At 37.6% G+C, this 108,475-nt stretch overlaps 12 protein-coding genes and 1 pseudogene across 19 annotated transcripts; 7 read left to right on the forward strand and 6 right to left on the reverse strand.

Annotated features, from left to right (window-relative positions):
- The first annotated feature begins 6,534 nt into the window (after positions 1 to 6,534).
- LOC139191998 (uncharacterized) lies at positions 6,535 to 8,466 on the forward strand. The gene is made up of 3 exons (XM_070813042.1): positions 6,535 to 6,796; positions 7,307 to 7,878; positions 7,960 to 8,466. Exons 1-3 carry the CDS (start codon positions 6,535 to 6,537, stop codon positions 8,464 to 8,466), a joined length of 1,341 nt encoding a protein of 446 aa, XP_070669143.1.
- Positions 8,467 to 16,732: 8,266 nt separating this feature from the next.
- On the reverse strand, positions 16,733 to 20,264 carry LOC103431761 (uncharacterized). The gene has a single exon (XM_070814439.1). The coding sequence runs from the start codon at positions 19,344 to 19,346 to the stop codon at positions 18,366 to 18,368; it is 981 nt and encodes a 326-aa protein (XP_070670540.1). The 5' UTR covers positions 19,347 to 20,264; the 3' UTR covers positions 16,733 to 18,365.
- A 1,646-nt stretch (positions 20,265 to 21,910) lies between these two features.
- On the forward strand, positions 21,911 to 39,462 carry LOC103416354 (V-type proton ATPase subunit G-like). Of its 2 annotated transcripts, none has more exons than XM_070813633.1 (5): positions 21,911 to 22,090; positions 22,632 to 22,739; positions 22,856 to 22,956; positions 23,127 to 23,281; positions 39,286 to 39,462. In XM_070813633.1, the coding sequence occupies exons 2-4, from the start codon at positions 22,652 to 22,654 to the stop codon at positions 23,268 to 23,270; spliced, it is 333 nt and encodes a 110-aa protein (XP_070669734.1). In that variant the 5' UTR covers positions 21,911 to 22,090; positions 22,632 to 22,651; the 3' UTR covers positions 23,271 to 23,281; positions 39,286 to 39,462. The 2 variants fall into 2 exon arrangements, with proteins under 2 accessions (XP_070669734.1, XP_028949810.1); XM_029093977.2 differs by lacking the exon at positions 39,286 to 39,462 and adding an exon at positions 23,398 to 23,627.
- Positions 24,259 to 24,816, reverse strand: LOC139192000 (secreted RxLR effector protein 161-like). The gene has a single exon (XM_070813044.1). The coding sequence runs from the start codon at positions 24,814 to 24,816 to the stop codon at positions 24,259 to 24,261; it is 558 nt and encodes a 185-aa protein (XP_070669145.1).
- Positions 39,463 to 44,309: 4,847 nt separating the features above from the next.
- On the reverse strand, positions 44,310 to 52,340 carry LOC103402270 (ran-binding protein M homolog). The gene is made up of 10 exons (XM_008341009.4): positions 51,755 to 52,340; positions 50,752 to 50,898; positions 50,577 to 50,663; positions 50,386 to 50,431; positions 49,121 to 49,197; positions 47,930 to 48,092; positions 46,550 to 46,618; positions 45,748 to 45,807; positions 45,206 to 45,292; positions 44,310 to 44,875 (listed from the first exon to the last, which is right to left on the reverse strand). Exons 1-10 carry the CDS (start codon positions 52,129 to 52,131, stop codon positions 44,606 to 44,608), a joined length of 1,383 nt encoding a protein of 460 aa, XP_008339231.2. The 5' UTR covers positions 52,132 to 52,340; the 3' UTR covers positions 44,310 to 44,605.
- Positions 52,341 to 54,490: 2,150 nt separating this feature from the next.
- LOC103402269 (phloretin 4'-O-glucosyltransferase-like) lies at positions 54,491 to 56,315 on the forward strand. The gene has a single exon (XM_008341008.4). The coding sequence runs from the start codon at positions 54,683 to 54,685 to the stop codon at positions 56,069 to 56,071; it is 1,389 nt and encodes a 462-aa protein (XP_008339230.2). The 5' UTR covers positions 54,491 to 54,682; the 3' UTR covers positions 56,072 to 56,315.
- Positions 56,216 to 60,453, reverse strand: LOC103402268 (uncharacterized). Its single transcript, XM_008341007.4, has 5 exons — positions 60,204 to 60,453; positions 59,333 to 59,893; positions 57,581 to 58,837; positions 57,360 to 57,430; positions 56,216 to 56,802 (listed from the first exon to the last, which is right to left on the reverse strand). Exons 1-5 carry the CDS (start codon positions 60,324 to 60,326, stop codon positions 56,421 to 56,423), a joined length of 2,394 nt encoding a protein of 797 aa, XP_008339229.2. The 5' UTR covers positions 60,327 to 60,453; the 3' UTR covers positions 56,216 to 56,420.
- Positions 60,454 to 64,871: 4,418 nt separating this feature from the next.
- On the forward strand, positions 64,872 to 73,273 carry LOC103402264 (uncharacterized; annotated as a pseudogene).
- A 409-nt stretch (positions 73,274 to 73,682) lies between these two features.
- On the forward strand, positions 73,683 to 75,705 carry LOC103402263 (NAD(P)H-quinone oxidoreductase subunit T, chloroplastic). Its single transcript, XM_008341001.4, has 2 exons — positions 73,683 to 74,533; positions 75,220 to 75,705. The coding sequence occupies exons 1-2, from the start codon at positions 74,175 to 74,177 to the stop codon at positions 75,641 to 75,643; spliced, it is 783 nt and encodes a 260-aa protein (XP_008339223.2). The 5' UTR covers positions 73,683 to 74,174; the 3' UTR covers positions 75,644 to 75,705.
- A 930-nt stretch (positions 75,706 to 76,635) lies between these two features.
- Positions 76,636 to 78,379, reverse strand: LOC103402265 (uncharacterized). The gene is made up of 2 exons (XM_008341004.4): positions 78,057 to 78,379; positions 76,636 to 77,140 (listed from the first exon to the last, which is right to left on the reverse strand). The coding sequence occupies exons 1-2, from the start codon at positions 78,225 to 78,227 to the stop codon at positions 76,745 to 76,747; spliced, it is 567 nt and encodes a 188-aa protein (XP_008339226.2). The 5' UTR covers positions 78,228 to 78,379; the 3' UTR covers positions 76,636 to 76,744.
- Positions 78,380 to 78,881: 502 nt separating this feature from the next.
- Positions 78,882 to 81,632, reverse strand: LOC103402266 (transcription factor IIIA-like). Of its 3 annotated transcripts, none has more exons than XM_070813346.1 (7): positions 81,406 to 81,621; positions 81,088 to 81,222; positions 80,650 to 80,812; positions 80,275 to 80,563; positions 79,873 to 80,108; positions 79,522 to 79,665; positions 78,882 to 79,391 (listed from the first exon to the last, which is right to left on the reverse strand). In XM_070813346.1, the coding sequence occupies exons 3-7, from the start codon at positions 80,776 to 80,778 to the stop codon at positions 79,215 to 79,217; spliced, it is 975 nt and encodes a 324-aa protein (XP_070669447.1). In that variant the 5' UTR covers positions 80,779 to 80,812; positions 81,088 to 81,222; positions 81,406 to 81,621; the 3' UTR covers positions 78,882 to 79,214. The 3 variants fall into 3 exon arrangements, with proteins under 3 accessions (XP_070669447.1, XP_028949415.1, XP_028949414.1); XM_029093582.2 differs by having other exon boundaries at positions 80,650 to 80,804; positions 81,406 to 81,598; XM_029093581.2 differs by lacking the exon at positions 80,650 to 80,812 and having other exon boundaries at positions 81,406 to 81,632.
- Positions 81,633 to 83,657: 2,025 nt separating this feature from the next.
- LOC103432007 (O-fucosyltransferase 9-like) lies at positions 83,658 to 91,640 on the forward strand. 5 transcript variants are annotated; one of them, XR_011575889.1, is made up of 10 exons: positions 83,658 to 84,296; positions 84,711 to 84,783; positions 85,372 to 85,439; positions 86,005 to 86,093; positions 87,401 to 87,598; positions 87,781 to 87,985; positions 88,093 to 88,260; positions 90,079 to 90,246; positions 90,457 to 90,633; positions 91,175 to 91,640. XR_011575889.1 is itself a non-coding variant. In XM_029094171.2 (10 exons), the coding sequence occupies exons 1-10, from the start codon at positions 83,925 to 83,927 to the stop codon at positions 91,326 to 91,328; spliced, it is 1,686 nt and encodes a 561-aa protein (XP_028950004.1). In that variant the 5' UTR covers positions 83,658 to 83,924; the 3' UTR covers positions 91,329 to 91,640. The 5 variants fall into 5 exon arrangements, 4 of the variants coding, with proteins under 4 accessions (XP_028950004.1, XP_028950006.1, XP_070669448.1 ...); XM_029094171.2 differs by having other exon boundaries at positions 90,443 to 90,633; XM_029094173.2 differs by having other exon boundaries at positions 83,774 to 84,296; positions 84,670 to 84,783; positions 90,443 to 90,633.
- Positions 91,641 to 93,880: 2,240 nt separating this feature from the next.
- On the forward strand, positions 93,881 to 95,401 carry LOC114821752 (transcription repressor MYB6). Its single transcript, XM_029095027.2, has 3 exons — positions 93,881 to 94,252; positions 94,358 to 94,487; positions 94,571 to 95,401. Exons 1-3 carry the CDS (start codon positions 94,120 to 94,122, stop codon positions 95,238 to 95,240), a joined length of 933 nt encoding a protein of 310 aa, XP_028950860.1. The 5' UTR covers positions 93,881 to 94,119; the 3' UTR covers positions 95,241 to 95,401.
- Positions 95,402 to 108,475: the final 13,074 nt, after the last annotated feature.

Below are 108,475 nucleotides of genomic sequence, written 5' to 3' on the forward strand. Positions count from 1 at the left end.
CATATTAAGCGGAGACGGATTGGTACTGATCAAATACGTGATCGAAGGAAAAAGGAATACCCACCGCCAATACCACTGCTAGTACAGACACGGAATTTGACAAGTCGTATGCCCTGGAGTTTAACCAGACATTGCTACAATGGAAGGCTGGTCCTCAAAGGCGAGAAAGTGAAGCACCAGGAATATTTTGAAGCCCTCCGTGAGAATGGTCGTCTTGTCATAAACCTTGTTCATCTACACGATTATCATTTCAATGATGACGTGAAGAGCGAGGAAAATGAAGAGCTGGAAATGGAAGAAGGCCTCCAATTCAGCGAAGAAGTTGATGCGGGTGAAATTAAGGCAGAGCGATTGGATGATGATGGGGATGACGATGACTACGAGGATGATGATGAATCTGGCAACAATGTGGAGAAGGCAATGGCTTTGGCGGCATATAATTCGGTGCCTCAGTCTCATTTGGGGATGACAAGCAGGTCTATGAGGCATCAAAATCTATCCAAGCATTTCAAAAGTGAAGGTGCGATGGTGAACTTGGTGGAATCGTCATCAGTTGTTTCCCTTGGGAATGAGAGTGATCCCAATATCCCTCAAGACACCAACACTTACTTTGCACACCCAGATTCGGCTCCTCTTCTTCCCTTAATTGTTAGTGTCATGTAAGCTTTTAACAAAAGCAATTTTTTAGGGTATGAGATAGCATAGCAGCTGTCCCCTTTTATATATATAGAGAGAGGCATATAGAAAGCACAGGAGGTAGGATCAATGTTGGTTGGACTTTTGATAATAAATTCTCTTCCCAACATTGGAGCTTGTTTAGGAGAAGTACAATATTCACTTACATATATACAAATACAACCACATTCTACTGGGGGGAATTGGGCTAAGCCATTCATAAGTAGGTACAAACTCAACACAAATATTAAATTGCGCACGCCTTCATAAGATCTCTCACTTATATGTTGAGACAAATACCACTAAATGATAGTAGTACTTATAAATTCAATCAAAAACATAAGGACCATAGTATTAGCGGGTGAAGTACGATATTTTAGGACAATTAACTTGTGCATTTGCAGGACATGTATAGTTTATAAATAAATCCATTTAAATGGATGACATGGTGTTAGTGTAGACATCAAAATTTCGGTGAAATAAATGTTGATCAATAATTAAAATTCCAACGTTCACGTGTTACATAAATTTTACACATAGCATGTGACTCAACAAAAAATCGAGAATCATTAGAAAAGTTATCAAACATGACACGTGTCAACGCTTGGCATAAATGATTTATTTTATCTGATTATTTAAATCCAAAAATCAAGTTTTGGAATTCTATAAATAGAAGGCCAAGGCATTCATTTTTTGAGACAAATTCATAACCAATTCACCTCACACCAAAACCTTGAAGCTTTGAAACTCCAAAGCTCCCAAGCAAATCCCGAAGGATCAAGAAAGCTCTCTTCGTTCTTCATCAAATCCTCATTCAAAATCAAGCCCCAACGACCCTTGAAGAACTTCCACTAATTCAAGATCAAGCCCCGACGGCCCTTGAAGAAAGTGTTCATCATTCATCATTCGTTCATCCCTAGATCAAGCCCCGACAGCCCTTTGGATCAACGACGTCAACAAATCCACACAACTGTTTATCCCAAGATCAAGCCCCGACGGCCCTTTGGATCAACAACATTAAATCCACCCATTACAAAGATAGAATCAGATGCTAAATTTGTAGAAGAGATTGTAACCCCTAAATCATCAATACAAATATTATTTTGTACACGTGTTCTTGTCTCGTTCATCGCATGAATTTCCGTGTTTACAAATTTGGCACGCTCGGTGGGACCTTCTCTACCTCTCATCTTTATCTTTGAATCCGTAAAAAGCACAAATGGCATCAAAGAAGGCTCAAGTCGCTATCGCAACCAATGCAAGGAACAAGAGCATCATCACCGCAGGTGGTGTCACTTCGGGTGTCATAACTCAAAGTAAGGCAAGAGCTCTTTCTGCCGCCTCTTCCATTCCTGCATCAACTCTGCCGAAAGAACAAGAACACCCAAGGCACGAACCTCTGATCACCCTGGCCTCGCTAAGGGCGCCAAGGGAGGAAAGCCCAAGGAAGTACTCTGGTTCCATGTTTTCCGATGCCGACTCAAGCGACAACTCAGCCATGCAAGTCATGACTACTGGACCGACTTCAATCGATGATCAGCTGGCTCATATGAATGAAGCGATCGCAAGGCTAACACGGATTGTGGAAGAAAAAAACCAGCAAATCACCGCACTCGTCAACCAACTAGATGTAAAGCCCGACGTGAAAGTCGAGCAAGGGGATGATTCAGTAAAGAAGGAAAACGACAAGGATGAGGAGCCTCATATGGAGAAAGTCAAAGAGAAACTAAAGCTAGACCAATCAGCGGCACTTATGGGCTCTCTCTCTATCCAGCAGCTGCAGGAGATAATCGCCAGCACCATCAAGGCACAATACGAAGGAAGTTCACATGACTCCGTACTATACTCAAAACCCTACTCCAAGAAAATTGACTCTTTGAAGATGCCGAGGGGTTATCAGCCACCAAAGTTCATGCAGTTCGATGGAAAGGGAAACCCGAAGCAACACGTCACCCATTTCATTGAGACTTGCAACAACGCGGGGACAGAATGAGATTACCTCGCTAAGCAGTTTGTACGCTCGCTGAAAGGAAATGCCTTTGAGTGGTACACGGACCTAAAGCCTGAGTCCATCAACAGTTGAGAGCAATTGGTAAAGGAATTCCTCAACCGCTTTTACAGCACCCGTCGCACTGTGAGCATGCTAGAGCTGACGAGCATGAAGCAATGGAGGGATGAGCCAGTCGTGGACTACATCAACCGATGGAGCAATCTAAGCCTCAACTGCAAGGACAGGCTATCGGAGATCTCTTCAATCGAGATGTGCGTCTAAGGCATGCAATGGGGGTTACACTATATCCTTCAAGGCATCAAACCACGAACATTTGAAGAGTTAGCCACCCGTGCCCATGACATGGAGCTAAGTATTGCCATCACGGGAAGAAATAGCCGATCACCGACTTCAAGAAGGATAAGGTGTTCTCCCCAAATGTAGACAAGACTGGGAAGAAACCCCCCAAGAAAGCGTTCACCGTCAGTACTGCGCCCGTCAAGACCGCCTCTGCTCCTATCAAGATCTCCTCCAAAACCAAAGCAAATGAGATAAAGAAAGGTGAGCCTCTTCGCACCCAAGAAAGGTACAAAAACACCTTAAGGGAATTGGAGCAGAAGGCGTACCCTTTTCCTGACTCAGACATGGATGCAATGTTAGACGACTTGCTGGAAAAGAAGGTAATCGAGCTACCCGAATGCAAGCGGCCTGAAGAAATGAATCGCATAAACAATCCTAAATATTGGAAGTACCATCGAATCGTGAGCCATCTTGTGGGTAAGTGCTTCATCCTCAAAGAGCTTATCATGAAGCTAGCACAACAAGGGCGAATCGAGCTTGACCTCGAAGACACGGCCGCAACACATACTACTACAATTGCATTTGGATTTTTTGATCATGTGCCTCTTCAAACAACACCTGACCATTCTTATCAATGCTCAAGTTGCACGATACCTTATGCGCAACCATCGCCGGGGACAAACGAACAAGATGCACATACCGATGATGAAAAAGAATGGACATTGGTGACCTACAAAAAAACAAGGAAACCAAAACCATAAGCCATAAGACCAAAGGTGGAACAAGTGAGAAAGCACCATCGCTGCAACAGTAGGAAGCCCAAAAGAAACGTAAAAGTTGATAAGCTAACATATGCTGGGGAACCTATGGAGCAAGAGCCACGTATTCCTGTCTCCTTGCACGAGTACTTCCCGAATGACTTCTTCCAACAGTTCACAATCGATGCATGCCATATGGTCGAAATAGAATGGAAGAACCTTCAAAAGGCAAAGATATCACCACTGAGGGAGAAAAAACTCTCATGCTCGAGGAAGGTCTGCCAACACACTTTAGCATTGAGGAAGCGCTATAATTGCCAAAGAATATGCGAAGAGCATTAGCAGCGGTTATGGAAAGTCCTAATGACCACGAAGTGCAAGAAAGCAAGAACGAAGGCTTGAAGCTTTGGCCCCATGAATGTGCCACATGTTGTGCCATCGATGACGCAATCCACTTCACCGACGAAGACTTGCTGCTAGGATCCAAGCATCACAACCATCTTCTCTTCGTCTCTGGGTACGTAAGGGAGCACAAAGTCAACCGCATGTTTGTGGATGATGGATCAGCCATAAACATCATGCCAAAGTCAACAATGACTGCAATCGGCATCAAGGTGGATGAACTGTCCCTAAGTCGTCTACTAATCCAAGGTTTTAATCAAGGAGGACAAAGAGCGATGGGCATGATCCGAGTGGAGATGACTATTGGTGAACTCAAGTCAAGCACGATATTCCACGTGATTGATGCAAGAACTTCCTACGACTTGCTCTTAGGAAGGCCTTGGATCCATGCGAATGGAGTAGTACCGTCCACCCTTCACCAATGCTTAAAATTCTACCGAGAAGGAGTGAAGGTGATCTATGGCGACACCAAACCATTCACCGAAGCCGAATCACATTTCGCAGACGCCAAGTTCTACATGGATGAAGACATGGTGCCCGAAGTTCTTCCAAAAGAGATCAAATCCACGGGCAAAGCAACACCTAAAAAGCAGGAGTGGCAAGCCATGCCCAAGAAGCAAGAAGGAGAAGCCATGCTGTCTTCAAGCAAGAACGATGATGAGCTTGCTAAACCTGCAACAACCAAAAGGAGTAGGACGCCCTCAAATGAACCAAACACACCTGTCTTCTGATATATTCCGATGTCGACAAGAAAGAATGGTCAATCTCCGTTCGAAACTAGAGCAAGCAAAGCCGACGCACAGCGGCATATGGATAATGTAAAGTTGCTCAAGACGAATGCAGTTTTGCCTCTGACACAGTTAGGCGACGCTAAGGTTGCAAGACTACCATAAGGCTTCATAAAAGTTCTACCAAAGGGGGTGGAACCAAGCTTTCTCCCAACTAAGAGGACCGAAGAAGATTTTGATCCAAACGCCTACAAACTTATGTCGAAAGCTGGGTACGACTTCGCTTCTTCCTCGAATCCTGAAAAAAAAGGTTTCAAACACCGTCAACAATAAAGAAAGTGACCTCACCGAGACTCAAAAGAAGTTGAAGAAGCATGGTTACGGAGTTGACAACGACAAAGCTGGACTTGGCTTCACACCAAATGCACCCGTGAAGATTTCAAACAAAGCAAAAAATGCTAGCACTCAACACATTAGCGTGAGCATCGAACAAGATCAAAATGAGCCTAAGTCCGCCTTTCGAACGTTAGTCTTCGATAGGATGAATCATTCAAGACCCAGAACGTCAGCACTTGATCGAATTGGTGGTCAAAACCGAACCTCCGTCTTTAAGAGGCTTAACAGGCAAACATCCCAAAACTCTGTTTTTGAAAGGTTGTCAAAACCTAAGAAGCAAAGCAACATGGCTAGCTCTCCTCCTCGTCAGTCAGCTTTGGAAAGACTTGAAGACAACATGAAGTTTTCTAGAAATAAGGAGACAACGTCAAAGGAAGAAAAGCTCGAGAGGCTAGCAGAAAAAGGCGATATTCGAAGCTCAATTCCTTCAAGGATGAAGTGCCAAGCAATCTTGGAGGTTGACACAAATGGACCACTGAAAGTAAGAAGGCGCACCATCATCCACACTGGATAATCTTCAAGCCAACAAGCCCAAGAGGATGACACTGAAGAGGAGATCCAAGGCATCTTCCCCGTCACAGTCCAAAAAGGCAAAGGAGACGAAATCCCTAAGGAATACGTCACTTCTGTTTCTTTCGACTCAAAGTCGCCACCTCGATCGCTGGGGGCATGCTCCAAGTCAAGCGAAGTTGAAGGAGGGACTCATGTCGCTTCAAAGAAATTACACATGAAGCCCACAAATGCACCAGTCGAAAAGGAGGCAAGAAACCATTGTTAATACACTTTCAAGCCTGGATGAAGTTGAGATCGACAACATGATCGAAGGTGATCTAATTCAAGAGGTCATGGATGCAGGACAGAACTTAAATGTTGCCTTAAAAAAATCAGGGGAACTCCACGCTTGCTTAGATTCTCGTAACTACAACATCTGAAAGGACGACACCGAAGATGAAGTCCAAGATGTCTTCCACATCACGATCCAAGAAAGCAAAGAAGATGAGATCCCCGAAGAACATGTCACTGTTGCGCCACCGCAACTTGAGGATGGGGGCAATCCATGGTTGATGATCTCAAGGAGCTCAACTTAGGCACAAAAAAGGAGCAGAAACCTATCTTCGTAAGTGCGCTGCTAAGTGCGGACGAGATAGAAGAGTATTACCAACTGCTATCAGAATACAAAGACGTCTTTGCTTGGACCTACAAAGAAATGCCTGGCCTTGACCCTGTCATCGATGTGCATCATCTTGCGGTCAAGCCTGGAACGCGACCGATAAAGCAAACTCAAATGCGCTATCGATCCGAGCTCATTCCACAAATCGAGGCAAAGATTGACAAGCTAATCGAAGCATGCTTCATTCGAAAGGTGCAATACCCTAAGTGGATCTCCAACATCGTCCTCGTTATTAAGAAATCTGGACAAATACGTGTTTGCGTAGACTTCCGGGACCTCAACGACGCTTACCCGAATGATGACTTCCCATTGACGATCATCACTGGCCACGAGGCACTGTCATTCATGGACGGCTCTTCTGGATATAATCAAATTCGTATGGCTCTCAAAGACGAGGAACTAACAGCCTTCCGCACTCCAAAAGGTATCTACTGCTATAAGGTGATGCCCTTTGGTCTGAAGAACACTGGAGCTACATATCAACGTGCAATGCAGAAAATCTTCAATGACATGCTACACAAAAACGTAGAATGTTACGTAGACAATGTGGTGGTCAAGACAAAGAAAAGATCAGACCACTTGAAAGATTTGCAAATGGTGTTCGAAAGGCTGTAAAAATACAACCTCAAGATGAACCCATTAAAATGTGCATTTGGCGTCACCTCCGGAAAGTTCCTTGGCTTCATTGTCAAGCACCGTGGTATTGAAGTGGACCAATCAAAAATCAAAGCCATTCAAAGCATGCCTGAGCCAAGAAACCTGCACGAGCTGAAAAGTCTATAAGGACGGCTAGCCTTCATCAGACGCTTCATTTCCAACCTTGCAAGGTGTTGTCAACCGTTCAGCCGACTCATGAAGAAGAATGTTCCGTTTGTATGGGATGAAGCATGCCACAATGCTTTTGAAAGCATAAAAAAGTATTTGTCAAGTCCACCTATCTTGGAGGCGCCTATGCCCGAGAAACCACTCATATTGTACATCGCCGCTCAGGAAAGTTCAGTTGGAGCACTCTTGGCACAAGAGAATGAATCCCAGAAAGAAGGAGCGCTCTACTACCTCAGCCGAACTCTCACCGGCACCGAGTTGAACTACTCCCCAATAGAAAAGATGTGTCTTGCCTTGGTGTTCGCCATCCATAAACTTAGGCATTACATGCATGCTTACACCATCCACTTGGTTGCTAAAGCTGACCGGGCCAAATACGTCATGTCCAAACCAGTCTTGAAGGGGCGACTTGTTAAATGGGCGCTGCTTCTTAACCAGTATGAGATCATCTATGTCCTAGCTAAGGTCGTCAATGGACAAGCGCTATCAGACTTTCTTGTCGATCACCTAATCCCAGCTGATTGGAAAATCTCAGACAACTTGCCTGACGAGGAAGTGTTCTACATTGACATCTTCCCGACATGGACGATGTTCTTCGACGGATCTGCACGAGCAGACGGAGCAGGGGCAGGAGTAGTATTCATGTCGCCACAAAGGCAAATATTACCTTATTCCTTTCAACTAAGCGAATTATGCTCCAACAACGTCGCTGAGTACCAAGCACTGATCATCGGGCTCCAAATGGTGATCAACATGGGAATCACAGCCCTTGAGGTATTTGGTGACTCCAAGTTCATAATAAATCAACTCTTAACCAAATATGAGGTGAGGAAAAATGATCTCGTCCCATACTTCCTGCTGGCAACTCAACTGCTACAAGAGTTTGAGACTGTGACACTAAAACATGTGCCAAGAAAAGAAAATCAAATGGCAGACGCTCTTGCCAACCTAGCCTCAAGCATGACATTAAAAGAAGACGAAGCTGCAGACGTGCCAGTCTGCCAAAGATGGGTGACCCCCCTCGTCATCGAAATGCTGCTGGATGATACAAATATCATCTCAGTACTTCCATTCGATGTTGAAGAGTGGAGACAACCGCTGATCGACTACTTAGAGCATGGAAAACTTCTAGATGATTCTAAACACCGCTCTGAAATACATCGACAAGCACCTCGCTTCCTCTACTACAAAGAAACACTCTACTGGCGCTCTTTCGAATGAGTACTTCTGAGATGCCTAGGTGAGGAAGAAGCCAATCAAGCTATGGAAGAAGCATACTCAGGTGTGTGCGGGGCGCATCAATCTGGACCAAAGCTACATTTCCAGCTCAAAAGAATGGATTACTACTGGCCAAGCATAGTGAAGGACTGCCTAAAACATGCCAAAAGGTGTCAAGCCTGCCAATTCCACGCCAACTTCATACATCAACCGCCTGAACCATTACACCCTACAGCTGCTTCATGGCCATTCGATGCATGGGGATTGGACGTCGTAGGACCAATTACTTCAAAGTTATCTACAGGAGAAGCTTACATCCTAGCTACAACAGATTACTTCTCCAAGTGGGCTGAAGCCATACCCCTAAGGAAAGTAAAGAAGGAAACTGTCGTCCGTTTCATCAAGGAGCACATCATCCACCGATATGGGGTGCCTCGCTACATCATCACTGACAACAGAAAACAATTCTCCACCGACTCGTGGATGAGCTCTATGAGAAATACAAGTTCAAGCAGCACAAGTCTTCCATGTATCATGCTCCAGCCAACGGTCTTGCAAAAGCATTCAATAAAACATTGTGCAATCTCCTAAAGAAAGTGATCGGCCGAACAAAGAGAGACTGGCACGAAAGAATAAGCGAAGCACTTTGGGCATATCAAACGACACATAAGACTCATACCCAAGCTACACCTTATTCTCTTGTATATGGCGTGGAAGCTGTTCTACCGCTCGAAAGTCAAATCCCCTCATTAAGAATGGCTATACAAGAAGGCTTGAATGATGAAAAGAATGCAAAGTTGCGCCTCCAAGAGTTGGAAGCACTCGACGAAAGAAGGCTCGAAGCTTAACAACACTTGGAATGCTACCAAGCACGGCTATCCAAGGCATTCAACAAGAAGGTCCGCCCAAGGTCTTTCCAAACTGGAGATCTCGTCCTCGCATTGCGTAGGCCTATCATCACAACTCACAAGACAAAAAGCAAGTTCACATCAAAGTGGGATAGACCATACGTAATACAAAAGGTCTACACCAACGGCGCCTACTTAATCATGGCAAAAGATAGCTTGAAGATCGACCTTATCAATGGAAGATTCTTGAAGCACTACTACCCCTAAAAGGCGACAACCAACACTCCTTGTTCGCACGAACCTAAACTGCACAAACCAAAGCTCCTGGCCCGCAAGAGCATAAACTGTGTACGGCAAAATCATCATCAAAATCACCATAAAAAAAAATTTTTTTAATTCGTATCTCATTTGAACTACCGTATGACTTAATCTCTTCTTTGGAGGGGTACGTAGGCAACTCGAACATTCAATTTCGAGTTCAGTCACATCACAACAACAAAAAATAAGGGTTTTATTAATGAAAGTCAAATTTATTACAAAAAAAAAATTATTTTGTACAAAAAAAAAAGGAAATTCCTTTTATATATATATATATATATATATATCCTTTATCCAGCAGCAGCAAGCCCATCAAAAGGAGGTTGTCCAGGCCCAAGCTTACTGTTCGAATCGAGATCCATCCCTCTTCCACCTCGGGCCTGCCCTTTAGAACACAGAATGAAAAAGTCCCAACTTTTCTCTCCCTTTCTTTCTCCAAACGGCTATGGCTCTGATAGCGGAGATCTCCACCCAAATCTGACTCTGAGAAGAAGACCCGCGTCCACCGCATTGAGCTCCAAGTTCGCCACTTCACGGAAGCCTTCCTCTACTCCCGTAGCAGCACCTTCAAAGTAACCCACAACCACCATGGAAATGTGCACCGCTTGCTTTCTCTTCGCCATGGTTCCTGGGAAGTCAACAACCTCCATAGCTACTTCTCTCGCCCCATGCTACCTTCTCGGCGTCCCTCACATCGCCACCAGCGATCTCGTCCATGACGAGCTGGTTGCCTCGACCATCAGCACGCCCTCTCCCAGCCACTATCGGCCTCCGCTTCCCGTTAGGTTCTTCAAACAAGCCCCGAAAGCCCTAAAGCCAAACCCACCGTGATGATGTTCATCACCGACGCCGTCTGCTCCCGTTTCTGTGCGACTCGCTCATGTTCTGCGTTCTCGCCCTCGATCTTATCATAAGTCACCGTCTCACCACCTTCGTTCTAGCCAACTGAAAGGACTGGCGAGATTCCCAGATGTATCACACCTTCATCGCCAAAACCATCATCAAATTCAATCCAAGCTCGAGCCCTCCAATCAAAGCAGCCACCTTCAAATTATACACTTATCCAGCAAACATCTTCAGTAGAACAATCTCATCCCAAGCTTGCTCATTCGTTCCATTGCCGGCGGTTGCTAATGTTGTAGACCCCGGGAAAATTGACAAAGGTGCGGTGCTGCAGCTGGAGTTTCTTTACGTGGGTTTCCTGAAAAAGACGAGGAAGATGGGCTTTTACCGTTGTTGAGGAGCGGCCGGTCAAATTTGCCCTCTGGGTGTTGATCTGGGCATCTGTGTCACTTGCCTGGTTCGTGGCTTCCATAGATGCGAATGTTGCTACTGCAGCGGCGGCTAATTTCATTAGAGCCTCCAGCTATGGCTCGAGGATTGTGACAGTGCTTCGAAACTTCGTCTGACCTGATGAGGCTGTATTGTTTGCTCTTGCCACACTTTTGGTCATTGAGCTTTGAGGGCTTAAAAGGATCAACGAGGACTTGTGGTGCCAGCTGTGAATGGCGAACTTGAGGACGAGGTTGGTGACCGCTGTCAAACGACTAGCCGGTCATAAAGCTTGATGCCTTACACTCTGCCTCAAGCTCTAGTTGCTTCTGCACTTCCGCCATGGCTACTGCCTTTGAATGTGATCAACAAAACCAAAGTTTGTCAACTCACACCCAAAGACCTCCTCCGTCTTCTTGCCTCTGCTGCTGCATTTGAATCGGAGAAGAACTTCAACGACCGCTGTCAAACGACTAGCCGATCGTGAAGCTCGGTGCTTTGCACTGCCTTAGTACCTCCAGCTTCTCCTTTCCTGCTGCAGGTGGCCGCCTTTCATCCGATGCAGCACGCACATATATATATATCATAAAAATAAAAATAAAAATTGGTACAATGACTGTGCAAATAATGGTCTCCGGAGAAGTAAATGAAATGCGGTGATTATTCAAATGCAGGTTCGTGACTGTGCGAATAACAGTGACTATGCAAACGACCACCCGTGCCTAGAAAAGAAAACCAAAATGAGAGGGGATGGGATGGTGCACTGGGAAAATATGATTATGTACACACACAAAAAGAAAGTGCCAGCTACTGTTAAGTTAAGAAAAAAAAAAGGAAAAGGGTGGTGGAGACAGAATGATTGAAAGGAAGAAAGTAGGAGGACGACGAATTTCCGTTTAAAAAAAAAAGAAGAGGGTGAAAGAATAGTGCATTAGTCACCATCTAAAAGGAAATGGGTGCATCAGGCACCATCTAAAAAAAAAAAAGGAAAAGGGTGGTGGAGACAGAATGATTGAAAGGAAGAAAGTAGGAAGACGACGAATTTCCGTCTAAAAAAAAAATAGGGTGAAAGAATAGTGCATTAGTCACCATCTAAAAGGAAATGGGTGCATCAGGCACCATCTAATAAAAAAAAAAAAGGAAGTAACGCATCTTAGTCAGATATTCGTTTTATTTGTATTTAGCACAACATATTGAATAAAATAAAGCATGTCCATTGATATCTCTAAGAAATTACAAGTGTGTAAAAAAATAAATAAAAAAAAAGAGAAAAGATAAGCAAAAAAAAAAAAAAGGGGGAGTCTTCACAAAAGTCACTTATGTGAAGCCTCAGTACTTGAAACCTTAGTACTCGGCGGAACCCTAGAAAAGGGAGGCACTGGAGATGGATTATTCGGAGCTTCAATACTTGGTCGAACTCCAAATGACGAAGGCAAAATGTGCCTCTGGAATACATCCACAAACTTCCGATGGTTACTTTGAATCCAACCTTCGGAATCCAGCAGCTGATCAAGCTTCCTCTTCATGCCCAACGAATAACTATTTGCAAACACATGCAACTCTCTATTCTCGCGCTTAAGCTGTCTGATCTCTTGATTAAGAGCTGCCACCTCGGCTGTCAATAATTCAACTTGGCGAGTTCGAACAAGTAAGCGTTGGCCCATGTTGGAAATAGAGTTCGCACACTGGACACTGAGAGCCTAGGAATCTTGAACAGCTAACTCATCGGACCGTTGTGAAAGTATCCTATTATCTCTAGGAGTGATGAGGTTCCTAGCTATAACCATAGCCATTGTTGCATCACTTATCACAGAGTCTTCAACTGTAAAATGACCATTAGAAGATAAGAAGGATGGGCGCCATATATTATCCTGACGCAATGCACCTGTGTCACTGCTGAGACTCAAATCTAAGCAAATGTTAGACGGGTTAGCCATTTCCAAAAAGATGGTAAAAGAAAAGGGTATGAGTGAGTAAAATCTCAGAAATACAGCAAAGACAATTTTCAAAGGCGGGCAATCTTCAAAGTGTGCATGTTGAATGCAATTGACACCTCTTTAAAAAAAAGAGGCAACACAACCACTTGTTCAAAAAAATATTCGAAGAGACACACTCTTCGAATTTCAAAACTCGGATTTTCCTGCATAAAATCCGTCAACACTTTTCAGACACAGTCTCAGCTTTCGGCTATCACGTGTAACTTTGCCAGAGATCACTGAAAAAGTTGAAAACGTGTGAAGCCCATTATTCCAACTACCACACTTTTGGCCGACAAGCGTGGGTGACAAGGCCACATCCAAAACGTATGACCCTTCTTCCTTGCCGAATGCATCTGCAACTAAAACCTCTCAACATACTCAGTTTTCTTCCTCCCTGGAAATACCTCTTCAACCAAGCCACACCAGAATAAAGGTATCTCATATCACTAGGGTTGAGAGCAAGAGTATCTCATAGCATGCTTTCTCCGTATCCTTTTCTTTGTCCTCCCTCTTTATTGCAGGACAAGGAGAAAAAGAGCAATCAGCCGGCACTTGGAGTTAACCTTCCGATTTGGACTGCCTGGAAACCCCTTCCCTGATTGCTTACCTAGCATCGCCTTCAACTTATCTTCAACCATTGATGTACTTCCAGAGAATAGACCACATCTGCCTAGAAAATAAAAGATGCAAGTGAAGATGATACATCGAAGCATGTGGAGACAAGCACAACAAAATACGTGCCGGTTCATCCGCTACTTCTTCAAAAGCAAACGTATCTCATATCATCAGGGTAGAAAGCAAGAGTATCTCATATCATGCAATCTCCCTGTTCTTTCCTTCATCCTTGTTCTTACCTGTAAAGATAAGGATAAAGAAAGCAATATGTCGGAACCTCCACTCGAGCTCCTGGTAAGGAACCGACTGCCTGAAATCTTCCTGAGTGTTTCAACATCTTATGCTTCCAGAGAAGATACCACATTTGCCTGGAGAATAGAAGAGGCAAGTGAAAATGATGCATCGAAGCATGTAGAGGCAAGCGCAACAAATACATGTGTTGATCATCCGCTACTTCTTCAAAAGCAAAAGTATCTCATATCATCAGGGTCAAAAGCAAAGGTATCTCATATCATACTTTTCCCCTATCCTTTCCTTTACCCTTGCTCTTACCTGCAGAACAAGGAGAAAGGAAACAATCAGTTGGAACCTGAAATTAAACGTCCGATCAGGAACTGATTGCCCGGAACCTTTGCCTGGTTGCTTACCTAGCATTGCTCTCAAGTGCTCATTTTCAACTGTTGGCGGGTCTCGAATTACCTCATCAAATACTTCAAGACAGTTGATATGGTGCTGGCTCTTTACACTGAAGCTGCCAAGCATGGATGAGTGGCTGAAAAGTGATGCTCTGAAGGACCATGTAAAGGCAAAGGGTTGCGCACCACTTCGGCTAGGCGAAAGAAACAAGCAGAGAAGAATACAGCACGATGAGCTGGAACAAATCATTATGGCAGGACACCCTTCTCGGCAGAACTGCATAATCCAAACGGAGGAGTCTAAGTCAAATCCAAGCCCGCCATCATTGCTATAATCAAAAAGCTCGAGAAGCTTCAACAACTTTTCGTTGGCATTGTCGCCAAAGAGCAAAGTCTCAATAACCCTTGAAGATCATACCGTCAACCAAACTGCTCAGGGTTCATATGAAAATGCTGCAAACTTCCTTGATCTTTCAAAGCATGCATGTTCTGAAACTGCTCGTGGTCATGTTTAAGTTCGAGATCAAGCCTCAACGGCCCTTAAAGAAATCACAAGTCCAATTCAAAATCAAGTGTCCACCACCCTTGAATCAAATCCAGTTCAAGATTAAGTCTGTGGAAAGTCCTTTGAAGGAAACCAGAAAACCCTCCAACCCAGTTCAAGATTAAGCCTGTGGAAAATCAACAATTGGAGGAAACTAGAAAATCTTCCAGCCAAATTCAAGATCAAGCCCGGCGGCCCTTAAAGAAATTATCAGCCCAGTTCAAGATCAAGCCTCAACGGCCCTTGGATCGACATCTGCAGTAAGGGACTTCAAAACGCATCTTCTACACGTGACAAGCACATGTATACGACGTACCTTGAAGTGGGGGCATTTGTAGACATCGAAATTTCGGTGAAATAAATGTTGATCAATAATTAAAATTTCAACGTTCACGTGTCACATAAATTTTACACATAGCATGTGACTCAACAAAAAATCGAGAATCATCAGAAAAGTTATCAAACATGACACATGTCAACGCTTAGCATAACTGATTTATTTCAGCTGATTATTTAAATCCAAAAATCAAGTTTTGGAATTCTATAAATAGGAGGCCAAAGCATTCATTTTTTTAGACAAATTCATAACCAATTCACCTCACACCAAAACCTTGAAGCTTTGAAACTCCAAAGCTCCCAAGCAAATCCCGAAGGATCAAGAAAGCTCTTTTCGTTTTTCGTCAAATCCTCATTCAAAATCAAGCCCCAACGGCCCTTGAAGAACTTCCACTAACTCAAGATCAAGCCCCGACGGCCCTTAAAGAAAATGTTCATCATTCATCATTCGTTCATCCCTAAATCAAGCCCCGACGGCCCTTTGGATCAATGACGTCAACAAATCCGCACAACTGTTTATCCCAAGATCAAGCCCCGATGGCCCTTTGGATCCAACATCAAATCCACCCATTACAAAGATAGAATCAGAGGCTAAATTTGTAGAAGAGATTGTAACCCCTAAATCATCAATACAAATATTATTTTGTACACGTGTTCTTGTCTCGTTCATCGCAGGAATTTCCCTGTTTACAGTTAGTTGGAGAATTTTTTTAGATGTTGGAAACATAAGTCACTGGTGTACTATTATACTTGTTTTGAACAGACGACATGGTATTAGATGGAGAATTTATAAATATCGGGACAAGTCACATGGTATCGTAAGAACGGGTGACATGGTTGATAATACCGTTTGAAAATGTTTCTTGACGCACACTCATACCTGTATTGAATCGCACCACAAGTCCCTTGCTACCAATCCGAGTAAGAAGAGATCAAGCTAGATACAATTAATTGCAAATGGTAATACTTGTACCACCCATAAGGGAAGGCACATACTCTCATTCCTTGTAAATAACCTAACATCATCGTATAAATTTCACAATCAGAAAAGTTCTACTTCTTAATCTTTATTTGAGGATCATCCCTATTAAAAATCATTTGAATCAAAGATTATTTATGCATTCATATGTATGGAACAAATCGGCAATGTGGTACCACGGAACATATATGTACACATTACCTATTAACTTATTTGATACATTTGAATGACTAAACGGTATTTGATTCGAATGATTTTTGTATGGATGATCTTCAAATGAAAATTAAGAAATTAAATGATTCCGATTGTGGAAATTATATATTTAAGGTACGTTATTTCACAAGGGGTAAAATATGTTCATTCCTCAATGAAGGGATGCAAGTATTACCAAATTGCAACTTTCACCAAAAATAATTTGGATTGCATAAGAGATGTGTAGGGGATTGTTCACACTTTAACTTGAAGATGTTTAAATAGAAATGACAGGAAAAAAGTATATGCAAATTTTATTTGAACCCATTTTTAAGGTGCAAAAGAGAAGCTTAGATATTAAGTTTGGTTTTTTCATAAGTTGGGGTAATTTAGGAAAATATGTTGGGTCGATACATAAAGAGCACATGGTAATACGCGGATGGTGATTAATTGGGAGTGGTCAGGGTGTGAAAGATTATAGCTTGGGTGGAGGTGTTAGAACCTGCTCTACGTCTTCTACGATTGTACAGAGAGAGAGATACCAACAACAATACAAACAATCAATATTTCATTCACAACCTTTCTTTTCTTACAATGTACTATTTATGCTAATACCCAACTCTAACTGTCATCACAAGATGATGCCATCTGGCATCCTAACAACACCCCCCCTTAAAACCAATCTTACAAGTAAGATTTACAATTTCGAACTAAGAACAATTGAAAACTAGCAATAAAACCAGGAACAACACAATCACAAGAATGTATTAAAGGTTCACAATTTCTGGAACTTAAGCTTCAGTTCATGGTATAGTTCCCATGTAGCATCATCTTTGGAGTGGTTTTGCCATTGAACTAAGGCTTCCGTAGCTGTAGCACTTTCTTGATCATTCTTCTGTCCAAGATTGCAACTGGTGCCTCTTGCAAATTCCCAGCATCTGTGATAACTGGCAATGGCACCGTGGTTTGTACTTTCCCAAATGCTTTTTCAGGCAAGAACATGGAACATGAAAAAGAAGTATGAACTGAAACACTACACTCATATCTAATTGAGTACCCTCCACATTCAAAGCTTGATAATATCTGCAAACAAGATAGTTCTCTGTTCTCTCTGGGTTCTGCATCTTTGATGTTTTACTGCTTATTTCCACTCTTGGTTTTCCCCCATAAAATGAGCCTTGCAGCAAGGCTTGAAACTGAAAAACCTGAAGAATTTGATCTGCAAAGCTGGACAACTTCAAGGCTTGACCATTGAGAACCCAACACCATAATACACCCTCCCATAATCAGAGATCTTGTCCTCAAGGTTTTAAGTCCATTAGCATATTTCGTACATAAATGTTGACAACGAACCCAAACTATCATAGTGGTGAAAGGTGGAATTGCAATAATAACTTTTATAACAGGCAGCAAAGTAATACTAGCTCATAACAGGCAGCATAGTAATACTAGCTCCCCAGATCAAATTACTACTCCAGAGCTTTAACAATAATGAACCTAAAACACTAGACTCATCCTCCAGAATTGGTATGTGCTTTGCAACCGTGAAGGCAGCATCCAACTTCCTTTGCTCAACATATTCGCTACTAAAATGTTTAAGAATACCAATATCTATCATTGTCATCATTCCTCTACCAGTTAATAAACTAGATGTGAAAGTTGTAGTGTAGATGCCTTTCCCACCTTCAAGTATATGACTCTTATCTTGCACCCCAAAAGAGCCATGAACAGAACTTCCAAATGGAAGCTTCTTCTGCATGTGAAAGCTATGAACCATATAATCTTCACTAACAATTGGGAATGTCATCTTCCCTGCCCTGCTCAACTCAATATATGTACTACAAAATACTCCACCTACAACTATGCAAGTAGTATATGTAACCAACATCACCACCCTAATCATTCCATCTTGGCTACAATCAATAGAATTTCCAGATTCATTTAGACAAGAGAAATGAGTATTTGAAATAAGAACACATGTAGTCCAGCAACTTCTCCCCCAACTCGGAATGCAGCAATGATCTTCTCTAAGCTTTCAGGCGGGCTAGTATCGATATCTACACTTAGCTGTAGCATAGATGCCACCTCATCTGCAATCCTTTGTTTCTCAGCAAAAACTACTTTTATTGCCTCCTTAGCTAGTTGCTTATCCATACTAGACGATAATCCTGTATCATTTACTAGTTAGGTATACAAACTTAGGTCAACCTCCTTATATCCGACAATCTTTAGCTTTGAAATTCTTTCCTTGCCAAGCTTTTCAACAATTGATCTGCCAATTTGATCCCCACTCTTACTATAAGTTGTCAGTAGAACCACATGAATCCCTTCCTTGTATGCATCATCAATAAACTCTTCAACTCCAGGTTGTAAAGTCAATTTTTCTGACATCAGAAACTCATCCATTGCCATTTTCTTCTTTTGCAGAACATTTTTCACAAATGACTCCTCGTTTGTAGGCAAAGAACTAGACCAACCAATCCGATTAAAATACAAATTCACCATATTTTCCTCATCACCAGCGCTCTTCCTGAATTTGGAGTCTCCACCCTTGTCCCGAATGCCCTTGCAATAGCACATGTCACAATGGACAACAACACAGAAACTAGTTTCAAATCTGGAGAAGGTGAACTTACTTCCATTTTTTCTGTTCTTGTCTATACAAGCTTCTAAATGATGCAATCCCAAATAACCAGCATCTTCCCCATCAATGATCATGGAAGAATCAAAACTCACCTCACATTTGAACACCTTGGACCAATGAGAACCCAGAACACAATCTTTATTCTTGGACTTCAAATTGAAGAGCCTCTGACTAATTGTTCCACACTTGTCACGATCGATAACAACACAGAAAGCTGAGTCCTTGTAGCTTGCCAGTATTGACTCAAAACTGAAGAGAAAATTGGTACCACCTTTATCACGAATGCTCATATGGTACCCCATCTTAATATCAAGAATGTAACCTGAGTTCGACATTTTGTTGTGCACGTGAACTAGGCAATTTAGCTTTCTTGAACTCAACATTAGAAACATGAATTTCCAAAATGAAAACTTGAGATTTGCCATTCTTACAATCAGATTCAAGAACAGTCGCTGATGTCGCTGATTTCGAATGAAAGAGCCTTTGAATAGTTGTTCCGCCTTTGTCACGGGTGAATTCATGGAAGCCAAGCTTCAAAGAAGCAATGTCCACCGTTGGCTGCAGTCCAACAAACACATGGTGGGCATCATTTTCACCAGATTTTGCAACCGAAATTAAAACCACTTCAGGGAAACAACCCACATCAGGAAAAGAACAAATACCCACATCACAGAGCAAGAGTCTTCACCTTTCCTGGCCAACAATTTCAAATCAGCAACTTTTTTCTCCATTCTTATAAATTCACAATCAGAAACAGGGAACCCATAAACCAAATCGTTTATGGTACCTGTCTTGCAATCAAAATCACGAAATGGAGGAATTTCCACTGAATCTTTAGCTTCCTTGTCGAACAAATCGAAAACGTTTTCGTTCTCCCGAGCCAAAGCTTTTTGAAAAACCCCAAAACTTCCTTGAAATTTGGGATTGGAATGAAACGTTGCAGAATCATCGTCGTGGTGTTTGCCGTAGTCACGCACCTTCTTGAATTTCTTCAATATGGGTCGAAGACAAGGACGAGTCTTGGGCTTGTATCTTGGACGAAATTGAGACCAGAATTCATCTCTTTTATCTCGGGCTCGAACCTTTTCCATGTGGAAGGATTGAAGATTGAGAACAATTTCATTCGATTTCTCAAGAGAGAGGAGATGTCTATTTGATGAACGGCTGATGCGTTGGTGTAGCTGCAAAAGATTCCACACCTAGTTTTTCTGCAAGCAACTTCAATTGAAGAAGAATTAAATCATTGGTAGTCTTGACTTCGGCCCGGAATTTAGCCTGAGAAATCCTCAATTCGTCTTGAGACTTCTTGAACTCGTTAAACTTGGCTTCCCGATTGGAAACCCTCGATTCCAGGGTTTTGCAAAACATTTACGGCGGTATACAATGGAGAAGGATTGAGAGGAACGAACGACTGGTTGTGATACCAATTTTAGATACTCAAGCCCAAGATAAAACCAACTAAAAGACTAGCATGAGACTTAATACCACTACACCATTGCTAGTGTAACCGACGTGGGATCGTAACATTATTATCACATCCCGACCTATGCTCCACCATATCCTAGGCCCCATCTATTGTCACATCCCGACCTATGCTCCACCATATCCTAGGCCCCATCTCCTCCGTAGTACGATATTGTCCATTTTGGACCCCGATTATGCCCTCACGGTTTTGTTTCTAGGAACTCCACCATATCCTAGGCCCCATCTCCTCCGTAGTACGATATTGTCCATTTTGGGCCCCGATCATGCCCTCACGGTTTTGTTTCTAGGAACTCAAACGGGAACTTCCCAGTGGGTCACCCATCCTGAGATTGTTCTTGCGCAATCTCGCTTAACTTTGGAGTTCATATGAAACCTGAAGCCAGTGAGCTCCCAAAATGTCTCGTGCTATATGAAGTTGGACATGTACATATAAGGCATAGAGGATCCTCTCCATTGAGCGATGTGGGATCTAACAATCCACCCCCTTAGAGGCCCAACGTCCTCGTCGGCACACTTCCGACCACGGAGTGGCTCTTATACCAAATTGTCACGTCGGCACACTTCCGACCACGGAGTGGCTCTTATACCAAATTGTCACATTCCAACCTGGGCTCCACCACATCTCGGGCCCCGCCTTCGCCGTAACACGATATTGTCTGCTTTGGGCCCCGACCACACCTTCACGGTTTTGTTTATGGGAACTCACACGAGAACTTCCCAGTGGGTCACCCATCTTAGGATTGTTCTTGCGTGATCTTGCTTAACTTCGGAGTTCATATGGAACCTGAAGCCAATGAACTCTCAAAATGCCTCATGCTATATGGAGGTGGCCATGTACATATAAGGCATAGAGGATCCTCTCCCCTGAACGATGTGGGATCTAACAATCACACCACCCTTCGGAAGACCCCCGATGCCCACGGCAGCCCTTACTCTGGTGGCTTATACTCTTAATGGCGGCGCACCCTCTGGTCGTCTCGTTAAGGTAGCCCTTTCCAGGAGGGGATGGCAACAAAATTGGTAAAGAAGTCATCATCGTTCTGCATGCACGATTACTCAGTAAATGATAAAGATCTATCTTCTTCTTTCTTTTATTTTTTATTTTAAATTTATTGACAATTTTCTTTTTATTTGTTTGTTATTACTTATTAATTTTTTAGTTTGTTTAAGTTTCTATCTTTGTTTTCTCAAACAATTCTAGCCAGTGCTCATCGTTTTTTTTCTTCTTTCTGTTTCTACTATTCTGCTCGAGTGAGATTTTCTTTGTGTTGTTGCAGTAGACTATTGATAGGAAGAGTGGAGTTGTGCCGTAAGCCAAAAAGAGAGGAAGAAAATAGGATAACTGAGTCAATTGCTTTTAATTAAATGCATAGGTAATTATCATTAGTTAAAATAGACAACGTGGCACAATTTTGAGGGGGGTAACGGTTATCTTGGGTTAAGGAGTGAGCAAAAACAGACTAAAAATTTGTGGTTAATGGGTATGATCGTATGAGGACCCAGTAATTTCTCAACAAAATTAGTTCCCATCTCAGCTGGTAGTTTTTAACTCAATATATTACTTACACGTATACAGATAAACGGCTTTGACCTGGATTCAAAAATTGAAACCTAACCCCGTTATTGATGGAGTCTCTCCTCTCCAACTTAATTAAATCTCAAAGTAATTGTCATTCCTCCTTCTGAGAGCGTAATTTATAAGGATAACAGACTTCGGCAATATATCTTTTTCGTTCAGGTTTTGAACTTTTCGTTTCTGTTCAATAAGGCAGAAATTCAGGTATTCTTACTGTCATATAATTTTTTTAATCATCTTTTCCCATATATACATGTATATAATATTTAATTAATTATTCTGGAGATTAGCTACTACTTTTAGGATAATATATATGATCCATTGCATGTATCTGTTCATGAATTAGAGGTAATATCTTTGAGTCATCCACCTTTGTTGCACAAGAACAAGATTTGTAGATTTTGATTTTTTTTTTATTATTTTTCTTTTGATCTTTTTATTATTATTTTTCATTAATTGACGGAGGAAAATTTAAACTTGAGGTCTCTTCCGGTTTATGTAAAACAAGTAACACATCCAATAGCTAGTTTGTTCAAGAAGAACCAGTATATATTGCACACTTGTAGGAGCTTTTGCTGGTGCATTTTTATGTTCCGGATAGTGATAGTTCATTCGGGATTTCTAGACCGCCTACATTTATTTAACTCTCTTGCTCATCTCTCATATATATTCTTGATTGTTTACATGCTAGTCAGAAGCTACAAACTAATACTCTAAATCCCTATGGAATTATTTCCTTTTTCAGGTAGGGTATATATAGTCACCATGGATTCGGTTAGAGGACAAGGAGGCATCCAGATGTTGCTAACAGCAGAACAGGATGCTCAACACATTGTGAACAATGCTAGAAACTGTAAATGCATGTTTATGCTAATTTCTCCTCCATTGTCTTTATGTTCATGTCAGTTTGTTCTTTTTTTCCCTTTAAATCTTGACATGGATCCTCTAAAATAATGTTACGTTCATCAGCAAAGATGGCACGCTTGAGACAAGCTAAAGAAGAAGCTGATAGGGAAGTGCAACTCTATCGCACGAATATGGAGGCTGAGCACCAAAAGAAAATTTCAGATGTACTAACTGGTCTTACTTCAACTACCCAAATATATCATGATCACTCCATTGTTCCCAAAAAAAATGTGATCCTTTTTTAAATGAGATAACAAACACATGAGGGGTCTTCAATGAATTTGAGATCCTAATGTATGATAAGTTTCTCTGATTAGCTATTTAATTTCTGCAGTCAAGTGGGAGTTCTGGGTCCAATGTGAAAAGGCTTGAAGAGGAAACTGATACAAAAATTAAGAACTTGAAAGAGTCAGCCTCAAAGGTCCAGTCGGATATTGTCGGCATGCTTATTAAGTATGTCACAACTGTGAAAACTTGAAGCGTCCGCAGGTTTGTAGAACTCATTTGTTAATTATGTGATATGATAACTCACTATCTTTAGTATTTAGTTGACAACTTCTCAATTCTTACATTAATTTGTGTTTTTGGGTTTTCTTCTTATCCAGTTACAATATATATGTGTAAAGCAAAGCGAGAGAATCCGGAATAAAGTGCATAACTAGCAGTCCGGCTAATATTCCAAACTCAGTCTTGTTACATCTCACTGAAGCATGTCTTAGCTTGCTGTAGTTGTGGAAGACTTTGAGAGAACGTTTAGTATTCTCTTCAACTTTGAAAATTATTAGGTTATTTATTTTTTATTCAAATGATATTCTAATAAATTTAATTAAGACTACGGGGATGAAGATTCAAATTTGGGTAAAGAGTGAGGAGCATACTACTCTAGACAACTTGCATGCACACAACCTGGGTCTGTTAACAGAATAGTCCAAGGAATACTGCCCCTTTGATATGCAGAACTCGACTAGATGCTAGATTTTATGTACAACCGAAGAAGAATTTAAAATTTTCTAGTAAGTTAGAGGTGTTTATATTGTTGTGATTTGGTTTAGAGTCTGGTTATAAGATGAGCAATCGAAGAACAAAGAATGAAGGATGAACAAAGAAGAATTTTAGAAATGGTTTCTTCCTCGCTGCAGAATATTGCAAAGCATATTCAATTGCTTCTCTCTCTCCAAAACTCACTCATTCGGTGCTTAACTAACCGTTAGAATCCAAGATGGATTCTCTCTCATTACAAAGCAATCTTAACCCTTCATCTAGCTAGTTGCTAGGATCATTACACCTGGCATTATCAGCCTTACTACTATATAACTTCTCACTTGGTATTTTAACTCAAGTGCATACACACATAAATACAAAAACTTATTCCTAATCAGCTATAGACTTACAATGCAACACTCCCCTTTAAGTCTAAAGTTGAATTGCTCTTATGTGGGACAATAAACCAAGTCAATGATGTTTTCCTACAATGCATCTTTGATAAAATGGTACCTCCTGTCAATGTGCTTGTTCTTTTGATGAAACACAGAGTTCTTTGTAATGGCAATGGCAAAAGTGTTATCACAGTGAAGAGGAGTTGCTTCAGTTTGCAATTCTCCAAAATCCTTCGAAACAAACCTCAGCCATACAACTTGAGTTGTCGCTTTTGATGCACTTATGTATTCAGCCTCTACAGTTGAAAGTGCAACATAGTTTTGCTTAACTGAAGCCCAAGAGAACATACCACTACCAAAGGAATATGCATATCCTGATGTACTCTTGCTGCCCTCCAATGAACCACCCCAATCACTATCACAGTAGCCAATTAAACAAGCTCTTCTGCCCTTCACATACTCTAAGCCATAATCCAAGGTTCCCTTGATGTACTCTAGGCCATAATCCAAGGTTCCCTTGATATATCTGAGTACCCTATTTGCAGTTCCATAGTGTCTATTAGTAGAACAGTGCATAAATCTAGCCAATAGACTTGCTGCATACATTATGTCAGGCCTTGTTACAGTGAGGTATAGAAGGCTTCCCATAATACTATTATACATTTCCTCACTCGCAGATCCATTTCCATCATCTTTAGTTAGCTTCTCAGTTGCTACAAGAGGAGTTGTAACAAACTTTACTTCATTTAAACCAAACTTACTCAACAAGGAACTTGCATACTTCTTCTGATGAATGAAGATACTCGAGTTAGTTTGAATCACTCTTATCTCAAGGAAGTAATGAAGAAGTCTCAATTATGTCATCTCATACTTATTTTTCATGTCTTCCTTGAACTCTTCTATCATTGATTTACAACTGCCAGTGTAGACTATATCGTCCACATAGATAGAGACAATCAAGATATCTTCTTCCCTTGTCTTTATGTACAGTGTTGGTTCACTCAAACTCTTCTCGAAACCACACTATGAGAAGTAGGTGTCAATTTCTCCATACCAGGCTCTTGGAGCCTGTTTTAGACCATAAAGAGCCTTGTGAAGCTTGGACACCTTGTTCTCCTTGCCTTTGACTACAAAACCTTCAGGCTGCTCAACATAGACCTCTTCTTGTAATTCTTCATTCAATAAGGCCGATTTCACATCTAACTGATACAATTTCCAGCTCTTTTGTGTAGCTAAGGCTATTAAGGTTCTAATAGTATCCAACCTAGCAACTAGTGCTTAGGTCTCATTGTAGTCCAAACCAGGCTTTTATGCATAGGCATTTACACCAGCCTTGCTTTATTCTTCAACACTGAACCATCAAGATTTAACTTGGTTTTGTAAACCCATTTAACTCCTATAACAGGTTGCTCAGTTGGTCTGTCAACAAGTTTCCAAGTAACATTCTTTTCAATCATGAACAACTCATCCTTCGTTGCTTTTAACCAGGACTCATCTTGTTTAGCATCTTCATATTTCTCTGGATCCATGATACACATATTACATTGAGCCAACACTTCATCCAACTTCCTCCACTTCAGTGGTGTATGATCAAATCCTTGAGTGTGCATTTCACTCAAGTTTGGCTTGTTCACATATGTCTTAGATTGAACTTTAAATTCTTCAACACTCAGAACTCTTCTAGATGGAGGTAATGCAAATGATGTAGGAGACAACACCATTATGTCACTTCTTTCTGTGATTGTGTCACCATAAGTAAAACTTCCAGTAGTGGAAGTAAGTGAATCTGAGTTCTCTTCCCAATTCCAAGTAGCTTCTTCATTAAATGCAATATCTCTTGACAAGACTAGTTTCTTGGATATTGGATCAAACACCCTATAACCATTTTCACAGGTTGCATATCCCATAAATACCCTTTTTAGGCTTTTAGGCTCAAGTTTATGTCTGTGTTCACTTGGAACATGTACATAGCACAGTGCACCAAATACTCTCAAGTGTGCAATTCATGGTTTCCTCCCAAAATAAGCTTCAAAAGGTGTGACATTATTCAAATCCCTTGTGGGTCATCTATTGAAGATATACATTGATGTATGAATTGCTTCTGCCTAGAGATAGTATGGCATCCTCTTCTCATGCAACGTGGATTTAGCCATCTCAATCACAGTTATGTTCTTCCTCTCCACTACTCCATTTTGTTATAGAGTATATGCAAGAGTGAACTATTTTTGTATTCCTTCATTTTCACAAAATAGATAGAATTCAAATGACTTGAACTCCTCTCCTCTATCACTTCTCAAACACTTAACCCTGAATCCACTATGTAGTTCTGCCATAGCTTTGAACTTTTTAAAACAATTGAATGCTTCATACTTGTATCTTAGAAAATAGACCCAAGTCATTTGGTGAGATCATCTATTAACAGCATGAAATACTTATTTCTAACAATTGAGTCATTTCATAGGTCCACACAGATCAACATGAATGAGTTCAAGTGAAGCATTTGCTCTTTGCGCTTGATTTCTTGGAAACTCTTCTCTATGTTGTTTTCCATATTGGCAGCCTTCACAGACTCCATTATAGTCTTCAAGCTGAAGCAAACCATGCACCATTTCCTTGTCTCTCAATTGTTTAAGACCACCAAAATGTAAATGCCCGAGTCTCTTGTGCCAAGTCTCTGTAGAGTGAGTGACACTAGCTTTCAAGACAATCTGATTCTCAGGTAGTAGAGTCAATGGATAACATCTGTTCACTTTCTTCTTTAGTTTCATAACCAAACATTCCAGTGATGGACCATCAAACACACTGCACATTCCACCACCAAACACCAAAAAATATCCATGCTCATCAATTTGACCAACACTGAGCTAGTTCTCCTTTAAACCAGGGAGGTAATTACTTCTCTAACATACTTTTTGCCCTTATTTGTATCAATAACCAAGGATCTCATTCCTGCAATATTCACAAGATCTCCAGTTGGCATTTGAACTTTGCCAACTATATTGGTTCTAACATCAACAAGCAATTCCACATCTCTTATCATGTGGTTGCTACAACCACTGTCAATGTACCACTCTCCATTTACTTTGGTCTTAATAGTTGCATTATTAGCATAAAACAGATTCCCGGTCACTTCCTTGGTTTGCCTTATTTGCCTTTTGCACTATTTTAGTTACAATACATTCTCTAGCCCAATGCCCAAACTTATAACAATTGAAGCATTTTGGTTTCCCTTTGTATCTGCACTCACCAAAATGGTACTTAGAGCACACCTTGCACTGAGGCTTTGTAACCTCTTGACTCATTGACTAAGATGCATTCATATTCTTATAAGTATTCACAGAAGATTTTTGCTAAAACTTTGGTTTTGATTCCCATTTTTTGCCTTTTGAATTCCAGTTTCTTTGAAATCTTGATAAACCAGAATAAGTGCCACCCTTGTTTTCTTCCTTTGGATTCACAGAGAGTGAAGCAAAAACTCTCTCAGTGGTGTCAACACTGTGCAAATCAAACCGTTGCTCTTGGCTTTTCAAAATTGCCATAATCTCGTGCAATTCTACGATCTCCAAACATTTTGTATTATCAATAACCAGGCATATAGGATCATATGGTTTACTAAGGCTAATCAAAACTTTATGTACAAGTTTTTTATTAGACAGAATTTCACCAAACATTTTCATCTGATTAATCAAGTCATTTAGCCTAGTAAGATACCTAGACAGAGTTTCATCATCACGCATTCTAGCCTCGAATTCACGTCTCAGATTTTGAAATTTCACAAACATTACCTGATCACCACTATGGTACTCTCCATACAACAAATCACATGCCATCTTTGCTGATTCGGCATTGGCGATTCATGGGAAGATTTGATCAGAGACAGCATTCTAAATGATTCCCATAGCCTTTGCATCTTTCATCAACACAACAGCCATTTCTTCATCTCCATCATCCTCTGATGATCCTTCAACCTTCTTCTTCTTCGAATCGGAGATTTTAACTCCCTTCTCCACTAGATTCCACAACCCATGTGATTTGAAAATTGTCACCATCTTGATTCTTCAGAACTCGTAGTTCTCATCGGAGAAAATTGGAGCTCTCACTTCCGAGCCTCTAGATCCAGACATCTTTGGTCTGAATAAGTTGTTTTCTCTTCACCGAGCTTGGAGTAAGCTTCGATTTAGCTCAATGAATTCACAGATTTACGCCCAGGCTCAGATGATTGAACCTAGCTCTGAGGTCATGTTTATATTGTTGTGATTTGGTTCAAAGTTTGGTTATAAGACAAGCAATCGAAGAACAAAGAATGAAGGATGGACAAAGAAGAATTTCAGAAATGGTTTCTTCCTCTCTGCAGAATATTGCAGAGCATATTCAATTGCTTCTCTCTCTCCAAAACTCACTCATCTGGTGCTTAACTAATCGTTAGAATCCAAGATGGATTCTCTCTCATTACAAAGCAACATCAACCCTTCATCTAGCTAGTTGCTAGGATCATTACACCTGGCATTATTAGCCTTACTACTATATAACTTCTCACTTGGTATTTTAACTCAAGTGCATACACACATTAATACAAAAACTTATTCCTAATCAACTATAGACTTACAATTCAACAAGAGGATTAAGATGGAGTAATTCTAGAAGGCTGATGGCTAAAACTTATCCATGCTAAGCCTGTTAAATTTAAAAATTGATGGGATTAGTAGAGTAAGTTTTCGGCATCGACCTTCTAGAAACATACACCATCTTAATCCTCCAACATAGAATACAAGTTTAATATTATATTATCTTTTTATTGCACATGAAATCTAGTTATTTAGCTAGTCAGTCCAGTTCTTCTAGTCCTCCATGTTAAACATGACTACAAAATCTAGCAAAATCCAAAGCAAAACTTATGTAATCTACTTGCTTGAAATATAAAGTTGCAAGGGAAAAAATCCTAACACCAGCCAAAGGTTGGGGTCAGCAGCAATCATTTGTGAACTCTTCTTTGTCATTTTCTCATTAGTTCTAGTAGTGATCGCTCTCTTGCTCTATCGAGAAGAGTCTTCGTGGTTGTAGTCCATCTCACCTTTTGTCGAGGAGAGCTTTTTTTAGTGGTTATAACTTACTGCTCAACATATGATTTTAGAGCTCAATACGTACTGTCCACATCAGAGGTGATAGTTTGTGGTTTTGTGTGCTTGGAAAAGAACTATGGTGAAGAAACTTGGCTTTTGTTGAAGGCGACTCGATGATGCAAGAGGATCTACCAAAATAATTAATTATTTATATTACTAAATTACTTAAAACCATAAAAACCCAATAGTTTATAATTTGTTATAAACCGTAAACAGTTGATGGTTTTAACAAGTTTGAGGTTTTAAGCCATTCATTCTTTATGGTTTAAAACTAGTTACTATTTTAGTTTAGTTAATTTTAGTAATCAAGTATTGTATGAATAAGTAAGTTATTGATTAAAATGAATCAAGCAATTCTGTAAGCAATTCAAAGCTTCTTTATTAACTTCTTCATTTCCTTTCTTAATTAGTTTCCTCTCATTTAATAAAAGTTCACTTCCAAATAGAAGTCGAGACTCCATATTCCTAAAGTGGTATCATAGTATCAAATTCGAAAAGGGTGACGGTGGTGTATGGTCCTGACTCACGGCAAACGCAGAACTTTGGGAGAAGAACTTGTTCTGTTAGGATAGCACCAAACCAAATGAAACCAACTCAAACTAACCCACAGGAAATTTATCAAATGAAATGCAAGAACAAAAATATAAAAGACACCAAGATTTTAACGAGGTTCCTCAATAGTCAATGTAACAAGAGTACGTCCTCGGAGCAATAGGAGCTCACCCAATAATCCACTATCAACCAATTGGGAGTTTACAAAGTGTTGGCAATCTCACAACCCAAATAACCCAATACACCCAATAGCTCTCACACACTACATAAACAAATAGAGAAAGAAATATAATGAATAATTTATTCTCTATACATATAGCTCAAAGCTATTACAACAACAACTACTTTGGTGGATGATTACTAACCAAATGAAGCAGCAGCTTCTTCTTCCTTTTGGGCTCTCTGCAACTCTCCCTGCTCTCTGCAGAAAAATGAGCTCTCACTTCTCTCTTATTTTCCATCCGAAGAAAACCAATAATTATGGCTTTGAAAAAGCCACAAAATAAGGAAACATAATCATGATGCCTCCTCATCATGATGTTCCCTCATCATTTTGTCTTTCATTCTTTTGTTTTGTTTAATAGCCAAAAGTGGATGCCAAGTTGGCCACTAATTTGGCCACTATCCAACAATCTCCACCTTGGCCAAATTCCAAAATCACCATGATAAGCCAACCAACACAAAAACACTCCCAAAAACTAGCAAGAGAACAACTCATGCCGAGCCAAATGCTCCAAAACTCCTACTGCTCATCGCCTTCTTTATATAGGCAAAATGTGAGCCAAGTTCAAGCAATGAACAAACTTGGCTACACCAACAACCTTAGTCAACATATCAGCGGGGTTGTCTTTAGTTGGAATCTTCTAGAGAATGATTTCTCCTTCACCAACAACTTCACGAACAAAGTGATAACGCACATCTATGTGCTTGGTCCTCACATGGTGAACCTGATACTTAGCCAAATAAATGGCACTCTGACTATCACAATGCACCTCCACCTGCTTCTTATCAACCCTCAAATCTCTAATCAGCCCATGTATCCAAATGGTCTCCTTTATAGCTTCAGCAACTGCCATATATTCAGCCTCTGTAGTAGATAAGGCAACAGACGACTGCAAAATGGACCTCCAACAAACTGGCCCTTTAGCCATAGTAAACACATAGCCTGTAGTAGACTTTCTTCCATCCAGATCACCTGCACAATCTGAATCAACATAACCAACTACAAAATGACCAATACCAGAGTCACATCTCTCAAAGCATAAACCAACATCTCGAGTACCATGGAGATACCTCAATATCCACTTAGCTGCTTGCCAATGCTCTTTACCTGGATTATGCATATATCGACTCACCATGCCAACTGCATGAGCAATATCCGGTCTAGAGCATACCATTGCATACATCAAACTACCAACCAAATTTGCATATGGTATATTTTTCATTTGCAGCTTCTCTTTATCAGTTTTAGGACATTGTAGAGAACTCAATTTAAAATGAGGAGCCAATGGGGTACTAACCGGTTTGGTTGAATCATGAACTCCAAACTTCCGAATCAACTTCTTAAGGTATTGTCTTTGATTCAAACTGACCAAACCCTTCGCTCTATCTCTAGTGATCTCCATGCCAAGGATCTTCTTCGCTTCACCAAGATCCTTCATCTCAAACTCATTCTTCATTTGCTTCTTCAATTTTTTAATCTCTTCAACATTCTTTGAGGCAATCAACATATCATCAACATATATCAACAAATAAATGAAATACCCATCTTGCAACTTCTTGAAGTACACACAATGATCATATTGGCTTCTAGAATAATTTTGGCCTCTCATAAATTTATCAAACCCCAAATACCATTGCCTTGGAGATTGCTTCAAGCCATAAAGTGATTTCTTCAATTTGCAAAACAAATTCTCCTTCCCTTTCACTATATACACATCCGGTTGACACATATAAATCTCTTCATTCAAATCACCATGTAGGAAAGCTATCTTCACATCAAGTTGCACAAGCTCAATATCATACTGTGCAACAAGAGCTAACATAATGCGAATTGAGGAGTGCTTCACAACCGGAGAAAAGATTTCATTGTAGTCAATGCCCTCCTTTTGTGCATACCCTTTAGCAACTAATCTTGCTTTGAATCTCACATTGCTTTTCTCATCAGCATCTTCCTTTTTGGCATACACCCATTTGCAACCAATATCTTTCTTGCCCTTAGGCAATTTAGCTAACTCCCAAGTCTTGTTCTTCAAGAGAGAATTCATCTCATCACCCATGGCATTGCACCACCTCTCCTTTTCTTCACTCTCAATAGCTTCCTCAAAATTGGATGGAATCTCATCAGTGATAATAGGAAGAGCAAAAGAAACATAGTCACTATACCGAGCTGGCTTGGTAATTTGTCTCTTTTCTCTGTTCTTGGCAATAGACTATTGAGGTGAAACTTGCTCTTCAACTTGAATAGAAGCTTCAAGTTCAACTTCTTCAACATCCTCATGGTTTCCAACTTCTTCACTTGTAGTGGCTTCGACATCAGCGGAAATAGGATTTGAAGTACCAGAGGCAACTTTCTCAAGCTCCACCTGTTGGACATCTTTCACATTCTTCTCAGAGCCTTCGTACATACTTTCTTCATCAAATGTCACATCTCTGCTGATTACAAGTTTTTTCATCTCTGGGCACCACAACCTGTAACCTTTGACACCACTACTAAAACTAATAAAGATAGCCTTTTTGACTCTAGGATCAAGTTTATTTTCAGTCACATGAAAATAAGCAGGTGAACCAAAAATACGGATATAGTCATAATCAGAAGAAGGTTTTCCAGTCCATACCTCTATTGGTGTCTTACCCTGAACAGCAGTTGAGGGTAACCGATTGATGATGTGACATGCATAATTAACTGCCTCTGCCCAAAATGACTTGCTTAAACCCGACTGAGACAACATACATCTAACCTTCTCAAGCAAGGTTTGATTCAATCTTTCTGCAACTCCATTTTGTTGTGGAGTTCCTCGGACACTAAAATGTCTCACAATCCCTTCCTCTTTGCAAACTTTAAAGAAAGGGTCGGATGTGTATTCACCACCATTATCCGATCTCAAAATCTTAATCTTTCTTCCAGTCTGGTTCTCAACCATTTTCTTCCAACCCAAGAAAATGCTCAACACCTCATTTTTGTGCTTCATAGTGTAGACCCAAGACCTTCTTGAATAATCATCAACAAAGGTCACGAACCAATGTTTACCACTCAAAGAGGGAGTCTTTGTAGGACCCCAAACATCCGAATGCACATAATCAAGAATGCCCTTCGTCTGATGTACAGCAGTACCAAACTTCACTCTAGTTTGCTTCCCCAAGACACAATGCTCGCAGAAATCAAGCTTACAAGTCGTGGCACCTTTTAGAAGACCTTGTTTCACAAGCCCTTGTAGAGCTTTCTCACCGACATGGCCTGATCTCATATGCCACATTCTAGTAGTATCAGAATCGGATGTGCCCATATTTCTGAGACTACAGATGTTTCACTTGTCATAGTGCTTCTTTGCAATAAATACAAATAGCCACATCGAGGAGCTTTCATCACAACAAGTGCACCATAAGTAACTTTCAATGTCTGCCCATCTGAATGAAACCTGAAGCCCTTGGATTCCAAAGTACCCAAAGAAATAAGATTTTTCTTCAAATTCGGTACATACCGAACACCTGTCAACTCTTTAATCATGTCATCATGCAACTTCAAACGAACTGTACCAATCCCTTTTGTTGTGCAAAGATTGTCATCTCCCATGAACACAACGCCACCATCAAACTCTTTCAAGCTTGAAAACCAATCCTTGTGAGGAGTCATATGATGAGTATAACCCGTATCTAACACCCATTTAGTAGCACAATCAAATGATGAGGAAGTGGTTAAAGTAAAATCAGAAAAATCTGTTTCAACCTCAGCAACATTAGCTTCAGAACTTTCTTTGCCTTTGGTCTTCAATCTAGGACAATCTTTCTTCCAATGGCCCTTATTATGACAAAAGGCACATTCATCCCTTTCCAAAGGTTTTCTACCTTTAGAGTTTCCTCTAGGTCGAGACTGTGATTTTTTCCTACTAGAAGATGATTTCCTCTCTGATGATCTACCTCTAACAAATAAAACTTCAGAGGTACTATCATGATTTTTATCTCTATGCCTCATTTCATAATTCATTAAGGCATTTGACACATCTTCAAATTTCACAGTTTCTTTACCATGCATAATAGTGGTAACAAAATGCTCATAAGAGTCCGGCAAGGAATTCAACAATATTAAGGCCTTATCTTCATCCTTAATATCCTCAAACAAGTCGGCAATCAACTTATTAAAATCATCAAGGTGTCTAATCATTTTTGTACCTTCTTTGTATTGGAAGCGGTAGAGCTTTTTCTTCAAGTGTAGCCGGTTCTCTACACTCTTCGTCATATACTTGTCTTCCAATTTTTGCCACAACACACTTGCTACTGTCTCCCGCATCACAAAATACTTCTGAGTTTTTGCAAGGCACAACCGAATTGAAGAGCAAGCCCACAAATTTAATTTCTCTCATCCCGGCTTCGACATAGCTTCTGGCTTCTCTCCCAAAGCGGCAAGTAGATCTTGTTGAGCCAACACATCTTTGACCTCACATTGCCACATCCCGAAGTTGTTTGTGCCATCAAACTTTTCCACTTCAAACTTTGCATTTTGCACCGTAGTTCTTGCAAACCCGGAGCTGCTTCCAAAAGGATTCTCATCTTGCCCGTCTGACATTTTGGCAACTAGACAGTACCCAAGAGCAACCAGTGCTCTGATACCAATTGTTGTGCTAGGATAGCACCAAACCAAATGGAACCAACTCAAGCTAACCCACAGGAAATTTATCAAATGAAATGCAAGAACAAAAATATAAAAGACACCAAGATTTTAACGAGGTTCCTCAACAGTCAGTGTAACTGGAGTACGTCATCGGAGCAGTAGGAGCTCACCCAATAATCCACTATCAACCAATTGGGAGTTTACAAAGTGTTGGCAATCTCACAACCCAAATAACCCAATACACCCAATAGCTCTCACACACCACATAAACAAATAGAGAAAGAAATATAATGAATAATTTATTCTCTATACATATATCTCAAAGCTATTACAACAACAACTACTTTGGTGGATGATTACTAACCAAATGAAGCAGCAGCTTCTTCTTCCTTTTGGGCTCTCTGCAACTCTCCCTGCTCTCTGCAGAAAAATGAGCTCTCACTTCTCTCTTATTTTCTATCCGAAGAAAACCAATAATTATGGCTTTGAAAAAGCCACAAAACAAGGAAACATAATCATGATGCCTCCTCATCATGATGTTCCCTCATCATTTTGTCTTTCATTCTTTTGTTTTGTTTAATAGCCGAAAGTGGATGCCAAGTTAGCCACTAATTTGGCCATTATCCAACAGAACTTGCAAGTTCTTTAAAGGTTCATAGAAAACCAAGAACTAAGGGAGGAAATATAACAGGAGAGAATACCGATAGAACATCTAGTGGAGAGGAATGAATCACCAAATTCAAACAACAAGTTCAAACTTTGATCACAGAGTCATTTGCTAAACTTGTTGATGGCTTTAAGTCTTAAAATCCCTCTAGTGCATCCACTTCACATGAGACTCATCAAAAGCTCAAGAAGAGGAAGGATGAAGAGATAGAAGACGATGATGACAACAATCCCGAAACAGAAGATAACAAAGAAGAATTATTGGGCAATAATAAAAATAAAAAGGAAAACTAATGAAAAGGATTTGAAGACTTTGAGTTTTAATGATAAAGACAAGATAAAAGGTAAAATGAATACTACCTGGTTTGACTTTTTAGTGTAAAAATGTGGTTTTTCGTTAAAGTGAACATTACCGCGGGCTTTTCGTTAAAACTCCCATAATAAAACTCTCGTAGATACCTTAAAATTGATTTTAAGGTCAATATCCCTGTTTACAGAGGGTATGTTGATGCAGAAAATCTACTCAAACTCTTAGAAGATCAAATTTGCAAGCTTGAAACTTACAAGTCGTGCCCTTACATGGTGGAATCTTACCAAAAACGGTATGATATAACTGAATTGACTTAGAAGGAATTCAAGATGATCTTGAGAAAACAATTTTATCCAATTGACTACGAAGAAGAAAGATAGTACAAGTGGCAACACTTCCGACAAAGGTTTGGGCAAATTGTTCAAGAGCATACTACTGAGTTCCATAACCAAGCTATGGTTCCAATACAGATGGTTCAAAAAGCTTCAAATTTTCAGCATTGATGAACGAGTACATATGCATGTATGGTGGTAGATTGAGTTGGAAGGCATTATCACCAATTTGTTTGATGATTTGAACGGTCCATAGCGGATAGGCTTGAGTTTCTTTCCTTCTCCTTGTAACTGCTCTTTACCAAGATGTAACCATAATAGGTCACCTTTTTTGAAGTTACATGGCAAATAATGCTTGTCATGGAGACTCATACATCGCTGTTGAGATCGTTGCAGTTATGCTTCCACTCTGGAATGAATCTTTTTAATCCATTCGAGAAATTTTTGTGCTTGAACATGTTCTTCTCCTTCTTTTCCACTAAGTACATTGTCACTTACAGAGAATACCATATCAAAAGGACTTTGTGGTAGAAAACCCAAACAAACCTCAAATAGATATTTGAGTGTAGAACCATAATGACCCTATTGAAAGAAAATTGTAACTAAGGGAGACTTTCATCTCAAGTTTGGATGTTTAGAATTATAACGCGTAACAAATGTACCATCTTTTGACAATTAAATTATAATTAATTATATATTAATTACCAATTAATTATTACACCCCAAAGCCCAACCCCAAGGGTGAGCCCAATTTTAGTCTCCAGGCCTATTACTCCAATCACTTTCTTTAAAGGACAAAACCTTATAAAGTGATAAAATCTTTTGGGAATGGCCAATGTGGGACAAGGAAATTTCTACTTAAACTACTCAAATTTCCAACATTACATTCTATCACAAGGGCCAATAAAAATTTTGAATGGTCTAACAAACATGAAGAATCTTTCTAGTTGTCAAAAGGGAAGATTAGTAAAGGCCCGGTGTTAGCATTGCCAAATCTGTAGAAAGCATTTGAAGTGAAAGAAGACGCATCTAATTATGTCATGGGGGTCATATTATTTTAGGACGGCAAGCCAGTTGCATACCATTCTGAGATGTTTAGTGGACGTACCAGTGCTGAACTATCCGACTTATGACAATGAGCTTCATGCATTGCATTAAGAAGTTAAGCATTGGAGAGTTTACTTGTTGGGGAAAGAAGTCGTGGTTCGCTCAGATCATAAACATCTTCAATATCTAACTACACAATCTAAATTACAGCAAGCTTGACATATAAAGTGGATGTCTTACCTTCAACAATTCAATATTGTGATCAGGTACAAGAAAGGAGTAACGAACAAGTTGACAGATACATTATCTAGACCTCGAGCACCAGTTAGTTCGCATTGTTGGTGGCTATGCAGATTCAGCCGATAGTTCATTCGAAGTACACCAAAGGTGCCACAAATGGTGATTTCAACTCCCTTATGCCAAGCTTCAACAAGGAAGGACTAGTGAGTTTCAACTCAAAGATGGGTTGATGTTTGAAGAAATACAACTGTGCATTCCTGATGATGGTAATAGATTGCAGTGGGTTCGTGAAGCTCATACATCTAAAGAAGCCGGACATTTTGGGGTAGAGAAGACGTTGTTGAATCTTCGCCGATATGTCTTCTAGCCGAACATGCATCTTGACGTTTCTTGATATATAGGTGGTTGTGTTCTATGCAAGGTGGTTGTGTTCCATGCAACACACCGAAGCTTTTCATCAGAAAGTGAGGTTTATATTTGCTATTACAGGTACCTAGCCGACCTTGGGATAACATTTCGATGGACAGATTGCTTAAGACTAAGTCTAGATATGATTACTTATTTGTGATTGTTGATCATTTCAGCAAGATGGTGATTCTTATTCCATGCAAGCAAAGCATTACTGGAGAAGGAGTAGCTAAGTTGTTTTTCCAACATGTGGAAACATTTTGGCTTACCTACATTGATTATTTCAAACAGAGATAGTCAATTCTTAGGCCATTTTTGAAGGTCAATATGGGGAATGTGGATACCAGGTTCAAGCATAGGACTATGGTATATTTGTAACGGGTTATAATTCTAAACATCCAAAAACTTGGGATGAAAGTCTCCCTTAGTTACAGTTTTCTTTCAATGGAGCCATTATGGTTCTACACTCAAATATCCATTTGAGGTTTGTTTGGGTTTTCTACCACAAAGTCCTTTTGATATGGTATTCTTTGTAAGTGAGAATGTACTTAGTGGAAAAGAAGGAGAAGAACATGTTCGAGCACAAAAATTTCTCGAACGAGTTAAAAAGATTCATTCCAGAGTGGAAGCATAACTGCAACGATCTCAACAGTGATGTAAAAATCTCCATGACAAGCATCATGTGCCATGTAACTTCAAAAAAGGTGTCCTATTATGGTTACACCTTGGTAAAGAGCGGTTACAAGGAGAAGGAAAGAAACTCAAGCCTATCCGCTATGGACCGTTCAAATCATCAAACAAATTGGTGATAATGCCTTCCCACTCGATCTACCACCATACATGCATATGCACTCGTTCATCAATGCCGAAAATTTGAAGCTCCTTGAACCATCTCTATTGGATGATGGTCCTGATTAAGACACTCGTCTCCCTTCAATTGATAACTCAAGGATGGATCAGCGAGAAGATCTTTTGGAAGAGGACATTATCTTGGAGCAAAAGGTTCATGAAACAAGGCATGGGAAGTATGAAAATTTCCGCATTGGCAGGGCAACTTCCTAGCAAGTCAAAGTGGTATAGTCCAGACAAGGCAGAAACTGAGTTTCCTCATCTCATGATTTAGCTTGATCAAGAGTCCTAAATGGGTTAGTCATGATCCAGGAGGATCTATCAAAATAATTAATTATATTATATTAATAAATTATTTAAAACCATAAAAACCTAATGGCTTATAAAGAATTGTTATAAACCATAAAAAGTTAATGGTTTTAATGAGTTCGAGGTTTTAAGCTATGCATTCTTTATGGTTTAAAACTATCTACTATTGTAAATAATCATTGTGAGGTAATTTATCTTCTCCCCCTTAGTGTAGATAATATGTTTATTCGGAAAGAAAAAAAAGTATTTACTATTTTAATTTAGTTAATTTTAGCAATCAAATTTTGCATAAATACGTAATTTATTCATTGAAATGAATCAAGCAATTCAAAGCTTCTTTATTAACTTCTTCATTTTCTCTCTTAATTAGTTTTCTCTCATTTAATAAAAGTCCACTTCCAAAAAGAAGTTTTGGATCACTCATTCTAATGTTTTTTTTTTTTCGACGATTGCAAGATAATTAGAGGATAGAGCGGTCTTTCGCTCATGATTTCGTTGACGGTCGGATCGTGCATAAAGATGGTGCTAGCGAGAAAGGAAAACATTACGAAAAGTATGGTTGAAGATTATCGCCTGATACCGAAACAAATACAAACACTCGGGTTGTTGGACTGGGTCTCACTCGTAGTTGTTCAATAGGCTAACTACTATAAGAGTTGTTTGGCACTTTTGACAAAAAGTCCCCAGAATATATATAGAGGACACACATTTTTTGGTACACTTTCTTAGGGCTCTCCATAATGTATTTCAACTATTTAACTGTTTATCTTTTAGGTCTTTTCTCAAAGATTAGCCAAAGACAAAATCTTATGACCGTTGGATAAATGATAATCATTATATAGTGTTTCTTTATAGAATCATATTCATCCATTTATTTCACTACAAGTGAATGACTTAATGATTTTAGAATTTTTTGCAAATTATATGAGTGAGGAATTGAAATATAAATGGTTCGTATCCTTAAAAAAAATTTACGAAATACAAACCACAAGAAAATGTGTCAAAAAATGTATCACCGATCCTAACCCAAAAATGAAGACAACTACTATCAGTAAGATTCAAAACCTACACAAACCACCAACTGGGAAAAACATGAAAACGCCAACTCCTCCAAGCATGCCCTTAACTTTTTCAGTCGCGTTCATTTGTACATAGCTTATATCTATGTACATAAGGTAAAAACTAGGATAAATTACACAAAACTACCTTAATTATAGGACGAACCACAATCTCATACCTAATGTTTTAAAAGTTACATTGTCATACCTTATTATCTTACGAATTTGTTGCAATGTCAGACATCAGTCAGTTTTTCAGTTAATTTTTCTATTAAATGCTGACGTGACCGGAGACGTGGGCCACTCCCTAACTCAACTGGATTAGAAAATTAATTAAATATTAAAAAATTTAAAATAAAATTATTTAAATATTTTTATTAAAAAATGTAGGACCCACCCCTCAAGCTCATCACCCTCACCCTTCTTCCCCATTTTAGTCCCCAATTTTTAATTTACTCAAACAAATCAAATTCCAATTGGAATTCGCAAACTGGGTGTGCTCTATAGCTACCCCTTTGACACCTCTGATGTGCATCCATCTTTTTCTTTCTCTCCTGTTTCGAACACGTGGTGGCGATTTGGGGTCGGAGAAAGCTTCGGGCTTTGCTCAACTGGATTTGTGGGTTTTGGCTCAACGGACATGAGGCGGCTACTCTGGGGCTCTAGGTTCAAAGGGAGAGCGGGTTCGATCGGGTTTCTGGGGTTTGGTTTGAGGTCCAGTGAGGTTCGGTGGTGCAGGAACATTTCTAAGCTTCTCGACGTCAGCTCGGTGGGTGAGGTCAAGCTCAGCGTGGGTGCGGAGAACGAGGTTCGTGAAGCCTAGGGCTTGGAGCTTGCGGACAATGGCGGAGCCGACGAGGCTTCTGTTGCAACATGAAAGGGAGAAATGGAGAAAGGGATAGAGAATACGAGAGGAAAGGGGGGAGAGAGAGGGGAGGGATGGTGGTTTTGGGCACGGCGAGAGAGAGAGAGAGAAGTGAGGGGGAAGAAGGAGACTACATGTGGGTGAGGTTGGTTTTTAATTTTTTCTTTTCTTTTTTTTTTTTTGAAATTCTTTTAAATAATATTTTAAATGAATTAAAATAATTTTAATAATTAAATATTTTATTAGTTGTTTGACTATTTGCACAAGTTGACCGACATGTTAGCAAAATATAGGCCCTGCATTTGCCACGTCATCACATAACGGTCAATTTGACGGATTAATTAATGGAGGTTTGACATTGCAACGAATTCATAAATTAAGGTATGACATTGCAATGTTTAAAACATGAGGTATGAGATTGTGGTGCGACATATAGTTGAGGTAGCTTTGTGTAATTTACCCTAAAAACTATGGAACCCCATAAAATTGGTGACACCACTTGTACACCCTCAAGTTCGACCCTACTTTCTCTTTATGAGAAATAACAAATCATTTTCATTAGCGATTTTGTTTTCCAATGCTCTTTGCGAATTTCCTAGATATCATTAATCACATTGATATCGCATCTAGCTTTGAAAGTACCATTTACTAGAATGAGAAGTGTGGGATTTTTTTGTTCGCACAAGGCGTTTTAATTTTGGAAAATACCCACAAATAGGACAATTTCTTAATCTTGGGACAGAAATAGGACATTTCAAATATGCACACGACATGCACAACAATCGGACAGAAATAAGATTTTTCATACACCTTGAAATGACCAAATTGTCCTCCCATATAAATGGGTCATCTAAAAATTCCAGCTCTCATTTCTCATTTTGTAGAGAGAGAAACAGAGAGGAGAGAGAAAAAATCTCTATCCCCCAATTCTAGTTCAAAGAACCCTAACCCACCCATCTTCTTATCCAAGAGCTCTCTCTAACCCCCCCCCCCATCGTCTTCATCCAAGCTCTCTCTCTCTCTCTCTCTCTCTCTCTCTCTCTCTCCATTTTGAATATGCACAAGAGCTCTCTCTAACCTACTCATCTTCTTCGATTTTTACCTTTTCATTCGTAAGTTTTGTGAACTAGGTTTGCTTAATTTTTCTTTTTGGTTGATGGATTTTTGGAGTTGAAGTTCATTGGTTTGGTGTTTCTTGGAGGAGACCCAAATCCTTTCATTTTTATTTTTATTTTTTATCATTTCTCTTATTTATATGTGGATTTTCGTTTCTTCTATCTTCTCCCTTCCTTTGATCCCTCTCTCGATCCAAATTTATAAGCACTAAAATAGGGTTTGGCTTTTGCTGCAATTAAATGAAAAAAAATGTATTAATGGTCAGATGCCTTTTGGAGAAGAGATCAATTTGAGGGAAAAGAGAGAAATCAGAGTGGAAAGAAGGAAGAGAGAAGGATTTGGACGAAATTTTTGCTCTCTTCGTATTAAGCTCGCTCATACATTGTATGTACACTACATGCACATGACATGCATATGTTATGCTCACAGATCTGAGCTCAACCCAAAACCCATAGCTCACAGCTCTTTCTTCGAAATCAGATAAATGACCCTAAACTTTATATGAAGAATTGAAGATTCATTCATTTGAATTTGGTATCAAAATTGATTGGGTTCAAATATTTCAAGGATTTGAAAAAATTGCAGTTTGAATGGGCACGAAAGAACCCAACTGAATCAAAGGAAATTGTTTCACAAACTCGTTCGCTTTTTTCATATTTGCAGGGCTTGCCTCTAAATCAAAGGAAAAAGTAGTAAACTACATTAATGCGAAGAGTATTAAAGATGTAAATACCCACCATCTACACATAATACACTATATGCACAACACATGCACATAATATGTACAGTACTTGCACATGATATGCACAGAACGAGAGAAACTTTGACGGCAACATATTGGTATAGTGGATACATTTAAAACATAATGTTTATGTATATAAGGTTATAGTGATAGTTTGAAAAATCTTGTTACGTATATCAACCACCGCCTAACCGTGCATATGGAAAATAGGATACTCGTTATCGTTATTTCACAGACACGCATGACCCTTAACGTCCTCTAAGTTTTTTCTTAATTTTGTTTTTCGCCAAGGCTAGCTAGGTTGTGGTAATACTCGCCAAATTCTAAGATACAACATACGTGCATCATAACTAGTGAACATTCCCGCTTCTCATATTAAGATGTAGCCATGCACACCATATGCACATCACATGTACATTACGGAAAAAAATTCACAAATTTCTACAATTGAACACTTGAACCAGAAATTGTTCAATCCCAATCTTGTAGCACATCAAAACTTGAAATTTATTCCACAACCCATATACCCCAACATGAAACACAAACCCTAATTTAACTTATAAGTATTAATTCATCCTACAAACAACTCATTTATTCCCCATTTACTCCATAAATCATTGATGAAGGAATTTGAAACTAAACACCCTACCTTATTATGCCTGCCGAAGCTTGAGTCACCAAAAAAATGGAACTTTCCGACCAAAATAGAAAATACGGTACAAAACTCATCTCACTCTTCTCACCTCTCTCTTGCATCCCTTTGTTCGAAATCAGAGGTATAAGGTGAACACAAAACCCAGCTCACTCTTCTCACCTTTCTTTGGACTTCCATCTCTTCAAAATCGGAGCTCAGAGATCTGAGGAAGGGAGAGAGAGTAGAGAGAGGGAAAGTGAGAGGAGAGAGAGAGGAAGGGAGAGAGAGTAGAGAGAGAGAAAAAAAGAAAATAAGGGAGAGAAATGAAAAACACATTTATATGTGGGTAGTTTAGTAATTTCGATTTTGTACATGGTGTGCATAGCTTGTGTTTGTCCAGTTTGTCCTATTTATATCCCAAGATTAAGAAATTGTCTCATTTTGAAGTAATTCTCTTTAATTTTTTAAGATGCACCCGTATGCGGATAGGGTGCGGAACCCGAATTAGGGATATGTGGGAGGGGAAGACTAAATTGTGGGCCATAGTTCGCATGACAATTCCCCGAGTGGGTTATGTTGTTGTTTGCATCTTGGTCTATATAAAACACGTGGTCTGGTTTCCGGACTACGAAATTCTCCCTTACGTGAGACAACCACGTAGTGGAGGACACGTATAAACATGGTCCCCAACTTGCTTTTTTGTCATGGCGGAGTTCTATTTAACCTAATTTTCAAATGTGAAATATTTTATATTTCAATTACATGTTTTGGAAATATTTCAATTGAAGAACCCAATTTTCGCAGTTAAATACAACAGCTTCTTGATTGAGTTGGGTTCAACTTTTTCGTTGTATTCTTCTCCAGCATTGGATTAAGATCAAACAGTGAGTGACCGTAATTTAGTTCTAAGAGAACGGGCCTCTTGTGTTCATGAATTTTAGAAACACAGAAAATGGAATATCAACTATAACCACTACAATTTTCCTCGACAAGTAATTCACTACCGAGGTAAATTGACATATGTAGCAAGCCATCAAATTGATTTCGAAATTTGTAGGACTCCTATAGCGTAAACTGAATATATTGAAAACTAGTATGTAAACATTCCTAGAAGCCGGTTCAACTGAATTTCGGATTCGACGGCTAGATGGTGGGTTACAAGCTTACAGAGAGAGAACATCCCATGCTATACAAGAAATTTAGTATCATTCTGGCTCACGGTTAACATTATGGTCGCCTCTATTTAGTGCTGGATGCTAAGCCAATCTGCTCAGTTGGAGATGCGGTTCAAAAAATGGCCTATGTGCATATGAACAGACGGAGACGGGAGGTAGAGAATAATCGGCTAGCGCCTAGCTTTCTTACAACTGTTTAAGTACTCTCTGCAGATGGAACACTTCTCCTTGATCCCCACTCAACAACCTTCTCTCCAAACAGCAAGCAGTAAGCTGCCTGAGTAACCTCTCAAGATATGAATGCAAGCAACCGTGCGAAGAATCTTTCAGATTGGGATTTGTTGACAAGATCATTGCATTAACTGTGTCTGCTACAACTTCACGCTGAGACTCTTCAAGCAGATATCCAACTGATGATTCCCGTGGCCGTTCGTATGCCAGCAGAGAAACAAAGTGCTACAGATGGAGGTGTTGTAATGAATAATAAAAACATTAAATTTCAATGATAAAAAATAGAATGGGTCAAGTTCTATTGTGCTGCTTCCTAAAGAAGCACCAGAGAAACATGTAGCAACTCAAAACCAATACTACATGCAGACTAAAAAACACCATTAGTATGAGTTTGCCATTAGGCACTGTGTTTTCGTTCCTCAATGCAAAGTTATAAAATTAACAAATACTTACGAACTCGCATAGGTTTTTACTAATAATGAATCTCCCATATGTTCTAGAGATACATCAAACAAAATAAATATCCCATAGTTTGAAGGAATTTTCTGTTATTACCTGAACTAGGTCCTCAAACACGGGCAAGCCAAAGAACTTTGCCAATTCCATCCTCCCGTATTTGACAGCCTCCTCCAGCGCTCCGACCTACATAACAATTTTAAGTATCTCAAGGCAGACCAAAGAACTTTGTCATATTCGGGTAAGGTCACCAAAGCTGACGATCAGATGCTCCATAAAATAAACAAAAACCTGTTTATAAGCCAAGACCTAAAAGAAGTCAAGCGAATAATGCAGGCTGCAGCTGCTATTTGTGAACACTAAATCTAATGAGCCAGTTTGGTAACCCTTGAAAGTAGTATAATATATAGCCATCTGAAATGAAGTTACACAGTTCAATCCATGTTTCTAATTGTGATTTAATGGTTTCCTTCAACGCTTCAACACTGAAATGTAACAGGTATGCAAGAATTTCTTGTATCCTTCCAATTCATTTAAAAAGAATAACTTAAGTATTGTCATGATTTTATCCGTAATATTCATGTTTTTATATATCTGAAGTGATACTAAAGCTAATCTCATGCAAATTGGGGAAAACATACCCGAACAAGTTCAATAAACTTTTGACAGTGGAGCAGAAAGCATGTAGCCGATTTATCATCCTGCAGAAAGCAAAACTTAAGTAATGACCTTAGCAAAATAAGCATTATGACCAAAATTTAATTATAACAAAATTTAAGCATTGATCCTAAGATGGTTAAGAACAGTAACTTCATCAAATAGCACATAAGATAGAGCCAAAATTCAAAACCATATAAAATGCATTGTTATACACCTACAAAAAGAGTAAATAGTAAATTTATCTGTGATGCAGTAAGAAACTCATTGCATATATATAAAAACAGGAGAATCATAAAATGTCAACATATAAACATGTCAAATATACTGGAATTCATACTTATGTTAGAGTAATCAAATATTATCACAACCGTCAATTGATTTTTCTGCTACATAACAAAAGTTGGTTTAGTTAAGACCAGATGATCACACACTATATTCATTATTAGCATAAGTACTTTGTTAATTTAAAATATAGAAAATTGAAACTATGAGGAGGCCTCGTGTATTTCTCAAAACATTTTCTGCAAAAAATAACAGGACACCAATTTGTGGAAAAAAGAGAGTACAAGACACAATCAAACACATAGGAATTCACATGTTAAGTAGGTAAAGTAGGGGATCTGCAATTAAATGAAACAATTAGGAAACACTTTAACCCTCTTCAGACACACATTTTACAGAATTGACTGCATGTGCCAAGATCTGTTCAACATCGAGAGCAAAGAGTCACAGAAAAAATAAGATGGCCACCGAAAATTCATTTTGAAATATTAGACAGTCTACCTGAACAATTTGGGGATACCATTCACGGAGTTTACCAAGAGCAGAGTCGATCTCCCCATTCCTAATGAGCTTCATAAGCAGATAAAAGTGGTCAGCCAGGTGCAACTCTTATACTAAAAAGAAAAATAGCTCGGATACTAAGTACGTACAACAAAGGACCCAAAAACAAACAAAACAAAACAAAAACAAAAAACCCATATATTGAACTGATTCTGCAATGCTCCTGAACTCCCGAGCAGATAGTTTCGTAATACATCACTACAAACATTTCTTTACCATCACATTAAAGCCTTTTGAAATAATTTGATTAAATTAATTTTCCTATAAGTAATGCCATCCAATCAAGAGACTCAAGGTAACAGTAAAAGAAAAGGAAAGAAGCAACGTGTGAATGATTGGCATACTTTACACGTAGAATAAGAAGATTGGCTAAAAAAACACAAGCAGGTAAATATATCTGCAAAATGAATTGGGGGGGAAAAAAAAAAGCAGATGCGTTCATAGCCGATTTCAAGCAAACCTGACACACATTAACATTTCACATGAAACTATTCTACAGAGATAAGTTGTTAACCATGTAATAATGTAACATCTTCAAATACTTAAACAAGAAATTACAAAAAAAGACCCATGGCATATCTCATCCATATCATCATTTTTGTGTCATTGTAAATATATCAACAAATGAGAAATAAATCTTTTGCAACTCAGAGGCATTGCTAAAATCAGTATCCAAAGAAACTGCACATAGGTTATAACACCAAGTCAGGTACGCATCAATTCTTTGCTCATCTCATCAAGTCCCGTGGTTGAACAGTTGTATGAAACACTACACATCTCCAAAATATGGTTGCCCATCTAATGCATGCAAACTAGCCTAGGCAAAAGTTTTATTTAGTCCCAAATGACAAAGTTCAGTTTCTAATGGGACATATCTAGTCTCGGGTAAAATAGCCCAGGGCTCTTCAAGGGGCAAGTTTAATGTCGGCTCTTGCCCAAGGCTCTTGAAAGGTCAACATAGGAAGAAACTGGTAGCCAATGAAAACTAGCCACCTAACACTTTTTTGCCCCTAGCCTCTCACACCATTAGAACAACAAAATGTTGAGGGGTATAGATTTCATGAAAATGACATTTTGAGAGGCCAATAAAGCCCCTAGACCCTAGCTCTTGTCCTTTCCGCTAGACTTGCTCTAACAGCCACACATTTATTCTGGTTCCTTGTAACCTTTAAGTTCATCCAAACAACTGGGATTCCAAAACTTTTATGCAAATATGAGAGAAGCTCATAAAGGACTTTGTTCCAAACAAGAAAAGAAAGCAGAACACTATAGTAGTCAATCATTTACTTTAAAGTGATTGTAATTGAAATAAATCAATACCTGTCTAAGAGTCTTTCTCTCATTTAGTGCAAACACAATGTCCTGCTCATCAAAACCATTTTCTTGAGCTATATGTACTGGAGGAACAGTACTTTTACTAGCCACGTCAAATGAATTCAGCGTATCTTCATATCCATAATGTAGTAAGTAGGAGCGAACAATTCTGGTCAATAAAGTATTAATAAATTAACAATTGACACAAATCTTTAAGGAAATAAAATTTTTAAAATAAAATAAACAGTAAAATCGTGACAACATCAATTCCCAGGTAAACCTTCATATTGATTACGTTGCTAGAAATACAAGGAACTCACCAGCTCAACAACCTAGCATCCATCAAGTTCAACTTAAAAATTTTGAATTCATATTGATTAGCAGAATAGACAGGCCTATGACACCAATTGCAGCATATGTAGAAATTAGAATGCAGGAAATGCAACTTACTTAAGCATTAAAGTAACTTATTCACTCAAATTTCAAGCTACAGAGCTTGAACTGTGTTTTTCTACCAGCTGTACCCCGTCCAGGGAAGTTCAAGATCTCAAGGTAACCTATTGCTCCTTAATCCAGCAAGAGCTACATAAGCCCCATGTAGTTTACCAGATAAATCAAGTTGTCGGGCATTCCCGGCCACCAACCCGGTGCTTTCTTGTCCACGACCAGCTAAAGCTAAGTTTCATTAAAGAGCATTTATATGGGGCTCCTCAGGGAATTTCACTATTAACTGGGGAGGCAGGTCTTGTACAAATTGTCAAGGTTATCAATGCTACTTTTTATTTTACCGACCCGCAAAACACAACCACCTCTAACACCCTGAATTATCTAAATTCCAAGTTTATTTAAAATCTGGTTGAAATTTCAGTATCAGGGACTCAGGACAAGGAGCAGAATGATGACCTAAAAGAAAATATATCAAAAAGATTTGGGTTGTGTTAATCTAGCTATAACTATCACTGAACTGTGTCTAATCCCTCAGCCACACAAGTAAAATTTAATAAAATCTAAAACTAAACAACAAATCATATAATAAAGTACACGAGAAAACACAAAATTCAATTTTTAAAATCAATTACAGAGTGTCTATTTAACCAGTGACATCAGAGCATTCCCCCTTAAGGTATATCATATATGACTAAGACAAAATAAATTAGATGCCTTCATTCGAGATATTGAAAACTAATGTGTACTTACCCATGACTAACATTAGTTGGCAACGAAATTTTTTCAATTGACATTTGTTGCTTCATCCTCTCTTGCGCTTCAAATTCCTAATCAGATGTTAAAATAAATTTCGATTAGACAACATGATATAGATAATATTGCACAAGTATTACTATTTCAAAGTAATTGAATCTTCACAATTATAACCTGCATAATCCCTTATGAAAATGAAAAGCATAATATATATATATATATATAACAGAAATGAATGAGAGAAGCAACAAATCAGCGCAGCGTATAAATGTTACTCATTAAGGAACCCTTAATCCAACATAATTATTTAGGGTCTCTTTTATTTTTCCACTTAAAAAAGCCCTTTTCCTTGGCCTATACTTTCATTCAAAAATTAATTGTCCACTTAAGAATTACGAGTCCTTTATCCACTAAATGCAATCAATGAATCAAATGGTCCCACATATTTAAGCCGTTAAAAAAATAATGCATGATGGATTTTTATACCCTTTCTTCTCACATACTTGTCCACAACAAAGTTCTTAAAAATCTCAAAATGAGGGGCCAAAAGTTAAAGAGAAGAAAATGAACTCAATAGTCCAACTTCTGTTGCCCACAACTTTAAGGTCCTGTTTCGCATAACTGAATCTTCTGAATCCTAAGCTCACGTTGTGGAATAAATATCATAGGACTCTGTGGTTATTGGTTGCAATTATTTCCTTCTGTGTCTTTGGACATGCTGGCAAACCGAATCAACAAAGCGGTTTTTCTTATTCCAGTTGATTGATTTTTCCATGAATAAGAATCAAAAGTTACTAGCTTTAGTTAATTGCAAGAAGGGACACCAGTGGCATATTTACTCATTCCATAAAACTGAAAGATGTTATGAAAATTCATTCCTCAGAGAAGGAAAGCAACACTGTCAAAGCTTCTAGGTTTACAAACCCACATCTTGTGGGGTTTGGTAGCCTATGAGAAAGCAAAACCCAACCTTTATTCATAAAAGTTAAAAAGCATTCCACTGGGAAGCTATTCCCTGGGCTAGCCTACGATGGACAGCTAAAGAACATAGAAGGGTATCAAGGTTTTTGCCTCTTTACTAAGACAAACTGGACCTTATATAAAAAAACAATAAAAATGATTATCACTCATCTCAATCAAAATTTACGATTGAAATATTTTACAGACTGCCGATGGATAACTGTGATTGTGTACACTGACACAAGACATATTAAAAGAATCATAGTTCTTTGAATAGATAAGCAATGAAAAGTATATCTTGCCTTAAGATCAAACGCAAATGGTTGCTGCCCAAAGTTAACGTGTACCCTGCAGATTAAAATTAAGCACACATCTGATAACATGAGAATAAGAATCTGTACCATCTGAAGCTGACATGTACATGCACAAGCAATTGACTAATTACAAAAGATGAACAGAAGAGCTAAAATATTAGAAAAAAGATACTACATACTCCTCATTTTGGCTGTGTACAGCAATGGTAGGAAATAAGGGGCCCTTCATATCCTTGGGCACTGTTCCCACCACAGCACCATTTTTACTGGCACCAACATGAATGAAACAAAATCACATAAAACACCACTCTAGTCTCAAGAGAAGAAAAACCAAACAAAGTAGACAAGTCTTACGTGAAAAAGAATTCCTGTGAATCATAATTGATGCCACCTCCAACTATATCACCAGAGGTGTAGGTTGGGCCGAACGCCTCTCCCCTTCCATGTCCCCGATAAAGTAGCCCATCATCGCCATGATAGCCACAACTATTTGCCTCCCATCTGCTTCATGGAGGAAATAATTAACACAAATATCATGACTAGAATAACAGAATTTGCCAATTCAAATAGTAGTTTTCAAATCTCACAAAGAGTGTAAAACACAACACAACATGCAGAAAACAAAATGCTTCCTCTTTTGGTTTATCCTTCATTTCTACCCTTGGGTCCTCCCCGAAAAAATAAAATTAAGACAGGGAAGATCAAAAATTTACACCAACCCACTAAAACCTTTTCACCACTGCCTGTTTATCATGTATTGCCCACAGAGGAGAAATAAACTCCCAATTCACAAAAGTTCTGTGGTTCTCAACTTCTACTGTGAGGCTTTGTATCGTTTTTTCACCATTTGGCAGCTGTTCACAGGTATACAATTATTAATCCAATTAAGAACAGACAATTCACATTTCACACAATCAAAGGTCAGAAACAATTGTGCAAGCGAAAACTCGTCAACGATCACTTATCTGCCAGTAAGCCCTATTCACATTGACCTTCAACTAACTAACCTAACTAAATAGAACCAACATAACCAAAATAAGATTGTATCCCATAACTTCATAAGAAAATCTTTACCTTGCAAATTCCCAGTTGCAGATTAAAACAAAATATCACTTTAATTTCCTATTTCGATTCTTTCGGATCCTATCCAGTTTCACAAACACCAAGAAATGCAACAACTTGAATCCACCAAGAAATGCACCAACTTGAATCCACAACAAAACCCCAATACATCCGTTTGTACAATTTTATACACTTCCAAATTCCTTAAATTACCCCCCCCCCTAACACCTGTTACAGTTAATTTTCATTCATTTTCGGAGAAACCGAACAGACCCAATAAAACAACAGGGCTCACCCGGGCTGCCTCCGCATCTTGAAGCTCTCAGAAGTAAATCCAATGGCAATCTGACCCTTGGTCCCGGCATCCTTGACATAAATCTCAAAGTAGTAGACCAGCCGCTTGACCGGCGCCGGCTTGTTAGCCTGAACCATGCCGACGTCGTGGCCGTGAAGATTGACGTTGGTGTACTTGGCAGAGAGCTTATCTGGGGACACGACGAGGAAGCCGCCGGAGCTGTTGATGGTGTTGAGCTCCGTGGGGGCATCCTCGTCCTCGTCCATGTTGGTCAGGCCCCGAGCAGAGCGGAGCCGCGATTGCTCGAGGAACGACAAACCGAGGTCTCGGTCGCCGGCGTGGTTGTTTGTACCATTGTTGGAGTTGGTGGTGCTCATTGTTTGAATCTGAAACCCTGGAATTCAGCAATCATTTGGTGGAAAACGAAGAAACCTAAACCCTTTTCGTCGATTTGGGGACTTAGGAGGGAGGAGAGCAAGAGCAATGGGAATGATCTGTTACGGCACGCAGACGGAAAGAATCAAGATTTTTTTTTTTCCATGTTTTGTTCGTTCTATTTTTTTCTAAAGTTTTATTGTTTAAGAAAACTAGGTCCCACAAACTTACATCTTGGGTTTAGAGAAATGGTAAGGATACTCTCGTACGTACTCTTCATAGACTCTCTGATACCTTACAGTTACAGTTTTAATATTAATTTTCATATCAATATTATAAAATATTGTACTAAAAACATAAGGTGGCAGAGAGTTCACATCCCACTTTTGTGTGAGTCTCCTTAAAATTTCTCTCAATTTAAAATATTTGGTAAATCATATGATGTGATTATTAATGATTGGATACTTACTTAAGTGTTGACCAACATATTTATTTCGTATCAGTAACACATCACATGATTTGTAAATCTAACGACAAGCTGAGTCCCACACAAATATTTTTTCTACATAGGGCCAAAAAGTTCTCCTTGCCCATTTAAAAAGTAAACTAATAATAGAAAGAATGTCGCGCTCCATACATCCATTTTTTTTTTCACATTTTTTAATTTTAATCGTCAGATTAGATGATTAAATAAGATATCAAAGGTCTCTTCTCTTCATCATTTAGATTAATTTAGTGTAACTAAATTAATTATTTGTCAAATAATATTCATGAGTTTACGTAAATAAATCAATAACTAAAATGATAACAATTCTGTTTCCAAATAAATAAACATGCCATTATATATTAGATCCGATTATAAACCATTTTATTTTGAGTTTAGATCTTCTTTTTATTCGAAGAGGTTTTTTTTTTTTTTAAACAAACGATATTATCTACATTAAAGAATAAAAAGTATACATAGTCTCACAATATGTTAGCAATAACGTAATTCAAATTCATTTTTTACAAGAATAAGATCTTTTCAATTACAAATGTTTTTCACATCTTTGTAGAATAATTTACATTCAATTGCGTCCAAGAGTATACAAACGAAGTTGAGGTGTCATTATCAATATTATACCATTAAATACACGTGATCGTGCATTTGATTTCTAACACAGAACAATGGAAACAAATATCTCAAATTCTCTAGTAATAAAATACAAAGTTATTTAAAAGTTTTACGTGTCAAATCAAACATGCAAAACTTCAAATTTGGCTTGTTTGTTAAAAGAACCAGACTTGTCTTGACTCGAATCTATACGATCTGAGCTCGAGTGAACTACAGACGAGTTATTCAAACTCGAAATGACCTCGAGTTACTATTAGATGTATGTGTTAAAATATTTTACATCAGATGAAAAAATAAAAGTTTAAATATCATAACTTCATTTTAATTATACTGATGCCTTGACCCTTGTGTGATAAAACATTACATTTGTCTGTATGTGCAGGTTGTAATTAACGAGTTATAGACAATATCGATGTTGTTGGAAGTGAGCTTTTAGCTGAGTGCTCTCTTATGGATCACCCACGTATGATTCACTAATTGGATCCCACGTGAGGATGCGTGTTAAAATATACCACATTGGTAGAATGAGGGAAAAAAAAAGAATTTAATATCCAACTGCACTCCAACTGATACGAATCATTTTTGTGATGAAACCCCACATATGATGGCATACATGGACGGAGGGAGGTAAGGCCCAGTGAGGGCACATGCCCCCTCTCATCCCATTTTTTTCTACATTACAAATTATTCAATTAATCATTTCCATTTTTTTTGCTTTGCAAATTATTCAATTAATCATAGTAAAATAGTGAAAATCCTCTTTTAGTTTTTAAATGCACCTCCCTCCTTAATATTTTTCTCACGCACTAATGTTTAAACCTTGTTGAGTTGCATGTATTTAGTTAATTAATACAAATGAGCATTAGATTATCAACAATTAAAGACAAAATTAGATAATAGAGTAATAAAATTAGGCATTTTGTAATTAATTTTTTCAGCATTTGTAAAAGAAATAGCTTTATTTGTCCAAAAAATGAGCTCAAATTTTTTAAGGTGCCCCTCTTAGTTAAATTTTTGGCTTTGTCCCTGACGGCATATGCAGGTGGTAATTAACAAGTTAAGAACAATATTAATATTGTTGGAAGTAAACTTTGACTCGTCTCTCTGATAGTTTGACAGGGTGTGATTCAACTAATTTGAGCTAAAAGTCCAACATGGTGGCTAACCTTAGACTTGGAGCATTATCACTACTCCATTACTTAGAACAAGATTAATTATCAAAACAATATTTGTTTACTGAAAGTTGATCTTTGACCGTCTCCTTGATAATTTGACATTATATAATTCACCGAATTTCAGTTTAGAGTCCAAAATGGTGGCTAACCCAAGACTTGAGCATTATCACTACCTCCATTACTTAGAACAAGATTACCAATCCATTCCATTCCATCAATCCCAGATTAAGCCAACCAGCCAAACAAGAGATTAGACCGTAAGCCATGAACAATACTAAGCATCACTTCCTCCTCATATCATGCCCTTCCCAAGGCCACGTCAACCCCACTCTCCAGCTCGCCAAGCTTCTTATACAAACCCGTGGAGGGACACGTGTCACTTACGCCACCACCGACCGCGGCCTCACCCAAATCAAATCCTTCCCTTCCCTCCAAGGCTTATCATTCGCTACTTTCTCCGACGGGTTCGATGACGGCGTCGAACCGACCCACGACCTGGACCTCATCATGTCCAAGATTAAGCGCGTGGGATCACGCACCCTAACCGCCCTGATTCAAAAATTGTCTGCCTCCTCCGACGGCGGCGACGGCGAGCCTGTTACTTTCCTCATCTACGCCGTCCTCCTCCCTTGGGCCGCTCAAGTGGCAGCTGATCTCGGCATACCCTCCGCTTTCTTCTGTATACAGTCCACCACTTCCTTTGCACTTTGCCACCATTACTTGACTTACTTTCACAAGTGCTGTTCATTTCCAAGCTCCATAACAATTGATGGGTTGCCCCCCTTTGCCCCCCAAGAACTGCCTTCCTACCTCCTCCCAAGCAGCCCACATGCTTCGATCGTCCCTACCTTTCAGGCACACATCCAGGCCCTCGAACAGGTCAATGTCAAACCCTACCCCAATTTCGTGCTGCTCAACACTTTCGATGCCTTGGAAGAGACGGCATTGGAAGCGATCCGATCACACATGAAGAATGCGAATGTGGTTCCGGTTGCGGTTGGCCCATTGGTTTCGAGTTCCAGTGATGCCGATTTTCGCTGTGACTTGTTTGACAAGTCTGGGGACGACGATTACCTACAATGGCTTGATGCCAAACCAGATTGCTCTGTTGTTTATGTGTCATTTGGGAGCATGGTGGTGTTGAAGAGGGATCAAATTGAAGAGATGATGAATGGACTGGTCGACAGCGGACTCCAGTTTTTATGGGTTATTCGCACTTCGGAGAATGGAGATGATCGGAGCATGACGATGATGATAGAGGAGAGATTAAAGAGTAAGGAGCAGGGGTTAGTGGTGCCGTGGTGTTCGCAGGTGGAGGTGTTGGGGCACAAGTCAGTCGGGTGTTTTGTGACGCATTGTGGGTGGAATTCGACGTTGGAGAGCTTGGTAGCTGGGGTTCCAATGGTGGGTTGCCCACAATTTTCAGACCAGAACACAAATGCGAAACTGGTGGAGGAGGTGTGGGGGACTGGACTGAGAGCCAAATCGAATCACGAGGGAGTGACTGAAGGTGGAGAGATCAAGAGGTGCCTGGAGATTGTGATGAGAGGTGAAGAGATCAAACGGAATTGTCAAAAATGGAAAGGCTTGGCTAATGAGGCTCTCAATGCAGATAACTACAATCTCAGGCACTTCATTGCAGGGTTGGGATGAAATAAAACTCCAATCCTATGGGCGGGCGCGCCAGAGGCGGTTGAGGCAGCGTGCACACACGCTTGCACCTATTCGACTTTCTTTCTACTCTACTCTTTTCTTTTGTTTTTGCTAAATATCTTCATCCGAGCGTGTAATCTCTAATTTCCTTAAAAACTTCTTAGGATGAAATGGGTCAGATATATTACATGTATGAAGTATTCTACATTTACGCAATCTACAAATGTCATCGACCCTTTATACACTGCACAAAACTTACACTAGCGGGAATCATCATATCACAAAATCTCTATATACATATTGAGAATACTAAATTCACTAATCCACCTAGCGCTAGCTAGCAACTTTTTTAAACCAAGTACGCAGAAGCAGCTCTTACCACATTTGCTGATTTCTTTCTTAACATACATTTCCAAGCATATTTCCTCTTCTCCCACCTTGCTGCTCTCTTTTTTTTATACATCATCCCTCGATACTTTTGTAGATCCTTCAACCAACTAGAATAATCCCTCCCAGGTTCGCACGCAATGAAGTCCGCTAACTCCTCTATCTCAGATTCCTGGGATCTTCCTAGTAAGAGATTGAGAAAAACCTTCCCGTTGCAGGTTTCCTCTGTTTTCTCTTCAATGCCATCACTAGATTCCGTTGTGCACCTCATGATGCATGCATTTTCCGTAGTTTCTGCTACCTCGCTCTGTGATCTCCGATGGGAGTTTGTGAGAGAAACTTTGCTGTAAAATGAGGGAAGATTGATTTAATTGAAGAGAAGAGATAACCAACATCAGACAAAAGTACTTGATTGAATTGAATTGAATTTATTCAAGTGATTGCAAGAAGTCTGTCAATATATAAAGCTAAATCTATCGAATCCTCCTTTTCTTTATCGAAAGCAGAATGTTTTATGATCAGATGCAGCATTTTTCTTTTACTGGATTACTGGAGATCTATAGCATGAAATTCCTTGCCTCCAAGGACTACCAATATTATGGTTCACTAAATGTCAGAAATCAATGGCCAGAGAATATCATAGCTAAAATCTAAAAAAAAATATAAGAACCTGCTCAGCTAGCCGCTACTGAAATCTAATGACGGCTACATTATGATCTCGTTATATTTTTCTGGTTTAAATTGAGAAGAGTCGAGCATATTTACAGTCAACTAGATGCGACCCACCCAAATTTCTGTTTGATTTGGCGAGAAAATATTTGTATGGCAGAAATATTTTGTCGCTGGTGTTAAAAAACTTAATACAGAACTATGCTATATGGTGCACAATATTATTTTGTACCTCAAGTGAAGTGTTTGAATTTTCTGAAATTTCGATGCAACTCTTCTGGTAGATTTCTTTTTCGCCAAGCCCTGCATAGTGTAACATATGTCATTTTTAAATGTACATAATAAGTTCAAAGAATTAAAACATTTATCATTTTTTGTCTTACCAGTATCGAGAATGAAACAAAAACACATCAATTAAACTCGAAAAGGTCATAAAAGAAAAACAAAGCTCACCCCTGTAATCTTGTCTGAAGGCAATCCAGATGAAGAAGTTCGTGAGCCAGAGAGTAGAAGTGAGCTGAGTGCAACCATATCACCATCTTCGTAAACATATAGATTTAATAGTGACATGATTGTAGATATGCAGCCCTTAACTAAGAAATCAATCCCACTACCAAAACCCAAGGACAGCAAGCCTGAAAAGTGCAGAAGCATCCACTTGGAAGCCTTATGCATCGACGGGTGGGTGTTCATCATGTCTAATAAGAACTTTTGATTAGGTAGAGACACATTGAACTGGTGAAAACAGCCAATGACACCCACTATGAAATCATATTCCTTTGAAGAAGCGTCTTTTAAGGTTTTTGGAGAGCCCAAATGCCCACCATGCCTTAGACACCAAATAGCTTTCAACAACGAAGTACTCATTAACTTCAATATGGAAGCAAGAAGATAAATATCTTGGGGACTCGTATCCCCTTTTCTATACAGCACACTATCACCAACACCACAAGAAAAACTTCCATGTATTATGCTTCGCAAGACGGACACTATATCATCTTTACATGATTCATCAAAAACATGTTGGCTCTCATTTATGTATGCAACAGCAGAATCCATCAGGTCAGATTTTGTTCCACAGAACATATCGCGCAAATACGAGTCCCATAACGAATCAGAATGGGTAACTAGATCACACATTTTATCTCTCGTAACTTGTTGAATATACGATTCAAATGAAGGTTGACAACTTCTCCCTAGCATACGTGAACCGGTAGAAGAAGAAGAAGAACATTTAACACCCAAACGATGGAAATCCATAAGTGAACTAGACATGTGGCTGGTATATAAAAGGACAGACCTTTCAAATGCTGTTAGGTAGCAGTCCATAAGTCTAAGATCTGGTCTAGCATTCAAAGACATGTCTACATCAATAGATTCAGAAACCAATAAAAACAAATGTGTCTGCAACATTTTGGGTGCTGACAGCATGATGGGGTTGAGAAGCAATATCACTGTAGCTTTCAGGCTCAGTTCGGGAACTCTACAATGCTTCCCGAAATCACAGAATAATCTTTTGAGGAAGTTCCTATATGCTCGCTTTCCATAAACTGACAAGATAAAATGGGCAGAAATCACCTCCAGAACACTTCCAATATCACCTTTGACAGCGTGGCACCGAAACAGCATTTCAGTTGTGCATGAAGAAGAATCAACAAGAATAAAGTACTCTCTCAGCAATCTACACATTACAAGTTCATCTGCAAATATCTAAATACAATTATGCTACCATCAGTTGTGTATAGATGCAATAACTCTTACAAAAGTACTTATTTTAGAATGGCGTGAGAACTTCACATGGAAGAATGACACAAAGGATATTTGAAATGGAATTCTTCTTGAACTGCCAAAAAAAAAAAATATATATATATATATATACAGCTGACGATTGCAAGATTGTCCCCAAAGTATTCAATATGTTTATTCATATCCTGATCTTGTAAATATATAACATTGGTAATTTGGTAAATTTATATTGTACTTACTATCTAATAGCAATCAATATCATATTAAGTAAAACAAAATAGAAGGAAGACGAAACAGAGAAATTCATATCCAACAAACAAGTTATAATGTGTTACTATGTATACTTTCAAGACCAGTATGAGAAGAAATGCAAACACCACCATATCATATCACTGTATGGGTTGAAAGCATAGCTGACATTCCAATAGCTCTAAAGGTTAAAAGTTATTGAATGTTTACCTCGAGCACGGCAGATAGTGCAGGACACCATGGATCAGAAACCTCTATCAAACATAAGGAAGAAACAAAATCTTCGGAAACAGTAGTAGAAGAACCAACAGCATCAGTGAACGTGCATCTGGAAGAAACAAACTTCTGAAAGGTGACAGAGTTGTTTTTCTCATCTCCTCCGCTTGTAACCAAAGAAATCAATTTCCGTAGTACAGAGAGAAGAAATTGGGTTTTCTCCACTAGGATAGTAGGGTCAGCCAAGGTCAAGACTAGGATGCAACATCTCAGAAGCAGCGGTAGTTCATCAGGAGCGGCCGACATATCTGTGTGGGAATCAACGTGCCTCGGTCCCCTTGTTGCAGATACATCACATAAAGCGGAAAAGAACAGTTTAAACCTCCTATCTAGCTCTTTGTACAAAACATAAATGAGACATTGTATATCTCCAAGTTTCACTTCAACCCCGCCATTATTGAGAGCACCTTCAAAGTTCGAAAAGTGCATTGTTTCATTTCGCGACAGCGGGGCAAGTAGAAAGCACAATCTTTTCAAAAGAGGCATCTTCAGACCCTGAAATTGAACACGCTAAGAATCAATCAACGCGTTTATCTACATAAATATAAGTTCCTATGTCCACAAATGACACAAACATCCATCAATGTTCTACAACAAAGCAACACTGAGGCTACACCCGTTTCGGCGGAAATGAATTTCCCAATTTCCTTCTCAATCCTCTTACAATTCGCCTCTGATTCTACAAAATTATGACCCTGGACAGTCTCTATCCAAACAAAACCATAAATGCAGAAGTGACAGGTGAGCCATACGACCTAAAAGAGAATATGAAACAACAATGCAATGTAAGATGGAGATGGAGTACCTCAGGGGATTGAATTGCAGAGATTAGGGTTTGGAAGTTGAGAGGGGGAGTGTGATTGGGAGTTGGGGCTTCTTCCATTGCAGGGCTGCGGCGCTTTCTGTGCCTCTTGCTCTTCGAACCCATCTCTACGTTCTGCAGAAACGCACGGAATCTCAGAAATTATCGGCTTTCGCTTACAAATGGGCGCCAAACCGACACCACTTTCGGAAGACTAAATATGAAAACCTAAGAATTCGATAGTTCAAAAAGCCTTATATTTTTTCCCGCACCCTATTAATTTCAGCCATTTGATTTACTTTTATTTTATTCAATCAAACAATTAAAAATACTTGTAAGAAAATCTCCAACCTTTGAATTAAAATATAAAATTTTTAAATACAAAAAATTTAAGTTTTAACAAGAAATAATTTTTCTTCTCCAACTTTTTTTATTAAAGTTTTCTTCTTAACGTCGTCCGATCAAAAAAGAGTCATTGGGATTGCACATGGGTGGTCGATAATCCCAACAAGTTGGGCCCACTTCTGCACAGCAAGGTCCTCTTGGACCTGGCTTCTCTGCCCTCCCACTTCCCATACACTCTCATCCCCTCCTATTTGTGCGGTTACGGTTAAGTCACGTCAACATTTTATATTACTATTGTTTTTTGTCTTATTATCTCTATAAAAAAATCAATATAAAATGTTAGCGTGGCTTAACCGTGACCATACAAAATAAGAAGGGATGAGAGTGTATAGGAAGTGGGAGGTGGAGAAATCGGGTCTGGTCCCCTTTGCCTTGCTTTTGGCTCGTTCTATTGCGTTCGGAGCATAGCTTTTCATTTGCTTCCTATTTTCTCGCGCGTTCACGCGTAGGCTGTGCCCCAGGCCATTCACTTCGGTCGGTTTCTTCGCTTAAATTTGCCCCAAAAATCAGTTTAACCCAATACTGATTTTTGGTCTAAGGTTGGAGCGAGTTAGGGAGAGATTTAGAACTTAAATTTTAGGTTCTAACCCAAGGGTTATAGTTAGTCTAAGGAAGAAAATAGGGTTCTCTAAACTTATCGATAACTAATAGCAAGTCCAGCGTTTGTAGTAGCCCGATGGACTGACTGCTTTTTCTATCCAATTGCCCTAGCTCCTTGCTCCAGCCCATGCGGGCGATTGGGTTGAGGGGGGCCCGAGTGAGAGGGCGAGCTCGAATCGCATACCCGAGTGCATTAGGCCTAGCTGATGCAAGGCTGATGTCATCCTAACGTCAACCACATTATAAAATTAATGAAAAGGTAAAAAAATTTAATAAATTAATAAAAAAGTAAAAAAAGCAATAAAAATGTAAAAAAAATTTTAAAAAGTAAACAATTAATAAAAAATCCGAAAAAAAAATTAACAATTAAAAAACATTTTAATTTTTCTATAAATATCTTATCATTATCTTCCACATTACACCACAATTTTATATTTTCTCAAATACTTTGGGTTGTAATTTCTTATTTAATGAAACGTGGTACAACGAGACCGATTAAAAATCATATCCGAAATTTGAAATAAAAATATTTTTTTATTATTTTATAAAATAAAAATACTAATATTTTATTGCATATTGCCATGTGTCACAACCCGTCCCAAATATTTAATTCTGACAATGTGAATTGACTATGATACCCTTGAACGTGAGTGTTGTGGTTGTATTATGCATGATAGGGGTGGTTCAAACTTGCATTTCTCCTTAATCTTTGGACAAAAATTGGACTAAGTTTATGTGGTTTTGATTAGTGAACCACGTGGACCACTCACACACACACACCATTCCTCTCTCTTCTCTCCCGTGCTCTATCCTCTCTCGGACTCATTCTCTCTCCTTCCCTCATGTACGAACAACATCAAATTCAAAAGAAAACTTGCAGATCGAAGGTTTAAAGGACACCATTGTGTTCCTGAGGTCCATATGAGTTGAATGGTACCATTTCTAGGTAAAGACTCCTTCAAAAACCCTAGTTTCCTCGATCTCTGATTATGGAATTATTCATGCAAACATAAAATCTTATGTTTTTGGGAATTTGGAGCTTATAGGTAGCTTAAGGAGGTCCTCACGAGGCTAGGAGTGGTTCGTTGGAAGAAATTGAACGTTGGAATAGCAAGAACGGCAAGTTGCAGGATTTGGTTAGAATATCGAGGAGTTTTCCAGCGAATCTCGTGGGATTTAGGTCCTAAAACTTGTATGGGTTTTTTCTAATTGTTCTAAGCTTCATTTTGACATAAAATTCGTGAAATTTGGTTGAATATCGAGTGAGATATCAAGGTTGCAAGTTTTGCCCAGTTTCCGACGCCGGCGACGGTGGCCTGAGGTTTGAGGTTAGGAATGACGGAATATTCCATCAACTTTGACGGAATATTCCACGGCGTCAGTTAACTTTAACGGTTTCTGTTACTATTTAAAGGAATATTCCTAATGGCGTCACTGTTGCCGTTGCTGTGCCAGGCACGTGCCCGCGCATGGGCGGCGCGTCTGGCCGTGCCTTAGTCGGCGCGTGGCGGCGCGTGGGTGGTCAGAAAATTATTATAAAAATATAGGGATGTTCGTGGAGTTGTGTAGATCACATTGGTATATTCAAACACCCAATTTGAGCATTGTATGAGAAGTTATTAGCTAGTTTTACCTATGTGGTTTAAATAACGTTTTTATAGTTAATACGCATATAGGTGAGACTTATCCCGAGGACGAGCGCGTTCAAGGGCGACTCGAGGGCTACGACCCTTCGACATACTAGTGAATGGGCTTTTGGTTTTTAGTATATATTAATATACTTGATATTTTCCCATAAAATATGTTTAAATAAGAGTATGCCTTGAATGCCATGCATATAAATTTATAATTCGTATATGAATTGATATATGATGCATTATATATATAATTGTGGTGCTGCGGATGCTCAGGTAAGCTCAGGTGAGTTATGTTTGGTTATGTGAATTATCGATGATGTGATATGTGACTGAATAACGTTGAGCTCATAAAACTGCACCTAGGGTGATAGTGATTTAGCCAGAGATATGGCACATGCCTGTATAAAATGTCATCTCCAGCACCATATGCTCATATTGGATCCAACTTAGGTGCACAGTCTTGTCGTACAGACCTTTACTATGGTTCTGACTTGTAGGTGATCGGTGCTTTATCGCCCATTTATTATGTAAGAGTAGTATTGAGCATAATTATATTACACCCAGTATTGTCGTACAAACCTTTTCATTTGGTTCTGACTCTTGTGCAGTATAATGCCGTATAGGTCATTGTATTGACTTCGGCTAGATATTTATTCGTATAGTTCTTATCCTTAATGCTTCCGCACTGTGCACATGGCTACGTCACCCTCAAGTGACGGCTAGCATGCCTTGATCTCGGTCGGGGTGTGTCACCATGGCTATTCAGTTTAGGGGTGGAGATGCAAAAGGCAATTAATGTTCATTAAAGGCAATTACTATTCATTGGAGGGGATTCAATAGGCAATTGCCCTGGGGGGCCTTTCCTACACTGGAGCTGCTCTAAAAATACAAAAAAGTTGTCGCTTAGTATTGTGATCTAGTGGTAGTCGTAGCTGAAATGCCTTGTGTTCGAATCTGGTAAATGATGAGTTCGAATCATGACTCGTTTGGAAGTTCTTTTAAAATGACTAAAAGCCGCTTTTAGAGAAAATATTTTTGGGTTTCAATTCCAAAAGCACTTGAAGTGCTTCTTGCAACAAACACTTCAAGTATTTTATCAGGATTCACTTGTATTTTTATAAAAGATTGGTTCAAAAAATATTTTCATTAAAAGCATTTTCAATCATTTTAAAAGCCCTTACAAACGAGCCCTCAATTTATTTCTCCACCCTTTAGTGTAAATAGATATTTATATGAAAAAATAGTAATAAGATAATTATTACAACGTTAATGATTTTTTCACATCTCTTTTCCTTTGTGTATATCTCACTTTATTTTTGACATTTTGTGGAAATAAATTCAAATTATAGAAATAGAACAATGAACTTACACGCATCAACCTAAAATCTTATTCTAATAAGTGGACAAAGAGCCTTTTCTACTTACAAAATATAAGAATTTTATCTTACTTTGTTTATGTTATTTAATAAACTGTGGCAATACAAATTATCATGTACTAATATAAATTTTATGTGATTTCTTATAGTTGAAATAACATCCACATCACCAATATTTTCAACATCTTCCTTCATTTTTTATACAGTAATTTGTATTCATAACCTCTAATAAAGAGATGAATGCTTTTAGGGAGAACTAATGAAAGTATTTTACATAACTTTTTTTTTTGTTTTGAAAAACACCTAGACAACTTTTTGTTTTTTAAAGACATTTGTGTGCATTACAAGAACAAAAAACAAAACAAAAAAATCACACTTTGTGAAGGTTTTGAATTAAAAAAACTATCCTTAATAATAATAAAAATGTCCTTAATAATGATAAAGAAAATTGTTTAAAAATTTATGATAAAAAAAGTTTTCCGAGAAATTTTTATAATTTTTTAAATATTTTTAACTGAGTTACATCTCTCACGAAGCTACTTTCATTGGATGATTTTATATTTAGAGGCAGAAGATTATCATAATTTTTCTTTCACAAAAACAATTATTATACTTGAAAAAAATATATTTAGGTTTTTAAAGCGTAAACTTGTGACGTGGGTAGGAAACTGCAAAATCAAAGCAGCAAGAGCATAAACAGGGTTTAGGCAATTTGGCGGCTATCTTCAGTCTTGCCTAGGGTCTTAGCTTCAAATTCTCACTCTGGTTTCTCTCCTTCCCCAATTTATACAAAATTAGGGTTTATGATTCTGTAAAATTCAGAGCAGGTCCGTATTACGATGAAGGTGAAAGTAATATCTCGATCAGCAGATGAATTCACCAAAGAACGAAGCCAAGACCTCCAGGTGAATTTTTCTCCTCTCTCCTCGGAGCTTTTCGTTCCTCTTTCTTTCTCTAAATTCTGATGCTAGGGTTTCTGGTTCGATCTCCGCAGAGGGTATTCCGTAATTTTGACCCCAGCATCCGAACCCAAGAGAAAGCTGTCGAGTATGTCCGTGCACAAAATGCCGCAAAATTAGACAAGGTATGATTTGGGATTGATTTCAATTGCGTTTTGAAATTTTGGATTTCGGACTGCATTGGATAATTGTGCATTTACGTTTGTTTGAATTTTGTTTTTATTTTTTGTGGGTAATTTAGATTTTTGCGGGGCCGTTTGTTGGAGCAATGGAGGGACATATCGATTCCATTTCCTGCATGGCAAAGAATCCAAACCACTTGACAGGAATATTTTCTGGTTCAATGGATGGAGGTACTTTGTTCCTCTCAAATTTTGGAATTCCTTTTCGTATTTATTCCTAGCTATTTATGTGGACATCTGTTTAGAGATTTTGATAGATTCTGAAAGACTTCAAACCAATTTTCTTTTTATTCAGATAATTTTTTATTTACATAAACGCAATACCACCCCCACTTCCTTCAAATCACTTTCTTTTATAGTTTTTATTGAAATAACAATCTTCTTTTAACCAAAAAAAGAAAAACATTCGCTGATAAAGAAAAATTAATCACCTTTCCAAGGCTATTGTGGTTAAGTGATTGCAATAAAAGGCCAGGTCTAGGGTACGAAAAGTGGGGCTGGTGAAGATTGAAGATACAATAGAAGAAGAGGGATAAGAGAGATAAGAGGGAATGGGTTGGGTAAAGTTGGCATGGAGAGAGAAAGTAGCTTGAAATGAAATCCTATGAGTGGAGTTGGGATTCTTATAGCCTTTTTTATGCTTATCTTATGCTCTCAAATCCTACAAAATATTTCATTCAATGAAATCCTTGAAAATCTGTGACTTTTTTAACACCTATAGATTTGTATGAATTGTTAGAAGTGTTTAAAATCTTAATTGACTACTTTTGCATTTGGATGAACTCTTTAAGGGGGGTGTATTCAATTGAGAATGTGAGAGATTTTAATGGATTTATAAATCCATGGATTTTTATGGAGTTTAATTGATTTGTAGAGATTCCATATAAAATTTTGATTCAATTCCCTTGAAATCTCATGGGAAGAGGTGAGATTTGTGGATACTTAAAATACACTTATGAAATCTCTCCAATTCCCTCTAATTCCTCAACTTTCTCAAATTCTTTAAAATCAATTTCTAATTGAATACACCTGGAATGTTATAAACTTCTTTAAAATCTTAATTGAATACACCTGGATTTCTAAGGATTTTAATAAACTATTTTAAAATTCTAATTGAATACACCTAGAATTTCAGAGAATCCCTTAAAATCCTGATTGAATACCCCTAGATTCATTAAAAGAATTAAAATCCCTTAAAATCCCAATTGAATACACCCCCTAAAAGTATTTTAAAATCTTGGTTGACTACTCTGTGAGTTTAAAATCTTTTAAAATCCTATCAAATCTTAATTTGAGTACACCCCTAAGATTTACATGCATTCTAACAAAATCATTTAAAATCCTAATTGACTACACCAAGATTTTGAAAGACTTTAAAATCTTGGTGCGGTCAATTAGGATTTGAAAAGACTCTTTTTAGAATGGAGGTGTAGTCAAATTAGCATTTTAAAAGACTTTAAAATATTGGTGTAATCAACTAGGATTTTAAATGACCTTTTTAGAATGCATGTAATTCTTAGTGTAGTAAATTGAGATTTGGATAGACATTTTTAGAGTGCTTGTTATCTAGGTGTAATAAAAAAAAATTCAAAGATTTGGTAGTATACAATTAAGATGTGGATTTTGTTGATTTGAGAGCATGAAGTACATATAACAAAAACCAAAAAGAATCCCATCTCACCCCAAGGATTTCATTTCAAGATTATGTTCTTCGATCTCTCTCTCCCTTGCCACCCATGCCCAACCCCATATGCCACTCCGCTAGCGGGCAACTCTCTCTCCCACAGTTGACAGATACGAAGTACTATTCGAGTATGCGGCCCGGTTTGGGTACGGAATTCACTAGTAGCTGATAGTACTGTTTGCTAGAGAGTAGACATAGATAGTACAATATTCAGTTTGATTCGTTCTAAATTCATTAAAGAATGTAATTGGTTTGATTATTTTTCTTTTACAATTAAATTTTGTAGTTATTACTTATTTTAAGCAATTATTGTGTTTTATACAGTTGCTTATTTGTGTGCATTCTAAGAATGTGTTTGGTGGTTTTAATATGTTTAACATGTATCTAAATAAAACAAAAAAAAAAAAATGGTTAGGGACATGCAAACAACAACAACAAAGCATTTTCCCACTAAGTAGGGTCAACTATATGAATCCTAGAACGCCATTGCGCTCGGTTCTGTGTCACATCTTCCGTTAGATCCAAGTACTCTAAGTCTTTTCTTAGAGTCTCTTCCAAAGTCTTCCTCTATCCTTTCGGCCCTGAACCTCTATCCCGTAATCTCATCTTCTAACCAGAGTGTCACTAGGCCTTCGTTTCACATGTCCAAACCACTGTAACCGATTTTCTCTCATATTTCCTTCAATTTTGGCTACTCCTACTTTACCCCGGATATGTAAGAAAATAGATGGTTTAATATGGTTGAGTACATGCATCGAAATAAAAACAAACAGATAACTAGGATCATTAGGGATATGCGTTACAAAATACATATAACCTAAGAAACAAATATAAGTATAATTTTGTGCACAGTTTTTTAGAAATCATTAAAGTACAAAAAATCCATAGCAAAACCTCACAAAAAAAATTATTTTAACATAGTTTAAGCAAAAGTAGAAAAGAAATATCACAACTACCCCAACATAATATCAACTCCATTTCATCCAATGAGAATGAGGAAGATGATTGTATTTAAGTGCAATAATCAAATGAAATATTCACGAGTCAACCTCAATCATTCAGAAGGACTCTGTCGTAAGCTTTGTTGCTTGAAAATGTTAGAACATGGGTGAAATTGCTACTGGTAAGTAAAGTTATTTTAGAGAAGTCGGGTGACAAAGCAGTGAAGATGCAATCATTGCAAGAAGTCATACAAATATCCGAATACTTGTATCAGTTATCATTTACTAGGTACTAATATTATATTATAAGACATATTTTTTTATTAATTTTGTTTTTTTATTAAATTTGTATATTATTATTATATTATAAACAATTAATAAAAAAATTACTAATAATTTTTATAACATAATACTATACCTATTAGATGATAACTAGTGCGAGGAGTAGAATATTTGTATGGCTTCTTGTAATGATTGCACTTCCACTACTTTGTCCCTCCCGAATTATCTAAAGTAACATCACTTACTATTAGTGGTTTCACCCTGTTTTGAAATTTTTGGGCCATGAAGCTTGCGACAGAGTCCTTTTGGATGATTAGGTGACAAAGTCCTTTTGGATAATTAGGTTGACTCGTATATATTTCATTTGATTGTGGCACTTCAATACAATCATATTCTTTGTTCTCATTGGATGAGATTGAATTGATATCATGCCTAGGGAAATGTGGTTATTCTCTCCTTTTGCCGAAAACTATCTTAAAATATTTTTTTTTCTTGAGGTTTAACTATGGATTTTTTGCAATTGGATGATTTATGAACAATAACCGTGCACAAACACAAATTTATACCTATATTTGTTTTTTACGTTACATTTATTTTGTAACGCATATCCGTAAGGATCCTAATGATCTGTTTGTTTTTATTTCGATGTGTGTACCCAATTATATTAAACCATTTGTTTTCTTACATGTATTTTGTAAGGCTTATCCCTAACTGTTATTTTTGTTTTTATTTTGATGCATGTGGATCATATTAAAATCATTAAACACCTTATTAGAATGCACACAAATAATAGCTTACAACAAGAATGTATAATTATAAGTATTTTTATAATTAAAACAATTTACATTTTTTAATTCGTAGTGTTTGTCTACTCTCTGGCGAATGGTACTATGGGTTACTAGCGAATTCCGTACCCAAGCCGCGAACTAGAACCGTACTCTGTATCCGGCAACTATGGGCCGTTGACTTCTCTAGGTGTTAATGTATTTTAAAGTATACCTTGAATTGATTTACTCCAAACTGTAATCTTGTGGCTTGATTTAACTGCAATGTTTGTTGCATCATTCACAATCAGGAGTGTTTTATTATCCATATTCAAATTTGTGGATCTACTTGCCTTATTCCTTATATTAAGTTTGGTATTTGCTAAATATAATACGGTACTAAACTTTCAGAGTTTGAATATGTTTTAGTTTCTTGATTCATATTAGTATTCACGTGTATTTTTTTTTTTTGGCAGAAATTCGGCTCTGGAATTTAGCTTCCAGGTAATCAGTCTTTATGGTTTTCTCATGTCGAGTATTATATGAAGTGATTGAGACTTGGACCAGGTGTCCCTGGTTTTGAATCATTGTATATATATATATATATATATAAATTAGATCCTTTCGTTATTTTCGTACTTCATAAACAATTGAAATTATTATATTTGCTATAATTATTGAACCAAAAAAAGGCGGACAGTTTGTCGGTTTCCTGGTCACAAAGGTGTCCAAGGTTTAACAGTATCTACAGATGGGTGCGTTCTTGTTTCTTGTGGAACTGATAGCACGTAAGTCATAACCTCCTGGGTTTATACCCTTGTCCCCTCTACAAACTTAAGTTCTTGTACCATTAATGAAGATTTGTCCATGATGGACTCACTATCTTCCCTTTTCAGTGTTAGGCTCTGGGGTGTACCTGTTTCTAATCTCCTGGAGGAAGATGTCTCATCTGATAAATCTGCTGAGGTATTGCCTTCCTAATACTGTCATGTGTCTTTCCAATAAATGAGTTGTCCACATTATACCTACATAACTAGTTATACACCGCGGGAAACTTATGTTTGGAAGAACGTGTTTCGGTAAGTTTCTAATTGAATTTTTAGAGACGACACTTATTAGTTGATCTTACAAATTGATTGATATGTCCTATGATTGTCAAAGTTCCTAATATTTAGGTTTACATTCTCATTTGAAGGTCTGTTGATCACCAGTGGAATTCTGATCGGTTTGCTACGGATGGAGCTGGAGTAGATATATGGAACCACAACAGGTTTTGATCTGGCCTAGTTATTCTTCTATCAAGTAAAGAAAACTATAATTTATATCCCTCATAAGTGGATAAATATTTTTTATTGTTTATTTATTTTGATGCATAGGTCTGCACCAGAGCAGAGTTACCAATGGGGCACAGACACAGTTGTATCTGTTCGATTTAATCCTGGAGAGCCAGATATCTTGGCAACATCTGCAAGGTATGTTTTGATGCTCATAGATAAGATATGTATAACAATACTAGTAATAAAAACTTGTACAGTAAACAGATTAGATACAATGTGCTTGCTCATTCTGGTTTTTGGTTCCGGATACCTTGTTTTCTAATTTAGTATTCTGTTACATTTGTTTTATTTAATAAGAATGGAACTAATAAAAACTATCTTGGGAAAACAAATGCATTCGTGTCAAAGAAATTCTGTAATTATTGTCTGTTACAACAGCATAATTTTTTTTGTTTTTTTATTTGTTCATACTGCAATGATTTTATTCATCTTTCCATATTGTTTGCTTCGTTTCTAACAAATTATATAGTATCGTATTTTAGGATAGAAAGTAATATATGATTTCTGTTGCAGCGATCGTAGCATAGCACTATATGACCTGCGCATGGGAAAACCAACATCAAAGTTTATAATGAGGGTATTGATACCAAATCATCTCTGTCTAGTTCATCCCTTTAATTTATTTACAGTTTTGATTTTAAACTTATGAGAGCTTAGAAAATAGCAATATTTGTTGCTGTCTCTTAATGGTATTTCTAACTTGCATTTGATTTTGACAGACGAGAACCAATTCCATTTGTTGGAACCCAATGGAGCCAATCAACTTCACTGCTGTAAGGATGTAAATTAAGAATTTTTTATTTGTAATCTTTGTAGTACATAAGGGATTTGCTCCGGGCTATCTCTGTGCATCCTTTTCATTGTTTTAGGATGTTTAACCATCACATATAAGCCTGAGAGTTGAGTTCCGGAATAAAACTTTAACTCTACCGAATGCAACTTGGTAATATGATAATAATGATTTGGTCGTTGGAGCAAATTCCTCTTTGTAAAAAATCTTGTAATCAATGTAAGTAAATTTTTTTTACTTATGTTTGTTACCCTTACCAGTGGTTTTAGAGACGCCAATGCTCAAATATGTTGGCTTTCTTCTTCTTCGTGTAGCATTTCTTATTCTATTCTGTGAAGGTGCTAATCTAATTCCTCAATTATAGGCAAATGAGGATTCCAACTGTTATAGCTTTGATTGTAGAAAGTTTGGTGAAGCTACGTGTGTTCACATGGATCATGTTTCTGCACTGTAAGTTGATAATTTTGCAATTGGAATATTCAGTGTGTAAAGTTTAGTATTGTGTACCAAAGTTCCATTCTTTTGTTTCTCAGGAGGATATTGATTATTCTCCAACTGGTCGAGAATTTGTCACTGGGTCTTATGATAGAACTGTGAGTTCCCTTTTGCATATGATTAAACTCCATTTCATCTTTGTTTGTGTAAATATAGCCTTAGTCCTCTTAAAAAAATTCCTTTGCAGGCGATGATTTTCCCGTATAATGCTGGTCACAAACGGGAGATATATCATACGAAGAGAATGCAAAGGTTTGGCTTTCATGCATTCCTTCCCTTATTTGGTTGCTCATATTTGTTGAACATATGTTATTAGCTTTCATATGCCAATCACAGCACTATAACTTTATGTTGATCAACTTAGATATTCTGACTCTTTTGTTTCCCTCGTCCTGCTTTTTATGTAGGGTGTTTTGTGTCAAGTACAGCTGCGATGGTAGTTATGTTATTTCCGGGAGTGATGACACTAATCTTAGGCTTTGGAAGTCTAAAGCATCGGAACAATTGGGAGTTGTAAGAAATCTCTTCTTTACCTCATGTTTTTGTTGCCTTAGGATTACAGCACGGTTTTTACCTTGGTACTCGGGAGTTATTCTTCCATTACCTGTATCTGATATGCACTCATTATATCCTTGTATATTACATTACACCTGACAGAGCTTTTTTGAGCATTTTTTTTATTTTGTTGGGTAACCTTTTTTCTCTTAGAAAAGAAAGAATGCATAAATTGGTTTGACCACAGAATTTTGTTCTTACCATGCACGCTATCACCATCACCAAACAGGCATGAAACTCACAGATATAAACTTTTAATTATCGTCATCCAGCTTCTTCCAAGGGAACAGAAAAAGCATGAGTATCATGAGGCTGTCAAAAACCGCTACAAGCACCTTCCCGAAGTCAAGCGTATTGTGAGGTATAAAAGGATGATGCCTGCTGTTATTCGTTATTTCTTATTAAAATAATGAATTGTATTTGAAATGTAAAATGGTTTAATCATTTTTAGCCTCTGTTTCTCATCTATCTGTTGTTCTGAATGGTGATTGTGTAGGCACAGGCACCTACCAAAACCAATATACAAGGCAGGTAAGCAAATTCGTGAACAAAATGAATCTCAGAGAAAGAAGCACGAGAAGAGGAAGGCCCGCAGTGCCCCAGGAAGCATCGTTCAAGAGCCATTACGTAGAAGAAAAATCATCAAAGTCGAGTGAAGAGTGTGGGTTAATGTTGGCATATTTGTGAGCTCTATACTACCAGTGCCTTCACAGTTGAAGCATTCCTCACCATGGACCTTGGTGCGGTGTCTATAGTGGCTTTAACGAACGATAGTTTATAGAGGTTGGTTCGAGTAACAACGCTATGTCAAAGTTTAGTTAAATTCAATTTCATAGAGGAATATTGTGTTTCGCTTGGTTGGTGGCCTTGTGAAATGTTTCATGTGGAAATGTTCAGCTCCCGATCTCAATGTTGTTCGGAATTTTTGATGAATAGTGTTTCGGAATGTTCAGAATGTTTATACATTTCATAACAAAGCATGTTGTCAATCTTAACTCAGATTTGAATTGAAATGTAGTCATAGTTTGATTAGTTAAAGGAGTAATATTCTCTCTCCTTCCATCTACTCTCACCTCCCTATATTTTTTTCTGCAGTGAAGTCAACATAAGATGATGCGGCTTAATTGTGGCCGTTCAAATAAGACGGGGCCAGAGGGAAGGGAAATTTGGAGGACAGAGAACTACTCCATTAAAGAATTGGGTGATGGGTAGGGAAAGGATGTTCATTACCAAATACCAAAGCATATGTATCTTGCTTATTATCTCCATGAGTTCTCATTTACGGATCACCATTGCAAAAAATCAATTGAATCAGGTTAATTATGTATGAGACTATTTTCCTTCTTTATTGAAAAAAAAAAACTGGGGTAAATGACTGCTTGCCCATCAAGTTTGTGTTTAATTGCAATCGCATCATTATTTTCAAAACATTACAATCTCATATACAAACTTACAATTTTATTGTAATGTTTAAAAGATGATGTATGAGATTGCAATTGAACACAAACTTAAAAGAACAAATTGTAACTTATCCCAAAAACTAATCTATCTTGGAAATGAATTTCCTTAAAAAATTGAATGATTTAGATCATATAATTACAATGTGGAGTTGCATACCCCAATGGATAGAGTTTGAGCATTTAAACTAAAGATTGGAGGATTCAGGCTACATCACATAATAAGTTATCCATAATAATTTGGTTATGAATTCGTTATAATAAAGTCAAACATAAAATTTCTCACTTTTAAATAAAAATAAATAAAATTAGACCATATTAAGTGGTTTAAAATAAAATAAAAAATCATGAGAACTTGGTTATTTGTCAAAAAAAGAAAGAAAATTATCAACCTGGTTAATGGCTTGGCTTTTAAACTGGACCACATAAAAAAATCATCAACAAAATACATAAAAGTCGCAGGCAAATACAAAATAATCAAAACCACACGACTGTTCCTGTGTGTCTTCCATGGCTTTCACAGCTGCTCCTCCTCAGGCTTCACACACTATGTTCCTCAGAAGCCCACCAGCAACAACAACTACAAGAGCAAGAACATCAACCACAACAAGAAGAACAAGAAGCCATGTGAGTGTACACGTGCACGCATCTCAGGGGCCGAGCAACCGCGAGAGGGCCCCGCCAGGAGTTGATACAAGAATCCATTGGGAAAATGACGATGAAGGTTGGATTGGAGGAAGCAGCAGCAGGAAAGAGCAGGCGGAGCAAGAGCCGGAGTCGGAGCAGCAGAAGAGTCAGAGGCAGAGCAATCTCTTGGGAGACAAGTTTGCTGACTTGCTCAATGACTCCATTTCTGATTCCCATTACCAGTCAGTCTCTCTTTCTTCTTTTCTCCCTTCCACTCATTTTTAAATTCAATTTCTCTATGTTTTAGTGCTATAATTGTAAATTATTAATTGACGTGGAATTTACACGTAAAATAGATTATCTTTTACCGCTTCCGCTACATTATGGTGGATTGTCATGACGGTTAGGTTATTCCGCATTCCGGATGCAATCTTTGTCTATCCGTTTAATATAGATTAGTGTAAAATATCGCATGTATATAAAAATTCTCAAAGTTACTACATGGAAATTTTTTTCAAGGCTTTGTTGTGTTAGAAAAGTATTTCCTACTATTCAGTTCATATGAGCTCGTTTGACAATGTTTTTAAAACGATAGAAACCATTTTTGGTGAAAATGCTTTTGGAATCTATTCTTAGTAAAAATGCATGTCAATTTTGGAAAAACACTTTATTGCTTCTTGCAAGAAGCACATAACTGATGTTTTTGGCAAAAAGCGCTTTAAGTGCTTTTGAAACCCAAAAAGATTTTTTTTTCAAGCGGGTTCAATCATTTTAAAAGCAATTCCGAACAAGCCGATGAATGATATATTACCCTTTCTCTCTATAGCAATGCAGTATAGTGGGATATCAAACAAATGTAAATTTTTGAGTTTCTTACTACTTAATACTCTTCTGATTCATTGTCAATTGACACCAAAAATATTTTCAGGTTCTTAGGGGTATCTGCAGAAGCTGATTTAGAAGAAATCAAAGCCGCATATCGAAGACTATCCAAAGAGTACCATCCGGACACCACTTCTCTTCCCCTCAAGACTGCGTCCGACAAGTTTGTGAGGCTACGAGAAATTTATGATGTGTTGAGCAACGAAGAGAGCCGTAAGTTTTACAACTGGACCCTCGCTCAAGAGGCTGCAAGCCGCCAAGCGGAAATAATGCGAATGAAGTTGGAGGATCCTTACGTGAAAGCAGTAGAGACGTATAAACCTGTCCCGGACATGGTTGATCGTCTTGGTGGAAAGAACATGGCGCTGGGCGATCAAGCGATGACGGCCCTCACCATCGATGTTTTGATCATCGTTTTTGCTATTTGTTGTATCACATATGTCATCTTCTTCAAAGAGCCATACTACTAGTACTACAAGCTAGCTTGACAATCAAGTAACACAGAAAAAATATACTACAATGTACATTTAAACTGCTTCTTTCTTCGCTCCCCACCTCGTTTTCTTTTCTTCCTTACATGCTCTACCTTTGCTGGAAGATAATAGTTGCAGCAGAGATCATCTCGGTTTTCCTAACTCAACATAGCACGCAAGTGGAAAATTGCCTTAATGTTAGGGTCTTCATCTTCAATTGCGTTTCGAGTTCAAATTCTCTTCCTTTCCTTAATGTAATTAGAGTAGTAGTATCATACAACAAAAACTTAATAAAGACTTAAGGAAACTGTTATTGACACTCTAAAAATTTAATTATGCACTCCTCATTTGGAGTTTAGAGTAGTAGTATTTTTCTTTCTAAATATAAATATTTGGACTGCAAAATAAGAATTTTTGAGTGCCAATAAAAATTTCTTACATAAATTGCAAAAAAAAAAAAAAAAAAAAAAAAAAAAAAATCAACAAAGAGAGAAAAACACCTAAAGGCTAGTAGGTTTATTTGTAGTTGGTTATGAAACATGGATGCTAGGAAGGATTGACCAAAAAAAAGAAATTTGTGGAAATTATATTTTACACCCTCAGGTTTGAGGTGGTTTTCAAAATGGAACATGGGTTCTATTTTTCTTAACATTGGACCATGAGGTTTTGAAATTATATTTGTCTATACCATCCTTATATTTGAACGTCTAAGGGGTCACGCGTCCACCAATCATCAATTTAATGAAGAATAGTCAATTAGATCGGGCATAAAAGACAGGGTAATGCTATTTACACACACCTATTTACCTCCCACACACCCTTTTTAATTTGTGTTCATTGACCTTCTTCAATTCATTTGATCTGAAAGCCGAAATTTAGATGGTATGTGAGTTGTAAAAATGTGTGTGTTGATAGCACTAGCCAAAAGATATATATACACTAAGACGTGGTGGTGGATCAAGAGTGCACAAAACTAACAAGAGAAAGCCTTGACACAAACAAATTTGTGAGATATCCATTTGTTGGTCAAACGATAAACATTCTACATCTTAGTTTCTTCTGCAGTTAACATGGCTGAAAGAATATAAACTTATATCTCTAAACAAACATGATCCCGTTCTCTTTAATGGTATCAAGAACAATCCCAAGCTTACCTTCAATCCGTTCACCTTTTCGGGCCTCATAAGACAATGCATATACATCAGCTTCCTTGGACCGCTCAGCAATAAGCCGCCCTATAACTCTGCACGCGTTGTGATCTGTGAGTGAAGGTAAGTTGCTCCGAAGATCCTTGGCATTGGTGGTAGCAACTGATATCACTTTGCTGGTTCCCCGATGCATTACTTTTGCGTGGATAAATTTTTTCGAAAAGAAAACATTTAGTAAGAATGGCCTCATATACATATCAGTCTTCTGTTTCCAGGATTTCCTGTTAGGCTTCTTTGCAGCTTCACCTCGAGATCTCCGGGTCCATGCAGCTCGAACAACAGAATTCTAAAATCACAGGTAAACAGAAAGTGAGTGTGAGAGAAAGATGCCCAAAAACAACAGGAAGAGATTGTCCAAACAGAAGTGCAAGGATTAGTAAGAAAGGACTTGGCACATGACAAATATATACCACAACTGCCCGACTTCCAAAGATTTTTTCCTCGGCTTTGAATTACATTGAAGAACCTTCAAAATTTTCTTTCGCCGAGTCAGGAAAGGGATAATCAGCAGTATATATATGCTGCTGGTAGACCCTTCCACACAAAGGTTTTGCTGGATAGAGGATTTTTGGTAGTACGGAGTTAATTGAGTTTACCAAGTTTAGACACAAGATTCTAGTGACATATAAACCAAGACAATCCTTCCTTGTTTACAAGAAAAGAAAATTGGATGCATCATAGACGATAGTTTTGATACCAAGTATCCGACTAATCGTTTTCTCCTCAGTTAGATGTCACTACTCATACAACCACAATTTTAAGTTGGCTTTTCAGCCAAAATGGTCCCTGGAATTGGCATAACTCCTCACTTTGGTCCATGCCATTGAAAATCGATATTTGTCAAACCAGCCTCTCCACTTAACGAGGATATTGACAGATTTTTCATGAAACGACCATAATGATTTAAGGTGGAGAACCTCAAGGACTACTTCTATCAATTTTCAATGTCATGGACCAAAGTTAGGAGTTAGCCAATCTCAGGGACCATTTTGACTGAAAAAAAATTTGAAGTTCCACCATTATTGGGGGTGATTCCTTCCTCACTTGCAAAATCTACTCTTATCCAGAAATCAAAATTGAAATTGATATCTTCCTTCCTTTATCTAAACTCTAAAGAGATAAGGAGGAATTTGAAGAAGAAAGTGAGTTACTGTATTTGGTATTGAAAATTGGGAGAATAAGTGAGTGAGTGTGTTGCTTACCCTGCTCAGTGCGGGAGCGGGAGGGTCTGCTATGGAGATGTTAATCAGAGGAAAGGAAGAAACCCATGAAAGCTGAGTCGACCGAGTTGGAAGCAACCCGGAGGAGGAGAGGCTGAGCGACCCACACACGCTTGATGGAGGAGCCGCTGAACAAGATATTATTGTCACCATCTCTCGGCACTCTCGCACTGCAACGCAGCAGCCTAATGGCTAATGTTTCTCTACTTGTTCAGAAACATACTGGGGAGAAGGAGCCGTCTTTATTAAAAAAACAAAAACTGAAAAAACCGGGTTCAACCCGGTCACATCGACCAAACTAAACCAATTTGAGCAGTTGTTGCCACTTGCTAGTATTATAGCCTAATGGAAATAATGGAAATGTGATGCGGAAGTCCGTATCACGGAGTAATCTAGTGGAAATGTGATGTGGACTTCCGCATCACAGAGTCGAAAACGGAAATGGCAAGATGCAAAGTGAGTCGAAAGGCTTCTGTTTCCGTACTTGATTGGGGGGCTTTTGGGCTCCTCCTAATCTTATTCATAATTGGGAAGGGGTTCGAACCCCATTTTCTCTAGCATGCAAGTGGAACAGATAGTTGAAACATTCTTTCAAATCTTGTAGATAACGAATTTAATACTAAATTAGACTGCCAATTGTGTGACTTAGAAAAACTCTCCATCTCCCCTTAATGTAAAAATATCAATGTACTCCAAAAAAAAAAAAAAAAAAAAAAAACTCGCAAATTTTGATTCGACCCTCTACAAATGACGATTTCAATACCTTATTACTAAGATACTTACATTTCCATTGATAAATTGTTCCCCTTGAGCGTAATGTATCTTCACCGTATAAATTTAATAATTAATTAATGTTCGTACAAGATTGTATAGAATAATGCTGATATAGTATCACAAATTTGTTCTTCTTTCTCCTAAATAGTATTCAGAGGTCGTACGACATGCCAACTCAAACAGTGTAATCCGGACTACCTTTCCAAAACAACAGAACCTAAACACTCGAGCTCTTTGACGATGAACGGATCCAGAGACCATCAAAATTTCCTACTATACATCAGAGTATTCAGATTCGTATCCACAATGAACTTCCATTTTCGTAGTGGAATAATGTTTAAACCACATCCAATACATAGGGATGACTCAATGCTCGTCACCGTCCTCTTGTGATCGCAACCAGGAGAGGTACTCAGACTCCTGGGCTGACCGATTTGGTGGAGTTACCCTTTTCCGAACCAACATTGGTATGTCGGGGCACTGTCTCTTACGCCCACCCCTTGGCCTTGACCGGAATTGCTCATCAGCCTCTTCAAAATCCCCCTGAAACTCAAAGCAATTGATGTCATCCATGTGAATAGATATTGTAACACTGCCTTAACATATACTTGCTCAAAAGAAAATGCAAAAATGCAACACATGAGGGAATTGAAGATTCAAGAGCAAATCTTACATGGGTATAGACATGACATCCAGTCTTCTCATGGTTATCTCTCACATGCTTGTATGCAAATCTCATGCCACAACCCGAGAAGCTACAGACAAAAGGTTTATGCTCAAGGTGTACCGCTTTCACATGTTTATAGAGATTCGATTTCTGCATACATGATAAAACCAAATGTCAACACAGAATTCTACACAATATTTTGCATATGAAAATAACAAAATTTATTGGTCAACAATCATTTTATGATCAATCTATTCACCGGTATAAATAATATTTTTCCTTGTTCACCGATCACTTGACTAAAAGAAATCATGTTATAAAAGATCTCTCTCTTTTCAAAGTTAGTCAACGACTTACAGTTGTAAATGTGCGAAGACAACCCTTATAATCACATTTAATTCTTTCTATTGAACTTCTCTCTTCATGTGTGAGAAGATGCCTTTTCATATTTTGTCTCAGCTGCTTGGCCCCACATATCTCGCAGGTAGTATGTTGGTGGCAGGACTGGATATGGACCTTAAGGCATTGATCATTGGTAAAGTGTTTCATACAGCCTGGTTCAAAGCAGAATGCCTCCACTGTGTCTAGCTTAACTGCATTACGGAAGGATATCATCAGCGGTTAGGATAACACCAACACATTTTCTCATTTTGAAGCAAAAAAAAGTGTATCTATATGTATCTGCATTATTTCATTGCATTCACAAACAACCCACTACAAAACTTAAAAAGAAAAATAGAATTTGGAAACAAAAGCTACCATGGGATTCCTCATGCTTCCGCAGCCTTGAAGCATATCTAAACTCCTTTCCACAACCAATTTCCTGGCATACATGCTGCTTCTGCACTCCACCATCAGCTGAAGGGCAATCCTCAATGTGAAGTTCATTGACATGCCTCTTAATGTTACCTTGGAAGACAAATTCACGATTGCAGTTCTCAACTGGACACTTAAAAAGTTTCCCTTGGTGCTGAAGGAGATGGCGGGTCAAGTGGTCCTTTCGTCTGTAGCTGGAATGGCAGTCATCCACTGAACAAATGTATGGCCTCTGAAATCAATAAGCTAAAATAAATTGATGAACTCATAAAAATAATTTCAGAATACACTCGAACAGTCATCAAACCTCAAACCAACCAGTGCGTGACTCAGGTTTGCTTGATGGAGCTTCACAGGAGGTCTCCCACCTGGTACTAGTCCATCAAGTCTGAACCTTATCGCATTTTGGAGTTCTTTGTGTGGGATCCAATGCTTCACGCTATCCATTGTATTTTTTTAATAAATGTTGATTCCTGCAAAACTTATATCTTTAAACAATTCAATTGATGCAAAGATTACACAAACTTCATCCAGAAATTGCAGACAGCTATACGCATAATTAGCTGTTAAATGCGTCATCAGACTCATATCATATCATGCTGATACAAATATACATTAAAACCTGCTGCCGGTTTACTGACAACTCGTGAGAGAATAACACAATCTCTCGAACGATTTCATCGCAAGTAGTACATGGAAGATTTATAGTCAGCTTGTTTTAATCAGGCGAGACCTATAGATAAAAGCAAACAATACCTCAAGGGAATGACTTTGCAGGTGCTGCTTGAGATGTGCAGGTTTCTTGAAAGTGGTACCACATTCTTCACAAGTATTGGAATTTTCTTCCCCAACCTCCCCACCTCCATCACCGTCAGCCATTTCCATCTCCTCCTGCATCAAAAATTCAAAAAATTAAAAACTTTAACAGACCCAACTTGTAATTTTGGTTTTAGAGGCAAAACAAAGTGAACCCACAACAGAAAAGCTGTCAAAAATAAAGACCCAATTCATCAAAATTCATAATTCGACCGAAAAGAATCAAGATTAAGGAGAAGACGAAGAAGGAGTAAAAACCTTGTGGTGTGAGAGAATGTGAGAAGCGATGAGAGACTTCTTGGACCTGCAGATGCCACAGTAGTCGCAGTAATGCCGCCTTATGTCTCTGACAATAGGCCCCTCCTTCTCTCCTGCCCCTTTATCCATCTTCACCACGGCGTTCGGGGTTTGGAGTTTGGGGACTGACTGGTTTCTAAAAGGCAATGAGCGCAGTCTTTACATTAGGGTTTTCGTACCTTCATATTGTCGATTCTACCCTTTTCAGTTGAACTTGGATTTGACAATTCTTTACTTTCCTTAATGGGCTTTCCTTGCTGGACCAGTCCAGTATGTGAAAACGGCCGATTATATTGGGGCCGCTGTTAAGACCCCGTACGGTTGCGTTTTGAAAAACGATTTTTTAATCTGTTTTGTTCTACATTTAGGATTTTGCAGTTTTATGATTTGAGAATGCATTTGATAGTTTATTCCGATAATGATACTTGAGAAAAAATTATATTGAAAATATCTGGTTTTAACATCAAAAATATCAGAAAAATAATAAATTAGTGTTTGTTAGTGTTGACCCTAGAAACTACAAAGCCTACGTGGCGCGCAGGCCGAGTAATTAATGAGCTAACTACGTCCTTCGGTGAATGCGGGGCGTGCCAACTCGTCGGCCGAGCTCGGCCGAGGAGTAAATTTGTTGATGTTGCGTTGGGTCGCGCTACTGACTTCTGCGTCTTGCGATTGCGGCCGAGAAAGGAACACGTCTCGACCTCTTGGGCTCTCAAACCTGAAGACAAGGTTACTATTCTTACGAAGTTCAATATTAAATTCGGCTTTCAATGTGCCGAATGTAATAACTGTAACACCTCACTTTGCCGAGAAGGCTGATGAGATGACCTCGACCAATAAGGATTTAGAAATCCTTCTCGACCGAGACTTGGATAGATAATCAATCGTTCTCGCCGCAGTGCTGTTGATGCCAACGGAAGATACTGCGAGACCGACTGATTCTACGGTGACAGAGCTATCTATGCCGACTTAAGATATCACCGGTTGCTTCCACAGTGCTGTTGATGCCAACGGAAGATGTGTCAGTGAAAAAAGGAAAAAGAAAAATCACAAGTTGTGAGAATTTGCGCAGGGCAATTTTGTATTGATTTGCAGGCCTCTGAATGGTGTGCAACCCTCCCTACTTATAGTGAAAGTTACACCCGTCCGCTTGATACTCTTGGAGAGTCCTAATTGGACTCTGTCTTGTGGAGTTGCATCTGGTTGTACATTTTTCTTATATCCTTTAGCCAAGGATCATATCCCTTTATGCCAATAAGCTTCCCGCCTTGAAATATGCCAATAATATGCATGTATGGCTGACCAACGCCAATCATGCGGCTGATTAAATCCAAATTGGCATCCTTATCTTTATGCATGCGCAAAAATCCATACCAATCCATAACCATTCGCCAATAATCAGTAATGCATTAGGATTCTAATGCCCCACCATCCTACGAATAAATTGGGGTTTTAGATAAAAACTATGTTTAATAAATTATGATTAAAATCCCAACATTATCTCAATCATAATTTATTTCAACCACTTTGTCGTTCAACGGCCTAAAACCCTGCTCATCCGACGGCCTTGATTGCTCGAGCCGATATTGTAAAAATGGGTCCAAACAGTTAGTAAATACTTTTGTAAAATAAATTTTAAGATGACGCGGTAAAGTGCTGGTGGCAACAACGAGGTAAGAGGCAATGTTGGTGGGACCGATGGTGGTGGTGGCAATAGCAATTGTGGTACATGGTGGTTGTGTTAACGAAAGTTGTGAGGCATGATTGTGGTAACGTTGGTTTGAGAGGTGGTGAGGATCATGGTGTTAAGGATCGTGGAAAATGTGGTGGCAGTAGCAGCGGTGGCGACAGTGGTGGTGAGACAGTAGAGATGGTGGTGAATGAATGGTTGTACAGAGAGAAAAAAATTAAGGGAAATACGATTATGAAAAAGACTAAAGCTAAGGAGGCTCAAATGTAAATTTGACGGACATTGGCTATATTAAAATCAACATGAAACCCACATATTTATTTACAACTTTCTTATTTACATCCATGAATTAGAGCATCCAAAATTTGAGATACTCTAAATGTGAAGCTTTGGCCTCACTTGGAAATCATACAGTATTCTCAAGACAAGAAAAATGCTTAATATTTGGAAAACAAAAAATTAAAAAAAATTAAAAAATAAAAAGAAAGTGTATTATATTTCTTTCACCTAAAACCACAGCCGCACACTGACACTGTCATCAAATCAAATCAGGTTTGGCATCTCCGTTCCCGTGATTGCAGCCAGCCGCCCGCCCCTCCCACGCGCTCTTCTTTATTATCCCCTCGCTCTCATTCCCCCACCCACCCAAAACCTCATCTCCCACTGACACTCTCTCTCTCTCTCTCTCATGGTACGTAATCAGTAATGTCGCCGCCTCCTCAGCTCCCGCGATCAGATCTCGACTCCCCTCTCTCCCCCAATCTCTAGAACCCGAGTTCTCTGCTCCTCAATGCACGGCTACAGCCGGCTCGGCAATCCCCGAGCCGCGGGGTCCCCGCCGTCCTCCCCCCGCTGCCGCCACGGCCGCAACAAGAACGCCGCCGGCCGCCGAGGGCCCAAGCAGAGCATTCTGGAGAAGGTTGTGGTCTTGCTCATCTCGGTCGTTTTTAAGCGCCGCGCCGTGCTTTTGTTCGCGCCATTGTTGTACCTTTCGGGGATGTTGCTGTATATGGGCACCGTGAACTTTGATGTAGTTAGCTTGAAAAATGCGGTTGTTGTGGTTAGTAAGCGGTCGCCTCCGGGCTCAGTGTATAGGAGCCCTCAGGTTTTTCACAAGCTTTGGCCTCATATGCAGGCTGAGAGCAATCACACTCACAATTTGGTGAGTGAATTCTTGCAAACTTTCGATTCGATTCCATTGGGTGGGGGATTCTAAGTGCACCATTTTGTTCTCTATCTGGTAAATTCATGGCAAATTTAGAGCAGTATACCAATCTATGTGCATGCTTGTGTTAAGTTTGGGGTTTACTACTGATTTGGGTAAATTTGATCGGACTGTACTAGTATTGAAAAGGAACACATAGTTTAATCGGAACACGGAAAAGGACGGTGTGCTCATCAATCGAATCACTCTTGGTATATAAATGTAATGTCTTTATATGAAATCGCTGTGATAGGTTGCTCTCTAGAGTAACTTCTTATGGGGGCTCACTTAGGTAGTTACTTATGCACTTCTGCAAATTTGTTGGTTACAGACAATGTGAATTGACTGTATGCTGATATGAAAACGATGCAGTTGATGTCGGTGTGGAATTCAAAAGTGCGGCAAGTTTGGAAGCCTTGTATTAGCAACGATATTTCAAATGAAGGTTTGGAATTTTCATTTGAAAATCACAATTAAACTGAGAATTATGTATTTAAAATATCGAATGGATACATTTATCATACTTGCTACCCAGAATTTTCTTTTTCAAACTCAGCATGTGGTGGGTTTTGCAGACTCTGTTACCAATACACACTAAACTGCACTTTCGAATTGTTTAGAGATGATGCCTCAGAATTAATATGGATTGCAAATGCCCGTAAAGAGTCTATCACCACACATACTTGATAAATGGTGGAGTGGGTGCATAAAAGTACTAAACAGGATTTGTTCGAAAATGAAAACACCCTGCCACCTGCTGTTGTGAGCACACAACTACACACACATGTTTCCCAAGACATTATACTTCAGCTACACACCATTTTAACACCATGTTTATGCCGTGTGGCAAAGTACTTAATAAAAAGTGTTTGAAACAAAATATGGTATGGTTTCAGTAAGTTAACTTGGGAGGAATTTTAAATCTAAATTTCTTTTATTCTGATTATTGGAAAATAGAATGAATAATTATGTGGTTGTTAAAAACTAAATGAATAACTAAGTGCTGTGTTTTAAATATTTGGACGGATTACAGGACTACCAAAGTCAAATGGTTTCTTTATAATTGAAGCAAATGGTGGATTGAACCAGCAACGTTTGTCGGTAGGTGTGATTACATGTAACTGGAATTCATTTTCTTGATTGGTATGGCTTTGTTGATTTATTATCAATTTTTCTTGGACTTGGGTGGCTGCCATGGTATCTGTGTGTTGCAGTTGGATTCTTTTTTTAATTGGTTGGGTGGCTTTGAATGCATTTTGTCATTGTTTTTGTGATTTTGATTTTTGCATAAAGATATCAGTCACCGAGTTGCTTTGAATTTGAACCAGGCATTCGAACAAGAATCTACATGATCAATTCCCTAAATATCAGTCTGCCAACATAACATTCTGGACTGTCCACCAAACTTACATTTTCCTTTATATACATGTGTATTTCAACTCATTTGTTTATATGATATTCATGCGAGACCAAAGCCATCCCTGTTATTGTAATTTTCAGTGTTCAATTGTTATTTGTTCCATCAAATTACATTTGGACTTGGACAAAAGGATTCTGCATGAAATTCATGAATAGCTGACAATAGAAACTTGTGTCAAAAAACATGTCTTGTGGATCCGATTTTTCCTTTCTTTTTCTCTGACAGTTTTCTTCATGGCCTCAATAGATTTGTGATGCAGTTGCCGTGGCTGGACTATTGAATGCAACGCTTCTGATTCCAATTTTCCATCTAAATAGTGTCTGGAAAGACTCGAGGTGATTACTAGATTTTTGTACCATTAAGATTCTGATCTAATCATCATCAGCTGCATTACCACATACGTGTAGATTTTTATTTTATTCATCGTTCTAAATAGTTTAGCTTGATTAGTTCAGAAAGGTATAACTAGGTTAACTTAATTTCTACATCAGCCACGACAAGTTGACAACTGCAAAAAAGCCTTATCCAAACTATTTGGTTAGACATGAATTGCCAAATTTTGGCTGATGCACATTTTTGAATAAAAATAAAACTTAGCAAGTGGGAATTCTTCGTTTGAAGTCTGTGTAGGCTGCAAGTGAGGGAGTTATTCTCACTGTGATGAAAAAGGCCCACTTGTTCTTCAATGTAACCAATGGCAATAGACTAAACTATTAAATATTAGAAAACTTAGAAACACACAAGAATTATACTAGTTCGGCAGAACTTTTGCCTACGTCCAGTTGTGATTTCTCTAGGTAGAGAAATCACCGCTCCTTTGATTAATAATAGAGATTACAGAACTTTTGCAAACCCTAGAACTAATCTCAAAACTCTCTGCTGTCTGGCTGTTTTCTTTTTTTCTCAGAAAATTAAGCCTTGCCGCACCCTATTTATAGGCATAGGGTAGGCTTACATGTCCCAAGGCTGATTGAATTCCTATTTCTAAGTGGACTAGGAAATTACACTTATCCAAATCCAAATAGACTTCTAGAAATCCAAACCTAAATTGAATAAGGAAAACTGAAATTCTTTCCTAATCCCTCCAGGACAAGAATCGGTATACCTCTAATTTTCCTAAACAATCCTAAACCAGTTAGTACATACTTGACGAACCAAAAACCTAACACACTGCAATTCAGTGTTTTTCCTTCTCCAATTTTTTTTTTAAAATGAATTTGATTTAAGTTTAATAATTGGATCCTTGTGATTCTGTGTAGGTCTTTTGGCCCTCCTTGATTCATGTAAAAAATTATTAGTTACTTATGGCTTGAGTTCTAGCAAACCTCATATAGAGGGAGAGCTCAACTGTGATCCCCCTCCCACTTAGACCTTGGTCTTCTTTCAGCCAAAAAGAATAACACCATATAGTGGCTTATAATGGAGGTAGTTGATGAAAAAGTGCTTGCATGTGTATTGGATGCAGCATACAATTTGACCTGGCAGCCTCTTCATTGGTGCATGGTTGTCTAGGAGATCCTAAGCTTTGAAATTTGACCGCTGAGAGTATATGTAAAGCATGGCAGTAAAAATCTAAAATATTAAAAACTTGTCATGTTTTGATGTTTAAGGTATTGACCATTTTATTTTATACTCGTTGCAGCCACTTTGGGAACATATTTGATGAAGATTTCTTCATTCATGCTCTCAGAAATCACGTGAATGTGGTTAGGGAGCTCCCAGGGGATATACTTGAGCGATTTGACAATAATATAAGCAACATTGTGAATCTGAGAGTGAAAGGTTGGTCAAGTCCAGCTTACTATCTTCAAAAGGTCCTCCCAAAGTTGGAACAAATGGGGTATGTGTCTTGCCTGTATTGTTGTTTGTAGTTAGTTTTTCTCCCATTTTCTTTCTTTCTTTCTATCTTTCTATATCTATATTATAATGTGTTTTACCTTTTAATTTTTTAATTTTGAGAAATGTGCTTGCATTACATTGTATGTGACAGCTATATATAGTTTCTCTCAATCCGTTTTGCAGGGCCGTGCGAATTGCACCTTTTTCCAACAGATTGGCTTATGCAGTTCCTTCAAAGGTCCAAAGGCTTAGATGCTTAGCAAATTTTGAAACACTGAGGTTTTCAAATTCTATAAGAACGCTTGCCGATAAAATGGTTGAAAGAATGGTTAAAAGTAGCTCCCACAGAGGGGGAAAATATGTTTCAGTGCATCTTCGATTTGAAGAGGTGTGTAATTTTTGCTATTCTTATAAATGAATCGTTTCTGATTTCTTCTGTGACTATAATATCTTTTAAATGAACAATTTCTAACTTTTTATATCTCTTTGTCAAAGGACATGGTAGCATTTTCGTGCTGTGAATATGATGGTGGGGAGGAAGAGAAACACGAAATGGATATTGCTCGAGAAAGAAGTTGGAGAGGAAAATTCAGGAAAAGGGGTAGAGTAATAAGGCCAGGTGCAAATCGTGTGGATGGGAAGTGCCCTTTAACTCCATTAGAGGTATAATGCTATTCTTTATTTCTCTTCCAGTTTAAGCTGTGAATCCTTCTGCTACTTGGGTTTTTGAAAAATATTTTAAAACGTGGATAACTAAGTTTCTTTAAAAGAAAACTCTTGTTCAGTGTTCAGATATCTTTTGCTGATAATTTCTACGTTTGCTAATTTAATATTTATAGGGGTCGGTCTGGCTTGGCAAAATCTTAAGAGGCTTGTGAACCACTTGTAAATATTTTATTTAAGGAAAATGTAAACAAATTTGTGTTGGGCTCTCATGCATATATCCGTCATAGTCAATATCCTCCAAAGCGCAAATACGTGTAAATATTATATTTTAGGAAAGCACAAACACTTGAATGTATTGGCCTCTTATGCATATATCTGTCATAGTCAAAATACTCCAAAGAACATGCTCAGGACCTTAGCTTAAGCTAGATTTTTTTAGCTTATCTAGTCTTCAAATTGTCTAGAGGTAATTATAGCTCTTGGTGAGTGGTTTTCAAGTTGCTTGCAAGGCTTGGCTTATTTGTACCCCTAGTTGCCAACTTTTGTTGTGGTCGTGCATGATTAGGACCAGGACTTCAGTCTTCAGCTCTAGTGGCTTACCTTTTTTTATGACTTAGTCCTCAGCTTTAGTGCCTTTCCTTTTTCTATGACTTCCCTGTGAATATAATTACGAATGTTGCTGATCAAAGCATCTTCATGAATTGTAGGTTTGATGTTAATTATTAAGTTGTGATTGCAATGCTGGATATGATTGACCATTTTGATGCTGTTTATCTTTCTTTTGGTGGTGTAGTAGGATATGAGCTTGAAAGCAATTGGGGTTGCCACAAAATAGATTGGAGTCTATTTAACAATTTGTGGTGTTTAACTTAAAATATGAGAACTGTGGTTGTAGCTGTAAATAGGGTTTACTAGTCAAATCTCTTCCCTTCAAAAAGGGTCGTTTATCGTCATTTTGCACTTCACCGACTCTGTACTTCCAAATCTTGGTAGTCTTTTTCTGCTTTTTTGGGTTTTCAAAATCCCATGAATTTCGCAGTTAGCGTAGCTGACTTGCGAAACAGCATGCTTGACAGCTTGGCGTTGGTCTAGAATCTTAGGTTCCTGGAAAGTTTTGCTCTCTGGAAGATGAGTGTTTGGCGGAATCACCATCTTTGTATGGTCTGGGTTGGGTAGGATGAGAGAAACCATGGAGTGGTGGGACTTGGGAGCAGCAAGATGGTGTGGGTGGGTAGGTTTGAGGTTGAGGGTCATGGCCCCATATTTTGCAAGTTCTTGAGAAAAAAAAAGGTTGTGCAGTTTAGATAGATTGCTTCTCTTTTGCTGGACAGTGGTTTTGCTTTTGGTGGAGGTGGTGGGAAAGAGAGGGTTTTGGCGGGAGGGGCATGGGGTGTGGGTGGGTAGGTTTGAGGTTGAGGGTCATGGCCCCATATTTTGCAAGTTCTTGAGAAAAAAAAAGGTTGTGCAGTTTAGATAGATTGCTTCTCTTTTGCTGGACAGTGGTTTTGCTTTTGGTGGAGGTGGTGGGAAAGAGAGGGTTTTGGCGGGAGGGGCATGGGGACTTTTTTTCCCCTCTGAAGGTTTTGTATTTCTGTTTAAATGAACAAAATGTTAATGTCACATCATCATTATTGTTTTGACTAATACATTTTTTGTTAATTTTTATTTTGGATGAACATGGTCAAATTTTGTCCGACAGCTGGTCTGGTCGTGGCTGGACCAAGTACAGAACATAAAGCTAAAGTTCATCATAATAGGGATTAGTATTGAATTCTTTCTCAACCTTAGTGACTAATGAAGTATCTGGTGCTGTAGGTAGGAATGATGCTCAGGGGTATGGGATTTGATAATACCACCTCAGTTTACGTTGCAGCTGGAAAAATTTATAAAGCAGAGAAGTACATGGCTCCTCTTAAACAGATGTTTCCACTCTTGGAAATGAAAGATACACTGGCAACTGCAGAAGAACTTGCTCCTTTTAAGGTATTGTTTGAATGCAATTACATCTCCAACAAAGTACGCATCAGTCACATAGAACAAAAGCAAACATTAGCTTCAAACTAGTGAAATATTTATTATACCATTTCTGCAGGAGGTCCATTCATCTAATTTTACTCCTTTTCATATAATGATAGCTTAGCTCAAGTTAATTTTTTCATTGCTAAATTTTCTGATGTAGGGTCACTTATCTAGGTTGGCGGCTCTTGATTACACGGTTTGCCTCCATAGTGAAGTATTTGTCACCACTCAGGGAGGAAATTTCCCCCACTTCTTGATGGGTCACAGGCGGTATCTCTATGGAGGACATTCAAAGACAATCAAGCCTGATAAAAGAAAATTAGCACTTTTGTTTGATAATCCCAATATCAGGTAACGTGTGGTCAAAGTGTCAAGTTAAATTTGACTTCATCTGTTCAGTTTCATCCATGCAACCTAAAACATGTAGCGGTAACTTAAAAAACAAAAAGGCCACATTATTTTAAACTCTGTTGAATAGTTTTCTAAGGCACGTCTTTGCTTTCTTTGTCTTTCTACATTTTGACTTGTGCATGTTGCAGATGTTAAAACTCGATTGAAAATGCAAAAACAATCTGAATAGTTGTACAATTCTAACATTTTGTTTCTCTTTGTGTTGGGCTAGGAATGTGTATTGTTACCATGCATTGCTTATCTTTTTGACCTTTGTTAACTCCAAGCACCTCAGTGTTCTCTGTAATGGTTTCGGTATGGTTGTCGCTTCCTTAGTACATCCAGATTAAACTAGCTAATAAAAATGGGGCAACAATGATATATATATACACAAAACGACATGGATTGATTACTTCCGCTGAGTGGTTGTTTGTTTGCACTAGAACGCATCATAGACAAACAACTTTAACATTTATATTCATCCCTAATTCGTATACTGCAGATGGGAAGATTTCAAACGGCAGATGCAAGACATGCTTCGCCACAGTGACCAAAAGGGTGTTGAATTGAAAAAACCCAGTGCGTCGCTGTATACATTTCCCATGCCAGATTGTATGTGTAAAGAAGCAGACGCCAGAAATGAAAGGGGTAACTAAACAAAAAAGACTGATTTGAATACATAAAATTGTTCACTAGTTCCGATCCTTTGTTCACCTGTAATTTATTGTATCATTAAAATTGTTTGATTAGAAAAATAGTGTATCATGTAGTTTGTTACTCAATTCGTTGTATATGTACAATAAAAGATCAAGTGAAAATTCTTTTGTATCAATGAGATTACTTTAGATGGTCCTAGTTAAGCATTTCTTATTTGGGATGTTAGGTTTAGAACTTAGATTTTGTATTGGAAAGATAATTGAATTGATGTAATTTTTCAGAGCAACTTACATAAAACAGGTTCACTGTCATATGGCTTTCCGATATAATGGTGCAATGTCATGTAGTCATCGTGACAATTTTTATTTTTACTTATATAAAATTTTATTTAGTTTTTGTTGTCGATTTGTTCCTCTATTTGATACATAGTTTGTTTTTCTTCTTTTGTTCTTCACAATCTAACTTTTTACCTTGTGTTTAACAAAGCGGGTTTGATCCTTCAGAGTTTAATCCGCTCTTGTGGTATTACTTTGTTGGTCTGTATAATTTAGGTTTGTGGATATTGTGTATATCTTGGTTTCGTCTTGGGTCATGGACTTCATCATAAGGTTTCCGCTTTCATTCTTGTCAACCGCTGTTCGTTTTTTGTCTTGATAAGAGTTGTGTTTGTTAGATCGAAACTTTAACGAAAAGCTTACTGTTTATTTTAACAAAAAAAATCACATTTTAATACTAAAAAGTCAATTCTGGTATTATTTCATTTACCCTTTATTTTTTCTTTATCATTAAAATTCAAAATTTTCAAGTTTTTTTCATTAGTTTTCCTTAGATTTAATAGATTTTTTTCTTTCAAAATTAAAAAAAAATAAAAAATCAATAAATAGTGTCGATGAACAGTACTCCGATTAACAATAACATATTCTGTTACTGTAATTTTTTGCATCTAAATCTTTCTGCATCGAGAATCTGCATGGCTTTGGCATCCTGCATCGGCAATCTACATCTAATTTCGGCATCTGCATATGCCTAAATCTGTAATACATCTATCTGTTTGCCTAACAACACCTACACTGCTTCTCAATTTTTTTTTGTTGGCAAACTCATGTTTTTTACCACCTGAGTTTGATGGGGAGTGTTGAAATTTATTAGTTTATTTAGGAAGTCAATTTTATATTTGATTCGATTTTGTATTATGGTACTTTTAATGTTTTATATTTTAGGTTTCTAATATAGCTTGTATTTTAGTATGAGATACAAGTCAGACAAAATATAATCATTTGGTATGTAATCGCCATGACAATTCTTTTCAATAAAAAAAAATTATTTTCAGTTCTTGTAGTTGGTTTGTTTCATGATTTGTTTGTTATTCGCGCTATGGTTTTTACCAATTTCAATACCACATGATGTAACATATGATTTATTCGATAAGAATAGGGAGATCACAGTTTGGCAAACCACCAAAGATCCGCTAGCATTTTTCTTTCGGTAAATATTCAATAGAATACCATGTATAACATTGCACATACTTGCCATATTATGCGATGCTATACGTGATATGAAATGTGATAAGATTAACATTATTCTTCTTGCTATACATACCCGGATACTCTTCCCTAATTGATATCCTTCGCCAATATCCAATATTATTCACCATGATACCTTTTTCATCCTCCTTTTCACAAAACAAAATCCTTCTATACTTTTTGAGTACCCTTTTCAAAATATCGTTACTATTGGAAGGGAATAGCATAACATATATGACTCGGAAAATTCCTCTTTAATTTGTTCCCAAATTTTAAAATTATGGTACACAGTGAGATAAGACAAGACAAACATACCCCTCGAGTAAGGCACCACCATAAGGAAACCTCAGCCCACAGGAAATATAATTTTAGGCGGGCAATTCAGCAATTGTCCTAATGCAGTGTTTTCTTTCTATGGAAAAAACCTTTCATGCAACGAATCTATCTTTCACGTTATTTTCTTATAAATAAAGTGCATTTAAGTGAGTACAAATAATGAGAGTATTTACTCTTGATGAGAAAGACTTTTTCCGCTTTTAAGTCATGCACATATTATTAATTAGATAGTTTCGTAAATAGTAAAATGAGAATTGAACCGGTTAGTCTGGGCTAAAGTAACGTACCACTTGAGTTTATAAACCGTTGACTGTAAATCAGAATGCTTCAAATTAATATCGTATTTGTTAGTAAAGCAAATATAATTGGAGAAATAAAACGCCGATGTGGAAGCAGTTGAAATGTTTGATTGATTTGAAATTCTGATTCGTACTTATGAGTATCTGTTAGCCGTTAATAAACGTAGTTCCATCCCACGTCATAAAATTTCATAAAAGGAAATATGATTTGAATTATGAATAGAAAAAGAAAATCCCACAAAGGGAAGGAAATAGGAATGTGACGTAAAAGTAGAGCTACCTACCAAAATGGAGCCATATCTGTAACCACTAACCACTCGTCTTTTTCACCAACTCGGTCAAATCCTTCCCTCCCCACCTCATAAATCAAACCCTCCGACTCTCTCTCTCTCTCTCTCTCCTATGAGTAATCTGTCTGTCTTCTTACATATAAATCTCTTTGCTTCCCTGCTATTTCCACAACCAAAACTCTCTCTGCCTCTCTCTTGCTTCTTATCTCTTTCACCTCTTCAAACAACACACCACAAACTCTCTCTCTCTCTCTCTCTCTCTCTCTATATATATATATATCTATATATCTATACACACACAGAGTTACTGTTGTATAATATCTGATCCAGAAGAAGAAACAGATGGGGAGAGCACCTTGTTGTGAGAAAGCTCATACCAACAAAGGGGCATGGACGAAGGAGGAGGACCAGCGCCTCATCGACCACATCCGCCAGCACGGCGAGGGCTGCTGGCGCTCCCTCCCTAAAGCCGCCGGTACGTATATTCATCCATCAAGCAATTCAGTTTCAATTCAATATTCCTCCATATATGATCTATATCGTTTAAAAAATTCGATTTTTGTTCATGTTAATTTTATAGGGTTGCTCAGGTGCGGCAAGAGTTGCAGGTTGAGATGGATAAACTACCTCCGCCCTGACCTCAAGCGCGGCAATTTCACACAAGAAGAAGATGAACTCATCATCAAGCTTCATAGCTTGCTTGGAAACAAGTAAGTAACCAAATCACCCACTTTTCTTCAAGCGGTGGATTGCCTACGTACGATTGATTTGTAATTTGATTGTATGTGTGTAGATGGTCATTGATTGCGGGCCGATTGCCGGGAAGAACCGACAACGAGATCAAAAACTACTGGAACACACACATCAAGCGAAAGCTCATCAGCCGCGGCCTCGACCCTCAAACCCACCGCCCGCTTAACCAAACCACAACCGCCGCTGCTGCCGCCACGCCCGCCTCTCGCTTGGACCTGAGAAATCGTTCTTCGCCGTCGTCCGCGGTATTTGATCACAAAACCATCAAAAACAACAAATTTGAATTGTTGAAGCACCCCAAGATGGAGCATGAGTACTACAATTACAATATAGAATCGGAGGCCAATTGCAGCACCACTACCGGCAGCGGCACCACAACCGATGAAGACCAAAAACAACAGAACAAGTACAAGTGTTCTGATCTCAACTTGGATCTTTCAATTGGGCTAGAGCCGTTTCAGTCCGAGCCAACTCGGGCATCGTCTGGGAACTCGGCCGAATCAAGACTGCAGCGGATCATAGCTCCTTCTAATAGTAATAATAATCATCAGTTTTTTGGGAAAGTGCAGTCGACTCAGGCGGTGGCGGTGGCTCAGGCGGTGTGTGTGTGCTGCCAGGTTGGATTTCAAAGCAGTGAGGCATGCAGCAATTGTCAGTGCACCAGTTACAATGGCTTCTACAGATTTCACAGACCTGCTTTGAATCCATAGCACCATTTTATTATAATTATTTTCTTTTTTCTCTTCTTAAATACACATAAGTTAATACCTTCACTTTCGAATTTATTACTTTCTGGATCTTGTATTGTACGGACGTAGAATTTGAAAGAACAATAATCATTTGGAAATCGACATTTACATATTTGGTTGCATTTGTGGGCATTTAATGTGAATTTTTCTACTCTAGTGGTTTAGGATGACTTATATGGAATTGTTACCGTAATATTTCAATCAAATAATATCATGTGTAAATTGATTTTTGTGACATGACAACACGTTTCATGAATTGCGCTAGTAGTGGAAATGTGCATATTTGAAATTTCATTTAGTTTCGCTTTCAAGTAGTGAGGCTTACTTCTGAAAAATGTAATAAATATATTTTACAAGCTTTAAATTTGAGATGATCTTTAAAATGAGCCGTGATATTTCAATTTTCTCGCATTGCATCTTGAATGTTTGGAAGTGTATTAAGTTACATCTTTTATCTCCTTGAATGTCTAATCCTCCCTAAATTGCCGAGTTTTTTTTTGTCAACAGGATACAAATGTGGCTTACACGTCACATCTTGTGAAAATTTTGAGAGGTCATGCTACGACTGACTTAAGTTTTGGTCATTCAATAAATGTTATTTGCATATGCAAAAGCTTATCCTACCACATTTACATTGCATGTGTGTACGCACACTGTGAGTGGATATGTTCGGTTAAAGTCTCTCTAGTGAGCTGTCGTTGTGTTTGGCAACCGGCATTATTCGGGTTCTTAAATTCCATACATCAAATCATATATACCGGTTTGACCAATAAATGAAAAATCTTATATGGGGTGGATAGCTAAGGCTCGTGTTTGGTACATAGAATTAGATTAGGATGGATAACCTACTAAATAAAAGGTAGGTTAAAAAGAGAATGATAAAATTAGGATAGTAGATTCACACACTTATTTTTGTACCTCTCACACACTTTTGTTAAATTTTGAAATTGATATTCTTCAATTCATTCGATCTGACAGCTGACAGCTGACAATTGAGAGGAGTGTGTGAGAAGTAAAAATGAGTATGTGAATAACACTACCCTAAAATTATGATCACCTAGAGGATAGAAAATGGATTACTCGTGAAGAAAATTTATCCATTTCTATCCTCCTTAATATGGTAGGGTCGGAAGGGTTTAATTTTCTACATAGCTGATCCTCCTCTAATCCTCTCTAAATAAAAAATCATTCACTTCCACGTTTAATATACTTTGAAATGTGTGAGTTTGTCATTTCAATCCAATCATGTATACCAAACCAGCCTGAAGTGACTATTTTTGTGGACTATACTCTATAGTATGGGTACTTATATTCACTTATATTAAATCAAGATACAATTATGAAATAGGCAAACCCTATTTATTAAGCCAAAGGTTTAAGTAAACACTGATAAGCTTTGAGGTTCACTACTATCATCAATCATATTGTTTCAATTTAATCACTTATTGTTAGGTGTTAAATTTTTGTTACAAAAGATCTCGATAATATCAAGGGTGAAAACACCAATATATCAATTATATATATATATATATATATATATATATATATATAGGGAGCTTAAGAGGAGGGATCCCCATTTTTTCAAAAAAAATGGGGACACGCTCCCCACCGTTATATTGACTTTAATGAAATTGTGTGGTTGAGATTAAAACACAGGCCATAGAATCTCAACCACAGGATTTCATTTAATTTAAATCCAACGGTGGAGAGCGTGTCCCCATTTTTTTGAAAAAATGGGGATCCCTCCCCTTAAGCAATTCCTATATATATATATGTGTGTATCACTTAGTCGAATTCCCGACGTAAGATTTTATTCTTCTGCACATACTGCATCAAAAGATGTGAAATTGATATGACAGAGGAAAAAAAAATGTGGTGTGATAGTAGATACTTTCATTTAGGATATAGGAAGATGTGACATTAAATTAAGATTGGATAATACGATTACAAAAATGAATTAGCGCTTCATAACATAGTATTATGAAAAAAATTGAAGTTCTACATTAAAATTAATTAACAATAACTCCTAAATAATATATTTTTGTATATGTTTATATCGAGTTTAATAATAGGTCAAATCGGATAAGTGATCTATGTCGTCATAAGGTATTCGGAAGATAGCTCATATGCTAAAAAAACTCGGATTTAAACCCTTGTGGTGTACCCCGTTAACAAATTTAGTCCAAAAGTGATTTTTCAGTTAATTATTTGTTAATACATGGGTAAAATTGTATTTTGACATGTGCACTCTTCCTCGTCTCTTTGCTCTCTCTGTAATTTGAATTTTCACAAAACCAATTCTGAGAAAGCTGTCATTGAGATCGGCACCTCTCGTTGCTTTCTACGAACAGCAAGAATTGAAAGGTTTGAAAGACTGGCCTCTCGCAGGACATGCTCAATGTTCCAGTCCTCTATATCATTGGAGCTTTTTCATGGCAGACTTTAATGTGTGGTCTGCTTGGAATTCCTCCATCAACTGGAGTCATCCCACAGTCTCCAATGCATACAAAGAGTTTAGCTAATCTTAAACACCAGGTAATCACACAAAACCTTTTCTTTATCTAACTGTATGGAAATATGCAAGATGGCTATCGACAAATGCAGACACCCTTGGTTTACCAGGAGGCCTCATCTCGAGTATGACAAGAATATATATTTTGATATATTAAACATGTGGCTTTGATTTGCAATGGCAAGAAGGCCGTAGTTTAGAACATTTGATGATATTCATTACCAGGTGATCATTGTGCCTTAATTGAAACACTTTTGTATTGCAGGGACTGAATGAATTAAAAGAATCAACCATCCAGGCAGCTTCGAGTATGGGAAATTATATGGATGCACCAGTTGATGAGACAGTATTTGATATTGAGAAAGAGATTGATGATTTATTGCCGGGTGAGGTGAAGGAGCAGCGTCTCAGTAACCTGCTTCAAGCGGTATTGGTGGGCATGAGAGAGCAGAACGAGGAAGAGTGCACTATTAAGGGTAGCATTCTAAAATAACAATGAGTGAGCAGAGAGACGAGGAAGTGCACATGTCAAAGTACAATTTTACCCATGTATTAACAGATAGTTAACGGAAAAATCACATTTGGACTAAATTTGCTAACGGAGTACACCGCAGGAGTTTAAATCCGAGTTTTTTTAGCACATGGACTATCTTCCGAATATCTTATAACATGATCATTTATCCGATTTGGCCTTAATAATATGAACTTTCCATAGGGTGCATTTTTAATATGAATTTTTTTAATATGCATTTTTAATATGTATTTATTTAATATCCATGTTAAAGTTTGCTAAAATGAATTAAGAGGCTGTATTTGATTATACGATTACACTAAGATTCAATTTTCAAAAGACTACAATTAAATTAAAAATGCTTAAATATTGTTAAGTATACTTAGCTAGCCCATCATATTGAAAATTCTCGACTCCGCCTTTGATTAAGTACCAATAGTTCCTCATTACTTCATTTAAGACCAATTATTCTCAATTGAATGACTTCTGCATTTATACATTTTTTTTCTTTTTTAAAGGGGTCAACCGGTGGTTTCGCCACAATAATCTATCTTTTGGGGCCGGGAAGAGTCACAAGGACATTTCAACGTCTCTCTTCATCATCGTGTAATTCACCAGGATCATAAATTTAACCCAAGACGTGCCCTCTTAAGTACGAGTCTGAAATTTGTTTCCAACCATGCACTGGACCACATCGTGATAGTTATATTTACATGTTTTTAGGATTATGAACTTGTCAATCAATCAAAATTCGACTACTTAGAATAAATCATCAAACAAACTGACTTGCATGTAACCAATTTTGGGTAGATTTAGGTAAGGATTATCATTGATGATACCATATTCTCTTTTTCTTTTCATTTTTTCTTTTCATTTTTTCAACTGAAAACTGTAAGAACCTAACATCCACCAGACCATAGTACAATAAGTAATGAATATTTTTATTTATTTATGGGACACCACCTGACCTAACTAGCTTTGGCATCTACCGTTTATCACTTTATATCACACCTGGACAGAAAGAGAGACATGTGGCATATATTTGCTTACATCGTCTAACTAACTAATTATGCCTACCTTCTATTATTTTTCTTATTATTATTTTGATCGTTATTTTTTTAAGACATCGTTATTCACACTTTAAAAATTCAATTGTACACTTTAAATTTTTTATATTTACAATGAAAAATAAACTTATGAGAAGTACAAAATTAAAATTTTAAAGTATCAATAGTAGTTCCCTTTTGTTATGGTTAGGGATGTAAGCTGGCTCGAAACAATTGGAGCTCACCTCGGGTCCAGCTCGTGTTTGACTCATGAAAAAATCAAGCCAAGCCTAGTTTGACTCAATCAAGAAACAAGTCAAGTTTGAGCATTGGTGTGTTCGGCTCGTAAAGCTCATGAGTTGCTCTAAAGTTTTTCTGAAACAACTTGAGGGAAGGCTTGAGCTAAGCTCGTTGTTCAAGCTTGACAAGTATTTTTTTTTTTTGATAAGGATAATAATAAATAAAATAAAAACATTTCTTCAACTCTTGATTAAATGTTTGGTAAGAATAATAATTTTTTTTTTGTACTTCTTGTATATGCGTATTTTGAGTGCCAAGTCCAACTAATTAACTAAATTAACCAAAAAAAAGTAGAAAATATTGTTTAATAGGATTTTTGTTTTAATTCTTGTGGGCTTCAATGAAAAGAGGACTTCAAGTTGACTCTCAAAAAAACCCTAAATCATACAACAAAATAAGCTAAACTAAGATTTAATTGTCGATTGTTCACTATTCCATGTGCTAATATATGCTTTAGAACTTTATAGAGGTAAGATATTGCTATAAATTTAGTGCTATTATTTCCATGGTGATTTATACAAAATACTATATCATGATTTTTTTTTTTTTACAGAACATTATAGTATCATGATTACTGAATAGTGATTACTACATGTAAGTTTTGATGAAATAAACGTTTGCCAATTTTGTCAACAAATCAAATTTTGACTTGCAAGGACTTACGTGGTGCACACCATGGTATAAATTGCACACAAGGGAGATGAAACTCATAAAAAACTGGATGAGTTGTCAAGAGTTTACCTAAAACCTCCGTCAAACAAATAAAATCAAGTACAAAAGGGAACAAAATAACCTTAATTTGATCAAATTATATCAATTGAGGTTTAATTTAGTTAAGAGCTAAATTAAATACTTAGCTCAAATCAAAAAATAAATCCCACAAACTCAATCGCTCGCCTATAAATACTAGGCTCATTTTCAAGAGACGGACTTTAGAAGAACGAAGCAAGCTCAACCCTCTCTGGCCAAAGCAAACACCAAACACCCAAACACTCGTACTCTTCATCAAGCTCGTGGAGAATCAACAAGCACAACAAATGCATGTGCCGATTCATCCACTACCAAAGGCAAAGATCACTCACCATGTTGTAGGATGAATTGAAGGAAAACTTTAGCTAAATGAAGATCATTTGAGCAACATACATTGAGTACTTAACAATTAAAGTGCGGAAGAGTTGAATATCAGAGTACGTAACGAACAAATGAACTAACTGAATATAAAACTTTATTAAATTGAATTGCCAAGAAGGCTACATAAACTGAAGAGGCTACATCTTGATTGACTTAATATTCTACGAGCTACAAATCATCATATATATAGAGAACTAATCTAACCCTAATAAGCAAGAAAACAAAACCCTAATACTAACGGGCTAAGCCCAAATTCAAACAATAAAATAATCCTAAATTCCAACACCCCCCGTCAAACTCATGGCGGTACACGGCAAGGGTTTGCAACAAGAAGATGCGGATGCAAGCTCCATTAGGCGGACACAACAAGACAAGCTCTGTTAGGCGGACACGACAAGGTAAACTCCGTTAGGCGGATACGACAAGGCAAGGCAAGCGGGCAATCAAGTGAACAAACAAACAATCCAAGCGAGCAGGCGAGTAAGCGGATTTCGGTAAACGATCCAATTACTAACCAAGTGTACAACGTCGCTCAAGTGGTCATAAATCCAAGCACTCGAGCAGTCGTTGTGGTAAGCAACAAGTTCCAAACACAAACACAATAGCAACAACACGTTTGCCCCAACAAAAAGCAACAAATGCTGCTTACCAACTCTTTTCCACTAGCAACTTTTCACGGGTCAACAAACTTTTTTTTTCCTTTGCTTTCTGTGCGGTAGTGGCTGGGTAGAGCAAGCAAGTTCATCTTTAGGTGCGGTTATGATACGACATTAGGTTACAAGTCTGGGCAGCAATGGTCCCAGGTGGGTTCAACGGATTATGGGTAGCAATGGGTTTTGATCTTGGCTTCAAAAAGTTGTCAGGCAGCGGCGGTGCAAATCGATTCAAACGGTACATGCTGTAACAACAAGTGTGACGGCCAATTCGTGCATGCGTCATTGGGTGGCAAGACGATGACTTGATGTAGCAAACAGATTCAATTTTTTTCTCCCTTTTTTTAAGCAACAAAACCTTGACTAGGGCACAACGACAAACCACAACGAAGAAGAGGAACGTGACAAGACAAAAAAACTAGATACCAAGAACAGATTCAACCCTGAAGGATCAAACCTGCTCTGATACCAAGTTAAATATCAGAGTAAACAACGAACAAATGAACTAACTGAATATAAAACTTTATTAAATTGAATTGCCAAGAAGGTTACATAAACTGAAGAGGCTACATCTTGACTAACTTAATATTCTACGAGCTACAAATCATCATATATATAGAGAACTAACCTAACCCTAATCAGCAATAAAACGAAACCCTAATACTAACGGGCTAAGCCCAAATTCAAACAATAAAATAATCCTAAATTCCAATAGCTAGTACACATGGACTAAAAAACAAATCTCAACCATGAAATTCAAAGCCTAGTTGTGTGGTGAACCATGACCAAACTCAAATTTACAAGAGAGGGTTGAGAATCCATTATGCCTTTATAGATCCTCTTTACATTTTCAAAGGCTTCACCCAATGGAGGCCTTTTTACATTTGCTCCTAAGCTTCTTGGATTTAGATGGTGGAATAAGAATCTCCAAGTTCCCAAGATAAGAAACCTCTAATTTCTCCACACCAAGGAGAGATATGAAGAAGATATGAGTTTGTTAAACCATTTAACTTATTGAGTTTGACGGATCAAGGCTCATTCGGCTATTAAGTCCAAAACTAACTTAAGTCTCGTTTTGAACTTATTCATTTTGATTACTTATGTTTTAATTAATTCACAAATCAATGTGCTCCTTTCTTCGTAACTCTGTCTAATTTTTTGTTAGGTACTGATGTGGCATATAAATGGACCCACAAGTCTAACTAAATAAAAAATAAATTAGAAATAGGTCTAATAATTTAATAATTAATTTAAAAAGTTGTCAACCCAGAAACTCGGTCCCGCAATCACCTATGATCCACCCCATACTCCTCTACCTCCATCTATAGTAGCCTTCGCTCGTTTATTATTTGGAAAAAGAAAAAAAAAATCTCAAGACACCCATCTTTACATCCCTCATCAAATGGATTAGGATCAAGACCACATTTGGTGACGGTTTAGATTGGTGATGATTTTTGTGACTCCGTCAACATTTGGGCGATTGACAACTTCACAACCTTAATCTTAGAGAGCTTGTTGGGCTCTCCCCCAGTGATCTTGGTGACACGGAGAACGGCAAGCTCTGCCTTGAGATAATCTGACTATGCAAAAAGGTGTTTTGCCAACTTTTTAAATTAATTATTAAACTCACATCAGCAAATAACATAATTTGTGACAAAATTGAGACGAAATGATCACATTAATTTGAGAAACCTATTTCCAGGGACTACATTGATCAATTTTCAATTTCAAAGACCATCATGTTTGTGTGGGTCAATCTCATGGATCATTTGTGATTAGAACTCTTACATCTTGTGGGCCCCATTTATGTGCCACATTAGCCCATAACAGAAATTTTAACAGAATTATGACGGAATGACCACATTGATTTGTAACATCTATTTTCATAGACTACATTAATCAATTTTCAATTTTAGGGATCATCTTAATGGTGTGGGTGAATTTCAATGACCATTTGTGATATAAACCCTATTTGGAGTGGGGACATGATATGTGGGGAATGGCTCCCCTAGGAGGAATTCTTTCTCAAGAATATGGGTATAAATTAAAACTAAAAAAAGTTGGTAAAAATGTTTTAAAAAGTTGCAAATTAAAAATGTGTATAAATTAAAAATATATGATACAATTATTGGACATAAAATATAAATACATCAAATATAACGTTTTTAACACTAAATATAAATAAATATATTTAAAAATAGTTAAACAATATTTATCCATAATATTCAAATATGTTGATTTGTAAATATTTTATTCTTAAATAATAACGTGGATAAAACTTAAAAAAAATAAAAAATAAAAAATAAATAAAACTTCGACCAATGAAATAAAAAACTAAGGAATAATTGCTCAATCTTGAATTTAATATTATTTTTTACCTCTTGCACACCACTTTTAATTTATGGCATCAAATTGAATAATTGAATAAGATCAATAAATAAAAATTAACAAAAGTACGTAAAAAGTAAAAAAAAATGTTTGAATAACACTTCCCGTTAAAAATATGAGAGCGGGTGAGAATCCAAACTCAAAAGGATTAATTGGTGCTATATAACATTTATCTGTTAAGAAAGTGGGTCCGAGTGGTTAGGATTTATTTGGCTAACCAGAAAGCATGATAGAATGATTATGAATATAAAATTCTAGTGGGAAGAGAAGGAAAACGGAAGAAGAAGATGTACATATATGCATGTGACATGTTCCATGTTCCATGTTCAGAAGGTAGGTAAGCCATCTCCCATATTTAATACAAGAACCTAGCGGGAAAGAAATATAATAAAAATAGGGATGTGCTATCCACACATTCCTTATTAATTTTTGTCCTTTAATCTTATTCAATTGATTCGATCCGACGGTCGAAAACCAAAAAAGCATGAGATAAGTAAAAATGGATGTGTGTATATCACATCCCTAAAAATAAACAGTTGGTTCGTTAGTTAAGAGTTTGGTAGTGGTGGCGTGACTCATATCACTCAAAGAGAGATCTTGTCGCAAATTTGCATGTGCACGTACAGTGAGGGTATGGGATTCCTGCATTAATGTGAATGCTAATTGTAATATTTTAAAAACGGGATTCTCTGTCATCTCATCTTTTTGCATAATATTTTATATTATTGACATGATAATTGACGTTAAATTGTAAGGTAGTAGAGAGTTCATATAAAGTTTCACTTTTGAGAGAGATCCTTAGCATTTCCTCACTGAAAATTTTAGATTAAGGGGCTCTTTTGGAAATATTTTTAAAAATGACTGAAAGCCTTTTAGAGATATTTTTAGGCTTCAAAAGTACTTCAAATTCTGTTCCAAGATTCACTTGTACTTCTATTAAGGATTGGTTCCAAAACCATTTTCACCAAAAATGTTTTCAATCTTTTTAAAAGAACTTCCAAACCCTTTTCCACGTATAGAAGTTTTAATATTGTACGTTAATTCTCTATAATAAATTGATCAAATTGTGAGAAAACAAAGAGAGAGATGTCAGACCAAAATGATGAGTTGAGTGTTTTAACTTTCAACTACATCTTAAGGGTAATATTAGAGGGACTAAATTTTGTAAACTAATTGACACGGAAGTTGATGATTGAATTATTACTTAAGCGTTGATTAACGTACTTATTTCTTACTAGTAACATATCATTTAATTAGAAAATTTAATTCACGAATTTAGTCTCTCTAACATTTTCCCATTTTAATGTCAGAGAGTGTGATGCATAAAGTAGTATATTTAATCAACATCTGACGAGATAAAATTATTATTGACAAGAGTTTATAAATCAATTGTCAAATTATGTGATGTTTATATGTGGTGTATATGCTATTATAAAAAACTACGATCCAGGGATAGACTTTTGACACATATTTTGTTAAGTCACTACGTAGTGTATTTCAATGATCCGGATCATCTATATTTTAGCACATCATTTATAAATTAAACAAATTCAAAATCATTAAGACATTCATTTGTAGTGAAAATGAATGAATACAGTACTATAAAGAAATATTAAATTTAATCCAACAGTTATATGATTTTGAATCTAGGTAATTTCTAATTGACATGATTTTTTTTTAACAAACAATATTATCAACACTAAGGGGTGAGATTAGTCTCACAATTGGCTAGTAATAATGTGGTTCTAAGACATCTCACTTACAAGTGAAAATGAATACCATTAGACCGTAGTACTAAGTGGCAATATATATGATCTTTTAAGTTAGACATAAAAAATAAATAGTCGATCGTTAAAAATACATTACATGATATTTTACATCAATCTTACACCAAATGATAAGAGAAAGTGCAAACAATACTCCAAAAAAGTTCAGTAAATAATATTACAACCTTTGGTCATTATTTCAAAGTTTGAATAACGTTTTTATTATTTTCACAAATAGTTTTTTATGTCGATATCAAAATATTTATCGATATATTCATCAATTAGGCTATCGATGATTTCATACACAACAGATATTTAAAACCTTGTCCGGCCACTGTTAAATCATAATAAAGGATTTTTCCTTGACCAAAAAAAACAAAATAAAGGATTTTTCTTCCATCATGAGGATGGATCATTAAATTGCAGAGAAATCCAGCCCTTCATTGCCGGTGCTCTGATTGACTTTACAAACGTAGAGAGAGTAGTACACGAAACCATGCAGCCGCTCAAACCCTAATTTTCAGTTTCTTTCTCTTTAGAGGTTCGTACGTAACCTCGACCTCATATCAGCCCCCTTTGATTTAGTGTCCTCTTTTGTCAAATTGATTGACTGCTTTTAATTTTTCTTTTATTTATCTAAAATTAATAAGAGAACGTTAGCAACCTTTTTATTTCGATTTTTTCATTCTACTTTCTCTTCTTATATTGTTGTTAGATAATAAAAAAATTTATTTTCTAGAAAAAAATTTATGATCATTTTTACAAAAATAGCTAAATTCAAAATTATTTAGTTATTCATGATTATTCGATAAATAGACGAACTATGTGTTTTTAAAAACCAAAACTTTAGTAACTTTACTCAAACAATCAAACGATTTATGATTTAATTAATTTGTGGAGAACTAATCTTTAGATGGTGATAGACAATACCAGTTCCTAACATGTGTATTTAAAAACAATAAATTAAAGAAAGAGCTGCGTACCTACTCATTTCCATGTGGGCTTTCGAGGTGGGACAAGAAGCAACAATATGATAGCAAGCACAAAGGGATATACAACTCTACCAGCTTCGAATGAACTCCAATAGGCATGCACATGAATGACTATGAGAGAGAGAGCGATCTAGAGAGACAGAGGGAGAGAGGGAGGGAGAGAGAGTGCATGTAATTGCATGGTTGGTAGTGGTTGGTAGAGAGGTGACGTTGGAAAGGCCAACTACCTGTGCTTCCCTTTCGAATTCATCAAATCGTTGGGGGTTTCTGGGGCCACTTCCCATTTGTGCCAGCTTTTGGCTCTTTCTGTCCATTTTACTTCCTAAATACTAAGTGCGGGGCCTCTGTCTTCTGAAAAGACAGGGATAAAGCCGCGTCACCTGCACCTAAATCTTGTGGCATTTGGCTTCAAGACATAGGACCGTGACACAACCTATATGTAATATATGCCAACTGTTATCGGCATGGCAAATAACAGACATTTGGGGCCGACTCAATGGATATTTTAATCATTTTACTGTTTAACCACAGGGTAGGATTTGACGATTATATTTACTGAAAATATAACTTTAGCTCTTAAAACTTAATTTTCTCTATATAAAATCCGACATAGGTTTTTTACTTGAATAAAACCCATTAACTAGATTCCACATCAACAAATTCATTAATTATATTTGACTTCACAAATTTAAAAATTCCGAATGCCTAAAATACCCCTATTTGATTTTTTTTTTATTGATAAACCTTATTTAGAAGTTTGATGTACATAATTAATGTCATGCAGATTGTAAGGAAGAATTAATGATTTTACAAAAAGAAAAACAAACCACTAACGTTATAAATTCATTGCCTAATATATAATAACATAAAACATGTCTAATATATGTTATTATACAAGCTTAATTAAGTCAATAAAATTATATTTTACATATTAATGTAGATAAATTATTTCACATACACATATATACATTAATATATGTAAAATATAATAACTTATTGACTTAATTTACCCAAGATATGTAAAATATGTATATATGTGTATGTGAAATAATTTTTCATATATACATATATAAATTACATGTATATATGAAATAATTTACCCAAAATATGTATATATGTGTATCTAATATATGATAAATTATTTTTCATATATACATATGTAAAATACATGAAAAATAATTTACCTACATAATAACAAACCCAATATATGCAAAATACAACCAAAATAATTTAATAAAATGTGTCAAATATACACACACACACACACACACACACATATATATATATATATGATATTGATACATACAAAATAAAATACCTACATAACAAAAGAATGCTATTTGATTCAAAATTAATTTACTTACAAAATAAAGCAAGGTTATTTGATTCGAAGTTAATTTACCTATTATTTGAACATATCTTATAATAATAAAATGTGTCAAATATATGTAATAATATATGAACAATAAGTTACCTACAAAAATAAAAGAATGTTATTTGATTCATTATTAATTTACCTACAAAATATATATTATTTGCTAATCATAAATTTACATATATAGGTAAGACATATGGTCGTACTTATTGGTAAATTATATATATATTGAACTTATAGTAGTACTATATACTTTTCACGTATGTGTGTCTATATATATATATATGTATGTGTATATATATGTGTGTGTATGTATATATATATATGTATGTATGTATATGTTAGGGGTAATAGTATGTGCAATAATTATTTGTTCATTATAATTAAGGTGAGTAATAACATTTATTGATTTGATTTGAATATTGTGGCACAAGTTGTAAATATTTTGTAATAATAGGTCAATTACTTTTTTACTTGGTAATTTTTTCAAATTTGGGTTTTATTTGGATGTTTAGAATTAGG

This window comes from Malus domestica, chromosome 15 (assembly GCF_042453785.1).
Source record: "Malus domestica chromosome 15, GDT2T_hap1".
Classification (NCBI taxonomy): domain Eukaryota; kingdom Viridiplantae; phylum Streptophyta; class Magnoliopsida; order Rosales; family Rosaceae; genus Malus; species Malus domestica.

Excerpts from the sequence above, each read along its gene's own strand:
- LOC139191998 (XM_070813042.1), top strand. The coding sequence starts at position 6,535 with ATGCGCTATCGATCCGAGCTCATTCCACAAATCGAGGCAAAGATTGAC. Across the intron at positions 6,797-7,306 it reads TTCTGGATATAATCAAATTC|CATGCCACAATGCTTTTGAA; the intron begins GTATGGCTCTCA and ends TATGGGATGAAG. Across the intron at positions 7,879-7,959 it reads CAGACGGAGCAGGGGCAGGA|TACCAAGCACTGATCATCGG; the intron begins GTAGTATTCATG and ends AACGTCGCTGAG.
- LOC103431761 (XM_070814439.1), bottom strand. The coding sequence starts at position 19,346 with ATGAATTCACCCGTGACAAAGGCGGAACAACTATTCAAAGGCTCTTTC.
- LOC103402266 (XM_029093581.2), bottom strand. The coding sequence starts at position 81,534 with ATGGATAAAGGGGCAGGAGAGAAGGAGGGGCCTATTGTCAGAGACATA. Across the intron at positions 80,109-80,274 it reads GAAGCATGAGGAATCCCATG|TTAAGCTAGACACAGTGGAG; the intron begins GTAGCTTTTGTT and ends TCCGTAATGCAG. Across the intron at positions 79,666-79,872 it reads GTCTTCGCACATTTACAACT|AAATCGAATCTCTATAAACA; the intron begins GTAAGTCGTTGA and ends TCATGTATGCAG.
- LOC103432007 (XM_029094171.2), top strand. The coding sequence starts at position 83,925 with ATGCACGGCTACAGCCGGCTCGGCAATCCCCGAGCCGCGGGGTCCCCG. Across the intron at positions 84,297-84,710 it reads GCAATCACACTCACAATTTG|TTGATGTCGGTGTGGAATTC; the intron begins GTGAGTGAATTC and ends AAAACGATGCAG. Across the intron at positions 84,784-85,371 it reads CAACGATATTTCAAATGAAG|GACTACCAAAGTCAAATGGT; the intron begins GTTTGGAATTTT and ends GACGGATTACAG.
- LOC114821752 (XM_029095027.2), top strand. The coding sequence starts at position 94,120 with ATGGGGAGAGCACCTTGTTGTGAGAAAGCTCATACCAACAAAGGGGCA. Across the intron at positions 94,253-94,357 it reads CTCCCTCCCTAAAGCCGCCG|GGTTGCTCAGGTGCGGCAAG; the intron begins GTACGTATATTC and ends TTAATTTTATAG. Across the intron at positions 94,488-94,570 it reads CATAGCTTGCTTGGAAACAA|ATGGTCATTGATTGCGGGCC; the intron begins GTAAGTAACCAA and ends GTATGTGTGTAG.
- LOC139192000 (XM_070813044.1), bottom strand. The coding sequence starts at position 24,816 with ATGGGAAGCCTTCTATACCTCACTGTAACAAGGCCTGACATAATGTAT.
- LOC103402265 (XM_008341004.4), bottom strand. The coding sequence starts at position 78,227 with ATGGTGACAATAATATCTTGTTCAGCGGCTCCTCCATCAAGCGTGTGT. Across the intron at positions 77,141-78,056 it reads CCGCTCCCGCACTGAGCAGG|AATTCTGTTGTTCGAGCTGC; the intron begins GTAAGCAACACA and ends CTGTGATTTTAG.
- LOC103402268 (XM_008341007.4), bottom strand. The coding sequence starts at position 60,326 with ATGGGTTCGAAGAGCAAGAGGCACAGAAAGCGCCGCAGCCCTGCAATG. Across the intron at positions 59,894-60,203 it reads CTGCAATTCAATCCCCTGAG|GGTCTGAAGATGCCTCTTTT; the intron begins GTACTCCATCTC and ends GTTCAATTTCAG. Across the intron at positions 57,431-57,580 it reads CTTCAGACAAGATTACAGGG|GGCTTGGCGAAAAAGAAATC; the intron begins GTGAGCTTTGTT and ends TACACTATGCAG.
- LOC103416354 (XM_070813633.1), top strand. The coding sequence starts at position 22,652 with ATGGATTCGGTTAGAGGACAAGGAGGCATCCAGATGTTGCTAACAGCA. Across the intron at positions 22,740-22,855 it reads TGTGAACAATGCTAGAAACT|CAAAGATGGCACGCTTGAGA; the intron begins GTAAATGCATGT and ends TACGTTCATCAG. Across the intron at positions 22,957-23,126 it reads ACCAAAAGAAAATTTCAGAT|TCAAGTGGGAGTTCTGGGTC; the intron begins GTACTAACTGGT and ends TAATTTCTGCAG.
- LOC103402270 (XM_008341009.4), bottom strand. The coding sequence starts at position 52,131 with ATGAGCACCACCAACTCCAACAATGGTACAAACAACCACGCCGGCGAC. Across the intron at positions 49,198-50,385 it reads CATTTGCGTTTGATCTTAAG|GAATTTGAAGCGCAAGAGAG; the intron begins GCAAGATATACT and ends ACATCTGATTAG. Across the intron at positions 45,808-46,549 it reads GGTATCCCCAAATTGTTCAG|GATGATAAATCGGCTACATG; the intron begins GTAGACTGTCTA and ends TGCTTTCTGCAG.
- LOC103402269 (XM_008341008.4), top strand. The coding sequence starts at position 54,683 with ATGAACAATACTAAGCATCACTTCCTCCTCATATCATGCCCTTCCCAA.
- LOC103402263 (XM_008341001.4), top strand. The coding sequence starts at position 74,175 with ATGGCTTTCACAGCTGCTCCTCCTCAGGCTTCACACACTATGTTCCTC. Across the intron at positions 74,534-75,219 it reads ATTTCTGATTCCCATTACCA|GTTCTTAGGGGTATCTGCAG; the intron begins GTCAGTCTCTCT and ends AAATATTTTCAG.